The 143,845-nt window shown below is 38.6% G+C and overlaps 15 protein-coding genes, 1 long non-coding RNA gene and 1 pseudogene across 20 annotated transcripts; 6 read left to right on the forward strand and 11 right to left on the reverse strand.

Annotated features, from left to right (window-relative positions):
- The first annotated feature begins 9,358 nt into the window (after positions 1-9,358).
- On the forward strand, positions 9,359-13,294 carry LOC141619560 (auxin-responsive protein IAA16-like). The gene is made up of 5 exons (XM_074436575.1): positions 9,359-9,927; positions 12,092-12,333; positions 12,436-12,571; positions 12,725-12,786; positions 12,954-13,294. Exons 1-5 carry the CDS (start codon positions 9,608-9,610, stop codon positions 12,989-12,991), a joined length of 798 nt encoding a protein of 265 aa, XP_074292676.1. The 5' UTR covers positions 9,359-9,607; the 3' UTR covers positions 12,992-13,294.
- Positions 13,295-16,310: 3,016 nt separating this feature from the next.
- Positions 16,311-17,841, forward strand: LOC141622691 (pathogenesis-related protein PR-4). The gene is made up of 2 exons (XM_074438696.1): positions 16,311-16,647; positions 17,518-17,841. The coding sequence occupies exons 1-2, from the start codon at positions 16,384-16,386 to the stop codon at positions 17,680-17,682; spliced, it is 429 nt and encodes a 142-aa protein (XP_074294797.1). The 5' UTR covers positions 16,311-16,383; the 3' UTR covers positions 17,683-17,841.
- Positions 17,842-22,529: 4,688 nt separating this feature from the next.
- LOC141619562 (E3 ubiquitin protein ligase DRIP2-like) lies at positions 22,530-28,549 on the forward strand. The gene is made up of 8 exons (XM_074436576.1): positions 22,530-22,830; positions 24,022-24,121; positions 24,596-24,929; positions 25,298-25,728; positions 26,105-26,155; positions 27,081-27,153; positions 28,073-28,432; positions 28,489-28,549. Exons 1-7 carry the CDS (start codon positions 22,701-22,703, stop codon positions 28,250-28,252), a joined length of 1,299 nt encoding a protein of 432 aa, XP_074292677.1. The 5' UTR covers positions 22,530-22,700; the 3' UTR covers positions 28,253-28,432; positions 28,489-28,549.
- A 924-nt stretch (positions 28,550-29,473) lies between these two features.
- LOC141619565 (putative prefoldin subunit 4) lies at positions 29,474-31,247 on the forward strand. Its single transcript, XM_074436580.1, has 3 exons — positions 29,474-29,616; positions 29,760-29,870; positions 30,757-31,247. Exons 1-3 carry the CDS (start codon positions 29,608-29,610, stop codon positions 31,015-31,017), a joined length of 381 nt encoding a protein of 126 aa, XP_074292681.1. The 5' UTR covers positions 29,474-29,607; the 3' UTR covers positions 31,018-31,247.
- A 247-nt stretch (positions 31,248-31,494) lies between these two features.
- On the reverse strand, positions 31,495-33,268 carry LOC141619564 (zeatin O-xylosyltransferase-like). The gene has a single exon (XM_074436579.1). The coding sequence runs from the start codon at positions 33,165-33,167 to the stop codon at positions 31,767-31,769; it is 1,401 nt and encodes a 466-aa protein (XP_074292680.1). The 5' UTR covers positions 33,168-33,268; the 3' UTR covers positions 31,495-31,766.
- A 7,187-nt stretch (positions 33,269-40,455) lies between these two features.
- LOC141619570 (zeatin O-glucosyltransferase-like) lies at positions 40,456-41,966 on the reverse strand. Its single transcript, XM_074436586.1, has one exon. It carries the CDS (start codon positions 41,956-41,958, stop codon positions 40,558-40,560), a length of 1,401 nt encoding a protein of 466 aa, XP_074292687.1. The 5' UTR covers positions 41,959-41,966; the 3' UTR covers positions 40,456-40,557.
- Positions 41,967-44,202: 2,236 nt separating this feature from the next.
- On the reverse strand, positions 44,203-45,914 carry LOC141619568 (zeatin O-glucosyltransferase-like). The gene has a single exon (XM_074436584.1). It carries the CDS (start codon positions 45,788-45,790, stop codon positions 44,378-44,380), a length of 1,413 nt encoding a protein of 470 aa, XP_074292685.1. The 5' UTR covers positions 45,791-45,914; the 3' UTR covers positions 44,203-44,377.
- Positions 45,915-50,809: 4,895 nt separating this feature from the next.
- LOC141619567 (uncharacterized) lies at positions 50,810-55,702 on the forward strand. 3 transcript variants are annotated; one of them, XM_074436581.1, is made up of 2 exons: positions 50,810-54,478; positions 55,446-55,702. In XM_074436581.1, the coding sequence occupies exon 1, from the start codon at positions 50,848-50,850 to the stop codon at positions 52,588-52,590; it is 1,743 nt and encodes a 580-aa protein (XP_074292682.1). In that variant the 5' UTR covers positions 50,810-50,847; the 3' UTR covers positions 52,591-54,478; positions 55,446-55,702. The 3 variants fall into 3 exon arrangements, with proteins under 3 accessions (XP_074292682.1, XP_074292683.1, XP_074292684.1); XM_074436582.1 differs by having other exon boundaries at positions 50,810-53,939; XM_074436583.1 differs by having other exon boundaries at positions 50,810-53,826.
- Positions 55,703-55,774: 72 nt separating this feature from the next.
- Positions 55,775-57,471, reverse strand: LOC141619569 (zeatin O-glucosyltransferase-like). The gene has a single exon (XM_074436585.1). It carries the CDS (start codon positions 57,451-57,453, stop codon positions 56,053-56,055), a length of 1,401 nt encoding a protein of 466 aa, XP_074292686.1. The 5' UTR covers positions 57,454-57,471; the 3' UTR covers positions 55,775-56,052.
- A 2,033-nt stretch (positions 57,472-59,504) lies between these two features.
- On the reverse strand, positions 59,505-60,454 carry LOC141619576 (zeatin O-glucosyltransferase-like; annotated as a pseudogene).
- Positions 60,455-61,126: 672 nt separating this feature from the next.
- On the reverse strand, positions 61,127-62,753 carry LOC141622692 (zeatin O-glucosyltransferase-like). Its single transcript, XM_074438697.1, has one exon. The coding sequence runs from the start codon at positions 62,656-62,658 to the stop codon at positions 61,255-61,257; it is 1,404 nt and encodes a 467-aa protein (XP_074294798.1). The 5' UTR covers positions 62,659-62,753; the 3' UTR covers positions 61,127-61,254.
- A 3,033-nt stretch (positions 62,754-65,786) lies between these two features.
- On the forward strand, positions 65,787-84,434 carry LOC141619577 (uncharacterized). 3 transcript variants are annotated; one of them, XR_012531742.1, is made up of 5 exons: positions 65,787-65,955; positions 66,833-67,128; positions 72,851-73,121; positions 76,868-77,138; positions 84,198-84,434. It is a non-coding gene; the product is annotated as an uncharacterized LOC141619577 (long non-coding RNA). The 3 variants fall into 3 exon arrangements; XR_012531743.1 differs by lacking the exons at positions 76,868-77,138; positions 84,198-84,434 and adding an exon at positions 76,622-76,681; XR_012531744.1 differs by lacking the exons at positions 76,868-77,138; positions 84,198-84,434 and adding an exon at positions 76,587-76,669.
- LOC141619573 (zeatin O-glucosyltransferase-like) lies at positions 73,650-75,585 on the reverse strand. The gene has a single exon (XM_074436588.1). The coding sequence runs from the start codon at positions 75,316-75,318 to the stop codon at positions 73,918-73,920; it is 1,401 nt and encodes a 466-aa protein (XP_074292689.1). The 5' UTR covers positions 75,319-75,585; the 3' UTR covers positions 73,650-73,917.
- On the reverse strand, positions 77,145-79,218 carry LOC141619575 (zeatin O-glucosyltransferase-like). Its single transcript, XM_074436590.1, has one exon. The coding sequence runs from the start codon at positions 79,111-79,113 to the stop codon at positions 77,728-77,730; it is 1,386 nt and encodes a 461-aa protein (XP_074292691.1). The 5' UTR covers positions 79,114-79,218; the 3' UTR covers positions 77,145-77,727.
- On the reverse strand, positions 80,992-82,392 carry LOC141619574 (zeatin O-glucosyltransferase-like). The gene has a single exon (XM_074436589.1). The coding sequence runs from the start codon at positions 82,390-82,392 to the stop codon at positions 80,992-80,994; it is 1,401 nt and encodes a 466-aa protein (XP_074292690.1).
- A 718-nt stretch (positions 84,435-85,152) lies between the features above and the next one.
- LOC141619571 (zeatin O-glucosyltransferase-like) lies at positions 85,153-86,765 on the reverse strand. The gene has a single exon (XM_074436587.1). It carries the CDS (start codon positions 86,763-86,765, stop codon positions 85,359-85,361), a length of 1,407 nt encoding a protein of 468 aa, XP_074292688.1. The 3' UTR covers positions 85,153-85,358.
- Positions 86,766-88,637: 1,872 nt separating this feature from the next.
- On the reverse strand, positions 88,638-90,144 carry LOC141621070 (zeatin O-glucosyltransferase-like). The gene has a single exon (XM_074437785.1). It carries the CDS (start codon positions 90,142-90,144, stop codon positions 88,909-88,911), a length of 1,236 nt encoding a protein of 411 aa, XP_074293886.1. The 3' UTR covers positions 88,638-88,908.
- Between the last annotated feature and the right edge of the window lie 53,701 nt (positions 90,145-143,845).

Below are 143,845 nucleotides of genomic sequence, written 5' to 3' on the forward strand. Positions count from 1 at the left end.
TTTGCCAGTCATATTACGATGTCGACAATTCTCTATATTTTGTGTGGATATAACGTCTTTTGTTGAATCATTCATGTCTCTACTCTCTACTATACTTCTATTTTAACCTAATTTATATCTAATTTATGTTTGACCGCCTACTAATAATATTGTCCAACGTACAGTCGATTATTTGGACAATGAACCCTAATCTTTTGGTTTTGTAATTTACACGTATCGATTTCTATGTGGAGACGGTTTTTCGAAGCACTGTCGTAATTTTGAAAAAACGAAATAATCATATATAGTTTGAAAATGAAATGATAATATCGGATATTATTAGGATATTAAATGTTGATTGGACTTCAACCATCAGTTCAAGCTTTTGGTTGAAATGTTTCATCAACAGACATATCTTATAAAAATGTTAGATAATGTCTTGAATCTGATGGTTGGCACTTTGAATGACTATCACCGGGATTTCGAGGTATTTAATTGATTAGGGTTTTCTTCTGTTTGGGCTACGGTTCTGTTTAATTGCGAAATTTATAACTCCGTAAATCAATGAAATATCTCTTCTTTCTGCCCCATGTGAACCTGTTTATTTATTTGGGTTACGATTTTGTTTAAGGACTCACCTTAACATTTATAGTACCACTCGATGTTAAGTTTTACCCGCATGTGAATCTGTTTATTTATTTGGGTTACGATTTTGTTTAAGGACTCACCTTAACATTTATAGTACCACTCGATGTTAAGTTTTACCCGAGAACCGACGTGGCAATAACCACATAGACATTAGTAAAAATAATTAATATAATTAGTTAAATATGGATAAGACCTTAAAAAAACATAGAGCATGATTGAAGAAGATAAACTTCGTATTTTCCGGAGCATTAAATGCGCACTCGTGTGGCCATAAGATGTAGATAACTCACCTTATGGGCTTTACTATTGGGCTTTTCCCCAAAAGTTAATTAATGGATGTGGGTCCATAGGCCCACACGAGTGGATGGTAATGGTGGTAGGGCCCATCTTTGATATGTATGTTTCCGCAAATTATACTGTACGGCCGTTATACAGTGCAACCAGATAAAAATAACCATTTTATAATAAACAGTGATCATTTTATGTTAAAAATATATCACTAATTAATACTCTCTCATATTCCCGATAATTGTCAGATTGTTGAAATGGCACAAGAATTAAGAAAGTGAGTGAATAGACGAAAATGGACAATGAAAAATACAAATAGGATGGGTTGAGTTGTAAATAATGAAAAGTAACAACGGTAGTATAGTCATTAATGAAAGAAAAAACATTACAAAAAAAGGTGACGATGAGACAGTTATGTGAATAGACGAAAATTGACAATGAAACAGTTATCAGGAATAGGAGGGAGTATAAACTAATCTTACAGAATCACTAGTGATATCATTTTATGTTAAAAAGATCATTTTTTTCCGTCACACCATAAAACCGTCTTACAGAATAACTAGTGATATGGTTGTTGCGCCGTACACAGTGAAATGGTTAGGAGGTGTGTCATTATCATGCCTTTGCTTTGTGTGTTGTCAATTCTTTACACTCAAAATGTTGATGCCAAGTTTTGGAATCTTTGAGTACCTTTGTTTGCCATGCTAAAATTTTGATGTTCATCAACAACATTATGATAAATAATAATGCACCTTTGTTAATGTGTACTTTTTTTTTTTTTTTTTTTTTTTTTTTTTTTTTTTTTTTTTTTTTAAGGTAAAGAAACTAGGTTAACCGAAATTAACCTATAACATCCTCTCGGATGCGAAAAGGTATACGAAAGTAAAAACTTTCAAAATACCACAGAAAAAACATAAAAGACCAAGAACTTAATGTGTACTTTGTTGATAATGATAAGTTTTTCTTTTCTTTTTGTTTATGCTCGATCTCTTTGGTAACCATCTTATCGAACTAGAATCGTCTTTTCTATTAATCGAATCGGTGGTCTTAAATAACATTAAGGGGTCGTTTGGTTCAAAAGGTGGAATGCAATGGATTAGAATCTCATACCATAGAGGTATGGATTGAGATTCCCATACCACTTTAAACTTGTTTGATATGTTTATTTTTTACACTAGGGGGAATGGAGTTGGAAACTTGGGTGGAGACTTAGGTACGAGATTCTAGGGGGTTGGAATGGAGTTAGAATCCATCGGGCATCATTTGACCAAATCCATTCCTATCCATTCCAAACCCCTCAACCAAACACCCCCTAAATCCCGCTTATAATGACAGTATCTGCTTTAAGATGATGACAGTTTAAATGTGCTCACTGTTGCGTATATAAGAGTATAAGACCAATCAACTAATTCTTGACCCCTAAGTATTCTCCTTTTATCTCATCTATCACACTGATCTGTTTAACACGAATATTGTTATTTTAAACAAGAATTTGTGTGTTTAAATATACGGGTAAATAAAAGAGAAAATGAGAAGATAGTTGATTTGCCTACAACTACATCACAATTATTGATTAGGGTGATCGAGTAGTGTTTAATGTTTATGACAATGTGGTGGGGAGTCTAGCCGTCTAGGAGGCTCGAAATAAGGTTGTCTTTGAGAAGGGTGTGGGATTTGGTGATGGAAATGAAGAAGGGGGAGAAGAAGGTTTGATCCGGGGTAGAAGGAGTGCGAATTGAGCGTGTGGTCGGGTAAGAACTCCGAAAGGTGTAACTGTGTAAGTAATTGTTGAAAAATATGTCTTGAAGTTACCGAAGGTTCAAACTTCAAAGCGATGAAGCAAGGAAGGGTCCTAATGATTTTTACTTGACCATTGATGAGATTATGTCGCTATGTAATTCTTTTCTTTCTGTTGTTTGATCATACACTAATACAAAGTCATATTTAACAAGTCGGGTGACACATGAGTTAGTACATGTTGCATTGTCACTCTTGGCCCTGTTTTTTTCAACTTAATTTCAGTTAAGTTCAGTTCAGCTTAGCAAATTTCAATTCAGTTCAATTAAGTTCAATTCAACTCCATTCAACTCGAAAAAACAGAACCTTAAAATCTTACGTAGGTTTGATGGAGTCCATTGTATTGCCACAAAACGTTGTTAATGTTACTAACATTTGTCCATTGTAAAGACAATGGTGGTAATGTAAAGAGGCATCATATTACAAAATCACGATGGATGCAATAGGTCTTGGTATAGACGGGTGGGGCGAACAGACGGGTAAAGACCTATAATAATATGGGTAGGGGGGACAAGGTGGAGCACCCCCATGTGCTTTCAACTTTATGGCAAATGGATATTTTGTGAGAGTAAATGGTATCCGTCTATACGTATAGACGGATAGTGTCCGTCTATAATGAGAATTTGTGCGATGGATGCCCTAGAAAATAAGAAACTCCAAAAAAATATTGCTCCAAGTTGTCCATCCACGTCTCAAAAGTGCAATTAAACACAAAAGGGAAAGGCAAGCTGGCTTGCAAAATTTCGAACTGGCATTACTCAACAAAAGGCATACAAACTCAAACTGTCCACAAAAGTCACATTTTTTCATGCCTTCATTATGTTTTATTTATCAAATTAATAAATTTTTATGTTCCATTGTTTAAAAGAGGCTCATACAATCATACAACATCTATTGAAATGTTGTATGTTCTGTACAATTTTACGATTCAAAATGTGTATTATATAAGAATGGTCGTAAAAAATTTCGACCTTAATTATAGGCAGGGGCAGATGCAGGATTTTACGTAAGGGAGCCCATCGGAATTTTCTTTACTAAAAGAATGTTTGGTTTTGCATTTTTCCCCCAAAAAATAATGCAAAATTAATGATCTTGGTGGGGTTTGAACCCTGTAGTCTCTGTTAGGCTCTGTTTTTTGGGGACTGAATAAAGCTGAAACGAATTGAACTGAACTAAAATAAAGTGAGCAGAATAAAACTAAACTGAATTGAAGTTTGCTGAGATGAATAAAGCTTAAATAAGCTAAGGTGAAATGAGCTGAACTGAACTGAAGTGAGCGGAATGAGAGCTGAAGTGAAACTGAAAAGAACAGGGCAAACATGCCAATCAGAACGAGTCATTTTGGGCTTGCAAAAATTTAGGTCAGATCGAGCCGGCCGAACCATTTCGGTTACATGCAAATTTCAGGCCACTTATAGTTAAATTGCTTGCGCCGGTAATAATGAGTGTTAAACGGTAAACATTTGCGCGGGTCAAATTAGATCATGTTAATTCGGAATACCGGTCAAGTTTGGGTCCTTACTTCGGGAGTAAGATCAGGTTATTCAAGCTGGATTATTTGTGTCGAGTCCATTATGCCAGGTCTACTTGTGAAAGTCATAAGTTTATAACGTCTCACAGTTCATTTCCTCTTTCACATTGTTAAATCAATTACAAATATCGTTATAGTTTATGGCCGTCACAAGTAAAAATTTGTTCCGAAAATACCCTTGGAAGGGGGACCCACACACCAACAAGCATAATGGTTTGCGTCTCTGCAAATGAATCTTGGGCACATGGGTTGTCCCTAGTTGAGTTGACTTGTCCCCACCCTCCTTTACACTTCATTTCTCCCACTTGGCTGTGGGTCCCTCTTCTTTTTTCCCCATTTTGGGTATTTCCTTTCCCTTTCCGTCAACTTCTGCCTAATAGGACTCATTATAAATATACTCCCAATTTTTCTTTTACTTTATTTATTTATTTTTTATTTTAAATTTTAATATTAAAATACTTTTTGAAAGTATGAAATGTTTGACTTTGATTTGTACGAGTAATTTGTTTATAGAATGGACATTCCTATTTTCCAAATAATTTTCCCCAATAATAATATACTCTCATCATATCAATTTTTTTTAAATGTATTTTTAATCAAAGATAAAAAAAATTACTAAGACAAAAGACATAAACAACAGTCGGTATTGTTTGATTATCGCTTTTTTCTTTTTGTCATTTTAGAAATTCACAAAGATTAAGAATTGTTTTAAGGAAAACTCTACCAATACCATCAAACAAATACGGAGTAGCTAATAACATCTTTTTTCTTTGGAAAGTATAAAACATGTACTACATGGAAAACGTTACAACGATATAGAACCGGAATTAAATTGTAATGAAGTGAATTGAATTGAGTAACAAAATTAAATTTATAGGATCTTAATTGACGTATTCAAAACCGTAATAACCATTGTTAAAATCGCGATCTAATCTTACTCGATTACGATCCGAAGACCTAAAAAAAGGAAAGTGATGATTCAAATCGTCGTAGGATCTTTTTGGTAGTAGGATCGTTATAGGATCATTTAGAATCGAGCAGGATCGTACAAAAATCGTATGTGATCGAAGATAAGATTGTTCAGAATCGTAAAAGGCTTGTTTATGTTCTTATTTTGTGAGGTGGTTGTTCTTTATAATTACAACTTTAAATTAATGTCATATGTAAAATATTGGTATGATTATAGAGACTTTTACGTCGTTAAATAGACATTTTACATTACAACATCACAAAATATTCTAAATTTTTCACACAAGCTTGGTTATCCAAGTTACTACGTATTTGTAGTATCTTACATCCTCAATTCGATCTCGCGATCTAGTCCTATCACTCTATCTTCGATTCAAAGTAAGATATTGATCTTGGTAACATTGTCCGTAACTTACAAACCTGAATCGAACTGAATTTTTAGAATATAAACTTAACTTAGCTTGAAGTTAAATCCAAAAGAACGTCACCGAAGTTTTTAGCTCTTAAAACATGTTGATAATAATAATTAATACATTAGACAAGTTGTTAATAATTAGTTTGATGGAGGAATTTCAATGATTTTTCTAGCAAGTGTGTCTGCTGTTGTGATCAATGATTTCTGTGAATGATTTGCCCCCTTAATAGTAGGGAGGAAGGAAGAAAGAAAGAAGCAGTGATTAATAATACGAATAATAATAATTCACAATGTTATGTAACGATATTTGCGTACATGCATGAATTCTCTTAACATGTTGCATTGCATGGTAACGTAATTTTTCACAATATTATTTTTGTATTTTGATTTCATAATTTCGGAACCCTTAAATGTACAAGACCGTGACGAATCTTGGAGTAAATGATGAGTAAGGCCGAGGTTTAGACTTTAAACTATTGACTTCGTTGTGAATATTTAAGACTCAATTATTAAGTCAAGGGACCAGATAATAAGTATACACTGAAATATGAAAATTTAGCAGGAATCGGACCCATTTCCGACATAATTAAGATCATCAACTGATATAATAAGTATACCTTGACAAAATATGTTTCACCCATAGATTTACTGTGACAAAAATTGATTAAACAATAATGGAAGCTCGGATTTGGACTTATTGAATGCAACACATGACCACAAGAGTGAAATTAATTGCACAATAACTCTAGTATTAATACGAACTAGGAGGGCATAATTGTTGCCCTTATATTGATTTTTACGTATCAACGTATAAAGTCGGTTGAAATTAAATCTCCTTTATAATTAAAATTACCCAGCAAATAATATTAGCTAATTTAGCTGATAAAGTTATGATCGAGGATTAAACCTCGTTAGCATCATATTCGTCTCCTGCCTTGATGCATGTACTTAACTCGTATGAAATGTTCAATACAAGAGGATGGATGATACATCGTATTAGACCATCCTCAAGCAGTGGTCGCGCTAACTAGGTCGCGACCCGATTTACTCTTAATCCCAGCTTATTAACTTTGACCCATTTTCACCCTTCCAAGCAGAAGGTCGCGACCTAGGTCATCAACTCAATCATTATCCACTTTACAACATTCTCAATCATTTTCCACTTTCTCTACCCCACTTTTCTCTGTCTTACTTTTACAATTATTTTTCCTAACATTTTATAAATATAGTTATTTTTCTATTATTGTAAATTTCTTAATAAAAAAAAAAACTACCACAATATTTTGCGACTATATTAATCTTATGTTGTACTTTACGAAAAAAAATATTAAATAACAACGTTATAATTTTGAAAAGTAATTAGACGATTTCATTAACAATTAAAAAAAATTATTGAAAAACATGATTCGACGTATAAAATACCGCATATATTTTTTTTAAAAACAATAAATACTACGAAATGATAAAATGCATTAAAAGCAAATTCTAGTTACGAAAGTTTTCCCAAATTCTAGTTACGAAAGTAGAGTAGAGTAGTGTAGAGTAGTTTTTTTATTGTTTTATAATTGTTTGACCAATAAGAAATTGACACATAGAAGGTCAATAATACCATCATATTGACCTACCTTGGTCACAAATTGACCATTTCTTGTTTTTGGTCACAAATTGACCACCTTTGGTCACACATTAACAATACTAATGACATGATTAAGCATGACCAAACAAGGTCATGACCAAGCAATTGACCTTGCTTAGCTTGGGGATGGTCTTATGCATGTCAAAGTTTGGTTAATTAGTCAGCTAATTAATTATAAAATATATATGAATGCTAAGTCCAATAATAATAACATTGGGAAAAATTAAAGTTATCTACATTCATCAAGAAAGCTACGTGAAATTTATCCAACCAAGATGTGTCTCTTACTATAAATTTGCCACAAAATTAAGGAACATCTATGCTTAAATCAAGGTTTAAAGATGTAAATATTAATTTTATTTTATAAATCTGTCTTAATCTAGTCTTAATTTCGTCGTCGCGACTCGGAGAGCCTACTATTAATCTATTACTATTAGATTAATTTAATACTAGCCTTCCTTATCCCCCACTCTTGCATTATGCTCTCTTATTGGGCAACAATATTCAACCAAAACATAATAAAGAATTAAAAAATATTAATATATGGAGTATAATTAAGTAAATAATTATATACTTCGTATTATAGTTATACACAAATTCTCATTGAAGACATGACATATCCGTCACAAGCTGAAGACGGATACCATTTTACCTCACAATGTACCCACTTTTTCTCTCTCTGCAACACTATTCATGTGGTCCCCTTTCTCCACTAACCCATTTTGTTACCATTTTATCTCACAAAATATCCGTCACAAATGGTAACCCGTCACAAGGGAGACCAATTGATGGTTATATCACTATTTTTGATGGAGTTGCCTAAAAGCATCAAATAGTGTAGGTTAATGGCAAACAAAAAGCCAACTTGCACTACATAATGCATTGTCCACCAACCCAAACATCCCCCTAGCTCCTACACTACCCACTTATTATAATCAATTAGTCTCACAATCGACAGATATATCCGTCTAAAGTGAAATATGGGTCAAATATGCTTAAAGTGGTGTCTTATGCTTAAAGTTGGTGGATGTTTGACTAGTCTATAACTATAGACGGATATCTCTCGTCTATAATAAGAATTTGTGCATTATAATATAGCCAATTGATTGATTTTATAATTAGGTCTTGTACTATAGCCTATAGGATGCTAATAGTTTAGTTATTTTGATCTTTATCTAGTAATTATGGAGTTACTATTTAGTGGAGTTTAACATAAATTTAATTTTCAAATTTTCAAAAGTATTACTATAATAAAACCCAAAATAAAGTATTTTCCCGATCACTTGGTCATGGTACCTGCATAATTAAATAATACTGTTGTAAAATTCAACAAATGTTCAACAAATGTTGCGTAATTATGGAGTTACTCCCTCCGTACCACACCAAAGGTAACACTTACTATAAACGGACGTACCACACCAAAGGTAACATTCCTTATTTGGCCCACAACATTACCAAATTATCCTTATAACCATTTGATATTTACACAAAATGTCATTACATACCCCACCTACCAACCCACAATTAAAAACCCAATTGCATACCCCACCTATTTATTCCCTCTTTACCCTTACTTTTTCCACTTTTTCTTAAATATTCCATTTTTCCCTACGTTACCTTTGGTGTGGTACGGAGGGAGTACTATTTAGTGGAGTGGAGTATATTCAACAAATGTTGTAAATTCAGTAAATGCGAGAAAGTATATACATGCAATACAATAAAGTCGATTTAGGGTTGAGAATTGAGATGAACAAAAGAAAAGCTCACATAAACCCACTCACAATAATTCGCCTAATTCCACATTTTTCTATTATAAATATTATTTTCTCAATTCCAATAAATTCTTACCGTATTTAATAAGTATATACTATTAGTAATTCCACATTTTCTGTTATGCAAGTTTGTAATAAGCACTATAAAAAGTTTATAATAAGTTTATAATTCCATATTTTTCATTTTTTCTTTTTTAATTTCACAAAATAATAATTAAAGACGGTCCAAGATAATACTTACAATTTTTTTTTCATTTTAGTAAAAAAGATACGTTCACAGAATTACGCATTATAATATATTGATATGACATCATTGTAAACGTAAACATTCCCTGCAAAAATCTAACAAACTATCAACCGTCCATCTATCCCAATCCACCACGTGTCACAATCCTATTGCTTCAACCCTCTCCAACACATCCTTATATTACACCACTCTCCCTCCAACACACAATCCTTCTCTCCCTTTTCTCACCAACAAATCCACTCACAAAAAAACTCACACCCTCAAATATTCGTAATCAAACTAGTTTTATTATCCGTGAAATTATATCATACTCAGTCGTGCTATAATGTTAACAATCGACTTTGAAGAGACGGAGCTCCGTCTAGGGTTACCTGGTGGCATCAACAACACTAATGATCAAGATCAAATTGCTAAGAATAATAATGGGAAAAGAGGGTTTGTTGAAACTGAGGTTAATGAAAGTGCTAATGTTGATCTGAAGCTTAATCTTTCATCATCGTCGGCTAATAAATGTAATAATAATTCATCCATGGATTCTAAATTAGCTGATAATAAATCCCTTGTTTCGAAAGCAAATATTACAAAGGATAATCTTGCTGCTGTTGCTGCTGCTAAACCTAATGATCCTGCTAAACCACCTGCTAAGTATGTTTCTTAATCCCTTTCTTTTTTAAATATTTTTAAATTTTTGTAGTCATGCTTATTCACTTTATTTCCATACGTTTGATTAAAGTACGTCTTACATATATTGAAAAACCGTATGGAAATGAAATGAAGGGAGAGAGCATGATTTTGCCCATGAATTATTTTCAATAATATATTTGTAATTTTTTTTTTTGTGTATATATGTTTTTTTTTTCTAATTTAGGAGTATATATCATGGTTGGAAATAGAATAACAAAAAAAAAATGGAGTTTATTATTTAGTTTGATGGTTAATCTTGAGATTTAATAGGTTGTTTTAGATTACAAATTATACTATAAGACCGTTGATAATTATACTAAGGAGTATTAATTAATTTTGGATTTTTGTTCTTAGCGGTGATATTCATGCTTACTTGCTTAGTAATTAAGTATGAGCGGAACTAGAAATAAAATTTTGGGTAGCGAATTTTTTATATTGGTAATATAAAGTGTAGATTATTGTTTGAACTTTCGGCATAACTAAAGTACTTAGCAAGATTAAGCTTTAGACGACTTGCTATTATTATTATTATTAATTATTAATGAATTGATCTTTCATTCGAAGAAAGAAAAAGTGAGCTTATAGATGCATGAATGCACGATAGCACCTTAGATTAAGTTATCGTCTACATCTCATTTAATGATAAACTAGTTATTTATTTACCAATTATATGAATGATTACGTAGTTTAGGTTATTAAGACAATTAAGTTAGTATTAGACTATTAATACTAATCCAATTCGGATCAGATAGATATCTGATCCACGATCTAGCCTTAGTACTAGCTATTAGCTAATCCATAAGTAACTGGTCTCTTCTAAGACGGTTATATCCGATTTATAAGTATAACGAGTCTAGTACTATTTCATCCATTTATTTCAACCCGTTTTGTTATTTAAAACGGATATATCCGAGTTGATTTAGGAAGGAATAGTTAGGTAAAAATGGTGTGATTAGGTGATAAGCCACGTGTGGGTGACATAGTGACAGTTAAGCCACGAGAATCGTATTGCATAAAGTTACGGCCAAAATAAGGTCACTTTTGTTTGTTATGATAAGGGGTAATTTAGTCATTTTACATACAATTATTGTTCATATTTTGTTGGGAAATGACAATTGCGTTTCTAAGAGGTCTGTTAGCCTGTCTGCTAGACAAGAATTTGGTAATACGCCAAAAACATCTCGAATCTAATCTTCTTTTAGATTAAAATCTTAACCAACCATACGTCTTCTTACACGTTGTGCATGTGTCGATAGCTCCACGATGTCTTAGTTCAGTAGTTAAGTTGAAGATATAACGAGATCTAGGTTAACGGTTCAGATCACCCCCTTATCTGATGTAGTTTAGTCGATTTTTAGATCGGCTTTAATTGGGTTGGATTTAAGTCTTATGGAGTTGCGGCTTGACATGTCAGAATCACTAGTCATGCCAGGTCGAGTCGAATTCTAGAAATTCTAGAAAATTTCAGATTATTTTTGTTTTATTTGGTTTTGGTCGGGTCGATTTTAGTTTTACCCTAGTTGAATTGTTTTGATATGTCAGAATCACTGGTCATATCAGGTCGAGTTGATTTCTAGAAATTTTGGCTAATATTAGTCATTTTCCGCTCATTTCTAATGCGATTCAATGTTTTCACATTCGAGTTGTCACTCGGTAGGGCTCAAATAAACATTATCAAGTCATCTAATATAAGTTATAACCGATAATATATTGATCGACTGTATTTACTGAGTTGTTTAAGTCAAATTTTATTACCGGATAATTGTATTTTCTTTTTTCATGACGATGTATATATTTGTCGTATATATGATCAATGAAAGTTGATGAAACTTGAGATCGATGATTACGTCGGTCCGATTTAATTAATAAACATTTAATCAATTTAATCAATGTCCAAGTGGTACAAGGACCAAACCTAATTAATTGAACAAGATTATGTTTCCACACTGAAATTAGGCCGACCAACCAAAAACATCACGTAATCAATCAAATTAATTGAAGTGTACACACAACTAATTAATCTAATTATTAGTGTACTTAATTTTCAGTCAAAAAAACCGTCTTATGAGACCGTCTATTTCTAAAATTTGTGATTAATTATTTGTGGGTGTGATTAATATTGTAGGGCACAAGTTGTAGGTTGGCCACCCGTTAGATCGTTCCGAAAGAACATCGTGACAGTCCAAAAGAAGAGCACAGATGAACAAACTGATCAAAAGACGTCTAATAATATTACGACAAGTGGCGCGTTCGTCAAAGTTAGCATGGATGGTGCACCTTATTTACGTAAAGTTGATTTGAAGTTGTACAAAAGTTACAAAGATCTTTCTGAGGCTCTTGGCAAAATGTTTAGCTCATTTACCATAGGTAAAAATTCCCAATTTATTTCGATTTAATTTCAGTTCGGTTTAGTTTAAATAGTGTCGGTTCAATAGAACAGGGCCTAAGTTGTGATGTTATACGATGAAGGTAATTGTGGATCGCAAGGAATGAAAGATTTCATGAACGAGAGCAAATTAATCGATTTACTTAATGGTTCCGAGTATGCGGCAACTTATGAAGATAAAGATGGAGATTGGATGCTTGTTGGTGATGTTCCATGGGCGTAAGTTCAATTTACCTACTTTGTACTGTATGTATATGCACAAATTCTAATTTGTGACGTGTCACAAGCTTGTAAAGTTGTAATGTCTCAGAACCGATTAAAATGTTGTTATACAATGTAAATGACTAATATGTTGATGCATTATGTTAACAGGATGTTCGTCGAGTCATGCAAGCGTCTTCGTATCATGAAGGGTTCCGAAGCCATTGGACTAGGTTCGTCATTTTAGTAATCATCATGTTTTTGGCTTAAAATAAAGTGTTGTTGAATGTTATGTGGTAGACAAATGACTTGAGAAGTCGATGATAATTAATTAATGACTGAATTAAAATAATTCTATTTGTTCGTTATTTGCTTACTTTTTTTACTTGTTTGGTTGCAGCACCAAGGGCAGTTGAAAAATGCAAGAGTAGAAGCTGAAGACATTCTCCTCAAGAAAAAAAAGATTGATCAACTTGTGACGACCAATGTAAAACTTGTCATTTTTATTTTTTCTACCTATTAATCTCAATTAGTGTAAAAGAAGTTTTATATTGATTTTTTTTTAAAGTGACGGGTATGAAAGACCGGCTCGAGAGGGATCGAGCCAGACGTCTGGATGGTGTAATATTTTTGATTTAAAATCACTTAATGACGACTTTATGTGAAGATAAATGTCAAACAATTATATATATTATTATTATTATTATTATTTACTACTCGTATATATTTTCCGTCTTTATTGTACTCCGTATTATTTTATTTTATTTTATCATATCAAAATTATTGGAAATATGCTTGTTACATATAGGTTATGTCTCCCATGTGGGTTGTCTGCACTAAATAATAAATTGTTCCCAAATTATAATATGGAAGAATATTAAAATGAGATGCTCTGGTCCATGTATACTTGTATTAGTTGTATAGTATACAAAGTGGACAGCTTATAAAATTAAAAAAGTTGGTTGGAAATTGGATTGATCCGGGAAAGTGGAGGCAATAATGCATGGTAGAAGTATATCTTATTGTTAGGTCCCATTTCCAAAATCCAACTTGTCAATTTATAATTTGTTGAATAAATTATTGCACCCATTTTTATTTTTTTTATGTAAACGGATTTATAATAGCGATTTTAATGTTATGGTGTTAATTTTGGATTTTTGGGTTCTGAATACTACATTTCATAACTTTATCAGCTAAATTAGTTGACATCTAGAATATAAATCATGGAATATATACCTTAGACATTTAAATGTATGAGATATGAGATAATGTATTTTAAATTTTAATATGACATCTTATTAACATTATACATTTTAATTTCTATAAGATAGTCCACAATAGATCAGATTTCAAAAGAAGGAAAACTTAAATACAAATTATTAGAAGTTGTTTGATTACGATCTTCCTAAAACACAAAAATTACAATTTATGAGATTTGTAAAATTAATGGGTTGTTTGTTTGCTACAAATCATACGAATTGCAATTTCATAGGAACTCCAATTCTTCTACGAAGGAGGAAGTTGTTTTTCTAGATTTCCCTAAATAAATGAGAATTTATGTGAAAATTTACTTCTATCATTTCATATGGAATGCAAAATAATAGAAATTGCAATTTCACTAAATTTGAAGTTTCACTTGTGAAGCAAACGACCCTTTATACATACTTCCACTTTAATTTTAAATTTAATAAAAAAACTACTTAAACATATAATCACCATAAAACACCCCATAGTTAAAATAAAATAAAAGTTTAAATAAGGCAAATGTATACTATCAAACTTCTCGTTAGTTATTACTACGGCCCTGTTTGATACTCAACGGATTATAATTAGCAGAAGCAGATTGGTCAAGCAGATTGCAAATGACAGATTTGATTGACATGTTTCACTAGTATATTAAACGGTAGATTGAGAAATTTTCAGCATATTCAAGGCGTTTAGCATGTTTGACTCACCAATCTACTATTTTAAGTGTTTGGCAAATGGCATATTGAAAGAGTAGATTGGAGATCAATCTACTATTTTCCAATATGCTGCTTTATCCAGCATATTCATATTAGTAGATTGTGAAATATGAATCCGTCAACAATTTACACAAAGATACAACAATCTATTAACCAAAATCTGCTAATTACCAAAGACTTCTACTAAATCTGCTAATTGAAATATACTAGTCAAACCTGTTAATCCAATCTGTTATTTATAATCTGCTTGACCAATCTGCTTCTGCTAATATCAATCTGCTGATTACCAAACAGGGCCTTGTATTTGGTAATTAGCGGATTCATTTTTTTACAATCTACTAAAGTGAATATGCTGGTGGGAGCAGCATATTGAAAAACAGTAGATTGAAGCTCAATCTACTATTTCAATAAACCATTTATCAAACACGTAATTTAGTAGATTATTGAGTCAAACATATTAAAAGTCTTGAATATACGAAAATTTCACCAATTTACCGTTTACCAAACACCCCCTACACCTGATTTTACTCATGAGATCGTCTTGAACTATAATTTTTTCTTCTCCTACATTTTCACTATTATGAAATTTCCTGACAAGTTTGTAGTTTGGGCTTGTGACAGTAACGTATGGAATCGTTGAATAGTGTCTTGACTGCTTGGAACACCAAAATTGAAGACATAAGAATTGGGCTTTTACGTTGCTTTCCTTCACCATCCAGCCCAACTTAAAAAAAAACGTGATTTTCGTAGTTGACAACTAGACAGACATGCCCCAATTTTAGGTATTTTTGCTTCCTTAGTTTACATTTTGAAGAACGAAAAATAATTATTTTATAAGACCGTCTTTTAATACGAGATTGTTAATTATATTAAGTTGTTTAATACTATAAACGTTCAGATTATATAATTATTATTATTGTCTAAGACTGTCTTATATTAGGAAGTAATTTTGTTGTTTGAAATGAGCCAACAGAACATTACAATATATAGGGATGGACAAATACGAATCTGAGACCTAATATCCACTATACATCCATTTTAACCATTAGACCAAAATATTTTTGATAAACAAAACCATAGTCAATAAACTAGAGCTTTACTAATAAAATGATCGACTTTAGCTATGAAACAGTCTTATTCAATATTTGCGATAAGGAAAAAAATTGGAGACCAAGGATCTAAATAGAGATGTTCTCGGGCCGGGCTCTTATGGACAGGGCCTGGCCAAGCCCGTGAGTGAGATATAATCCGAGCCCAGGTTGTGGGAGATATAAACTGGCCAGGCTTGTGTTCTGTTTTAGGGGGGACTTACCAATTTTATTTTATTTTTTGCTAAAATGACGGGCCAAGGGCGGGCCGGCTGGAAATATAGAACCTCGATCTGGTCGAATTTGTTAAATCATGCAAAATGGGTCTGGGCCTTACCCGAATGGAGGAGAGACGGACCACTTAACAACACAAGGGAGGTTCCATCCTAAAACCAGTTGACAATAGGAGGAGTAGCCCCCTTGGTTATAAAGTGATACAATTTCTCTTTCTCCTTGAGATTCTTCACAGAATTGCCTAAAATAATGAAATAAGGGCGGGACGGGCCAGCCCGTGCTAATGGCCAACTCTGCGTCTAAATAACATTTATTGCATATATATTGACTAGAACCTAAACTTAGGACTTCATCTAGAACACGGCACATTTTTTTCTGGCTGCTTGGTATAATTTGTCAAACGTCGTACCCTTAATTGCATGCATGCAAATTTTTCCACACTCCTCTTACTATAAATAATCAAACAACAAAACCATAAAATCATCAAAATATATCCAAACTACAAGCATAGAAAAAAAATTACGTACAAAACAAAATACTAATTATGGCTAGAGTCGGTCTTAATCTTGTCGCGGCGGTCTTGGTCTGCTTAGCCATAGGCGCGGCAGGCCAAAGCGCGCAAAATGTGAGGGCGACTTTTAATAATTATAATCCGCAAAATATTGGGTGGAATTTGTTTACCGCAAGTGTATTTTGCGCTACATTTGACGGTAATATGCCCTTGTCATGGCGTCAACAGTATGGTTGGACCGCCTTTTGTGGACCGGCTGGTCCTCATGGCCAAGCCTCTTGTGGCCAGTGTCTTAGGGTATGCTCTTTTAAACTTCGACCTGTTCTGCTCAATTTTTTACGTTTCTGTTTTAAATATGTATAATTGACTTTTTAAACTATCCTCATGAACAAGTTATGTGTTTCTTTTCAATTTTTTCTTAAACATAACTCTTTTATTTCTTAGTCTGTATTGACAAATAAACGTAAAGGATTGATCGGGATAGAGAAAGTAAGTTGTCCTAAACATTCTTTTGTGTAAAGAAAGATACAAAGATGATTTATGCTGATGGGATTTAAAAACCCCATCATAATTCATAAGCATCACCTCTCACGACTTTACCAACTAAAATAAAAGTTCTAAACATTATTATAAAAATACATTTCATTTTGTTTCGATAATAATCCGTATGTGAATCATTCATCGCAAAGAAAGAAAAAAAAAATTTCACAAAATATTTTTGGACCGTAAAAATCACTAAAATTTGAGAGAAACATTGTTTCAATAAGTTATTGAGAAACCAGTCTTCCGTACCCTTTTAGTTGTATGTTGTGACCCTTTTGTTGTTGATGATTTAGTAATTTCGTACATATTTACATAATAAATGTACTCATTTTATGTTTAATCATGATTTGTAACTATTTTATTACTTTTAGTACCACTTTTTCTTAAAATTGTAAAATAATCTCTCAATAAACTTATTGAGACGTCGTCTCTCAGGAGACCTACTCGTAAAAAATAATATACAAATGTAAAAGTAATGTACAAATGGAGAAAAAGTAGAACTAGTGTTTTAAAGAGTGTATAAAACTCAAATAAGAAAATTGTTTTATAATGAAGGGAGTAATGTATTAATAAATTATAAATTTTTATATGAGACGGTCTCACAAATAACTGACATGAATGCAGGTGACAAACATAGCAACAGGAGCAGCAACAACAGTAAGAATTGTAGATCAATGCAGTAATGGAGGATTAGATCTTGATGTTAACGTTTTTAACCAGCTTGACACTAATGGCCAAGGCGTTCAACAAGGCCATCTTCAAGTTAACTACCAATTTGTCGGCTGTTAAAGTATTTAACTGTCGGTAGAGAATATTCCTGATTAACACCAGAAAAAATAAAGTCTAATAAATAAAGCAACTTATGTACGAGTACAAATGTTCAACTCCTTTTGGAAATAATATTATGCCATAATAAATTTTATTTCCGGTTGTCCGAAACAACCTTTACCTATATGTTGTATACTTGTATGTTACGGAATAAATGTGTGTGATTGTTATATCTTTTATAGTGATCTATTATACACAAGAGACGTTATTGATTTATTCTCGGATTTTTTTTACTGAATAACCATTTTAATTATTAAATAATGTTGCTTACAATTTGAGTTAAGGAAAGTTGACAAGTAAATTTGTGCACAGTAATTTTGTTTCGTGTATAGACACCATAGAGTGAAAATTTGAGTAAAAATTGGAAGACTTTCAAGTGAGGCGGCTTGCAAGTTTCAATCAAGCACTTGCTGACTTAGCTTGCACTTTTAACTGGATAACGCACTCGCCTAATTATTGTTGACTATTCGTTGCCAACTTTGTTTGACTACATTTCTTTTATTTTATCATTTACAAAAAATTGTCATCTTATCTAGCAATACCGAGTGTTGTTATCAGCCTCTTACATTTCATGTTACTATGTAAACTTTAGCAGCTAAAAGGTTCAACCTTAAATCATTTTAAACTCTGAAAATATAGCAATGTTAAACTACCCCATATAATGTAGTTTATGTTAAGTTCATTTTATAAAAAGCATATGTATTTCTAATAACGACTATTATTGTAGAGAAAATTTGGAGATCAGACGTGGGAGATCCACATCCAAACCTACACGCAATGGATCTATCATACCCTGCCCCAGATTTATTTATATTTTTTCTAAAAGAAGTTAATTATTATAATTTGAATTATCATTATTATTGATACATAAATTTGTTGAAAATTCGTTATCATTAGGATATATACTTTGAATTTGTCAAAATTGTTGTTTAAATGAAGTTGAGCTGAACTAAACTAAACTGAAGTGAGCTAAAATTAAGCCGGAAAAACAGGGCCTAAGTAGTTGATTAAATGGTTGTTAATTTGTTTTAATTTTTTTTTTGTATTTTATTTAAAAGAAACAATAATGAAAAAAATGTATTTTTAATGTAAAAATAAATCAGTTAATAGACTATACAACCAGTTGTAGTACAACTGACAGTGTAGAATCCGAGCTTTATATTAAAGTTTATGAGTTTTGTTTTAAAGAATCCGAGTTATATCATAAAGTTTATGAACTCACTCACTTGGGCATAAAAAAAATAAACCGTAAGAAAACTAAAAAAAATTACACATAAACTCGGTTAGATATATATTAATTGTACGATGCTGATATAATACTGGTTGTAAGATACTCCGTAGTATTTTTGAAAATAAATATCAAGAGAGAAATTGTATCAAATACGGTTAGTAAAAGTGTTGACGATGAATCAAATCCATGAATAATTCTAGCCCGTTATAGGCGGACTAGTGCACTATATTCGTTGCTCACATTTTGGTTACTTGACCCAAAACAAGAAATGTTGGGCTGCCTTGAAACCCAAACCTCCTTCCTAGCTTCAGAAATTAACTAGTCGACCCAACCAATTGCCCTAAAATGGTATGTCGATTCACAAATTGTTCAATAAGACCGCTTTTCTTTATAGAAATAACATACCTACGATTGAAAATGTACACATATTTTAATTGATTTTTTTACGTATTTGCTTGTTTGAATACTAAATTCCGACAAATAATTTTTCACACCTTTTTTTTTTTTTTTTTGCACAAATGCTCGGTTTTTGGTTCCTATTAATTTAATCAAAGTTCTACGGGTGGACATAACACGAAAAATAACTAGAAATAATATATTTCTACGTCCCAATCTAAAACATGTCACACATAGCGTATCCAACTACACATCATACCTACTTACGTTGAGTATTTGTGTTGATTTGAATTTTTCCAAGGACATCCATGTAATTATGTAATAAATAATGTTATCCTTTCATCTCCTCAATATTATAAATAATCAAGCAACAAAATGATATAATCATCTATTTCGACTAGGAAATTTAAAATAAAGAACGATTAGATATGAAGAGAGTTGGGTATCATGTTACGGTACTAGTTTTTGTGTGCCTATGTGTTGGCGTAAGAGGTCAGAGTGCTCAAAATGTGAGAGCAACATATCATATTTATAATCCGCAGAATATAGGGTGGAACTATTACACGGCAAGTGTATATTGCTCGACATTTGACGGGAACAAGCCTTTGTCTTGGCGTCAAAAGTATGGTTGGACCGCCTTTTGTGGGCCGGTTGGCCCTCATGGCCAAGCCTCTTGTGGCCGATGTCTTAAGGTATGCTCCTTGCAGGATCTCCAATTTTGTATTTTGATTATTAGTAATTTTATTTGGTTAATTAACCTTAATTTTAGTGAATATATAGGCTTTTAAGTCCTGTTCTTTTGAACTTAAAGTCACTTAATTTAAGTTCGCTTCAGATCCTATAAGTTTAGTTCAGTTCAGTTCAGATCCCATAAGTTCAGTTCAGATCCTATAAGTTCAGTTCAGTTCAGTTCAGATCGTATAAGTTCAGTTCAGTTAAGTTCAGATCCAATAAGTTAAGTTCAGATCCTATACGTCACTTAATTTAAGTTCATTTCAGATCCTATAAGTTCAGTTCAGTTAAGTTCAGATCCTATAAGTTTAGTTCAGATCCTATAAGTTCAGTTGTTCAGATCCTATAAGTTCAGTTCAGTTCAGATTAAATCCGTTTCAGTCCAAAAGAACAGGGCCTTAATGTTTCATTCGACGATTCCCATATTATTAAAAAAGTCAACTACGGCTAATTTTGTAATTCATGACTACAAAATGAATGAATATTTCACTAAGAGTTGACATTTTAATTTCTCGTGATCGGTTTATGTGAATCTTTCTTTAATTAGTTTCTTAATGTGAATCGAAATTAAAAAAGTATTATTAGAGCGTAAATTTAACTTTTTGATACGACAATGGTGTGGCGCAGGTGACAAACAGAGCAACAAGAGATCAAATAACGGTGAGAATTGTAGATCAATGCGCAAATGGAGGATTGGATCTCGATGTTAACGTTTTTAACAAAATTGACTCTAATGGCCAAGGCTACTTTAATGGCCATCTTCAAGTCAATTACGAATTTGTCAACTGTGGGGATAAGCTAATTGACAAGCTAATTAAGCCAATATCGTCGTTATTTTGATAAAAAAGTTCTGTAACCTGTGAAATTATGTTGATGTTTGTAAACTATTTGTAACCGTCGAAACGTTTATAAGTTCAGGGACGTCTTAAAGTAATTGGAGGCCCGGTGCACCATAAAAATATGAGGCCCCAAATATGAATACACATGTACTATATATCGAGATTTGTATTAAATGTTATCAATAAAGCTTGTAAATTTGGGGTTGTCAAAAGCGGAGGCCCGGTTCCGCCGCCCGTGGCTGCCCGTGGTCTTAAACACCCCTGTATAAGTTAGTATATATAGTCTGCTGTTTTTGCGTGATCATAGATATCTTTTTTCTCGTATGAAAATGTATAATTTTCCAGTGTCTGGAATTGGATTTGTAGTCCTTTTCCTTGGTGTTACACTTTTTCATCATGTTGTTGCAACCAATTTGTTAACCAACTTAAATGGCTGTGATTTGTGAACTCAAGTTTTATTGGTGTGTTTAAATTTGAAAATTGCACTTTTAAAGTAGAATAAAGTTATCGGGATGATCTTAGATCAAGTCGTTATTCTTTTGGAGTTAGAATATCTGTAATTCGCTCCATCGACATTGAGAGTTTTAAAGCTTACAACAAACCAAGTCATCTTATAAAAATCCCTTGGTCTGGTCATGAGTAGACAACTATAAAAGATTGCTTATAAGAAACTTATTTAAAAGACATTTGGTAAGCCAAAACCGGAAAATGATATTAGACGAAAATAATGGATTATTGAAATTGCATTTAAATGATCTGTAAACTTTAAGTTTTGTTTAAATAATGTTGTAATCGCTCATAAATTTTATCCTTTGATCATAAATCTAATCCCTAAATTACTATTCTTCACTTCAACAAATTCACAATGCTGTACTCAATACATAAACCACATTAAATAGCCTCATACAAACACCATAAACTCACAACATGCATGTTACACTACATACTAAAGACGGGCCAAGTAACATACCACATTATGCATAAGACAAACAACAACTTGCGTGATGGGGCCCAAAAATGTCACCACTTTAAGGGTATTTGACCCGTCTTTTGCTATAGACGGATATATCCGTCTATAGCAAGACTTGCTGGTTACACTAACAGCTGAGATAGAGTCAGGTTAGGTTAAAGACTTAAAGGTCAGCATTTGAGTCGGATTGTGGAAGTCGACTAACCTAATTCGAGTAGGGACAAGTCAGACAAATTGACAGGTAGATCACTAACTCAGACCAGATAAAACTATACTATTAACCACATCCACTCTTAACCGACTCACCCATACACATCAAACTATAGCTTATCATCTCTCCCTTTAGACCAGACCAGATTGACACGACCCGAATAACCTGACTTTGAAACCGACCTGAGAACCCGATCATGACCTGTAACCCGAATTGTCCTGCGTGAATATGACCCGACCTAAATGTTGATTGTTGTAAACTCACCATTATCCGTAAAGGATTTGATAATAACAAACCTAAAAATGACCCGAGCAAATTCATACAAAACCTAAAAACGACCAGCTAAACTAATCCGATCCGAACCCGACCCGGTTGACCTAATTACCAAAAAATGCTTATAATCGAAATCGATCCTATAACAACCAAAACATTGATTCGTCCCGTCCCATATTAATCCAATAATCCCCCCAGATCCATTGTGTTCTCCCCCAATTGCACACGTACATCACACCATTTAAACTTCAAACCAACCCAAAAAAACACTCATATACACATACATAAAATTTCAATTTTTATAGGCAAACATTTGAGAAAACAAACATGGGGATGGGATTGGGGAGTGGGCAAGTAGTTATGGTGAGCAGAGATAAAATAATGGCATGCATGAAATGTCCTCTTTGTAATAACCTTCTTAACCAAGCTACAACTATCTCTCTTTGTCTTCATACATGTATGTATGCTATTCTTTCAATTACTGTGTTTTTATTGATTTTCTTGTGATTCTGTTATATGGGTTTGTTTTGTTTTTGTGTTTCGTGAAATGGGTTCGTGTTATTTTGTGTGATTAGTGGCGTAACTAGGATTTTTTAAGTCGGTAGGTCTTGCTTAAGACGGTTTTAACTTACGGCTTCTTACAACCTCCTTTCATTCCCACCTCTATTTTAATCGGTTGTGTGAATATGTCTAGGTGCTAGCCCCCTTAGCTCCGCCACTGCGTGCGATTAGTACATTGTGGGTTTAGGTGGTTTATTGGGGAACTGCTGTTTTTCCGACGTAAGCGATTGATTGATTGATTGGTTGATTGATTGATTGATTCTTTACGTGAAGTTGAATCTACTTGTTTGTGTCATGCAAAAATGTGTGATTTTGGATTGTATTGTTCGTGTTATTAGTAAGGTATTATTGTTTGAATTCTGTCTTTATCACAATTGCTTGTTTTGAATGAAGTTATGAAGTTAATGTATAATCTCGTCCCAATCATTTGTTTGCCTTTTCTTATTCTTTGTGAGACGGAAAGATTACTTCTATAAAGTTGCATTCTTTGACTTGTTTTATAATTTGATTTGAGTTCATACCAGTATGTGTGAACCATCATGTGTCTAAAGCTTACATCTTTCTTTGAGCACACATTCTCATTTGTGATGGGCATTATCCGTCGCAAGATTGTAACGGGTCAAGTATTACCCATGTGGGTAGTTAAGACAAAAGAAGAGTGCCTAGGGAGTAGCAATCTGTTTTGTCTTATCTACCCACATGGGTAGTACTTGAGTACTTGACCCGTCGCAAGCTTGTGACGGATATGCCCGTCACAAGGGAGACTTGTTGTTCTTTGCGTGCTTACTGATTTAGCTATGTGAATGTGAAACTCGAGATTTTGTCATCTTTTTGTAGGCGACTTTGTAAATGACAGTAAGATAGTAAAAACATGTACATTTATGACTTACTATTGGTTGTTTACTTGTTTGCACCGTAGGCTTCAATGATAAAATTTTGATTCAGTATCAGTCCACCCTTAAAGAGAAAATTTTTCTTTGTTTTTGGTGTAAACGGGATGACTTGGTGCTGTGAGGATTACGAGTACTTAATGTATAGTACAAAAATCGAGTTGTTGAATTAATCAGTATTGTTTATTGAATGTCAGTCTGCAGGAGGTGCATATACAAAAGGCTCTCAGATGACGATGTTGATAGTTGTCCTGTCTGTGACATTAACCTCGGTTGCATCCCAGTGGATAAACTCAGGTCTATTCCGTTGTCTTTTCCTCTCCCCTGCCTTAGCTCTCTAGCACCTCTTCTGAAGGGAAATTGCATTCCACTTGTTTTTGTTTTTCCGATAAATAAATGACGAGTTACTGTGTGATTTATGCTATCGATTTGGATGGGTGTTTACAGAGAACTAGAGATGTACTTTATGCACTTTCCTAATTCGTTTTCGTACTCTCGTATATTTGATCACAATTAGTTATGCTGCGCCAGAAAGAGGAAAAAATCAATTTCAGATGTTTGTAAAACACGTCCAGTGATAACCGCATATATATGTGATAAGTTGGAGTCGTGATATAAACGAATCATATACGAGAATCTGTCTACCATCACTGTAGTAGATAACAAAGCCTAATGAAATCTTTGTGTTGTTCTAACTTGTGATGCTCTAATTAAAATTACTCTCCGTGTATCTCATGCTCTATCTACGGCATACCCGTTGGTGAAATACAGGCCAGACCACAGTCTCCAAGATATCAGGGCCAAGGTTTTTCCTTTCAAAAGAAGAAAGGTTGAGGCTCCTGAAATTTCCCCGGCAATATCGCTGCCTGCTAAGAGGAAGGAGAGATCGCTATCATCCTTGGTCGTGAGCACACCCAGACTGTCTGTACAGGGTGGTATAACTGGACGGAGAACCAGAGCTGGCGTAAGGAAAGGTTCTGGTCCAAGGGGTGCAAGCCCTGTCACTGAAGAAAGTCCTAAGAAAGCGGAGGATTCCGTGGAAGATGATATGGATGGCTCGAGTTCTCCTGAGACCCTGAACAAAATTATACAAAATAAGAAGCAGGTATACTTTCTATGTTACTTCGACTCTTCACTTCAAGAGTCATACTCGTATCCATACTCGTATCCGAGATGTGGGTATGTAATTCCTACCTTACCCTACACAAATTGACACTTCTAAGTTCTAACAATATAAAGCATTATAAAATCTTGGACTTGAATGCATGGCTCATGCGGGTTTTCTCAAGTTTGGATAGAGTCTGACATTCACATATTTACACTTATGCCACACCGTACAGTCGTACACACCAGCTCATTCATCATGCCTAGAAGCATCAAAGTAACAAACTACTTATGTGGTTAATTCAAACATGGTCTAGAATTTTTTTTTCCCCTTAAGGATGTAAATTTCTCGGTCCCTAATGTTTGCAGAGTTCGTCAGCCAGATCTTCCAATGATCAGATTTGCGGTGAACACATGGAAAATAACATGGAAGGACGGGAGGGTAAAGAGGATTTCTGGAAGCCATTAAACACTCTTCTTGAGGCGGCAAACAGAACCAAGTTTTCTAAGCCAGGTTCTCAAGGGGTATCTCACATCCAAACGGACCCAAATTGTTCTGGAGGTGCTGATGCATGTATGGTTAAGATTGAAATTGAAGAAAACGGACATAGAGCTGAAGGTGAGAAGAGCAAAATGCCTTCAACCGTAGAGCCAGTTAAGAGTAGGAGGGGGCGCCGAGCAAATAGAAAAAGACTTTCTGGATCTGCGGAATCATGTAGTTCAAAATTCATTCTAAATGTGGCACGCCGCAACTGGAGAGATGGTCCAATTTGGTTTTCACTGGTTGCTTCAGGGGATCAGTAAGTAAAAAACATAGTTGTGGATTATTGTCTGCATTATTTCAAGTTTAACAGGTCCGGTGGGCGGGGGCACGTGGTACGAATTTTCATTTCCAATTAAGCCAAAGACCCGCTATTCTTTGGCTTGGAAACATAATGGAATAAAGGAAAATAACTCACATAATCTGTGCGCCTTCGACATTGTAAAGTAATAGTTGGCCAATGCAATTCATGATGCAGTTCTTGTAATTGATCACCCAGAAATGGCCTTTGGCGTATGTCTGCGTACATCCGACCCCCTAGATTTTTATGGCACCGGGTAATGTTGGTGGTGATGGTGATACGTACTGCGCTATATTTCTTTTCGCTTGACTTATAGTATCTTGAATGGTTTCAGGAAAGGAGTTGAACCCCTGCCACAAGTATCTGCTTCATTTCTAAGAGTAAAGTGAGTTTAGAGTTCAGTTGGTTGCTGATTAACCCGATTACCTTTCTGTTTTCTGTTTTCATTTTTTGAAGTTCCTTTATTTATAATTTATTCTTCATTCGGAAACAATCTCTACATGCTGTTTACACAAGGGCAAGACTGCGTATATTTGACCCTCTCCCCTACCCCGCAATTTACGGAAACCCTTGAGGCACTGGAGTTGTTGTTGTTGTTGTTGTTGTTGTTGTTGTTGTTGTTGTTTTTAGAAAAACCCAATTATGAATTATGTACTTTGAAAACTCGGAGGCTTATAGGAATCAGTGACAGAAGCACCAGTGACAGTGACATGACACGATAGCAACATTGAATCTTTATATCATACGGAGTATATTTGTTGAGGTTTCGTTATATTAAACCATGATTCTCATATTTCGGCTATAATATGTGCAGACGGGTTAAAAAAAACTACAAAACAATAGTTACTTTGTTACAGAAAATGGGAAAATCCTTATTCTTGTTGCAAATCTATGCCTCCAATGTCAAAGATGAATATTATTGTGGTTTCTTGCGAGTAGATTTCTAAATCCATACCTTCCTATATATGTTCCGAATGATAGAAGTTACGAGAATAAATATTTCAGAGTTCTTGAGTATTCCAGTTTTTTATAGGATACTTGGAGAACGTGCAGAATATTTGACAAAGCAAAAGGAGCATTTTAGAAACTCTCTACATGTAATGATATTATCACTACAAAAATGAATTGCTGGTGCATGGTTACTTTCATTAATATTATATTTTCTTTCCCATTAAATTCAAAATGGCGCCTTTGTTTACGTGTGTTAACTGTGTTGAGCTTGTCTAACTGGTTTGCAGGTGGTGTTTGACTGTGAAACTTCACTTTTAGTACTGTCACTGATTGTATTTGGTTACTTGTCGTGTGTGCAGGGATATAACCATGTCTGTCTCATCTATTCAAAAATATCTTATGAAGAAACTTGACCTCGCTAATGAGGAAGAGGTTAGTACTAACTACTAACTGAACCTATTATTTCATTTAACTACACTGAAGCAAATACCTGTATGTGTTATTTAGTCTTATTACCCCTCCAATTTACTCCGGGGTAATTTTTTGACGAGCTTTGAGCCAAGTATGGTGTGGTCAGTGGTTCACAGTGGTTGTAGCCTAGGTGAAAGAGGGAGTGTGTGGTTAGCAGTGGCTGTGTAAATAGGCACTAAGTTGCTAAGTGCACTCAGAAATGAGTGGGGCATATTGGTTCCAGCGTCTTCTCTACAATCTAAACTCAGCAGGGCAAGGATCCTTAAACGTGTTTTGCTGATAAAAAGAGACTTTATGTTAAAGTTTTGCCCTGATACTTTCAAATCATGGCTTCACCGATGAATCGCGTGACCTTTTGAACAACCACTGTAGGACTCATATTCAGCATATCTCGAACCACATAAGTTGTTGATTCTTGTGCATTTTGATATAAAAATTACACTTATTGCTGAATGAGATTCCATTCTGTCCTATTGAATATGGACGGAGTGAATAGCGAGGCTGCTAAGCCATGAATAGTTTCAGAGTATCGTTTTTGGCTTTCCCTATTTATGCAAGGATCGCGTAGGAAGTATTGCTTTCACTACTTTCAGTGTGTGTTCTTAACTTCTCTATTTGTGCAAGGATTGCATAGGAAGTTCTTTTTTTAGGCTTATTTTTCCAAAGATAAATACGGAGGATATTTTTCCTTTGATACTCAAATTCTCGAAACAAACAGTCTCACACGGGCTCGTGTTTATATGAACCATCAATTTCTATGTTTTAACCAAGATCATGATTGCTTAGTTTTTTCTATTTCTTGAGAGGTCCGGCTGACTCATGCCCGGATCATTACTCATTACTTCCAAGCTGGTGCATATTCTGAATTTATCTAATGCAGGTCCAAGTAATGTGCCACGGGCAGCCCGTGATGCCTCAGCTGAAACTCAGCAGTTTGATGGACTTGTGGCTACGGACTTCAGTGACTCCAAAAAAGGTTCGAAGTTTTGTTGGTCAATCTGCTAAGGATTTCACGATGGTCCTGTCATATTCCCGAAAACCAGACTTTTCAGCTTCTTGATCCTTTAATTAGAAGATTTCTGTAATTTCCCCGTTTTGTAATATAGATCTGCAATCAGTCAATCAGCATGAATTTGTTCTCCAATTTTCCAATTTTTTCATTCATGATAGAACCACAGATAGTCTATTTGCATTCCTGTACCTGCCTACGGGCGGATGTATATACGTAAAACTGCAGAATGTTTTTTTTTTTTTTTTTTTTTTTTTAAAAAAAAAAAAAAAAAAAAAAAACTGCAGAATGTTAGTGTTGCTACAATGAATCTATCATGGTGTTATATTGCAATATCGGACTGGCAAATCACGGTAGCATATTCCAACATAGTGGCGCATTGGCGCAAACAATTCTGCAGTGTGGCTCTAGTATCGGTTGTGTTGGTTAAGTATCAACCTAGAAGCGTTTGTATCGGACAAATATCAGCACGGATCAGTTATTATCGGTCAAATATCAGAATATCGCCTTCATCGCCAGCTGAAAGACTACTTATCTGCAGTTCGGCACCCTTCTGGCCATATTATAATACTTCAACATACCAGAGTCCAAGGTATTGGCCTATGTTGTTTGATACATTTCCAAGGTATTGGCGACTTGGCGTCGTCCGTCGGAAAAATAAAGTGTTATTCCCGAAAGTCCGAAAGTTTTATATAAAAAAAAATCGAGCTAAACACTATATTGGCTTACTACATTCGATGGAGTGCAATTTTTTTTTTTAAGAAAAATGAAGTGCAATTTATTACGAGTAATTCAGATCAATGTAGTTTAATTCACGTTAATTAATTTTTTTTTTTTACTAATTCAAATTAATTTAGTTTAATTCAAATCATTTCCTAAGTACTCCATACAAAAGACTCCATTCTTTTCAACTTATTTTCCGTTCTTATATAAGACAAGTCCCCCTCTATTGAGTGGAATCCCCCTTATACTAAAAGAATGAGAGAGATCTCCAAAATTTTTCCGCCTAAATGAATTTGGCTATAATTGAGCTTTTATTATATCATATCTGTAATTAAGCTTTTATTATATCATATCTGTAATTAGGCTTTCATTATATTATATCTACAACTTGATTATACCGAACTTTTCCTTTTCCACCGATTAATACAAAACATTAATAACAAAAAAAATTACAATTAAATATCAAATTGGGTTAAATATCAGTTGTATAATTGTTATTTTCTTTAATATGCTTGTCTAAAAACCGCGAATTAACGCGGGATCTATTCCATTTTTTCAATCTCCGGAAAAGTTCAAACCGTTTCCGTCCAAAAGATCGGTCCTTTACACAATTACACCTCTGCTGCCACAGACTCACAGCAAACTCTCGAATCTGAAGAAATTTAGTGACTTTCAGCTCAAACATGCAACAGGTACTTCTATAATTCTTCATCATCATCTAAAAATCACCTTTTATTCCTTTATGTCAAATTACATTCACTTATTTAATTAATTGTTTATCTAGGGTTCATATTCTGTGATTTTTACTAATTATTGTTGAAATTTTAATGAAAAGGGTTCAGGATCAGAGACCCATGTGACTTGGGATGATCAGCAAAACATTAACAAGTTCAGTAATCTTAATAATCGATTTCAAGAGCTTCAAGATGAGATTAAATTCACCAAGGTCATTCATTATCCTTTTTCTTTTATTTCTTTTAATTCACATTCTTTTTATATTAATTGTTGTGAAGTAGCGGTCCTTCGATGCAGTTCTCGAAGCAATTTTCATCTTGGGTCTTTTCGGAAACAGCCTCGTTGTTGTTGATTTCTGATTTGGGTTTCTTAGTTTCGTATTAAATTGAATTGGGTAATTGCTAGTTATTATTATTATTATCATTATTAATCTGATGCAATAAGTTGGATTTTCGCTAAGGAAGCTTTTTTAAGGATTGTAGTTGGGTTGTCTTTGAACATAAATGTGGCAACCTAGTTTATTCATTTGTCGGAAATAGAGGGGTGAAACGGTCGCTATGTATTGGGTAAGGTTGCGTACATTAGACCACGCCTTAGGCAGGATGTGGTAGAATTTGAGGCACCCGGTTTTCAATGTATGCAAAACAAAGTGTTTAGCTGTTAGAGCCCCAGTTATATGACAGCTGATTTGATGAGGGTTGCGTGTGCAGTTCTCAAGGAAGGAAATGACTTTCGGGTTTTAGCTCCATTCGATTATATTTGCTTGGAAAGAAATGGTCTTGTGGTCATTGACGAAATTGGAAGTAGAGGGTTCATGCTTGCTCAACGAAGCACAATTCCAACTTTCATTTGGATGCCTATTTGAGCTGATTATTGCCGATTGGAATTAGTGTTAGCTTGCTAGGATTTTTTTATTGTAACTAGTAAGGTTTTCAAAAACATATCAGATACGGTCTTACAAGTGACGCCAATCCCTGAACCCTATAATTAAATGATGAATATATTAGGATTGTGGTTAATCTCACCGTGTGACTTTTTGAGTTCACAAATTATGCTCGTCAATTGACTCTAATTCGTATTTATCTTCTTTTCGACAGGAAAAATGTGAGAATCTGGAGGATGCAAGCAATGAGCTAATTTTGACTGATGAGGAGGTAGTACGCTTCCAGATAGGCGAGGTGTTTGCTCATGTTTCGATTGATGAAGTGGAAACCAGACTAGAAGAGATGAAGGAATCATCAAGCAAGAACTTGGAGAAACTAGAAGAAGAGAAGGATTCCGTGGTTTCACAGATGGCCGAGTTGAAGAAAATTTTGTATGCCAAGTTTGGAGATTCCATCAACCTTGAGAACGAGTAAGAGAAAGTTACTCGATGACTCTTTGCTCTTCTTTCCTGAGCTATTCTCTTTTCCTTTTATTAATTCCATGTAGTTACTAGTTTTAATATTGAATTACTCCGTATTTATCTGCCTAGCATGGCTTTTCCTTATACTCTTGATCTTGTTGCATTATTCCCTAGATTGTGTGGCGTTAGCTATTTAACGTAGGTGGTCGTTACATTGAAATGCTTTGAATGCCTTTTGCATAGTTATACTCTCTTTTATCAGATAGTATCGGATCGTAAGCTCATAGAATTGAATCGGGATTCTGATAACATGAGTTTCGATTGTACTTTGCTATTACTAGAACTACTTTGGTATAATCATCGTACATCTGTTGTTCTTTTCTCAACCCCATGAAAAATGACAATCTATCATTTTGGAAAGCATTTGAGCCTTTGAGGTTTACCAAAGTAGTTTTTGTAATCTACTAATAGTGTACTGGCTTTGTATCTGTTGAAAACGTGCATCGTATTTTGGTATGACCGGAGGTGCATGATAATATGATATGATATCACATACAAAGCCAACCTGAAAAATGCATCCATTTGTATTGCACCACGACACGACCTAAAACATTTGATCTGAAACTAACCAAATCAAAACCAAATAACCTAACTTCATATGACAGGAGATGAACTATTGTACCCAAACTATCTTGAACCATGATGACCCACTTAGCTGGTGTACTACTAATGCTGATGCGGAGTACACACCTAGAGTGTATCTCATCTTGTGATATGAGCTATGAAAGCATCCATTTCTGTGGATGTAGCTCCACCTTTCGCAACTGATTTTCGAACATCATCACCGAACTCCGAAGCTCTTTTTCTGATCTCTTCTCCTTCCTCTGTTGTCATTAATTTTTTGATTACGCTCTCAATAGTAGCTGAACTAACTAGCTTCCCACGGTCTTCCCAATCCCTCACCATGACACCAATTTTTAGCACTTCTGTTATCAAAACAGCATTCATCGGCTGGTCAGAATGCATAGGCCACGCTGCTATAGGGACCCCCATGCTAATACTCTCGTTGCACGAGCTCCACCCACAATGACTCATGAACCCACCTATTGACCGGTGCGCTAGAATGTCTAGCTGTGGGGCCCATTCTCGGACCACCATTCCCCTGTCCTTGACTCTTTCCTCATACCCTTCCTGAAGCTTGGGATTTCCATCTTTCGCGCTATCGGCAGCATCACCTTTATCGGCATTTCTGAGCACCCATATAAAATTCTGTCCACTTTTTTCTAACCCGGTAGCCAATTCTCCAATCTGTTCTCCTGTCAACGATGTCGTTGTTCCGAAAGAGACGTATATCACAGACCCTTTGTCATGTTCATCGAGCCATTCTAGGCATCTATGTCTTTTCAGATTGCCGGTCATTGCCACCGGATTAAAAGGTCCGAGGACAAAGTGTGTGGTTTCAGTATCTTTTCCTGAGAGTTTTTCCAACAGCTCAATATATGGACCTTCTATCACCCTTGATGTATTGTAGATTCGTCCTGACTCGATCCCCCAGAATTTCATCTGCTCAAAGACGAACCTTGTGACCTCTGGTGTAAGCGTCTCTTCTTCAGGGAAAATACGTCTGGGGATAGTAATACTTGGATCTATTCGAAAAGGTTTATCTGATTCCGGTATGTGTCGCCAGAAACCTAAGAACTGGGTGAAGGCAGGAATAGAAATAAAACGAAAGGATTCGGCCTCTGGAATGAACTTTACATCTTGGACTACAGAAGCCATCATGCTATCATGAACAACAGTGATTCTGCGACACTTTGCCGAAAGTTGTTCTAAGAGTTCAGACACAGGTTTTCGTAGATGTGTTAAAATATCGAAAAGTGGTTGAAGGTGAGACGGGAAAGGGACGGAAAGGTTGGGTTTTGGAGGAGGTGAAGTGTAGGGAGGGAGTTGGAAATCATGAAATTGGATTCTGGTTAGACTTTCAGTGCTCCAACCTTGGACCCGAACCTTGGCTTGGTGGTTGTGCATGGCGGACCCTGCATAATGCACTGGAATGCCATAAGAGATTACGAGATGGGAGAGATGGAGGAGTTGGTTTAGGTGGCCTTGAGCCGGCAACGGGACCATAACAACCGCGAATTGAGAGTCGTTCTGGCCTTCCATTTTTGGTATATGTGGTTACTGCTTTACCGGCTTTGATGCAGATTGAGTTTTTGTGGTCCAATATATAAGCATGAGGTTACAAAGAAAGCACATAATATATGATAATAATGTATAAATTGAATATGCAATTAAGTCACTAGCTACTCCATATTCACTGCTTAATGCTAATCTAGCTGGCTACCAAAATATTCACAGTTGTTGACAAAATTAGGACAATTATTATGCGCACACTTTTTGAAAAGATAACGAAAATTTATCTTTTATTTTCATACTTTATGAAATGATGACGAAAATGTATCTTCTATTTTTACACTATCTTTTATTTTCATACTTTTTTTTATTATGGCCAACCTCTTTAAATATATGTCTTGTCTAGGGATGGCAATGGGTAGGGTCTGGGTAGGGTCCACCTAGACCCGGACCCGACCCGAGATTTTCCCTTTTTAAGATTTCACCTCACACTCCATAAGTCTAAAATTTGAGGACCCATACCCGACCCTATGGGTAAGGGTAGAGGTCCAAAGTCTACCCATGGTCCCGAGTTTAAATGTACTTTAAGAATAAGATTAACGGTATGGGGTCTATAATATTAAAAAAAAAAAATTCATACTACTTTAACATTATGAGTTTATTAATCTGCCGTTAATGGTGGTTGTCGGTCGCAGGCTATTAGAGAGGTGGTTGCCAGTCGCGTATCAGTGCTGTGGTGGTGGTTTTCTTGTGTTAGTGGTGGAGTGGTGGTATTGTCAGAAAGTTTGGTTGGGTTTTATCACTTTATGGGATGAGGGAAGAGAAAGAGACTTTATTTGGGTTTCTACCGTCTGCCAGTATGAATTCAGAAAAGTTGTAATTTTAATTTTTTTTTTCTTTAATAAAGGGTCTAAGGGTCGGGTATGGGTCTCATAACTTAGACCCTGGGACCGACAAAAATTTTTCTTAAGACCCATACCCGACCCATACCCATTGGGTCTGAAAAAATGAGACCCATACCCGACCCATTAGGGTCCGACCCTCAGGATCTGGGTCGGGTCCCCGACCCACTGCCATCCCTAGTCTTGTCCCTTTTATAAATTTGTTTTTACGTTTGGGTCTATTGTTATTGGTTGATCTTAAAAGCGCTCTATTTGTTAAGACTGATATAATTCGTATGCAATTTCAAAAATTGTTATATAAGACCATTTTGTGAGTTAAAGTTTGCTGATTAATAAGGAAAGAAAAAAAATAAACGATTCCAATTGTTAATTTTCTTTTATTTCTGCCTGACAACCTTATTTTATAACGACATGCAATTACCATATTAGTCCTACGAATTTACGATATTATCTGTTAGACAATGCTAAAAGGAATTGACATTTGAGTCCCATATTCACACAAATAGAGATTGAAGCCCAGAAATATGTATTTCTCTTCTTGTTTTAAAAAAATAAAATTTACTGTTCGAGACATTCGATTTTGTGTAACATGGTTTAAAACTAAATCAGTGTAAAATAATCCACTAAAAATATATATACCCTTTTCACTAAAATAAAACATGAATACTTAAAAAAAAAAAAAAATGAAAGAGTGTTTAGCGTAGATGATTTCACTGTAACATAGCGTAAAACCGTGTTATATAAGAATTTGGTCACCCCTACTATTTTCAGTTGCAGAGTCCTACAGTCTTTGCAAGTTCCCCTTTCCTTTCATATTATTATTTCACCCTTTCAAGTCTCATCTGTTTTATGTAACAAAACTACTGCTTTCACATATTATCTAGGGGTTTCACCTTATGGAAAAAGCCTAAGATTACTTCAACTTCCCAATTCAGGGTAATTCACACTTCTGTACTTGAATTTTGCAATGTGGGTTGTCTAGTTTATGATCAGTTTCTGTAATTCGTCAGGTGCTAAATTAATGAATTTAATGAGTTAGATGCTAATGATTATGAAAATTATTTTTCTTTTTTGTCCCTGGAATTGTTTCTGCACAAACTCTCATTTGTAACGCGTCATAAGCTTGTGACTTCTCACAACCGGTTAAAATAACGTTAAAAAGGGGAGATGGTTTTGTGATATCACAAGTCATTTTTTGCCATAAGCAAGAATAGCGGTTGTTTCTGTCGGTTATTTTTTGAAATTGAGGAAGTGGGTTTTGCTGTACTTCACCTTTTTTTATCTTGTTTTCTAAGGTAAACTATAATAAGAAAAAGGTGTATGGAAAATATGTGAACAAGAAATGAAAAAGATAAAGGTGTCCAATTATTGAGAATCTCCACTAACCCATTTATTTAATGCCAAGTACAGCAGTGTAGTCTTCAAGTGGTTTCTGTTTACTACTTAATGACAAAATCTTATTTAAGAATGTGTTAAGCTTAAAACGGTCGTTGTTCGTGTTATGTGGTACATTTAATACCACCTATAATAACTACTCCATGTTTTATGCTTAAGATGGACTTAAGCAAGATGCATAATATATTAACTAAAAAGTTGATGTTTTTGGGCAATGGTTATTTCTAGTCAGTGTTTGTTAAGAAAATATAGAAAGATATAGGAAGTTGGGGAGATGAAAGCATTGCCTTATTTGAACCTCAGAGAGCAATTAATGAGGATGCCTAATCAGATATGACCTGTCATAATCAAAATGATGTTAAGATTGTTAATTTTGATGGTGATGAATTTCGTGATCATGAAAGTAATGTAGTCGCAGAGGAAGGGACCCTTGTTAAACAGTTTGAGAGTCTAGAGTTTCAAAACAATGGGAGTGATGATGGTTCTAATTGAGGAAGAAACTACTCCGTGGAAAAGAAGAAGAAGAAAAACAAGGAGAGCATGATGATGGCGAGGAGGGGAAAAACCAAGTTTACCCCTTGAGTCTTTATGCTCTGGATTGCTTCTTCTATATGAAGACTGGGACTTGCAAGTTCGGGCAAAACTGTTGGTACAATCACCCATCAAGAGGCTTTATCAGGTATTCCAGTGTAGGATCGACTTGGCCTGGTTGTATTGATTTTTATTTTGTAGTTTTTTTATTGTTTGTCTTGTGAGCTGGCTTAGAATGTTTTTATTCCGTTGTTTAGCCTGTCGTGGACACGGAGAAAGGTTTTGAACAGAGCAATGGATTAGCTGGTGATGCAGGGGAGATCGAATATTAGGTATATTAGTGCAGTTGATTTAAGAGTTGTTGTGATCTTTTATTTGTGTTCTGGTTTATGTCTGATTAAATAGATTTGCTTTCACCTTGACATTCTCTAGCTTCTTAAGTCCTTAAATGCTGTCTATGGAGTATATTAAACATGCATGAGTTTAAATAGCAGTACCGACCCACTTGTCTAGCTGCTGCCCATCTCGATTTATTTAAATTGCATTGCTGGATCAAGTTATCATGACGCCGTGAAGGTAATACGGTCATTAAATAACTAGGGACCTGTCTTACAGCAAGTCAGCAACACCCAAACATAGTAAATAAAAATTTTAGGCCTGGAGGTCACAATGCTGCTATATCTAACCTGAACTGGAAATTTTACTTCATTAACTACTCTTCTGTTATTAACATTAGGATTAAACTTCAGTCGGCGTTTATCTTATTCAGTATTTTCAAACACAAGGAAGGTGCAAGTATGAAGATGCTTGCAAATGTAATCATTTTGCACCTAAATTAATGGGAATTGTATAAACCTTGACTTTCTCGGTTTACGAATAAGACCAGTTAGTTTACGGTGTGCTTTCTTGGTTATATCTTTTTCCTTGCATAGTTGCATCCAGTATTTGCAAGCTGAAAATAAGAAATTATTGACTGTTTTCTTATTCACCTTAGTTGGCACAAGAGTGCACCTTCTACTCGCACATTGGCTCATGTGGCTATGTTGTTAATTGCAGGTTTTACCATCCTGATCCTAATGCGACTAAAGCTCCTGATCTGGAACATCCCTAGAAAATGGCAGTACGAGAGTTGTCAAATGGCAGGAAAGCGAGGGATGGAGAACCTGTCCTCCCAAAATGAGGTCTTATACTCTTATCATCAAACAATGGTCTTAACACCTGAATTTGACCAAAGCCAGCTAGTAACTGTACAAACAACAACTCAAGGCTTCCTGCAAATCTTGAGGTAGGGGGTCGGATTTACGTGGCCCTTTACCATAGTCCAACCAGCTTAGTGAGCCGTTTTGCTTTATTTCATCATCATCCAGAACCAAGGAACAACAACAGTCTCCAACTCTGGAATCTGGGAAAAAGTCAGGTAGTAACTCTGTGCCAGTTTATTTAATAAGGTAGTAGGTTTATACATTATATCCCTAGATATACAGTGTATTCCACAATTTGGCCTGAAGCTTATCTGATTCCGTTTGCATATAATTGTTGATATCTTACATGTTACTTGTTATAAGTATGGCCAGATTTAGAGGATTTGTGGTATTAAATTTCTGTTTGATACTTGATCTTGGAATCGTTTGTTGCAGTCTAACCATGGTGGTAGCTGTAAATGCGACTGAAGTTTGTAGAACACCTATGATATTAAATCACAGTCTGATAAGCTTAGAATTGAAAGCCACTTTATGATCTCGGTGGTAGTGCCATAAGTACGGCTATTGCCTACTCAAACGCAGTTGCATTGTTACCTTTAAAACCTTTATAACACAGGCAATATGATTATATTTTTTTGGTGGTGAGTGGGTGGGTGATCATACTTTGTGGAAAGTTACTTATAAGTGTGCATCTTCTCTTCTGCATCCTGTATTAATATTATGAACCATCTTCTACTTTATACAATCTTGTTATGATAAATTGATAAGCTCGTAGAGTTTTAAATTCCTTTCTTTCATCTGCTTAGGTCATATGTTCATTCCTGCCACACAAATTCCCTCTCAAATATAATAGATCCATAAGCTCATTATGAAACCCTGTTGCAAATCGAAGAGTTACCTGAACGACCCGGTCAAACTGATTGCGACTATTTTCATGAATACCAGTAAGCAAGTACAGATCGTTCTGCAGATATATTTGTGCAATGAATCTAGCTTGTATGGGACAAAGTCACTTTGAGATCAGCCCAAATCCTTGGATAGTTTTATCTGAGTTTTTATAAGATTTCTGTTGTGAATGCTGAAGTTTCTATTTTATTTTTATAGGCACCAATCCTACGTGCAAGATCTTCTCAGCAGCATAATCCAAATTCCAACAATATGAAGAAAAGTGTACTGTCTTATGATAAACATCAGATCCATCAAATGGAGAACGGAAAATAGAGAGTTTCCTGAGCGACCAGAACAGCATGAGTGAGAGTACTACATGAAAACTGGCCAGTGTAAAACTGAAGAGCCGAGCGCTGACTTCACCGCAGTGCGCTGTTAGTGAAAAGGGCATCCTTTTGAGACCTGTATGTTCCCTTGTTGCTTAACAATTTTTTTACTTCTTCAAGTCTTATGCTAACCCCTTTATTTGATTGAGGCTAAAGAGAAAGGGAGGGAAAGGTAAAGGAACAATTCTTCCTCACCACCCTCTCCATTCCCTTCCATATCCTGGGTCTTTCCCTCCCACAATTGTATCCGAACAAAACCTGGAACTTTTTTCTTAAATGGGGTTTAAATCCAAAATATTTACAAAAATGGGGTTCCTTTCAAACTATTTACAAGGAATGGGTCCACGTCATCACAAAGGACGGACTTTTAATTTTTTTTAATAAAACTCAACATCTCGCTGTCTCACACAGCGAGTAGTGATCAATGACTTCGCTTCCTAACATGCTTCCTTCATCCTCTTCATTCTCCTTGCTCCTTCCACCAATTCACGAACTACCACCACCATTATCTTCCTCTCACTCCCCTTATCAAATACACACCTTTTTTTGAGTTATTAGCTTCGTAGTTTGCAAATTAAATAACCCGCAACATTGCCGCTCGCAAAACTATTTCTGCGTTTTCGGTTTCGAGGCTGGGTATGTTACGTTAATAAACAAAGTAAAAGCTGTTCAACTTTGATTCGTTTAGTCATGTAAAACCATTATGATCGATCTATGATTTTGCGGATTTAATCTTATCCTAAAAAATCATAGAGCCTTGTACAAGCCATGCAACAAAGTTGTTAATCATATACTTAACAATTCAAAGAGCATTTACAAGCCACTGTAATTTACACAAATTCTAACCTAGAATACGAAATTAAAGTAAACACAACCGATCATCATTCATTTCAAGTGACCAATAACTCATTTCAAAAGCCTCAATAAACCTCTCCTCCATAACCCATATCACGTTGAGATTTCGGGTCTCGAATCACGTTGATTATATGGGCTGAGGCTGGTGATGCTCGGCATTGCGGCCACTGAAGCGGCGGATCAAATCAGCAAATTTATCAGTAACCCGAGAGCGGAATGTGTAAGTTGATGATGGGGTTTGGAGTTTGGAGTTGGTAAGGTGACCACTTAGAAGAAGCATTGCAGCTGTTGGGGCCACTGATGGTTAACATAATATACCTAGCCTCGAAACCGAAAACGCAGAAATACTTTTGCGAGTGGCAATGTTGCTAGTTATTTAATTTGCAAACTAAGAGGCTAATAACTCAAACAAATGGGTGTATTTGATAAGGGGACTTAGAGGAAGAGAATGGTGGTGGTAGTTCGTGAATTGGTGGACGGAGCAAGGAGAATGAGAAGCATGAAGCAAGCATGTTAGGGAGCGAAGTCCTTGATTACTACTCGCTGTCTCACACAGCGAGATGTTCAGTTTTATCAAAAAATGAAAAATCCGTCCATTGTGATGACGTGGACCCATTTCTTGTAAATAGTTTGAAAGGAGCCCCATTTTTGTAAATATTTTGGATTTAAACCCCATTTCTGTTTGATTTTGGGGATTAAGTTTCCTTATCTTGTTTTAATTTTATACGGAGACACGGAGTATTATAGAAAAAGCATGAATTGTGTATAATACGCAGGTGGTCTTTACAATGATATGTTTTTGAATGTTTCCGTCGAAAAAAAAAATAAAAAAAAAATGCTTTGAGCGTGTATTACATAGTTATACTCGGTGATGCTTAAGTATTGAAGGCTCTTGCTTTGCTGTGAATACTGTTTCTCACTTGGTGGTTCTAATCTTCTAGAGTAAAGATGTGTCGGGTTTTTTTTTTCTAAGATTTACTAGTTCTGAAATTCAGGGAGAACACATCATCTCTTTTGCAGTCTGGCTTAGTTGTAGTTTCTTTACATACCATTTCGCAGTACAATGATGGCACTTTTGAAAATACTAACCAAACCAAACCTTACCTTTTTGGCTACACACACAAAATATGTATGAAACTATGAACCCGAATAACCCAACCTGAAATGACGGGAGGTGCACAATGTACCAAAACTATCTTGAACAAGTTGTCCCGTTTAGCAGGTCTACTTCTAACACATTGAAAAGCCCCAAATGCATGTCTCATCTTGTTATATGAGCAATGAAAGCATCCATTTCTAAGGATGAAGCTCCACCTTTTGAAACTGACTTTCGGACACTGTCGCCTAGTTCCATAGCTCTTTTCCTGATCTGTGCTCCTTCCTTTGCTGTCATCAATCTTTTGACTGCACTCTCAATAGTAGCTGAACTAACTAGCATACCACGGTCTTCCCGCTCCCTCACCATAACACCAACCCCTAGCACTTCTGTTATCAAAACAGCGTTCCTCGGCTGGTCGGAATGCATAGGCCACGCTGCAATAGGAACCCCCATGCTAATACTCTCGATGCAAGAGTTCCACCCACAATGACTCATGAACCCACCTATTGACCGGTGCGCTAGTATGTCTAGCTGAGGGGCCCATTCTCGAACCACCATTCCCCTGTCCTTGACTCTCTCCTCATACCCTTCCGTAAATTCAAGATTTCCGTCTTTCCCGCTACAGAAATCATCACCTTTATCGGCATTTCTGAGCACCCATATAAACTTCTGTCCACTTCTTTCTAACCCAGTAGCCAACTCTCCAATCTGCTCTTCTGTTAGTGACGTGATTGATCCGAAAGAGACGTATATTACAGACCCTTTGTTATGTTGGTCGAGCCATTCTAGGCATGTATGTCTTTTCTGATTTCCGGACATTTCTACCGGATTAAAAGGTCCGAGGACAAAGTGTTTGGTTTCAGTATTGTTTCCCAATAGTTTTTCCAACAGCTCTACATATGGACCTTCTATCACCCTTGACGTATTGTAAATTCGTCCTGACTCGATCCCCCAGAATTTCTTCTGATCAACGAGGAACCTTGAGAACTCTGGTGTAATCGTCCCTTCTCTAGACGGAATACATTTCGGGATAATAACACTCGGATCTATTTTAAAAGGTTTATCAAATTCTGGTATGTCTTCCCAGGAACCTAAGAACCGGTAAAAGGCAGAGACAGGATTGAAATGAAAGGACTCAACCTCTGGAATGAACTTGACATCTTGGACCACAGAAGCCATTGCGCTATCATGAACAACAATGACTCTGCGACACTTTGCCGAGAGTTGCTCCAAGAGTTCTGACACGGGTTCTCGTAGATGTGTTGAAATATCGAAAAGTGGTTGAAGGTGAACCGGGAAGGGGGCGGAAAGGTCGGGTTTTGGAGGTGGTGAAGAGTAAGGAGGGAGTTGGAAGTCGTGGAATTGAATCTTGGTTAGACATTCGGTATCCCAACCTTGGATCCGGACCTTGGCTTGGTGGTTGTGCATGGCTGACCCTGCATAATGCACCGGAATGCCGTAGGAGATAACGAGATGGGAGAGATGGAGGAGTTGGTTTAGGTGGCCTTGAGCCGGAAAAGGGACCATAACAACCGCGACTTGAGAGTCATTCTGGCCCTCCATATTTTTATGTATGTGGTTACTGCCTTATGTTTTTGGATGCAGAATGAGTTTTTTGAGGTCTTATATATATCTACGGAAGTACAAAGAATGCACATAATAATCTAGCCCCTCCGTCTCAATCATTTGTCTACCCTCACAAAAAAAAATCAAATAATTGGGACGCAGGGAGTATAAAATTTTATATGCAATTACGTCACTAGTTACCTCGTTTGCTTCAAGTGGAGTTGTGGCTAGTGACGGAGTTCAGATTTGTTATTTGTAGGTTAGTGAGTGAAAGAATTTTAGGGAGAGGTGAACAAGTAATATAGTAAGGTAAATTCGAAAATCTTTCGAAAATTTGATCTAAATTTTGCAACGGTTAGGTGGTCAATCACCCTTAATTTAAGTCCGCTCACAACCTCCTTTCATTTTAATCGAGTGTGAGAGCCGGTCTTAAACAAGAATCGGTGTACTCCTTAATACGCCATTTGCCTTACACTAGTTGTCTTCTAATAAACTAATACGAAGTACTACGTTGCATTGTATTATTATTTTTCTTGTGTCAAGCTTCATGTTGTTTTAATTGAATATGCAGAGGCAATTGCAATTAATTCAAAACCAAATTATTAAATTATAATAATAATCATAATCATTACGTAGTGCCAGCTACCAAATGATGCCAATATTAAAAGAACGTTTTGTTCTTTTATGAAATAATGTACGCAATAAGACGCGTAAGATTTTTTTATTGAATATTCGACCTTGAAGATAAACACCCTAATTATTTATTTGAGTGTCTAGTTATTGGGTTGACCTTACTTTAATACCTGCCTATTTCGGAATACTGAAATACTTCTGTATGTAACCTCAAAAGTTGCTACTCCGTATTTAGGATGATTTTATGTGAAATAGTCGCTCTGTGTTGGGTAAGGTTGCTTACATCAGACTTATATCCTTCCCTACCACGCCCCTTAGGCGGGGCGCATGAGAATTTAAGGCATTCGGGTAATGCTAATGTAATAATGTTTAGCTAGATTTTCACTGTATGTTTTAGATATTCGACCCCCTGTTATTTGACACCTGAAAGATGGGTGTCGCACTGTTGCGTGTATAGTATGGAAATTCCTTTGGAGTTTTAGCTTCATTCTGTTATAAGTAGTTGCTTGGAAAGAGATGGTCATGTGATCATTGATGAAATTGACAATGCCAACTTCCATGTCCACTTATAATTAGAGTCTGATGACTTTTTCAACAACATATAGAAGACGGTCTAACATGTCAGAACAATCCCTCAACTCTATAATTAAATGACGAATATATTAGGATTTGGGTTAGTCTCACCATTTGGCTTTATGAGTTCACAAATTCCGTTACTTAGGTGACTAATGCTTATTCATCTTCTTTCTGTAGGAAAGTTTGGAGAATCTGGAGGATGCAATCAATGAGCTAGGAGGTAGTACGTTTCCAGATCGGCATGCTTGCTCATGTTTCGATTGATCAAATAGAAACCAGACTAGAAGAGATGAAGGAATCATCTAGCAAGAACCTGGAGAAACTAGAAAAAGAAAAGGATTACGCCTTTGCACAAATGGCCGAGTTGAAGAAAATTCTGCATGCCCAGTTTGGTGATTCCATCAACCTTGAGAACGAGTAAGAGAAAGCTTGCCTTTTGATATTTCCCTTTTTCTGTGTAGTTACTAGTCTTAATATAGAATCACTCCTTATTTACCTGTCTAGTAAGGCTTTACCTTATACTCTTGACCTTGCTGCATTTTCTTCGTGATTGTGTGGTGTTACTGTGTTACTTTGTTACCGTGTTAGCAATTTTACACAGGTGGTCTTAGAATTACTAGTTATGGATTTTCCATATTTTCAATGGAGTCAAAAACTCATTACTCTTAGGTTTAGGATTACGATGAAATAAATCAAAACGGCTCACTAAAGTGGTTGCGCTTCTTTCTCTTGTGAAATAGCGGTCATTAAATGCAGTTCTTGATGCAATTTTCATCTTAGGTCATTCGGAAACAGCCTATTTGTGTTGCTTACACAAGGGTAAGGTTGCGTACATCCGACACCCCCTTACCCCGCAATTTGCGGGAGCCATTGAGGCACCGGGGAAATGTTGTTGTATTTACTAGTTACGAAATTCTGAGAGCACACATCATATTCTGGCTTAGTTTTAGTTTCTTTCCATGCCACTTTTGCACACTAATGTGTATCATAACTTCATAAGGAACCAAAACGAAAAGTGTATCCGTTTTTTTATTGTGCCACAACACTACCTAAGACAATCGACCGAAACTAACCAAACCGAATCCAAATAACCCAAACTCATATGACAAGAAATGAACTATTACACCCAAACTATCATAAACCCCGCTGACCCGTTTTAACTGATGTACTACTAATGTTGATGCAGGTAACACTCTGAGAATGTACCTCATCTTGTGATATGAGCTATGAAAGCATCCATTTCTGAGGATGTAGCTCCACCTTTCGCAACTGATTTTCGAACATCACCACCGAGTTCCGAAGCTCTTTTCCTGATCTCCTCTCCTTCCTTTGTTGTCATTAATGTTTTGATTACACTCTCAATAGTAGCTGAACTAACTAGCTTCCCACTGTCTTCCCAATCCCTCACCATGACACCAATTCTTAGCACTTCTGTTATCAAAATAGCATTCAGCGGCTGGTCGGAATGCATAGGCCACGCTGCTATAGGGACCCCCATGCTAATACTCTCAATGCACGAGTTCCAACCACAATGACTCATGAACCCGCCTATTGACCGGTGCGCTAGAATATCTAGCTGTGGGGCCCATTCTCGGACTACCATTCCCCTGTCCTTGACTCTCTCCTCATACCCTTCTGTAAGTTCAAGATTTCCGTCTTTCCCGCTACAGAAATCATCACCTTTATCGGCATTTCTGAGCACCCATATAAATTTCTGTCCACTTTTTTCTAACCCGGTAGCCAATTCTCCAATCTGTTCTTCTGTTAGTGATGTCATTGTTCCGAAGGAGACGTATATCACAGACCCTTTGTCATGTTCATTGAGCCATTCTAGGCATCCATGTCTTTTCCGATTTCCGGGTGTCATTTCCACCGGATTAAACGGTCCGAGGACAAAGTGTTTGGTTTCAGTATCATTTCTTTCATTACTTGAGAGTTTTTCCAACAGCTCAACATATGGACCTTCTATCACCTTTGATGTATTGTAGATTCGTCCGGACTCGAACCCCCAGAATTTCACCTCAGCAAAGAATAACCTTACGATCTCTGGTGTAGTTATCCCTTTTCCGGAAGGATTACATCTGGGGATAATAATACGTGGATCTATTCGAAAAGGTTTATCTGACTCCGGCATGGCTCCCCAGAAACCAAAGAACTGGCTGAAGGCAGGAACAGTAACAAAACGGAAGGGTTCGGCTTTTGGAATGAACTTAACATCTTGGACTACAGAAGCCATCATGCTGTCATAAACAACAATGATTCTTCGACACTTTGCCGAGAGTTGGTCCAAGAGTTCAGACACGGGGTTTCGTAGATTTGTTGAAATATCGAAAAGTGGTTGAAGGTGAACCGGGAAAGGGACAGAAAGATCGGGTTTTGGAGGAGGTGAAGCGTAGGGAGGGAGTTGGAAGTCATGGAATTGGATCTTAGTTAGACTTTCGGTGTCCCAACCTTGGACCCGGACCTTGGCTTGGTAGTTGTGCGTTGCAGAACCTGCATAATGCACCGGAATGCCGTAGGAGATAACGAGACGGGAGAGATGAAGGAGTTGGTTAAGGTGGCCTTGAGCCGGAAAAGGGACCATAACCACCACGACTCGATAGTCATTTTGGCCTTCCATTTTTTATGTATGCGGATATTGCCTTCTGGCTTTGGGTACAAAATGATTTCAATCATTTTGGCCCCTCTTTTTTTATACCCCTCTTTGTAAAGGGGTATTTTAATCAAAGGCAAACAATTGATTGGAACAGAGGGAATAACATATAGTAAGGTATGCATTTCGATAATTTTACGGATTATCTAAATTTTCCTAATTTCATCTATAATTATTAACGTTTAGGTGGTCAAACACCCCCACTAGCTAGACGGGACAAACGGTCGCGGGTTGACCGGGTCGGGTCGGGCCGTCACAGGGTAGCTCGGGTTTACAAGAACCCGGTTCCATTCGGGTTATTTTCGTGTATGTAATTTTCAAGTTATTTTGTGATAATAGTCAATTTGGTACAGTAAACATTCGGGTGGATCATATAAGGTCGGGCCAGGTTAAGTTCGGTCCTCCGTACGGGTGTCGGTCAGGTACGGGTCCGGTTATTGGATCTTTCGGGCAAGGATAATTTTTGTCATGTCTACTACTCCCTCCGTTCCGGTCAATCGTTTACACTTTTCTTTTTTGGGTGTTTCAGTCAATTGTTTACACTTTCTTTTTTTGGTAAATAAATCAACCCATGTGGGTGGAGATCGTTACATTTCCTCCTCATTTCAAGTAATTGTAAACTATTAAATGAGACCGAGGGAGTAATTGGTACTCCCTCTGGCTTTTATTTTTCTTCCCGTTTCTCTAATATATGTGAGGAGTATTATAATGAAATGGGAAGAAAACAGCAAGCCGGAGGGAGTACTTGCTAGTTGCTATGAGCAAAGATCCAAAATGGGCGCAGAATCCGCTGTGATGCTTTGTTACTAGCTACGCCGTGTGGCCATTTGCCTTGAGATGTGCTAATTTAACATGCAGAGGAATCCAAATATGCAATCAATATTAAATGAACAATTTTCTTATAAAATGGAGCATCTTACAATGTAAGACCGTCATACTCTCATCATCTGTATAGTATATCTAGGTTGCTACCAAAAAAAATCGCAGTTGTGACTTGCGAATAAAAAGGCTAAACTTAGAAGGAGGTCAATTCATTAAATTGTCTTCAGTACCCCGAAGGAGATTGTCCCATCTGTCGGTAATTGATATTCCTGGTCAATACCAAAAAAAATATTCGCAGTTGTCAAAATTTGGAATATTAATTAAGGTACTTTTACGTTTCTTTTTTTCCTTGTTTATTTACAACGTGTCCGAGTTCATTTTAGGAGTTAACCTATTTGATTTCAGTCTCAAATAATGAGTATTAATCCATTTTTCACTATTATCAGAAGTTCGACAATGCTTGTTTATCGCATACGGGACTCCCAAATGTCCTCTGTTGCTTCTCAAATTTTGTGTCTGTGATTTCCGGAGAATTTTATTCCAAAATCTTGAAATCTCGAAAACCGTGTATTATACAACACTTCAATTTGGCCGTTCTAGAGGTTAGATCGGACCGCGTTTCTTTTTCTCCCGCTTTTTCCACCACATGTCAAAAGTTATTTCAGGAGTTAACTTATTATTCGATTTCAACCTCAATAACGAGTATTAATGGATTTTCACGATTATTCGAGGTTCGACGAATACTGGTTTATCACATAGCGGCTCCCCCAAATGTCCTATGTTGCTTCTCAAATTTTGTATGACCGCTTTACCTGATCCGAGTAACCTTCTCTGTGATTCTGAAGATCTTTATTCCGGGATCCTACAATTTCGAAAACCGTGTATTATACACTTCTTGAGCCGTTCGGGAGGTCGTACCGGATCACACTACTTTTCCTCCTGGTTTTCTACCACGTGTCCGAGGTCATTTCAGGAGTTAACCTATTCGATTTCAGCCCAAATAACGAGTATTAATCCATTTTTCATGATTATCCGACGTTCGGCGAATGGTAGTTTATCGCATAGCGACCCCCACAAATGTCCTTCGTTAGTCCTCAAATTTTGTGTCGACGCTTTACCTGATCCGAGGAACCTTCTCTGTGATTTCCGGAAAATTTTGCTCCAGGACCCTGTAATCTCAAAAGCCAACTATTATACGCTTCAATTTGACCCATTCGGGTGGTCGTACCAAATCACATTTCTTTTTCTCCCGGGTTTTCTACCACGTATCCAATGTCATTTCAGGAGTTAACCTACTCGATTTCGGCCACAAATCACGAGTATTAATCCATTTTTCACGATTAGCCGAGGTTCGACGAATGCTCGTTTATCGCATATTGGCACACCGAAATGTCCTTCATTGCTCCTCAAATTTTGTGTGGCTGCTTTACCTGATCCGAGGAACCTTCTCTGTGATTTCTGTATAATTTTGTTCCGGGACCCTGGAATCAAGAAAATTGTGTCTTAACACTTCAATTTGAACCGCTCAGGAGGTCATACCCGATCACATTTCTTTTCCTCCCGGTTTTTCTACCACGTGTCTGAGGTTATTCCATGAGTTAACTTATTCGATTTCAGCCCCAAATAACGAGTATTAATCCATTTTTCACGATTTTTGATAGGATTGCGACAGCCGTGTCAATAGAGGTATGGTGTTAGAACCTTATACTAGCCCACAAGTGTTTGGTTCGATATTGGAATGGTATAGTAATAAGGTGGAATGGATATAGAAACTCGGGTGCATACTTGGGTGGAATGGTATGAGATTCCAAGTGGTTGGAATGGAGTTAGAATTCATTGGATATCTAACTCCATTCAAAAACTCTGCAACCAAACACTAAAATGGATTGAATTCATTCCAATCAATTCTAAAAGCTCCAATCAAACATCCCCTAAGAGTTGTAAATTATCTCTTTGATTTGGATTTCCCTGATGAAATAGGAATATATGATGGGTATTGCTCTTTCACATACGCATTTTACTCTTTTACATACGCAAATTACCTCTTACCCCTCTCATTTTTTTCAATTTTCTCTCCTCATCCCTCATCTCTCATGCTACATTGGAGTAGTTATTTAAGAAATCATTCACCCTTTTCCACCGTTCCCGTACCTGAACACCAACCATCCGTATCACCAGCCATGCCATCCTACCCGCTAGCGACCAGTCCATCATAGACCGACCAGAGACACCATGCTCTTACCCCAACCGACGACCACAACCACGATTCCACCAACAAACGAACGATCCTTCAAGCAGCCCTAGTTAATCCCGATGTTATGCTTGCACACAACGATGAACCTGTCCACTCCCAACGCACATCATCCATCTTCCCTGTAATCTTATGTATGTATACTGTACTCTTATGTATACTGGAGTTCATTCATTGAAAAAAAATTGACAAGACAATTAAGTCTTGAATGACTATTTAATTAAAATCTCAAATCGACAAGCAATATGGATATTGTATTTGTCATTCTTTTCATATTGAATTAGTGGAGAAAGAAATTTATCGAAAGAAATGGTACCCTAAACAATTTGACAAGCAATGAAGTCTTAAATGACAAGTTGATTGAAATTTGCCAATTGTGTAGTCCGTTGTACCTTTACCGCCTACGGCCTACCCTAAACAAATACGCATATTAATGTAATTTTTTGATAAATCGAAGTAGTTGTTATGTGAAAATTAATAAATCATAATTGAAGAATTTGAGTGAAATTGAATTAGGTTTTAGGAGAAAGACAAAATAAAATCAAGGTTCTTTTTGTTGAGGGGAGGGTACTGTTTGGAAACATTGTGAAAAATTGTATGTGAAAGAGTAAAAGTCGTATGTGAAAGAGCAACACCGTATATGATATGTCTGTTGGCTTATTCTTTTTCCAAACTAATGGACTGTCCTGGCTAAAAATCGGGCCATACGGTAGGCCAATACTCGGTCCAAAATTACGCAGGCCTAAAATAGGCCGGGATGTGGGCTTTTTTTGGGCCAAACATGAAGCCCAAGCCCGAAAAAAAACGGGTCAGATTGGGCTGAGCCGTCGGGCCTGGACCATTTAATCAGGTCTAAACTAAACTAAATTAAATGAAGCTAAACGAAGCTTAGAGCTGATCAAGTGCGGGTCAGCCCGTTCGTCCCAGCCCGCTCGGCCCGTTAAAATAGCGGGCTTGAACAAGAAAAATGAAAAATTAAACGGGTAACGGACAAGAAAACTAGGCCCGCTAGTATAAATGGACGGGCTTGGACTAAACAAAATTGCCCATTGGCGGCCCGCTAGGCCCGCTATTAAAAGTAACCTCATAAAAGTTCTCAAAAACCCTCAATCCTCCGACGTTCTCTGCTCATTTCATTTACAATTTGTACACTCTAAACCAATTAGGTGGCGCAAATGAATATTTATGCTTTACGTATAAGTGGAAGATTGTCGGTATTACACTTGTCGTATAAAGATTCTTAAAGAATGGACATGCTAACGGGATTGTCGTATAAAGATAGTACCTTTTAAGTATTTATTTTACGGGAGTGTATGTAACCGCTAACAATGCCATACAAATACCAAGGCAAAAATAAACTTTTGATGTTTGTAGTAGAACATTGTCAAACTTATGAGAATCTAGTAAACTTATCATTTGAAAATTAGTATACTTTCGTAAGGGTAAGCTTTTAAAGACAATTGTTAAGTTTTAGTGGGATGTAGCGATAACAAACTCGTGTTTTAATAAAAACACTAATTTCTGTATTTGATTTTAGCGGGGCTGCACGGCCGCCCGCTCTTCTTTTGAAGTGGGCGGGTACGGACGATCAAATCCGAACTTAATGCGGGCTCGGGCTATAAAATAAGGCCTGCCGGACACTTTTTTAGGAGCTAGGCCCGGCCCATATCCGTCCCAAGTTCGCTTTTGATCAGCTCTGTCGAAGCTGAATTAAACCGAATAGAGCTGAAATAAACCGAACAAAGATGAAATAAAGTGCAAAAGAAAAGAGATGGGCTGAATCGAACAATGGTGAAAATGAACTGAAATTAAGTCCGAAAAAACAATAGTGATAGAATGAACTGAGAGTATCATCACTTCATTATCGCTCTGCAAATTGCTCGCCATTTCTGCAAATTCTGGTAATCTTCTCCCTTTCAATTCGTTCTTAAATTCATTTTTTCTCAACATCATGATTCAATTTCATCGCCATTATTTCTGCACTTCTGCTAATCTTAAGCGTATTGCTATTGATTATCCTCGTAAGTTTATGGATTATGTTAGCGAACAATGTCGATTAGGGTTTCATAATCTTCAATTTCCCCTTAATCTGTTCCACCAAATGACGTCTCTTCTTTGTCGTCCTTCGATCGTTGATTTTAATCGATTATTATCCGCTATGCTCAAATTCAAGCGACTAGAACCCCATTCTACTGTCATTTCTCTATCTAGGCAACTTGAGTTATCCGGTACCCGTCCCGATTTGTATTCTATGGCTATCCTCGTTAATTGTTATTGCCACTTAGGCCGTTTTGATTTCGGGTATTCTCTACTTGCTAAGTCCCTTAAGCTTGGGTATCCCGTTGAATCTGATTTAGTTTTGTTTACTGCGTTAATTAATGGCCTTGTGCACAATAACCAACTTTCACAAGTTGTTGAGTTGTTGGACGTAGCTTTCGTTAAGCTAGGCATTCAGCCAAATATAGTTACATATGGTACCATGGTGAAAGGTCTTTGCAGGATCGGGGACAATGCCCGTGCTCTCCATTTCCTCCGCCGAATGCATTCTAGCCCCTCGGGTTGTAAGCCTGACCTTATAATGTACAACACCATTATCCGTAGTCTCTGCAATGCTAAACACTTAACCGAGGCCCTAACCCTCTTTTCAGCCATGAAAACCGAGGGCATCAATCCAAATGTGATTACCTATAACGCATTGATCGGAGGAATGATTAATCTAGGCCGTAAGGTGGAGGCTAAGGAAATGTTGGTTGGGATGATTGAGAGCAACATTGCACCCGATGTTTCTACTTATAACATGTTGATTCACATGCAATGTAAGGACATGCTGATTGATGAAGCACACGCCCTTATACAGATAATGACTGAACAAGGCGTGACTCCTAATGTAAGTACTTATAATGCTTTATTGCTTGGGTATTGCTTGTGCGGCCAAATGGATAAGGCAAGAGAGGTTTTTGATTTTATGGTACAAACTCACTGCCAACCCGACGTTGTGAATTATAGTACTTTGATCAATGGATATGTTAAATTGAAAAGCATTGACAAAGCCCTTGACATATTTCAAGAAATGATTGAGCAAGGGATTGCCCCCGATGTTGTGGCCTATAGCACTCTGATAGATGGGTTGTGCAAGTCTAATTGCATCCCAATGGCACGTCAGCTCTTCAACGACATGCAAACGTATGGAGTAAAACCAAATGTTTGCACTTATGGTTCCTTATTAGACGGGCTATGTAATAATGCACAGCTTGATGAAGCGAAGGCATTGCTCAAGGATATGGAGTCTAATGGAGTTGCTCCTGATATTGTTATCTACACTATCCTAATTGACAATTTATGTGAGGCTGGTCGGGTTAAAGATGCTGAAATCCTTGTCTCTGATTTTCAATCAAAGGGTGTTCTACCCAATCATAAAACTTATACGACAATGATTAAGGGGTATTGCAAAAGAGGTCTTATGAATACAGCTATTGAGCTCCTTAACAAAATGAAGCAAGTTGGATGCCCTCCTGATGATGTCACCTATAATATCCTTATCCGAGGATTCATTATCAACAATGATTTGCGAAATGCATTATGTTTCCATGATATAATGGTTAACCAGGGCTTTGAGGCTGATGCTAAAACACTTTCTTTGTTCCGTAACCATTTATCGCTTGATAAACCAGAGAGTTTCTCCGGAAGATGCTAAATTGTCGACTTGAAGATTTCATGATCTGTTCACCTATGAGTTGGCTAGATGGGCTATGTAAGAATGCACAACTTGATGAGGCAATGGTATTCCTCAAGGAGATGAAGAAGTTGCTCCTATTGTCATCTACAATATCCTAAATTCCTAATTGATAGCTTGTGAGGCAGGCCAAGTTAAAGATGCCGTTAATCTAGTTTTTGATTTCCTGTCCAAGGGTTTGGTACCAGATCTTAAAACATACAGTATCATGATCAAAGGCCTCTGTAAAAAAGGTCTTATGATTGACGCTATAGAGCTCCTAAACAAATTGAGGCATAATGGATGCTCTCCCGATAGTGTCACTTACAATACCATTATCCGAGGATTGATTGTCAATGAGGATTTGCAAAATGCATTATGTTACCGTGATATAATGGTTAAGGAGGGCTTTGAAGCTAATAATTGCACTCTTTTGTTGTTTCTTTCCCTTATCGCATGATAACCCAATTTTTCTCCTGAAGTTTCTAAATTGATGACTTGATGATCATTTCTGCTTGGAATTCGGTTTTAGGATAGTTGAAAACTGTCCTCTATGTAACTCTTCAAAATACTGTCAATGTGTGCTTCAGTGCATCATGCATACTTTTTTAGGTCCTATGATAGAATTCCTTCTGCTCTCTTCATACGCATCACTGATGTTTTTCGCTGGTCTTCTTGTAAATATGGCTAGGCGTGAGTGTGTGACTGATACCTTGTTCCCCTGTGTTAGTTACTTTTATTTTATTTAAATTTAAATGAAGGTAGACGAGATTGTTATAACTTCTTTACTAGCTGACTGTGCTTGTCAGTGCCCTGTCGGTGACTGTATTCTATGCTTTGGCTTTTAAATATTTCGATCATTTTCTTTGATATTACGTACTGCACTACTACTTGTCCAACTGGTCTTCAAATCATTCTTGAATTCAGTTGGGAGTCAGAGTAGGGCTGTGTTTCTAACTTTTGCACAGGGCTGTGCCCGGGGTTATGGGAATTTGATCATTCAGGGCTTTTCACTGGAGAGGGGAGCCATTACTCTAACCTTACTTTTCGACCACCGGACAAAGTTCACTGGCGCTCTTATTTTCTTAAATTTCTGGGTGTTGTGAATCTTGGTGGAAGGTAATATGGATGAAATAAAAAGGTTTGTGCGCCTAGCTTTGACATATGTGGCGAAGAAAGAGGAGGAAGCGGTCTACTATGATCAGTGTTATTGCCGAGGTATGTCAAATAGAAGATCAAGAAAGTAAAAGAAGAGGGAGCAGGTCTAAATAAATTAGACCGTAAGATCAACCTCTCAGGCAGATTGTTCCGCAAAAGTCAACAGTTAATTAGTAATCTTCTTTCCCCTCCAGTAGATTATGTATTTCATTTTGGTTTGTCCAACCAGTAGTTTATCACTACTTTATCTTTCCTTTTGAGAGGTGTTTTGTGCGGTGGAGAATGAGTATGAGACTCCTTAATCCAGTTGCGTGTATTTACGTTAAAAACTGTCTCAAAAGCAAGCGTGAACTACTGGTGCGGTTAAAGGGAGTTATTGTTGCCCAAGAAATACTCCCTCCCTTTCACTGGAATCATATAATTTGTTGAATATATGTGAGTAGTATGTTACTCAAATGGTATGATTCCAGTGAATGAGAGGGAGTAACAAATTTATGTTAACCAGTCTCAAATTATATGGGCATGAAGTATGTGATTTGCTGATGAGATTGCTGCTAGGAACCCTTCTATAACTATGTTACCTTCTTTTGCAGCTTTTGCATAACTTTTCATGTTTGTATGCATTGGATAGTACCTCTTTTTACCATATCTTGTTTATTCACAGGGCATCAGATGCTATGTCTTTCATTTCATCTGAACTTTAATTGAGAAGGTATTTGTCCACCTTTTCTGATTACAAGTCGTTTGGGAGGATTGCATTAGAAAGACAAAATTTACAAGCATGACTGGTGATCAGTAAATGAACAAATACACGTAAAACCAGCCAAATTTTGTTCAGGGACTTAGTAGTCTCCAATTCTTTTGGAATCTGGAGAAAAAACCCTGGTAGTAACTCTGCGCCAGTTTATTTTATAAGGTAGTAGGTTTATATCTCTAGATATACAGTGTATTACATAATTTGACCTGTAGCTTCTCTGATTCCATTTGCATATAATGATGTCTTACATGTTACTCCCTCTATCCCGGTCATTTATTGTCCTTTTCCATATTGGGGTGTCTCAATGAGTCCTTTCTATTTTAAGAATGCACTTAATGAACAATTTGATCATTCATACTTAATTTGTTCCACTTGTCATTTAGTAATTGGCTCATTCCTCTTTTCTTGGTCTTTGTGCCAAAACCAAAGGACAACAACTGACCGGGACGGAGGGAGTACTTGTTATTAGTGTGGCCAGATTCAGAGGCTGGTAAATTTAATGCTAAGAAGGTTTTAGAGCACCTATGATATTAAATTTCTGTTTGGTACTTTATCTCAGAATCGTTTGTTGCAGTCTAACCGTGGTGTTAACTTTGTAAATGCAACTGAAGTTTGTAGAACACCTGTGATGTTAAATCACAGATTCACAGTCTGATACTTAATCCTAGAACTGAAAGCCGCTTCATAATTTCGGTGGTAGTGCTATAAATACGTCTGCCTCCTCTTTTTCCCACAGGCATTACTCTAGACCTGTTACCTGTATGTCCTTACTTCCGTCCCCCTTGAATCAGACTACCTTTCCATTATGTACATGGTTGAGCGTAGTACTCATGACCCCGATTTCGAAACTCTCAAGCATTAAAACTGCGTTTATGGCTCCTTTTACAACTTTTTTTTTAATAGGCACCAATGCTACCTGCAGGATCTTCTCAGCATCATAATTCAAATTCCAACAGTATGAAGAAAAGTGAACTATCTTATGATAATCGTCAGATCCGTCAAATGGAGAACAGAGAACAGAGAGTTTCCTGAACGACCAGAACAACAGGAGTGCGACTACTAGATGAAAAATGGCCAGTGTAAATTCTTGCCCGCATACCAATACCACCACCCTAAGAGCCGAGTGCTTACTTCACCGCAGTGTGCTGTTAGTGACAAGGGCCATCCTTTTGAGACCTGTATGTTCCCTTGTTGCTTAACAATTTTTTTTACTTCATCAAGTCTTATGCTAATCCCTTTATATTTATGAATGTTTTCGTCGAAGAATATAAAAAAAGAAATGCTTTGAATGTGTCATTTTTTTTCTTAGGTTTCCTAGATCTGAAATTCAGGTAGACTATCATTTCTTTTGCATTCTGGCTTAGTTTTAGTTTTATTACACCACGACAACTAACCGAACCAAACACGAATAACCCAACCTCAAATGACAGGAGAATAATGAACCACTGTACCGAAATTATCTTGAACCCTGATGGCCCATTTAGTTGCTGTACTTCTTGCTGATGCAGAGTACCCATCGAGAGTGTACCTCATCTTGTGATATGAGCAATGAAAGCATCCATTTCTATGGATGTAGCTCCACCTTTCGCAACTGATTTTCGAACATCATCACCTAGCTCTGAAGCTCTTTTCCTCATCTCCTCTCCTTCCTTTGTTTTCATTAATGTTTTGATTACATTCTCAATAGTAGCTGAACTAATGAGCTTCCCACTGTCTTCCCAATCCCTCACCATGACGCCAATTCTTAGCACTTCTGTAATGAAAACAGCATTCGTCGGCTGGTCGGAATGCATAGGCCACGCTGCTATTGGTACCCCCATGCTAATACTCTCAATGCACGAGTTCCACCCACAATGACTCATGAACCCGCCTATCGACCGGTGCGCTAGAATGCCTAGCTGTGGGGCCCATTCTTGGATTACTATTCCCCTCTCCTTGACTCTTTCCTCATACCCTTCCAGAAGCTTGGGATAGCCGTCTTTTGCGCTATCGAAAGCATCACCTTTATCGGCATTTCTGAGTACCCATATAAACTTCTGTCCACTTTTTTCTAACCCAGTAGCCAGTTCTCCAATCTGCTCTTCTGTTAGTGATGTGGTCGTTCCGAAAGAGACATATATCACAGACCCTTTTTCATGTTCATTGAGCCATTCTAGGCATCTATGCGTTTTCCGACTGCCGGTCATTTCCACTGGATTAAAAGGTCCAAGGACAAAGTGTTTGGTTTCAGAATCATTTCCGGAGAGTTTTTCCAATAGCTCAACATATGGACCGTCTATCACCCTTGATGTATTGTAGATTCGACCTGACTCAAACCCCCAGAATTTCATCTGATCAGCGGCTAACCTTGAGGCCTCTGGAGTAATCATCCCTTCTCCGAAGGGAATACATCTGGGGATAGTAATACTTGGATCTATTTGAAAAGGTTTATCTGATTCCGGTATGGCTTCCCAGAAACTAAAGAACTGGCTAAAGGCAGGAATAGAAACAAAACGAAAGGATTCAGCCATTGGAATGAACTTTACATCTTGGACTACAGAAGCCATAAGGCTATCATGAACAACAATGATTCTGCGACACTTTGCCGAGAGTTGTTCTAAGAGTTCAGACACGGGTTTTCGTAAATGTGTTGAAATGTCGAAAAGTGGTTGAAGGTGAGCTGGGAAGGGGACAGAAAGATCGGGTTTTGGTGGAGGCGAAGTGTAGGGAGGAAGTTGGAAGTCATGGAATTGGATCTTGGTTAAACTCTCGGTGTCCCAACCTTGGACCCTGACCTTGGCTTGGTGGTTGTGCATGGTGGACCCTGCATAGTGCACCGGAATTCCGTAGGAGATAACGAGATGGGAGAGATGGAGGAGTTGGTTTAGGTGGCCCTGAGCCGGAAAAGGGACCATAACAACCGCAACTTGAGAGTTGTTTTGGCCCTCCATTTTTTATTTATGTGGTTACTGCCTTACTGGCTTTGGGTGCAGAATGAGTTATTGAGATTCTATAAATACTAGACACAAATTCTTATTTAGGATGGGTGTATTCGTCTTAAGCTTAAAGTCTTAAACAAGTCAAGTAGTAGGGATAAGACAAAAGGATAATGCATAAAGAAAAACAACCTATTTGTCTTGTATGTTCAAGTGGGGTGATATTTGACCCGTTTAATGTTTTGACGGATACCTCTGTCTCTTACTTGCTTTATCACTAGTTAGTAGTTACGCCATTTGTCTTTCACAAATTCTTAGTATTAATTGAATATGAACATGCAAAGGCAATTGCAATTAATTTTTCTGTCAAAATATTGGCAGTTGTTGCCAAAATTTGGTAAATTAAAGGAACTTTTTGTCCTTTTATGAAATGATGTCAGCAATAAGACACGTAAGTTCTTTTTTTTTTAATGTTCGATCGTCAAAATAAAACCCTTAAATTTTATATTTAAAGTGTATAGTTATTGGGTTGATTTTAATCGTAAAGAGCGGCCTATTTGTGAATACTGAAATATTTCGGTATGTAACCTCAAAAAGTGCTAATCCGTATTTAGGATGGTTTTATGTGTAAAACGAGCTTATTAATATTAATAATAAGCTAAAAAAACTACTACATTCTTCTATAGTTCTATCATCATCATAAAACATCAGCTCAGTTTAGCATAGTTCAGCAAAGACCGTTCGGTCCAAACTTCAAACAAACATGCATAACAAAATGCCTTGTCTATTGAACTTATTTTGAGTTCCATAAGTTCAGTACAGACGATTCAGTTCATTTTTACTTTTTAGTTCTTCGGATCAGTTCAAATCACTTTAGTCTAAAAGATCGAGTGAGACCTGTAGTTAGTCCGTTACACCTCCATTGTTGCAGGCTTGCAGCATACTGTTTGAGCCCTGAAGAAATATAGTGACTATCACCTTTCAGCATCACCTTCTAAATTCAACAGTTCTTACTTGTGCCAATTACATTATTTATTGATTAATTTATCTAGGGTTCATATTTCTCATTCAGTAATTTATCCATGTCACTTGCGATGATCGACAAAACATTAACAAGTTTAGTAATCTTAATAATCGACCCCCAGTTATTTGACAGCTGAATGACGCGGGATAACTTAAGGCATTTGGGTAATGCTATTGTTTAACTAGATTTTCACCTTATGCAAAACATATGTTTAGCTATTCGACTCCCAGTTATTTGACAGCTGAATGATGGGTGTCGCACTGTCGCGTGTGTAGGAAGGGAATCCCTTTCGAGTTTTAGCTTCATTCTGTTATAGTTGCTTGGAAAGAAAAGGGTCATGTGATCATTGATGAAATTGAAAGCAGAAGCTTCGTTCTTGCTCGATTAAGCACAATTCCAACTTTCATAGTTTCATGTCCTGTGATGCTTATTTGATCTGAATATTATCTGAGGACTTTTCCATTAACATATAGGAGACGGTCTTACAAGAACAATCCCTCGGCCCTATAATTAATGCTTATTGCCTTATTCATCTTCTTTCCGCAGGAAAAAATGTGAGAATTTGGAGGATGCATGCAAAGAGCTAATTTTGACCGATGAGGTGTAGTACGCTTCCCGATAGACGAGGTGTTTGCACGTGTTTCGATTGATGAAGTGGAAACCAGCTGGAAGAGATGAAGAATCCGTAGTCGCACAAATGGCCGAGTTGAAGAAAATTCTGTACACAGTTTGGGGACTCCATCAACCTTGAGAACGAGTAAGCTGCATTTTGAAATTTTCCTTTTTCCGTGTAGTTACTAGTCTTAATATAGAATTACTCCGTGTTTACCTGCCTAGCAAGTAGCAAGGCTTTACCTTATACTCTTGATCTTGCTGCATTTTCCCCGAGATTGCGTGGTGTTACTGTGTTACCGTGTTACTGATTTTACAGTGGTCGTCTTTATGAAATGCTTTGAATGTCTCTTGAGGGATCTTGCTTTGCCTTGTGAAATTTTGCGAGTTTTTTTTACCCCTAGATTTACTAGGTATGAAATACAGGGAGAATATGTACCCAAATTATGTTGATGAGGACGTCCCGTTTAGCAGGGGAAAGCCCCAAAATGTATGCCTCATCTTGTTATATGAGCGATGAAAGCATCCATTTCTAAGGATGAAGCTCCACCTTTTGAAACCGACTTTCGAACACCATCACCGAGTTCCAATGCTCTTTTCCTCATCTCCTCTCCTTCCTTTGTTGTCATTAATCTTTTGACTGCACTCTCAATAGTAGCTGAACTAACTAGCTTCCCACGGTCTTCCCAAACTTTCACCGTAACACCAATTCCTAGCACTTCTGTTATCAAAACAGCGTTCCTCGGTTGGTCGGAGTGCATTGGCCACGCCGCTATAGGAACCCCCATGCTAATACTCTCGATGCACGAGTTCCATCCACAATGACTCATGAACCCTCCTACTGACCGGTGCGCTAGAATGTCTACTTTAACGGGTTTATCCGATTCAGGTATCTCTTCCAAGAAATTTAAGAATCTTGTGAAGGCAGAGATAGGCACAAAATGAAACGACTCGGCATTTGGAATAAACTTTACATCTTGTACTACAGAAGACATCAGGTAATCATGAACTACAATGATTCTCCCGACACTTTGCCGCGAGTTGGTGTAAGAGTTCAGACACGGGTTTTCTTAGATGTGATGAAATATCGAAAAGCGGTTGAAGGTGAGCCGGGAACGGGACAGAAATGTCCGGTTTTGGAGGAGGTGAAGTGTAAGGAGGGAGTTGGAAATCATGAAAATGAATATTGTTTAGACTCTCAGAGTCCCAGCCTTGGACTCGGACTTTGACTTGGTGGTTGTGTGTGGCGGACCCCGCATAGTGCACCGGAACTCCATAGGAGATTACCAAATGGGAGAGATGGAGGAGTTGATTTAGGTGGCCTTGAGCCGGGAAAGGGACCATAACAACCGCTACTTGTGAGTAGTTCTGGCCTTCCATTTTATGATTTTCAGGTCGAATTTTCGAGGTCCTATAAATACACAACCCGAACCAACCCGAAAATGTATAACTTGTATATGCAATTACGTCAGTAGCTTGACAATTTTGCTTTGTGCCTAAAATTCCAGAAGGGCTGCTAACTTGCTTGACAATTTAGCTTTGTATTATTTAATGAAATTATTTATTGTATGGTTGAAGGTGTATGATATACGCAAACCGAGCCAACCCGAAAATGTACCTAATTGTTAGAGTAAATTAAAAATAACTCCCTTTTAAAATTCAGTTTTTTAAAATTACTCCTTTATTTAATTATTTTTCTAAAATTACTCTCTTAAGATGTACTTTTATCAAAAACTGCTTCAAAATTCCAATTTAGATGACTTATTCCGTATGTTTATGAACTTATTCCTTTTGTAACTTAGTCAATTTATACTTTATAACAATGGAGAATAAGTTCAAAAACATATGAAACAAGTCACCTAAATTGAAGTTTTGAAGCAATTTTTAATAAAAGTGTATTTTAAAAAAAAAAATTATGAAAAAATTATATCAGGGATTAATTATGAAAGTGTATTTTAATAAAAGTGTATTTTAATGAAAGTGTATTTTAAGGCAGCAATTTTATGAAAAAATTATATCAGGGATTAATTTTTAAAAATAATAATTTAAAGAGAGTTATTTTCAATTTACTCTAATTGTTATTTGCGTAACAACACACATAGAACAATCGATCTGAAACTAACCAAATTAAACCCTGATAGTTCCAAGTACAAACTATGAATGAACCCGAATAACCCAACCTATCTTGTGATATGAGCAATGAAAGCATCCATTTCTAAAGATGAAGCTCCGCCTATTGAAACCGACTTTCTAACAGCATCACCTAGTTCCGAAGCTCTTTTCCTCATCTCCTTTCCTTCCTCTGATGTCATTAATTTTTGTACTGCACTCTCAATAGTAGCTGAACTAACTAGCTTCCCACGGTCTTCCCAATCCTTCACCGTAACACCAATTCCTAGCACTTCTGTTATAAAAACAGCATTCCTCGGCTGGTCAGAATGCATAGGCCAGGCTGCAATAGGAACCCCCATGCTAATACTCTCGATGCACGAGTTCCACCCACAATGACTCATGAACCCGCCTACTGACTGGTGTGCTAGTATGTCTAGCTGTGGGCCCCATTCTCGGACCACCATTCCCCTGCCCTTGACCCTTTCCTCGTACCCTTCCGGAAGCTCAGGGATTTCCCCATTATAGAAACCGTCACCTTTATCCGCGTTTCTGAGCACCCAGAGAAACTTATGCCCACTTCTTTCTAACCCAGTAGCCAGTTCTCTGTTCTGCTCTGCTGTCAGTGACGTCATTGATCCAAAGGAGACGTATATCACCGACCCGTTCTCGTGTTCATCGAGCCATTCTAGGCATCTATGTCTTCTTTCCCGGCTTGCAGTGATTTCCACAGGATGAAAAGGTCCGACGACAAAGTGTGTTGTTTCGGTTTCAGTTTCATTCCCTGATAATTTTTCTAACAGCTCAACGTAGCGGCCTTCTATCGCCCTTGACGTATTGTAAATTCGTCCTGACTCGAACCCCCAGAATTTCTTCTGATCAATAATGAAACTTGCTATCTCCGGAGTAAACGTCCCGTCTCTAGACGGAATGCATCTTGGTATCACAACACATGGATCTATCTGAAAAGGTTTATCTGTTTCGGGTATGCGTTGCCAGAAACCGATGAATTGGGTGAAGGCAGAGATAGGAACAAAACGAAAGGACTCGGCATTTGGAATGAATTTTATATCTTGGACTACAGAAGCCATTAAACTATCATGAACGACAATGATTCTCCGACACTTTGCAGAGAGTTGTTCCAAGAGTTCAGACACGGGTTTTTGTAGATGTGTTGAAATATCGAAAAGTGGTTGAAGGTGAACCGGGAAGGAGACGGAGAGGTTGGGGTTTGGAGGAGGGGAGCTGTAAGGAGGGAGTTGGAAGTCATGGAATGTGATCTTGGTTAGACTATTAGTGTCCCAACCTTGGACTCGGACCTTGGCTTGGTGGTTATGTGTGGCGGACCCCGCGTAGTGGACCGGAATGCCGTAGGAGGTTATGAGACGGGAGAGATGAAGGAGTTGGTTTAGGTGGCCTTGAGCCGGAAAAGGTACCATAACCACCGCGACATTAGAGTTGTTTTGGCCCTCCATTTTCTTATGTGTGTAGTACTTAGTTTGAATGCAAACTTTTAAGAGTTTTTGAAGTCCTATAAATACAAATAAAGTAGAAAGTTTGTAATAGCACGTAAATTCTTATTTAAGACGGTAATATCCATTTTAAGCTTAAAACTGGTTATGAGAGCATATTTGACTTGTCTTCAAGTTAAGACGGATATTGCCGTTTTAAGAGAAATTTACTGATTATAGTAATTGTATAATCCGTATATGCAATTACGTCATTAGCAACATCATGTGCATTTTGGGACCAAGATCCGTAAGGACAGTCAGTAGACAGCTAGCTTTTCATTTTCAAATCTTCATCTTGTCTTGTCTTTTAGAGGACTTTGATTTGGATCCTTGAAGAAAATGAATTTTCTATTTTTGAATGTGAGCGGCGTAAATGATACTTCCTAGTTCCTCCGTCTCGATCATTTTGCTCGTATGTGAGATGCTTGAAGAGATTAAATTTTCTATTTTGGCATGTGAGTTGTGTTTGTGTAAATGATATTTTGCGTTCACTTTTTTATGTTTCCATTTTTAGGAATTTCAGTCATTTATGTACGTTTCCGTTTTAAGTATTTTCACTAGTCCATGAAAGCTTGTGTTTCATGACCATGTACTAGCATTGTATCTATTCATTTGATATGAGCCAACCTCAAAATGAACTGATTTGTATTTGTGTTTGGGTTTCGGATCGATTGATTCCGAAACTATCCAAAATAAACCCTGATAAACTATCATGAAGAACAATGACCCTGCGACATTTTGTCGAGAGTTGTTGCAACAGTTCAGACACGGGTTTTCTTAGACGCGTTGAAATATCGAAAAGCGGCTGAAGATGAACTGGGAAGGTGACAGTGGGGTTTGGAGGAGCCGAGCTGTAAGGAGGGAGTTCAAAGTCATGAAAAATGAATATTGTTTAGACTGTCAGAATCCCAACCTTGCACCCGAACCTTGGCTTGCTGATTATGAATAGCGGACCCTGCATAGTGCACCGGAATGCCGTAAGAGATTACAATATGGGAAAGATGGAGGAGTTGGTTAAGGTGGCCTTGAGCCGGAAAAGGGACCATAACTACCGCGATTTTCGAGTCGTTCTGGCCGTCCATTTATGATAAACTGTATTTATGTGGTTACTGCCTTACTGGCTTTGGATGCAGATTGAGATATTTATGTACGACAATTTTATGGTAAATGTGGTCATTTTATATTAAAAGGTGACCACCTTTTATCGTCATAAAATACTCCTTTCATTTTTGAGCATAAAATGGTCACTTTTTATTCGTCGCACCGTATGACGGTTGCAGAGGATAACTACTAGTATAAATATTAAATGCAAGAGTACAAAGATAGCACATAATGTGTCAATTTGTTTGTGCAATTACATACGGAGTACATCACTTGCTACGCCATTTGCCTCTTGTGGGCAGAGATCCAAAAAGGCAGTTTACTTGCTTAGATCAAAAAGTTTAGTATATTCCACTTGTATTATTGTGTAAAATGAATCGACAATCACGAAATTTAGTTTAACAGGACAATAAAAGCGGTTATATAGAATCCGTTTTATAGAAACTTGTGTAAAACGGTTTTAGAGAAGAATTTGTGTTGACAAAAATTTGCCTGTGTGTTTTAATCTTTAGTTCTATGACAATTTGATTCGGATTTGGCTTTTATTTATTTAATCGCGTAACAATTTTTAACATGGCGTAGAAGTTTTTTTTTTAAAAAAAAAATTAAAATTTCCAATTACAGGTAGGCTAGTAGCTGAGTCTCATATTCACATAAGTTGTGATTAAGCCCAAACATGACATTGAGTCTAATATTCACACAACTTGAGATTGAAGTCCAAACATATGCATTTTTTTTTTAAATATAAACACACAAATGTATTATTTTTTTTCCAATTGATAAGTTTTAAGACGATATAGTAACATTATAATAGATCAAATCTTATCTTTATTAATTTAGAAGACATACTCAATCCAGGGCGTGCCACGTCATTAATTCAACTTTTTTTTTTTTGGAAATACATGTTATGGTGGGACCCGTTAGTATGCAATGTATTTATTTCTTCAGAATTACGGCTATACAAACATGCGGCAAATTGCGTCTTAGAACAAATACTATGAAATAATACTATGAAATAATTTTATACATTTCGAATAAATGAAATTAATGGCATATAAGCGAAATGAATTACAAATCGGAATAAATGAAACTAATTACAAATAAATGAATTACATAATTTTAAAAAAAAAATTAAATAATAATAAAATTACATAATTACGAGAAGGAATTACATTTAATAACGGGATTAAATTACATATAATGCGAATAAATTACATGCATAATTTTTAAAAACTAGATAATATTTAAAAAAAAATATCCTTTGTTATTTCCTCCTAAACCATTGCATGTGAACACGTATTTATAACAAGTTTAAACATTAATTATGTAGATCGCTGATTTAGACTAACTAGACAAGTACAATAGAAATGCAAAAAAAAAAAAAAAAAGACATCCAAAGGCATTAATATCGGCCCAAATACATACCCGTGTAATTTTACACGAGTTTAAAACTAGTATACTCTAATTGAATAGAAACAAGCTTTGGCATAATGGCTAAATATTATGCTTTCATATCTGTCTTAAGCAAGAAGTATGGGCTTTTTTGTTACAATGAAGCCCAAAGAAATGTTAAAAGGCCCTGCTTAAGATTTGGTTCCCGTCATTCCAGGCCAGCATACCTTTTCAGGTGGAGTTGGGTTTGGGCTGAATCGTATTAAATCGGGTTATTTCGAGTCAACTACCGGGTCTGATTTGAGACGGGTCATTATTGGTTCTAGTTACTTTATCAAATTACTTCAATCATTAATTCGTTATTAAGTCAAAGGTATCGAACTAAAAACTAACTCACTTTTATTTGTTCATTAAGTTTAATAATTGTCAGGTCATCAATCTAATCGAGTCGAGTTCATATCGGGTCATGACGGGTTCGGGTCACTAATCATCGGGTCATATCAACAAGGGCGTCGATTGCAAACGGGTCAGGTCGGTTTCGTGTTGTTAGTTTTTCGAATTCATGATTTTCAGTTATTATGGAGAAATGTTAACTCCTCTAATAATCTTTGCAATTCCCTTTTCCTTTCTTATGATTATTATTTCACCCTTCAAATTTCATCAATTTTTATGTTACAAATCCATTGCTTTCACATAGTATATAATCTAGGGTTTCTACATCAAAGATTACTTCAAACATGTACGAATACTTCAATCTGCCAATTCAGGGTAATTCCTAATTCCCAATTCCCAATTCTCTACTTGATTTTTGCAATGTGGGTTGTGTTGTTTGTGATCAAATTTTGAGATTCATCATGTATTTACTGTTGGGTAATTTTTTTTAAAATTTATTGTTATTAAATTTATGAATTTTGTTTATGTTGATGATTTGTGTAATTGAGGAAGTGGGTATATTCATTTGATTAACATCAAAATCTTATTTAAGACCGTCTTAATTTAAAATGGTCGTGTTTCATGTTATGTAGTTCATTTAACGCTAGCTGCAATAACTTAGCTAGAAAGTTGATGATTTTTTGGGGGTGATTGTTTGTAGTCAGTATGCAGTTGTGCATACTGAATACAAACAGTGGGAGTGAATGTAGAAGCCTACAATTCAGGGTAATTCCTAATTCCGAAAAGAATGTAGAAGCCTAGAAGGATATGGGGAGTTGGGGAGATGAAAGTTGTGCATTACTTGAACCTCAGAATGCAGTTGAAAGTGATGTCTCATCGGATGGGACTCGTCATATTCAAAATGGTGTCGAGGTTGGGGTTGTTAACGTTGGTGGTGATGAGTGTCGTGAATACTTGATTATGAAAGCAATGTAGTTGTAGAGGAAGGGACCATTGTGCCACTGTGTGAGAGGCTAAAGTTTCAAAACAGTGGGAGTGATGGTTCCAACATCGAGGAAGAAATAAAGAACTGGGAGGACATGAGGATGGCGAGGAGGGGGAAAACGAAGTTAACCCCTTTACACGCGTTGTACTGTGGAATGCTCCTTTTATATGAAGACTGGGACTTTCTAGGCGTAGGATAGTCTAATATACTAAGTTTTTGTAATAGTTCTGCTGCGTGAATGCTGAAGTTTCTATATTATTTCTGTAGGCACCTGTGCTACCTGCAGGATCTTCTCAGCATCATCCAAATTCCAACAATATGAAGTAAAGTGGTCTGTCTTCTGATAATCATCAGATCCATCAAATGGAGAACGAGAACGGAGAGTTTCCTGAACAACCAGAACAGCAGGCATACGGCTGTATGGGTATTACATGAAAACTGGCCAGCGTAAATTCTTGTCCTCATGTCAATACCACCACCCTAAGAGCCGAATGCTTAGTTCATTGCTGTGTGCTCTTAGAGAAAAGAGCCTTCCTTTGTGACCTATATCGGCTGTATCACCTGTATGTTCCCTACTTCCCTTGTTGCTTAACAAGTTTTTTACTTTATCAAGTCTTATACTCTTATGGTCTCTCTATTTGATTAAGTGTTTTAACGAGAAAGGGACAGAAAGGTAAAGGAACAATTCTCCTTCACCTCCCTCTCCATTCCTTTCCATCTACCGTGCCCTTCTCTCCCCTTATTGTATCCGAACAAAACCTAAGGCATCCCTGTTTGATTTAGCAAATGAAGTTTCCTTATCTTGTTTTATTTGAATATCATACAAAGTACAAACTGCTGAAACGTTAAAATGAAAAGTTCATTTCCTCTCAAGACTTGTGTATTTTACGCGGGTGGTCTTTACAATGAACTGCTTTGATTGTTTCCATTAAAAAAAATGCTTTGAAAGTTTGAATGTGTCTTGCATACTACAAGTACGTAGTTATACTCGATGTTGCTTAAGTATTGAGGGCTCTTTGCTTTGTGATTTTGGTTTTCTAATCTTTTAGAATAAAGATGCGTCATTTTTTCTCTCTTAGATTTCCTGGTTCTGAAATTCAGGGAGAATTCACATCTCTTTTGCATTCTAGCTGAGTGTTAGTTTCTTTTCATGCATTAATGTACTATATTGATGTTTGCAGCGATGGCACTTCTGAAATAGCTCAATAGACCCTAAATTGATGTTTCGCGCATTAATATACTATATTGGATTCAATAGGGAGCAACATTTAGAAAACCGAAAAATATAAAATGAATTATTTATTTGTGTTTTTAAGCGGTGTAAAAGAAATGATAATTGTGTTTCAGTAGCTAGAATTTTTTCGAACAGTTAGGAACGAATTAGAGACCTCAGGTGAACCTGATAAACCTTTTCAATTTTCTTCTGATAAAAACTATGTTACTCAGACACGGATACGAAGTATCGTATTCGATACGTATCGGAGTATCCGACACGTGATTTTGAATTTTAATAGATACGGGAATACGGTCAAAGGAGTATATTGACTTTTTTTAGACACGGATACGATACGTCTTCTATATATATTTTTTATTATATTTGAGAAACAAATAAAAAATATACTTTATACTGTATTTTTTTTGTTTTATACAAGTCTTGTTATAGTACTCAGTATACTACCCGTATCTCTCTCTGTTAGAAAACCAGAAACTATAAAATATACAATAGTAATTATTAAAATATTATCACCTTTAACAGTTGTGTATCTAACCCAACTACCCACCTTCTGCCCCACACTTCTCTTTTAAAAAATAAAACCCTAAATCTTTCTACCCATCACACCAGCCGCAATACAAGTTCTCCTTCTCTCTCTTTTTCCACACACACCGCTCTCCCTCACACAAAGATCAAGATCAGGCTCTTCCTCACACCAAAGATCAAGATCAAGATAAGATCCTTTCCACACATAAATATTAAAATATTACAGTTAAGTCTTGTTTTTCCATCAAAATTAAGATCAAGATCAAGATGTTTCCATTGTCGTTGCCGTGTCAGTATCGCGTCAGTAATTCAGTAATTGGCGTGTCCGGTACGTATCCCGTATCGTATCGTATCGATACGGAATACGCCACTCAACAGACATGTCCGAGAGTATCGTAGCTGATAAACAATGAACCTTGAGATCTCAGGTGTAACAGTCCCTTTTTTGGAGGGAATACATCTCGGGATACTAATACTCTGATCTATTTGAAAAGGTTTATCAGGTTCAGGTATGTTTCCGAGGACCTATGAATCGGTTGAAGGAAGATAGCGGATAAAATTGAAAGGACTCCGTCTTTGGAATGAGCTTGACATCTTGGACCACAGAAGCCATTAGGCAATCATGAACAACAATGACTCTGCGATACTTTGCCGAGAGTTGCTCCAAGAGTTCAGACACGGGTTTTATTAGATGTGTTGGAATATCGAAAAGTGGTTCAAGGTGAATCGGGAAGTGGAAAGAAAGATCGGGGTTTGGAGGAGGCGAAATGTAGGGGGGGATTTGGAAGTTGATCTTGGTTAGACTTTCCGAGTCCGAACCTTGGCTTGGTTATTATGCATGGCGGACCCTGCATAGTGAACCGGAATGCCATAGGAAATTACGAGATGGGAGAGATGGAGGAGTTGGTTTAGGTGGCCTTGAGCCGGAAAAGGGACCATAACAACCACGACTTCAGAATCAATCTGGTCCACCATTGTTCGATATTGTGTATGTAGTTTACTGCCTTACTGTCTTTGGAAAGATCCGAAAAATCCCGAACAATTCAATTTGAGCCGTTCTAGAGGTCGTACCACTTCAATCTGTGCCTGGAGATGTCGTACTTGATTACCTTTCTTTTTCTCCTGGATTTTCTACCATGTGTCCGAGGTTCTTGAGGAGTTACCCTATTCGATTTCAACCCGAAATAACAAGTATCAATCCATTTTTCACGATTTTTCGAGGTTCGGTCGATGCTGGTTTATCGCATACCAGCACCCTCACCCTCAAATGTCGCCGTTTGATCCTCAAAATTGTGTGGCCGCTTTATCTGATCCGAGGGACCTTCTATTACATTTTCGGTGAATTTTCTTCTAGGACCGTGTCTAAAAACCATGTATTATTCACTTCAATTTGAGTCGTACCGGACCACGTTTATTTTTCTACCGGATTTTCTACCACGTCTCTGAGGTCTCCTAAGAAGTTACCATATTCGATTTCAACCCAAATAACAAGTATCAATCCACTTTTCACGATTATCCAAGGTTCTGTCGAACCCTCAAATGTCGCCCGTTGGTCCTCAAAATTCGTGTGGCCGTTTTATCTGACCCGAGGGACCTTCCGTGGGATTTCCGGTGAATTTTGTTCCGGAACATTGAAATCCCGAAAACCGTGTATTATACTCTTTAATTTAAGCCGTCCGAGAAGTCGTACCAGATCACCTTTCTTTTTCTCTTGGATTTTCTACCACGTGTCCGAGGTGTCTTAAGGAGTTACCCTATTCGATTTCAACCCCAAATAACAAGTATCTATCCACTTTTCACAATTATACAAGATTCGATGCTAGTTTATCGCATACCAACACTCTCAAATGTCCCCCGTTGGTCCTCTAAATTAGTGTGGCCGTTTTATCTCACCCGAGGGACCTTCGGTGGGATTTTCGTGAATTTTGTTCTAGGACTCTAAATTCCCGAAAACCGTGTATTATACTCTTTAATTTAAACCGTTCGAGAAGTCGTACCGGATCACCTTTCTTTTTCTCCCGGATTTTCTACCACGTGTGCGAGCTGTCTTTAGGACTTAGCCTATTCGATTACAACCCCAACTAACAACTATCTATCCATTTTTCACGATCATGTGAGATTTGACAAATGGTGGTTTATTGCATACCAGCACCCTCAAATGTCCCCAGTTGATCCTTAAAATTCCTGTGGCCGCTTTATCTGACCAGAGAGACCTTCCGTGGTATTTTCGTGAATTTTGTTCCAGGACCCTGAAATCCTGAAAACCGTGTATTATACACTTCAATTTGAGCCGTTCGAGAGGTCGTACCAGACCATCTTTCTTTTTCTCCCGGATTTTTAACCCCAAATAATAAGTATCAATCCATTTTTCACGATATCCAAGGTTCGGTCAATGCTTGTTTATCGCATACCAGTACCCTTAAATGTCCCCCGTTGATCCTTAAAATTCGTGTGGCCTCTTTATCTGACCCAAGGGACCTTCCGTGGGATATCCGTGAATTTTGTTCCAGGACCCTGAAATTCCGAAAAACAGTGTATTATACACTTCATTTTGAGCCGTTCGAGAGGTCGTACCGGACCACCTTTCTTTTTCTCCCGGATTTTATACCACGTGTCCGAGGTCTCTTGAAGATTCGATTTCAACCCCAAATAACAACTATCTATCCATTTTTCACGATCATCCGAGGTTTGACAAATGTTGGTTTATTGCATACTAGCATTTTCAAATGTACCCCGTTGATGCTTAAAATTCGTGTGGCTGCTTTATCTGACCCGAGGAACCTTCGGTGAGATTTCCGTGAATTTTGTTCCAGGACCCGAAACCACGAAAACCGTGCATTATACACTTCAATTTGAGCCGTTAGAGAGGTCGTACCGGACCACCTTTTTTTCCCGGATTTTCTACCACGTGTCCGAGGTCTCTTGAAAAGTTACCTTCTTCGATTTCAACCATAATAACAAGTAACAACAACAACAACAACAACAACAACAACAACAACAACAGAGCCTTTAATCCCAAAATGATATGGGGTCGGTTGACATGAATCATCCTTAAGAACCGTCCATGGGGGAACGGACACCTCAAAATGCGAAAAAGAATAGAAAACGGAAAAATGAAAAACAAAAGGGAAAGCGAAACATAATACAAAGTCAAGGTAAACTTATAGGTTTTAAAATTGAAGTCCGGATTTCTTTTATAAAAACTTAAAATTTAAATCGAAAAAAAAGATTAAAACGATTTTGAAAACCGAAGTAGAATTTAAGGATCCGGGATACCTTAAAACTAAACCAAGTAAAATATATAAGAAAGTGGTTGGTAAAAAAGTGTAATAAAGGAGAGAAGAACAAATAATTTTTTTTAAAATTAAATAAAAACACTAAATATATCAAATAACATCAAATACTAAAAATCCAGATGTATCCTTTCCCTCCATTGTGCCCTCTCCGTCACCATACTCTCCTCAAGCCCCAGAAATCTCATATCGTGGTCTATCACTCTCAACCATGTTTGTCTCGGTCTCCCTCTACCCCTAGGAACCTTTTCCGTTCTCCAAGTTTCGAGCCTCCTAACTGATGCGTCCATAGGTCTCCTTCTCACATGGCCAAACCATCTTAGTCGATTTTCCATCATCTTGTCCTCTATTGGCGCCACTTTTACCTTTTCCCTGATCACTTCATTTCTTAATCGATCTTTCCTTGTATGGCCGCACATCCACCTAACATACGCATCTCCGCTACGCTCATCTTTTGAATGCGACCATGTTTCACGGCCCAACATTCGGAACCGTAAAGTAAGGCAAGCCTAATTGCCGTGTGATAAAATTTTCCTTTTAATCTTTGGGGCATATCTTTATCGCATAAAAACCCCAAATCAATCTTCCATTTCAACCATCCCGCTTTAATTCTGTGAGCCACATCTCCGTCTAACTCTCCATCTTTTTGAATAACAAGTATCAATCCATTTTTCAAGATTATCCAAGGTTCGGACGATACCGATTTATTGCATACCAGCATCCTCAAATGTCCCCGGTTCGTCCTCAAAATTAGTGTGGCCGCTTTATTTGATCCGAGGGACCTTCCGTGGGATTTCCGTGAATTTATCTGACCCGAGAGACCCTGAAATGTCCCCAGTTCGTCCTCAAAATGGATTGATACGAGTTTATCGCATACCAGCACCCACAAATGTCGCCCGTTGGTCCTCAAAATTTGTGTAGCTGATTTATCTATTCTGAGAGACCTTCCGAGAGATTTCCGGTAAATTTTTATCCGGGACCCTACAATCCCACTAAACCATTGTTGTATTAATTTAATACCAATTACAGCAGTGTAGTTTTGTTCAAGTGGGGTATATGTGTTTAATCTTAAAATCTTATTTGAGACCGTCTTCAGCTTAAAACGGTCTTCTTTTATGTTTGAGAAGCTAGAAGACTGGGACTTGCAAGGTGTAAGATAGTCTAATCTAAGTTTTTGTAATAGTTCTGCACTACTGCTGCTTGAATGCTGAAGTTCCTATATTATTTTTGTAGGCACCTGTGCTACCTGCAGGATCCTCTCAGCATCATAATCCAAATTCCTACAATATGGAGAAAAGCGGACTGTCTTCTGATAATCATAGATCATCAAATGGAGAGCGGAGACGGAGAAGTTCCTGAACGACCAGGACAGCCTGAGTGTGAGTACTAGATGAATACTGGCCAGTGTAAATTCTAGTCTGCATGTCGATACCACCACCTTAAGAGCGGAGTGCTTACTTCCTCACAGTTTGTTCTTACGGAAAAGGGCCTTCCTTTGAGACCTGTATGTTCCCTTGTTCCTTCACATTTTTTTTTTTACCATGCCCTTCCCTCCTATTGTATCAGAAGTTCCGAATGAAACCTAAGGCATCTAAGGCCCTGTTTGATTTGACGAGTTCAATTCCCTTATCTTGTTTTATTTGTATATCATAGAAACTGCTGAAATATGATTGAACAGTTCATGTCCTTCCAAGAATTATGTATTTTACGCAGTTCATGTCGTTTCTATGTATTTGTATATCATAGAAATTAGAAACTGCTGAAATATGAACAGTTCATGTCGTTACTATGAACTGCATTGATTGTTTCCGGAAAAAAAAAATGCTTTGATAGTTTGAATGTGTCGTACATAGTTATTCTCGGTGTTGCTCAAGTACTGAGGACTCTTGCTTTGCTTTCTGAAATGCAGTGATGGCACATCTGAAATGCAGTGATGGCACATCTGAAATAACCCAATAGACTATAGAATGAAGTTTTGCACATTAATGTACTATATTAGATTTGATAGGAAGCAAAATTTAGAAACCCGGAAAAAAATAAAAGGAAATATTTATTTAGGTGTTTAAGCGGTGTAAAAGAATACAAAAGGTAAACAAATGAATAGGACGGAGGGAGAAACAGCTAGAAAGGAATTAGAGAAAATTAACCGAACCAAGCCCTATTGGCTACACACACAAACTAGGTATGAGCCCAAATAACCCAACCTGAAATGACAGGAGGTGCATAGTTTACCCAAAGTATCTTGAACAGGTTGTCTCGTTTAGCAGGTCTACTTCAGGGAAAAACCCTAAGAGTATGCATCATCTTGTGATATGAGCAATGAAAGCATCCATTTCTAAGGATGAAGCTCCACCCTTTGAAACCGACTTTCGGACACTGTCACCTAGTTCCGAAGCTCTTTTCCTGATCTCCGCTCCTTCTTTTGTTGCCATTAACCTTTTGACTGCACTCTCAATAGTAACGGAACTAACTAGCTTCCCACGGTCTTCCCACTCCCTCACCATAACGCCAATCCCTAGCACTTCTGTTATCAAAACAGCGTTCCTCGGCTGGTCAGAGTGCATAGGCCACGCTACAATAGGGACCCCCATGCTAACACTCTCGATGCAGGAGTTCCAGCCACAATGACTCATGAACCCGCCTATTGACTGGTGTGCTAGAATGTCTAACTGTGGTCCCCATTCTCGGACTACCAGTCCCCTGCCCTTGACCCTTTCCTCATAGCCTTTCGGAAGCTCAGGATTTCCGTCTTTTTCGCTACAGAAACCATCAGCTTTATCGGCATTTCTGAGCACCCATATAAACTTTTGTCCACTTCTTTCTAACCCAGTAGCCAACTCTCCAATCTGCTCTTCTGTTAGTGATGTCGTCGATCCGAAAGAGACGTATATTACGGACCCTTTGTTCTGTTCATCGAGCCATTCTAGGCATGTATGTCTTTTCTGATTTCCGGACATTTCTATCGGATTAAAAGGTCCAAGGACAAAGTGTTTTGTTTCCGTATCGTTTCCTAATAGTTTTTCCAACAGCTCTACATATGGACCTTCTATCACCCTTGACGTGTTGTAAATTCGTCCTGACTCGATCCCCCAGAATTTTTGCTGATCGACGAAAAACCTTGAGACCTCTGGCGTCATGGTCCCTTCATCGGAGGGAATACATCTTGGGATATTAACACTCTGATCTATTTGAAAAGGTTTGTCAGATTCCTGTATTTCTTCCCAGGAACCTAAGAACCGGTAAAAGACAGAGATAGGATTGAACTGAAATGACTCAACCTTTGTCATGAACTCGACATCCTGTACCACAGAAGCCATTAGGCTATCATGAACAACAATGACTCTGCGATAATTTTCCGAGAGTTGCTCCAAGAGTTTAGACACGGGTTTTCTTAGATGTTTTGGAATATCAAAAAGCGGTCCAAGGTGAACCGGGAAATGGAAAGAAAGTTCGGGTTTTGGAGGAGGCGAAATGTAGGAAGGGATTTGGAAGTCATGGAATTTGATCTTGGTTAGACTTTCGGAATCCCAACCTTGGACTCTGACCTTGGCTTGGTGGTTGTGCATGGCCGACCCTGCATAGTGAACTGGAATGCCATAAGAGATTACGAGATGCGAGAGATGGAGGAGTTGGTTTAGGTGACCTTGAGCCGGAAAAGGGACCATAACAACCGCGACTCGAGAGTCGTTCTGATCCTCCATTTTTCGATATTGTATTATGTAATTTACTGCCTTACTGTCTTTGGATGCAGATTATTAAGTTTTTCATGTCCTATAAATACTAGTGTGCAGAAAAAAGCAGAAAATGTGTAAAATAATGCAAACATTATTTAACTGTATATGCAATAACGTCATTAGCTGCGCCATTTGTTTTATGGAGCAAAAATAAAAGAAGTCCGCTTACTGGTTTTGACAAAATTTTACTCCATGTTTTGGATATGCGACTATGAGAATTTGATTTTGATTTTGCCTCTTATTAAATTATTATAGTGACATGGATACATCATACATGGTAACTATTTTTTAAAAATTTGGTACTTATATCATATGATCACCCTATTTGAATATATCAATCATTTTGTTAGAATATTCGATCGTCAAAATAAAATCGGTAGTTTTTACAATTGATTTATTGTTATTGGGTTGATCTTTTTCAGGACACACTGAAATACTTGGTATCTTATCTTAATTTTTTTTTATTGTAGACGACTTTATGGGTTAAACCAAATTAATAGTAACTATGGATCCCGCTCATGCATGCACGGTATTTGTAAATCTTTTAGTTTATAATGTACTCCGTATTATTTATAGATTTAAAATTGATATATAATTAATTTTTCATATTTTGATATGAGGATAAAAAATCAAAATGGAAAGCTAATCAAAAGAATTGAGTAAATTCATGAAATGTGTGAGACGGTTTTACACAAACATAGTGTAAAACAGATCGAAAGTCGAAACATAACCATATTTGTGTTAACCATGAAAGTCTTGATCTTTTTTTTTGTTCCTGTGAATCTGCAGTGGGTCTCCCTTGCGACGGGTCGGATATTGCGACGGGTATTTTGTGAGTAGAAATGGGTAGAGGGGACAAGGTGGGCACCCACCCCATGTGCTCTTGTCTCACCCCCTATGGGTTTTGTGTGAGATAATATGGTACCCGTCACAAGTTTGTGACGGATACCGTCCGTCGCAAGGGAGAATTTGCGGTGAATCTGTGATTGTTTGTGTAATTGAGGAAGTGGGTTTTGCTGTACTTCACCTTTTTGTGTAAACTACTAGTTGTTTGGAGAATATTTATGAAGTGAAATAAAAAAGATATAAATAAAAATAAATAAAAAAAGATAAAGGTGTCTTAGAATCATTGTTGTACGGAGTATTAATTTAATACTACCAATTACAGCAGTGTAGTTATGTTCAAGTGGGGTATATGTGTTTAATCTTAAAATCTTATTTGTGACCGTCTTCAGCTTAAAACGGTTTTGTTTTATGTTTGAGAGGCTAGAAATTTCAAAACAGTTGGGGTGATGGTTCGAAGATCAAGGAAGAAAATAAAGAAGAAGAAATTTCAAAACATGATGATGACAAGGAGGGAGAAAACGAAGGTTTACCCTCGAGGCCTTGTGCTTCGGATTGCTCCTTTTATATAAAGACTGGGACTTGCAAGGTGTAAGATAGTCTAATCTAAGTTTTTGTGATAGTTCTGCACTTCTGCTGCGCGAATGCTGAAGTTCCTATATTATTTTTGTAGGCACCTGTGCTACCTGCAGGATCCTCTCGGCATCATAATCCAAATTCCAACAATGTGGATAAAAGTGGTCTGTCTTCTGATAATCATAGATCATCAAATGGAGAACGGAGACGGAGAGGTTCCTGAACGACCAGGCCAGCAAGAGTGTGAGTACTAGATGAAAACTGGCCAGTGTAAATTCTAGTCTGCATTTCGATACCACCACCTTAAGAGCGGAGTGCTTACTTCCTCACAGTTTGTTCTTACGGAAAAGGGCCTTCCTTTGAGACCTGTATGTTCCCTTGTCCCTTCACATTTTTTTACCATGCCCTTCCCTCCTCCTAAGGCATGTAAGGCCCTGTTTGATTTGACGAATTCAATTCCCTCGTCTTGTTTTATTTGTATATCATAGAAACTGCTGAATTATGATTAAACAGTTCATGTCATTCCAAGAATTATGTGTTTTATGCAGGTGGTCGTTACTATGAACTGCTTTGATTGTTCCGGAAAAAAAATGCTTTGATAGTTTGAATGTGTCGTACATAGTTATTCTCTGTGTTGTTCAAGTACTGAGGGCTCTTGCTTTGCTTTCTAATCTTTTAAAGATGTGTCAATTTTTTTCTCTTAGATTTTGAATGTACTATATTGGATTTGATAGGAAGCAAAATTTAGAAGCCCGGAAAAAATAAAATGAAATATTTATTTAGGTGTTTAAGCGGTGTAAAAGAATAAAAAAGGTAAACAAATAAATGGGATGGAGGGAGTAACAGCTTGAAAGGAACTAGAAAAAATTAACCGAACCAAACCCTATTGGCTACACACACAAACTAGGTATGAGCCTAAATAATCCAACCTGAAATGACGGGAGAGTATGCATCGCATCATCTTGTGATATGAGCAATGAAAGCATCCATTTCTAAGGATGAAGCTCCACCTTTTGAAACCGACTTTCGAACACTGTCACCTAGTTCCGAAGCTCTTTTCCTCATCTCCGCTCCTTCTTTTGTTGCCATTAACCTTTTGACTGTACTCTCAATAGTAACGGAACTTACTAGCTTCCCACGGTCTTCCCACTCCCTCACCAGAACACCAATCCCTAGCACTTCTGTTATCAAAACAGCGTTCCTCGGCTGTTCAGAGTGCATAGGCCACGCTGCAATAGGCACCCCCATGCTAATACTCTCAATGGACGAGTTCCACCCACAATGACTCATGAACCCGCCTATTGACTGGTGAGCTAGTATGTCTAGCTGTGGGGCCCATTCTCGGACTACCATTCCCCTGTCCTTGACCCTTTCCTCATACCCTTCCGGAAGCACAGGATTTTTGTCTTTTCCGCTACTGAAACCATCAGCTTTATCGGCATTTCTGAGCACCCATATAAACTTCTGCCCACTTCTTTCTAACCCAGTTGCCAACTCTTCTATCTGCTCTTCTGTTAGTGATGTCGATGATCCGAAAGAGATGAATATCACAGACCCTTTGTTTTGTTCATCCAGCCATTTTAGACATCTATGTCTTTTCTGATTTCCGGACATTTCTACCGGATTAAAAGGTCCGAGGACAAAGTGTTTGGTTTCAGCATTATTTCCTGATAGTTTTTCCGACAGCTCAACATATGCACCTTCTATCACCCTTGACGTATTGTAAATTCGTCCTGACTCGGTCCCCCAGAATTTACTCTGATTAATAACGAACCTTAAGATTTCAGGTGTAACGGTCCCTTCTGTAGAGGGAATACATCTCGGGATAGTAATGCTCTGATCTATTTGAAAAGGTTTATCAGATTCTGGTATGTTTTCCCAGAAATCTATGAATCGGTTGAAGCCAGATAGCGGATAAAATTGAAAGGACTCCGTCTTTGGAATGAGCTTGACATCTTGGACCACAGAAGCCATTAGGCAATCATGAACAACAATGACTCTGCGATACTTTGCCGAGAGTTGCTCCAAGAGTTCAGACACGGGTTTTCTTAGATGTGTTGGAATATGGAAAAGTGGTTCAAGTGGAAGTTGATCGGGGTTTGGAGGAGGCGAAATGTAGGGGGGGATTTGGAAGTCATGGAAGTTGATCTTGGTTAGTCTATCTGAGTCCAAACCTTGGACCCGGACCTTGACTTGGTTATTGTGCACGGCGGACCCTGCATAGTGAACTGGAATGCCATAGGAGACTATGAGATGGGAGAGATGGAGGAGTTGGTTTAGGTGGCTTTGAGCCGGATAAGGGACCATAACAACCGCGACTTGAGAGTTGTTCTGGTCCTCCATTTTTCGAGATGGGAGAGATGGACGAGTTGGTCTTTGGAGAGATCCGTTAAATATTAAATACCAGAGTCAGAGTGCAATAAAAGCACATAATAATGTACAGTATAATAATGCAAAAATTATTACTTCGTATTATTAAATTGTATATGTAATAACGTCATTAGCTGTGCCATTTGCTTCTTTTGAGCTAAGATCCACAAAGTCCGCTTACTTGCTTTGACAAAAATTTACTTCATGTTAGTCTTCTATAGTACTGTGTGATTATGAGAATTTGATTTGGATTTTGGTTCTTATTTTAAATAGCGAGGGACGATCTCCTATTAAATTATTAAAAGATTACTCTTTTTTATTTATTTTTTCTGGGTTATTGTTAAATTAATGAACTTTTTGAATTAATGAACTTTTTGAGTTTGGACTTTCGATCCGTTCTACACTATGTTGTTAGTCTTGTGTGAGACGGTTTTACACAAACATAGTGTAAAACGGATCGAAAGTCGAAACATAACCATATTTGTGTTAACCATGAAAGTCTTGATCTTTTTTTTTTTGTTCCTTTGAATCTGTGATTGTTTGTGTAATTGAGGAAGACCCTGTTCTTTTGGACTTCTATTTGCTGAACTGAACATATAAGCAGGGCCGGCCCAGGGCACGTGCAAGCGGTGCGGCCGCGCCCAATCTCGCGAAACATCCTTTAGTATGTTAATATGACTAAAGCGCCATATATTAGCAGGATGCTTAGCATGGTTCAGTGGTAAGAAGCATGCTAATCGGTTTTGATAGTCCCGGGTTCGATTCTTGCCGTCTGTTTTATTTTGATAAATTAAAATGCTAGTAGCGGGAATCGAACCTGCGCATTACTGCTAGTAGATTGAATAACAACCCACTATGCTACTTATTTTATGATGTAAACATTAAAATAAATTTGTAATTGTATTTTGATTTCTTCGAGGAATGCCTTTCATATAAAAATTCTCCATAATTGCACCAACAAAATAAAAATTCTCCACAAAAGTTAAGATACATTTTACTCATTTTTCTTTTAATAATAAGGTAAGGGGGCCTCTCTTAAAATTTTCGCAGAGGGCCCCCAAAACTTCAGGGACGGCCCTGCATATAAGAGCTGAACTGAACTTATAGAAGCTGAACTGAACTGAACTTATAAGAGTTGAACTAAACTTATATGAGCTGAACTTATTGAAGTCTAACTGAACTTATAAAAATTTACACTTTCTATATATTAATATTTTTTACAACTAATACAATACATTACAATAAAAAATAAATTATATATTACGTTTTTTTTTCTAACCATTTATTTCCATATTATCATCATACTCGTCACTTTCATCTTCATCTTCATTTTCACTCACATCATCGAATCCATCTATTTTTTTTCTAACCATCTATTTTTTTTAAGAATAATGTATATAGGATAATTTTAATATTGGATTTTTTTTTGCATTGATTTTAATGAAAAAGGTACTATTTTTTTTCAATTCGTCAATATTAAAAAACGGGTATGAATTTATAATTAATATAAGTTGTATGAACTTGTCTAAACTGAACTTATAGGAGCTGAACTGAACTTATAGGAGCCGAACTGAACTTATAAGAGCCGAACTGAACTGAACTTATAAGATCTGAACTGAACTGAACTGAACTGAACAAATGAGTAGGACGGAGGGAGTAACAGCTTGAAAGGAATTAGAGAAAATTAACCGAACCAAGCCCTATTGGCTACACACACAAACTAGGTATGAGCCCAAATAACCCAACCTGAAATGACAGGAACTAGGAGTTGCATAGTTTACCCAAACTATCTTAAACAGGTTGTCCCGTTTAGCAGGTCTACTTGAGGGAGAAACCCGAAGAGTATATGCATCATCTTGTGATATGAGCAATGAAAGCATCCATTTCTAAGGATGAAGCTCCACCTTTTGAAACCGACTTTCGGACACTGTCACCTAGTTCCGAAGCTCTTTTCCTGATCTCCGCTCCTTCTTTTGTTGCCATTAACCTTTTGACTGTACTCTCAATAGTAACGGAACTAACTAGCTTCCCACGATCTTCCCACTCCCTCACCATAACACCAATCCCTAACACTTCTGTTATCAAAACAGCGTTCCTCGGCTGTTCAGAGTGCATAGGCCACGCTGCAATAGCCACCCCCATGCTAATACTCTCAATGGACGAGTTCCACCCACAATGACTCATGAACCCGCCTATTGACTGGTGAGCTAGTATGTCTAGCTGTGGGGCCCATTCTCGGACTACCATTCCCCTATCCTTGACCCTTTCCTCATACCCTTCCGGAAGCACAGGATTTTTGTCTTTTCCCCTACTGAAACCATCAGCTTTATCGGCATTTCTGAGCACCCATATAAACTTCTGCCCACTTCTTTCTAACCCAGTCGCCAACTCTCCGATCTGCTCTTCTGTTAGTGATGTCGATGATCCGAAAGAGATGAATATCACAGACCCTTTGTTTTGTTCATCGAGCCATTTTAGACATCTATGTCTATTCTGATTTCCGGTCATTTCTACCGGATTAAAAGGTCCGAGGACAAAGTGTTTTGTTTCAGCATTATTTCCTGATAGTTTTTCCGACAGCTCAACATATGCACCTTCTATCACCCTTGACGTATTGTAAATACGTCCTGACTCGGTTCCCCAGAATTTCTTCTGATTAACGATGAACCTTGAGATCTCAGGTGTAACGGTCCCCTCTTTGGAGGGAATACATCTCGGGATACTAATACTCTGATCTATTTGAAAAGGTTTATCAGATTCTGGTATGTTTTCCCAGGAACCTATGAATCGGTTGAAGGCAGATAGCGGATAAAATTGAAAGGACTCAGTGTTTGGAATGAGCTTAACATCTTGGACCACAGAAGCCATTAGGCCATCATGAATAACAATGACTCTGCGATACTTTGCCGAGAGTTGTTCCAAGAGTTCAAACACGGGTTTTCTTAGATGTGTTGGAATAGCGAAAAGTGGTTCAAGGTGAACCGGGAAGTGGAAAGAAAGATCGGGGTTTGGAGGAGGCGAAATGTAGGGAGGGATTTGGAAATCATGGAATTTGATATTGTTAAGACTTTCGGAGTCCCAACCTTGGACCCGAACCTTGGCTTGGTGGTTGTGCATGGCAGACCCTGCAAAGTGAACCGGAATGCCATACGAGATTACGAGATGCGAGAGATGGAGGAGTTGGTTTTGGTGGCCTTGACCCGGAAAAGGAACCATAACAACCGCGACTTGAGAGTTGTTCTGGTCCTCCATTTTTCGAGATTCAGAGATGGAGGAGTTGGTCTTTGGAAAGATCCGTTAAATATTAAATACCAGAGTCAGAGTGCAAAAAATGCACATAATAATGTACAGTATAATAATGCAAAAATTATTATTATTAGCTAAGCCATTTGCTTCTTTTTGAGCCAAGATCCAAAAAGTCAGCTTACTTGCTTTGACAAAAATTTACTTCATGTTAGTCTTCTATAGTTCTGTGTAATTATGAGAATTTGATTTGGATTTTGGCTCTTATTTTACATAAATTGTGAGAAACGATCTCATTACTCTTTTTGATTTATTTTTTCCGAGTTATTGTTAAATTAATGAACTTTTTGAGTTATTGCTGCTATTAACTACATAAATTGCGGGAGTATGTATTAACCAACGTATTCCTCATGCAATTCTCAATTATCAAACCGATTCTCGCTAAAGGACCTTGGTCCCTTATCGTATTTCTTGGGCATCGAAGTCACACCCAATAACCTTGGTTTACACCTAAATCAATCCAAATACATTTATGACTTATTAACCAAATACAAAATGATTGAAGCCAAACCTAACAATACACCTATGGCTACCTCACCGGCGTTAACTCGTGAAGACCACAATTCCGTTCAAGATCACGCAACCTATCGTGCAATTGTTGGAAGCTTACAATACCTATCACTGACTAGGCCCGACGTTGCCTTTGCTATCAACCGCCTTGCTCAATTCCTTCACCATCCCACGACCACCCATTGGACTGCCTTGAAACGCCTACTACGTTATTTGCAAGGCACTCAAACCATTGGTATACAATTGTATCGAAACTCACCCTCTTGTCTTCATGCCTTTTGTGATGCAGATCATGCCGGTGACAAAGATAATTACATCTCAACGACAGGCTACATTGTGTATCTAGGTCGCAACCCTATCTCATGGTCATCCAAAAAGCAACATGGACTTGCTCTTTCAACCACCGAGGCTGAATTTCGTGCCATCGCGACGGTCACGACTGAGACCTTATGGCTTCGAAACCTTCTTCAAGAACTTCATATCGCTGTCACCAAACCTCCAGCTATCTTCTGCGACAACATTTCAGCCACACTATATGCTAAAAACCCCGTCTTTCACTCTAGAATGAAACATATGGCGCTATCCTTTCACTTCGTAAAAGAACAACTTCATCAAGGACACATCCGCATACAACACATCGCAAGCAAAGACCAACTCGCTGACATTCTCACGAAGCCTCTCCACAAGGATCATCATTTGAACTTACGTGCCAAGATTGGCCTTTCTCATCGGACGTCCATCTTGCGGGGGCGTATTAACCAACGTATTCCTCATGCAATTCTCAATTAATAAAACCGTTCTCATAATTCTCTAAACTCTATCAGTATGTTGTTAGTCTTGTGTGAGACGGTTTTACACAAACATAGTGTAAAACGGATCGAAAGTCGAAACATAACCATATTTGTGCTAACCATGAAAGTCTTCATCTTTTTTTTGTTTCTGTGAATCTGTGATTGTTTGTGTAATTGAGGAAGTGGGTTTTGCTGTACTTCACCTTTGTGTGTAAACTAGTTGTTTGGAGAATATATTTATGAAGTGAAATAAAAAAAGATAAAATAACAATAAATAAAAAAAGATAAAGGTGTCTTATTTTTGAGGATCTCCACTAAACCATTGTTGTATTAATTTAATACCAATTACAGCAGTGTAGTTTTGTTCAAGTGGGGTATATGGGTTTAATCTTAAAATCTTATTCGAGACCGTCTTCAGCTTAAAACTGTCTTCTTTTATGTTTGAGAGGCTAGAAATTTCAAAACAGTTGGGGTGATGGTTTGAAGATTGAGGAAGAAAACAAAGAAGAAGAACAGAGAGAACATGATGATGGCGAGGAGGGAGAAAACGAAGTTTGCCCCTTGAGGCCTTGTGCTGCGGATTGCTCCTTTTATATGAAGACTGGGACTTGCAAGGCGTAAGATAGTCTAATCTAAGTTTTTGTAATAGTTCTGCACTTCTGCTGCGTGAATGCTGAAGTTCCTATATTATTTTTGTAGGCACCTGTGCTACCTGCAGGATCCTCTCAGCATCATAGTCCAAATTCCAACGATATGGAGAAAAGTGGACTGTCTTCTGATAATCATCAGATCATCAAATGGAGAACGGAGACAGAGAGGTTCCTGAACGACCAGGACAGCCAGAGTGTGAGTACTAGATGAAAATTCTAGTCTGCATGTCGATACCACCACCTTAAAAGCGGAGTGCTTACTTCCTCACAGTGTGTTCTTACGGAAAAGGGCCTTCCTTTGAGACCTGTATGTTCCCTTGCCCCTTCACATTTTTTTTACCATGCCCTTACAACCATGCCCTTCCCTCCTCCTATTGTATCAGAAGTTCCGAATGAAACCTAAGGCATCTAAGGCCCTGTTTGATTTGACGAATTCGATTCCCTTATCTTGTTTTATTTGTTTATCATAGAAACTGCTGAAATATGAATGAACAGTTCATGTCCTTCCAAGAATTATGTATTTTACGCAGGTGGTCGTTACTATGAACTGCTTTGATTGTTTCCGGAAAAAAAATTGCTTTGATAGTTTGATTGTGTCGTACATATAGTTATTCTCGGTGTCAATTTTTTTCTCTTAGATTTCCTAGTTCTGAAATGCAGTGATGGCACATCTGAAATAACCCAATAGACCATAGAATGAAGTTTTGCACTTTAATGTAGTATATTGGATTTGATAGGAAGCAAAATTTAGAAACCCGGAAAAAATAAAATGAAATATTTATTTAGGTGTTTAAGCGGTGTAAAAAAATAAAAAAGGTAAACAAATGAATGGGACAGAGGGAGTAACAGCTTGAAAGGAATTAGAGAAAATTAAAACCAAGCCCTATTGGCTACACACAAACTATCTTTAACAGGTTGTCCCGTTTAGCAGGTCTACTTCAGAGAAAAACCCTAAGAGTATGCATCATCTTGTGATATGAGCAATGAAAGCATCCATTTCTAAGGATGAAGCTCCACCTTTTGAAACTGACTTTCGGACACTGTCACCTAGTTCCGAAGCTCTTTTCCTGATCTCCGCTCCTTCTTTTGTTGCCATTAACCTTTTGACTGCACTCTCAATAGTAACGGAACTAACTAGCTTTCCACGGTCTTCCCACTCCCTCACCATAACGCCAATCCCTAGCACTTCTGTTATCAAAATAGCGTTCCTCGGCTGGTCAGAGTGCATAGGCCACGCTACAATAGGGACCCCCATGCTAACACTCTCGATGCAGGAGTTCCAGCCACAATGACTCATGAACCCGCCTATTGACTGGTGTGCTAGAATGTCTAACTGTGGTCCCCACTCATGGACTACCAGTCCCCTGCCCTTGACCCTTTCCTCATAGCCTTTCGGAAGCTCAGGATTTCTGTCTTTTTTGCTACAGAAACCATCAGCTTTATCGGCATTTCTGAGCACCCATATAAACTTCTGCCCACTTCTTTCTAATCCAGTAGCCAACTCTCCAATCTGCTCTTCTGTTAGTGATGTCGTCGATCCGAAAGAGACGTATATTACGGACCCTTTATTCTGTTCATCGAGCCATTCTAGGCATGTATGTCTTTTCTGATTTCCGGACATTTCTACCGGATTAAAAGGTCCGAGGACAAAGTGTTTGTTTTCAGTATCGTTTCCTAATAGTTTTTCCAACAGCTCTACATATGGACCTTCTATCACCCTTGACGTATTGTAAATTCGTCCTGACTCGATCCCCCAGAATTTTTGCTGATCGACGAAAAACCTTGAGACCTCTGGTGTCATGGTCCCTTCATCGGAGGGAATACATCTCGGGACATTAACACTCGGATCTATTTGAAAAGGTTTATCAGATTCCGCTATTTCTTCCCAGGAACCTAAGAACCGGTAGAAGGCAGAGATAGGATTGAACTGAAAGGACTCAACCTTTGTCATGAACTCGACATCCTGTACCACAGAAGCCATTAGGCAATCATGAACAACAATGACTCTATGATACTTTTTCGAGAGTTGCTCCAAGAGTTCAGACACGGGTTTTCTTAGATGTTTTGGAATATCAAAAAGTGGTCCAAGGTGAACCGGGAAATGGAAAGAAAGTTCGGGTTTTGGAGGAGGCGAAATGTAGGAAGGGATTTGGAAGTCATGGAATTTGATCTTGGTTAGACTTTCGGAATCCCAACCTTGGACCCTGACCTTGGCTTGGTGGTTGTGCATGGCCGACCCTGCATAGTGAACCGGAATGTCATAAGAGATTACGAGATGCGAGAGATGGAGGAGTTGGTTTAGGTGACCTTGAGCCGGAAAAGGGACCATAACAACCGCGACATGAGAGTCGTTGTCGTTCTGATCCTCCATTTTTCGATATTGTATATTGTATATGTAATTTACTGCCTTACTGTCTTTGGATGCAGATTATTAAGTTTTTCATGTCCTATAAATACTAGTGTTCAAAAAAAGCAGAAAATGTTAAAATAATGCAAACATTATTTAACTGTATACTGTAATATGCAATAACGTCATGAGCTGCGCCATTTGCTTTTTTGGAGCAAAAAATCAAAAAAGTCCGCTTACTGGTTTTGACAAAATTTGACTTCATTTTTTCGATATGCGGTTATGAGAATTTGATTTGGATTTTGCCTCTTTTCTAACACAAATAACGAAAGACGGTCTCTTATTAAATTATTATAGAGACATGGATACATCAGACATGGTAACTATTTTTTAAAAATTTGGTACTTATTCGATCGTCAAAATAAAATCGGTAGTTTTTACAATTGATTTATTGTTATTGGGTTGATCTTTTCCCAGACACACTGAAATACTTGGTATCCTATCTTAATTTTTTTTTTATTGTAGACGACTTTATGGGTTAAACCAAATTAATAGTAACTATGGATCCCGCTTATGCATGCACGGTATTTATAAATCTTTTAGTTTATAATGTACTCCGTATTATTTATAGATCTCAAATTGCTATATAATTAATTTTTCATATTTTGATATGAGGATAAAAAATCAAAATGGAAAGCTAATCAAAAGAATTGAGTAAATTCATGAAATGTGTGAGACGGTTTTTACACAGAGATAGTGTAAAACGGATCGAAAGTCGAAACATAACCATATTTATGTAAAAGAATTGTTTGTGTAATTGAGGAAGTGGGTTTTGCTGTACTTCACCTTTTTTGTGTAAACTAGTTGTTTGGAGAATATATTTATGAAGTGAAATAAAATAAAAAAGAGAAAACAAAAATAAATATAAAAAGATGTCTTATTTTTGAGGATCTCCACTAAACCATTGTTATATTAATTAATACTCGTACCAATTACAGCAGTGTAGTTTTGTTCAAGTGGGGTAGATGTGTTTAATCTTAAAATCTTATTTGAGACCGTCTTCAGCTTAAAACGGTCTTCTTTTATGTTTGAGAAGCTAGAAATTTCAAAACAGTTTACCCCTCGAGGCCTTGTGCTGCGGATTGCTCCTTTTTTATGAAGACTGGGACTTGCAAGGTGTACGATAGTCTAAATCTAAGTTTTTGTAATAGTTCTGCACTTCTGCTGCGTGAATGCTGAAGTTCCTATATTATTTTTGTAGGCACCTGTGCTACCTGCAGGATCCTCTCAGCATCATAATCCAAATTCCAGCAATATGGAGAAAAGTGGACTGTTCTGATAATCATAAATCATCAAATGGAGAACGAGACGGAGAGGTTCCTGAACAACCAGGACAGCCAGAGTGTGAGCACTAGATGAAAACTGGCCAGTGTAAATTCTAGTCTCCATGTCGATACCACCATCTTAAGAGCGGAGTGCTTACTTCCTCACAGTGTGTTCTTACGGAAAAGGGCCTTCCTTTGAGACCTGTATGTTCCCTTGTCCCTTCACATTTTTTTTTTTACCATGCCCTTTCCTCCTCCTATTGTATCAGAAGTTCCGAATGAAACCTAAGGCATCTAAGGCCCTGTTTGATTTGACGAATTCAATTCCCTTGTCTTGTTTTATTTGTATATATAGAAACTGCTGAAATATGATTTAACAGTTCATGTCCTTCCAAGAATTATGTATTTTACGCAGGTGGTCGTTACTATGAACTGCTTTGATTGTTTCCGAAAAAAAAAATGCTTTGATAGTTTGAATGTGTCGTACATAGTTATTCTCGGTGTTGCTCAAGTACTGAGGGCTCTTGCTTTGCTTTCTAATCTTAGATTTCCTAGTTCTGAAATGCAGTGATGGCACATCTGAAATAACCCAATAGACCATAGAATGAAGTTTTGCATATTAATGTACACTATATTGGATTTGATAGGAAGCAAAATTCAGAAACCCGGAAAAAATGAAATGAAATATTTATATAGGTGTTTAAGCGGTGTAAAAAAATAAAAAAGGTAAACAAATGAATGGGACAGAGGGAGTAACAGCTAGAAAGGAATTAGAGAAAATTAAAACCAAGCCCTATTGGCTACACACAAACTATCTTGAACAGGTTGTCCCGAAGTATGCATCATCTTGTGATGTGAGCAATGAAAGCATCCATTTCTAAGGATGAAGCTCCACCCTTTGAAACCGACTTTCGGACACTGTCACCTAGTTCCGAAGCTCTTTTCCTCATCTCCGCTCCTTCTTTTGTTGCCATTAACCTTTTGACTGCACTCTCAATAGTAACGGAACTAACTAGCTTCCCACGGTCTTCCCACTCCCTCACCATAACACCAATCCCTAGCACTTCTGTTATCAAAACAGCGTTCCTCGGCTGTTCAGAATGCATAGGCCACGCTGCAATAGCCACCCCCATGCTAATACTCTCAATGGACGAGTTCCAGCCACAATGACTCATGAACCCGCCTATTGACTGGTGAGCTAGTATGTCTAGCTGTGGGGCCCATTCTTGGACTACCATTCCCCTGTCCCTGACCCTTTCCTCATACCCTTCCGGAAGCACAGGATTTTTGTCTTTTCCGCTACTGAAACCATCAGCTTTATCGGCATTTCTGAGCACCCATATAAACTTCTGCCCACTTCTTTCTAACCCAGTAGCCAACTCTCCGATCTGCTCTTCTGTTAGTGATGTCGATGATCCGAAAGAGATGAATATCACAGACCCTTTGTTTTGTTCATCGAGCCATTTTAGACATCTGTGTCTTTTCTGATTTCCAGACATTTCTACCGGATTAAAAGGTCCGACGACAAAGTGTTTGGTTTCAGCATTATTTCCTAATAGTTTTTCCGACAGCTCAACATACGCACCTTCTACCACCCTTGACGTATTGTAAATTCGTCCTGACTCGGTCCCCCAGAATTTACTCTGATTAACAAGGAATTTTGCGATCTCAGGTGTAAAGGTCCCTTCTTTGGAGGGAATACGTCTCGGGATACTTATACTCTGATCTATTTGAAAAGGTTTATCAGATTCTGGTATGTTTTCCCAGGAACCTATGAATCGGTTGAAGGCAGATAGCGGATAAAATTGAAAGGACTCCGTCTTTGGAATGAGCTTAACATCTTGGACCACAGAAGCCATTAAGCTATCATGAACAACGACGACTCTGCGATACTTTTCCGAGAGTTGCTCCAAGAGTTCAGACACGGGTTTTCTTAGATGTTTTGGAATATTGAAAAGCGGTTCAAGGTGAACCGGGACGTGGGTCGAAAGTTCAGGGTTTGGAAGAGGCGAAATGTAGGCAGGGATTTGGAAGTCATGAAATTTGATACTCCCTCCTATTCCAGATAATTGTCCCATTGTCCATTTCCGTCTAGTCGGGTAACTGTCCCATTGTCTATTTTTGGTAAGTGTTGTGTGGTCCAAATTCAATTCCATTTCCGTCTATTCACATAACTGTCCCATTGTCCGTTTTGTGTGGTCTAAACTCACTTTCTTAATTCTTGTGTCATTTTCAAAATGGGACGGTTATGTAGAATAGGAGGGAGTATTAGTTAGACTTTCCGCGTCCCAACCGTGGACCCGGACTTTAGCTTGGTGGTTGTGTACGGCAGACCCAGCATAGTGAACTGGAATACCGTACGAGATTACGAGATGGGAGAGATGGAGGAGTTGGTTAAGGTGACCTTGAGCCGGAAAAGGGACCATAACAACCGCGATTTTCGACTCGTTTGTGCTCTCCATTTTATGATATATATACTGTATGTGGTTACTGCCTTACTTTCTTTGGATGCAGATTGGATTTATTTTTTTAAAGATTGAATTTATTTATTTTGAGTTAAACATGTTGAATTTTTAAGGTCTTTAAATAAGAGTGCAAAAAAAAGCACATAATAATAATGTATAATAATACAAAAATTATTATTGAAAAGTATTTGTAAAAACGTCATTTGGTACGTCATTAATTAGCTTCTTTTGAGCTAAGATCCAAAATGTCTGCTTACTTGTTTTGACACAAAAATTCTTCCATGCTTTCCATATGTGATTATGCGATTAGGAGAATTTGGCACTTTTTTTAAAGCAAATACCGAGAGTGACGGTCACTTATTAAAAGTGTAATCTTTTTTTTAACTCATTTGTGTGTTTTTTTTCGTAAAGTGGCATCTTCACTTGTACGTTTTATAATGAGGGTATTCATTTTATCGTATTCGATAATCATTTTTATTAGTAAACCATTTTTAATCGTATGTTTTATTATTTATGGTTCAATTTTTAATTTAAATTGTAAAATGGTCTTATTGTGAGACCGTGTCGTACAAGACTTGTTCTTTATTTAATTAACCAAATTTTAGTACGGATGACCATTTTTTACTCTCTAAAAATCTAAAAAAAGTCTTGTTTAAGATTTCAAGTTGCTTAATACTCCCTCCATTCAACTCCACTTTGCACGTTTCTATTTTGCACACTATTCACAAACGGACATTCAATTTCAATTTTCTCTCTATACATAAGTTAAAATATATTCATGTGGGATCTTATTTGATTCGTCTCTAAGAGTACATTAAAAATATCTAACTTTTAAAATTTTTGCAAATACGTAGCTAAAGATATTTACCGCGTAAAAGTCGCGTTGGCAAACGTGCTAAAACAAACATGTAAAGTGGAGTTGAATGGAGGAAGTATAATCTGTATGTACGGATGACCATTTTTGGCTTTTGAGAAACTTTTTTTAGCTTTTAAACAATGATGTGTTGCTCAAAGTGTTTTTTAGGTTCAAAAACGCTTTTAATAACCAGGCCAAAGACACACTAAACTAAATAAGACTGTATTGATTATCGTTGCTCTTTTGGAGAATTTTGTTCCGGGACCCTGGAATCCCGAAAAATCGTGTATTACACTTCAATTTGAGCCGTTTGGGAGGTCGTACCGGACCCTGGTTCTTTTTATCCCGGTTTTTCTATCACGCGTCCAAGGTTATTTTAGGAGTTAACCTATTCGATTTCAGCCTCAAATAACGAGTATTAATACATTTTTCACGATTATCTAAGGTTCGACGAATGCTGGTTTATGGCATACCGGTACCCCCAAATGTCTTCCGTTGCTACTTAAATTTTGTGTGGCCACTTTATCAGAGCCGAGGAACTTTCTATGTGATTTCCGGAGAATTTTGTTCCGGGATCCTCGAATCCCGAAAAACCGTGTATTATACACTTCAATTTAAGCCGTTCTCGAGGTCGTAACGGACCCTTTTTCTTTTAATCCAATTTTTCTATCACGCGTCGTCCGAGATCATTTCAGTAGTTAACCTATTCGATTTCAGTCTCAAATAACGAGTATTAATACATTATTCACGATTATGTGAGGTTCGACGAATGCTGGTTTATGGCATGCCGGCACCCCCAAATGTCTTCCCTTGCTACTCAAATTTTGTGTGGCCACTTTATGTGAGCCGAGGAACTTTCTGTGTGATTTCCGGAGAATTTTGTTTCGGGACCCTGAAATACCGAAAAACTGTGGATTACACTTCAATTTGAGCAGTTCAAGAGGTCGTACCAGACCCTGTTTCTTTTTCATCCGGTTTCCTATCACGCGTTCGAGGTCATTTCAGGAGCTAAACCTATTCGATTTCAGCCTCAAATAACGAGTATTAATACATTATTCACGATTATCCGAGGTTCGACGAATGCTGGTTTATGGCATACCGACACCCCCAAATGTCTTTCGTTGCTACTCAAATTTTGTGTGGCCGCTTTATCTGACCTGAGGATCTTTCTGTGTGATTTCCAGATAATTTTTTTCCGGGACCCTCGAATCCCGAAAAATCGTGTTGTATACACTTCAATTTGAGTCGTTCGCCCGTTCGTAAGGTCGTACTGGACCCAATTTATTTTTCTCCCGGTTTTTCTATCACGCGTCCGAGGTCATTTTAGGAGTTAACCTATTAGATTTCAGCCTCAAATAACGAGTACTAATACATTTTTCACGAATATCCGAGGTTCGACGAATGCTGGTTTATCGCATGCCGGCACCCCCAAATGTTTTCCCTTGCTACTCAAATTTTGTGTGGCCACTTTATCTGAGCCGAGGAACTTTCTGTGTGCTTTACGGAGAATTCTGTTTCGAGACCCTGGAATACCGAAAAACCGTGTATTACACTTCAATTTGAGCAGTTCCAGAGGTCGTAACGGACCCTGTTTCTTTTTCATCCGGTTTTTCTATCACGCGTCCGAGGTCATTTCAGGAGCTAAACCTATTCGATTTCAGCCTCAAATAACGAGTATAAATACATTTTTCACGATTATCCGAGTTTCGACGAATGCTAGTTTATGGCATGCTGACACCTGCATATGTCTTCCGTTGCTGCTCAAATTTTGTGTGGCCACTTTATCTGACCCGAGGATCTTTCTGTGTGATTTCCGGAGAATTTTGTTCCGGGACCTTGGAATCCCGAAAAAAAAACGTGTACTAAACTTCAATTTCAGTAGTTCGGGAGGTCGTACCAGACCCTGTTTAATTTTCACCCGGTTTTTCTATCACCCGTCCGAGGTCATTTCAGGAGCTAACCTATTTGATTTCAGCCTCAAATAACGAGTATTAATTCATTTTTCACGATTATCCGAGTTCGACGAATGCTGGTTTATGGCATACCGGTACCCCAAATGTCTTCCATTTTGTGTAGCCGCTTTATCTGACCCGAGAATCTTTCTGGGTGATTTCTGGAGAATTTTGTTCCAGGACTCTGTAATCCCGAAAATCGTGTATTACAATTCAATTTGAGTCGTTCGGCCGTTCGGGAGGTTGTACTGGACCAGTTTCGTTTTGTCCCCGTTTTTGTATCATGCGTACGAGGTCATTTCAGGAGTTAACCTATTCGATTTAAGACTCAAATAACGAGTATTAATACATTTTTCACGATTATCCGAGGTTCGACGAATGCTGGTTTATGTCATACCGGCAACTCTAAATGTCTTCCCTTGCTACTCAAATTTTGTGTGGCCACTTTATTTGAGCTGAGGAACTTTCTGTGTGATTTTCGGAGAATTTTGTTTCGGGACCCTGGAATACCGAAATACCGTGTATTACACTTCAATTTGAGGAGTTCAAGAGGTCGTACCGAACCCTGTTTCTTTTTCATCCGGCTTTTCTATCACGCATCCGAGGTCATTTCATGAGCTCAACCTATTCGATTTCACCCTCAAATAACGAGTATTAATACATTTTTCACGATTATCCGAGGTTCGACGAGTGTTGGTTTATGGCATACTGACACCCGCATATGTCTTCCGTTGCTACTCAAATTTTGTGTGGCCACTTTATCTGACCCGAGGATCTTTCTGTGTGATTTCCGGAGAATTTTGTTCCGGGACCCTCAAATTCCGAAAAAGCGTGTATTAAACTACAATTTGAGTAGTTCGGGAGGTCGTACCAGACCCGGTTTAATTTTCACCCAGTTTTTCTATCACGCGTCCGAGGTAATTTCAGGAATTAACCTATTTGATTTCAGCCTCAAATAACGACTATTAATACATTTTTCTCGATTATCCGAGGTTCGACGAATGCTGGTTTATGGCATACCGGTACCCCAAATGTCTTCCATTGCTACTCAAATTTTGTGTGGCCGCTTTATCTGACCCAAGAATATTTCTGTATGATTTCCGGAGAACTTTGTTACGGGACCCTGGAATACCGAAAAATCGTGTATTACACATTAACACTTCAATTTGAGCCGTTCGGGAGGTCGTACCGGACCCAGTTTCTTTTTCTCCCCGTTTTCATATCACGCGTACAAGGTCATTTCAGGTTTTAACCTATTCGAATTAAGCCTCAAATAACGAGTATTAATACATTTTTTACGATTATCCGAGGTTCGACGAATGCTGGTTTATGTCATACCGGCACCCCCAAATGTCATTCGTTGCTACTCAAATTTTGTGTGGCCGCTTTATCTGACCTGAGGATATTTCTTTTTTATTTTCGAAGAATTTTTTCCGGGACCCTGGAATTACGAAAAACCGTGTATTATACACTTCAATTTGAGCCATTCGGGAGGTCGTAACGGACCTTGTTTCTTTTTCTCCAGGTTTTTCTACAACGCGTCCGAGGTCATTTCAGAAGTTAACCTATTCGATTTCAGCCTCAAATAACGAGTATTAATACATTTTTCATGATTATCCGAGGTTCGACGAATGCTGCTTTATGGCATACCGGCATCCTCAAATGTCTTCCGTTGGTACACAAATTTGTGTGGCCGCTTTATCTCACTCGAGGATCTTTCTATGTGATTTCCAAAGAATTTTGTTCCGGGACCCTGGAATCCCGAAAAAAGCGTGTATTTAACTTAAATTTGAGTAGTTCGGGAGGTCGTACAATACCCTGTTTAATTTTCACCCGGTTTTTCTATCACTTGTCCGAGGTCATTTCAGGAGTTAACCTATTTGATTTTAGCCTCAAATAACTAGTATTAATACATTTTTCACGATTATCCGAGGTTCGACGAATGCTAGTTTATGTCATACCGGCACCCCCAAATGTTTTTCGTTGCTACTAAAATTTTGTCTGGCCACTTTATCTGAGCCGAGGATCTTTTTAAGTGATTTCCGGAGAATTTTGTTCCAGGACCCTGGAATCCCGAAAAATCATGTATTACACTTCAATTTGAGCCGTTCGGGAGGTCGTACCCGACCCAGTTTCTGTTTCTCCCAGTTTTTCTATCACGCGTACAAGGTCATTTAAGGAGTTAACCTATTTGATTTAAGCCTCAAATAACGAGTATTAATACATTTTACACGATTATCCAAGGTTCGACGAATGTTGGTTTATGTCATACCGGCACCCCCAAATTCTTCCGTTGCTACTCAAATTTTGTGTCGCCACTTTATCTGAGCCGAGAATCTTTCTAAGTGATTTCCGGAGAAATTAGTTCCGGGACCCTGGAATCCTGAAAAACCGACAATTTGAGCCGTTCAGGAGATCGTACCAGACTCTGTTTCTTTTTTAACCGGTTTTTCTATCACGTGTCTGAGGTCATTTCAGGAGTTAACCTATTCGAGTTCATCCCCAACTAACTAGCATTAATCCATTTTTCACGATTATCCGAGCTTTGACGATTGCGGTTTATGGCGTACCGGCACCCCTAAATGACTTAAGTTGCTACTCAAGTTTTGTGTGACCGCTTTATCTGATCCGATGAACTTTCTGTGTGATTTCCGGAGAATTTTGTTCTGTTACCCTGGAATCCCGAAAAACCGTATATTATATAGTTCAATTTAAGCCGTTCGGGAGGTCGTACCAGACTCTGTTTCTTTTTAATCGGTTTTTCTATTACGCATCTGAGGTCATTTCAGGAGTTAACCTATTCGATTTCAGTCTCAAATAAAGAGTATTAATACATTTTTCACGATTATCCGAGGTTCGACTAATGCAGGTTTATTGCATATTGACACCCCCAAATGTCTTTCGTTGCTACTCAAATCTTGTGTTGCCGCTTTTTCTGACCCGAGGATATTTCTTTTTGATTTCCGGAGAATTTTGTTCCGGGGACCTGAAATCCCGAAAAATCGTGTATTATACTTCAATTTGAGCCGTTCGGGAGGTCGTACCGGACCCAGTTTCCTTTTCTCCCCATTTTTCTATGACGCGTACGAGCTCATTTCAGGAGTTAACCTATTCGATTTAAGCCTCAAATAACGAGTATTAATACATCTTTCATGATTATCCGAGGTTCGACGAATGCTTGTTTATGTCATACTGGCACTCCCAAATGCCTTTCATTGCTACTCAAATTTTGTGTGGCCGCTTTATCCGACCCGAAGATATTTCTTTTTGATTTCTGAAGAATTTTGTTCCGGGACCCTGAAATCCCGAAAAATCGTGTATTATACAATTTAATTTGAGCCGTTCGGGAGGTTGTAACAGACCCTTTTTCTTTTTCTCCCTGTTTTTCTATCACGCGTCCGATGTCATTTTAGGAGTTAACCTATTCGATTTCAGCCTCAAATAACGAGTATTAATACATTTTTTCCCGAATATCCGAGGTTCGACGAATGTTGGTTTTATGGCATACCGGTATCCCCAAATGTCTTCCGTTGCTACACAAATTTTTGTGTGACCGCTTTATCTGACCCGAGGATCTTTCTATGTGATTTCCGGAGAAATTTGTTCCGGGACCCTGGAATCTCGAGAATCTTCAATTTGAGCCGTTCAGGAGGTCGTACCGGACCCTGTTTCTTTTTCTTCCGGTTTTTCTATCACGCATCCAAGGTCCATTTAGGAGTTAATCTATTCGATTTCAACCTCAAATAACGAGTATTAATACATTTTTAAGAATATCCGAGGTTCGACGAATCCTGATTTATGGCATGCCGGCACCCCCAAATGTCTTCGCTTGCTACTCAAATATTGTGTGGTCACTTTATCTGAGCCGAGGAACATTCTGTGTGATTTCCGAAGAATTTTGTTTCGGGACCCTGGAATACCGAAAAACCGTGTATTACACTTCAATTTGAGGAGTTCAAGAGGTTTGACGATTGCGGTTTATGGCGTACCGGCACCCCCATATAACTTCCGTTGCTACTGAAGTTTTGTCTGGCCGCTTTGTCTGACCCGATGAACTTTCTGTGTGATTTCCGGAGAATTTTGTTCTGTTACCATGGAATTCCGAAAAACCGTGTATTATTATATACTTCAATTTGAGCCGTTCGGGAGGTCGTACAGGACCCTGTTTCTTTTTCATCCAGTTTTTCAATTACGCGTCCGAGGTCATTTCAGGAGTTAACCTATTCGATTTCAGTCTCAAATAACGAGTATTAATACATTTTTCACGATTAGCCGAGGTTCGACGAATGCTGGTTCATGCATGCAGCCACCCCCAAATGTCTTCCGTTGCTACACAAATTTTGTGTGGCCACTTTATCTGAGCCGAGGAACTTTCTGTGTGATTTCCGGAGAATTTTGTTCTGGGACCCTGGAAACCCGAAAAACCGTGTATTATACACTTCAATTTGAGCCGTTCGGGAGGTCGTAACGGACCCTGTTTTTCTTTTCTACCAATTTTTCTATCTTGCGTCCGAGATCATTTCAGGAGTTAACCTATTCGATTTTAGCCTCAAATAACGAGTATTAATACATTATTCACGATTATCCGAGGTTCGACGAATGCTGGTTTATGGCATACCGGCACCCCCAAATGTCTTCCGTTTCTACTTAAATTTTGTATGGCCCCTTTATCTGACCCGAGGAACTTTCTGTGCGATTTACGTAGAATTTTGTTCCGGGAACCAGGAATCCCGAAAAACCGTGTATTATACACTTCAATTTGAGCCGTTCGGGAGGTCGTAACGGACCCTGTTTCTTTTTCTACCAATTTTTCTATCTTGCGTCCGAGATCATTTCAGGAGTTAACCTATTCGATTTCAGCCTCAAATAACGAGTATTAATACATTATTCACGATTATCCGAGGTTCGACGAATGTTGGTTTATGGCATACCGGCACCCCCAAATGTCTTCCGTTTTTACTTAAATTTTGTATGGCCCCTTTATCTGACCCGAGGAACTTTCTGTGCGATTTACGTAGAATTTTGTTCCGGGAACCTAGAATCCCGAAAAACCGTGTATTATACACTTCAATTTGAGCCGTTCGGGAGGTCGTAACGGACCCTGTTTCTTTTTCTACCAATTTTTCTATCTTGCGTCCGAGATCATTTCAGAAGTTAACCTATTCGATTTTAGCCTCAAATAACGAGTATTAATATATTATTCACGATTATCCGAGGTTCGACGAATGCTGGTTTATGGCATACCGGCACCCCCAAATGTGTTCCGTTGCTACGTAAATTTTGTATGGCCCCTTTATCTGACCCGAGGATCTTTCTGTGTGATTTCCGTAGAATTTTGTTCCGGGACCCTGGAATCCCGAAAAACCGTGTATTATACACTTCAATTTGAGCCGTTCGGAAGGTCGTACCGGACCCTGTTTCTTTTTCTCCCGGTTTTTCTATCACGTGTCCGAGATCATTTCAGGATGTTAACCTATTCGATTTCAGCCTCAAATAACAAGTATTAATACATTATTCACGATTATGCGAGGTTCGACGAATGCTGGTTTATGGCATACGACACTCCCAAATGTCTTCCGTTGCTACTCAAATTTTGTGTGACCGCTTTATCTGACCAAAAGATCTTTTTATGTAATTTCGGGAAAATTTTGTTCCGAACCCTGGAATCTCGAAAAATCGTGTATTATACACTTCAATTTGAGCCGTTCTGGAGGTCGTACCGGACCCTGTTTCTTTTTCTCCCGGTTTTTCTATCACGCGTCCTAGATCATTTCAGGAGTTAACCTATTCGATTTCAGCCTCAAATAACGAGTATTAATACATTTTTAACGATTATCCGAGGTTCGACTAATGCTGGTTTATGGCATAGTGGCACACAAATGTTTTCCTTGCTACTAAAATTTTGTGTGGCTGCTTTATCTAACCCGAGAATCTTTTTGTGTGATTTTTGGAGAATTTTGTTCCGGGACCCTGAAATCCCGAAAAATCGTGTATTATACACTTTAATTTGACACTTTAATTTGAGCCGTTCGGGAGGTTATACCGGACCCTGTTTCCTTTTCTTCCGGTTTTTCTATCACGCGTCCGAGGTAATTTCAGGAGTTAACCTATTCGATCTCAGCCTCAAATAACGAGTAATAATTTATTTTTCACGATTATCCGAGGTTCGACGAATGCTGGTTTATGGCATACCGTGACCCCCAAATGTCTTCCGTTGCTACTTAAATTTTGTGTGGCCCCTTTATCTGACCCGAGGATCTTTTTATGTAATTTCGGGAGAATTTTTTCCGGGACCCTGGAATCGCAAAAAATCGTGTATTATACATTTCAATTTGAGCCGTTCGGGTGGTCGTAACGGACCCTGTTTCTTTTTCTCCCAATTTTTCTATCACGCATCCGAGATCATTTCAGGAGTTAACCTATTCGATTTCAGCCTCAAATAACGAATATTAATACATTATTCCCGATTATCTAAGGTTCGATGAATGCTGATTTATGGCATACCGGTACCCCCAAATGTCTTCCGTTGCTACTCAAATTTTGTGTGGGCACTTTATCAGAGCTGAGGATCTTTCAATGTGATTTCCGGAGAATTTTGTTACGGGACCCTGGAATCCCGAAAAACCGTGTATTATACACTTTAATTTGAGCCGTTCAGGAGGTCGTACCGGACCCCGTTTCTTTTTCTCCCTGTTTTTTTATCACGCGTCCTAGTTCATTTCAGGAGTTAACCTATACGATTTCAGCCTCAAATAACGAGTATTAATACGTTTTTCACGATTATCCGAGGTTCGACGAATGCTGGTTTATGGCATACCGGTACCCCCAAATGTCTTCCGTTGCTACTCAAATTTTGTGTGGCCACTTTATCAGAGCCGAGGAACTTTCTATGTAATTTCCGGAGAATTTTGTTCCGGGACCCTGGAATCCCGTAAAGTCGTGTATTATACACTTTAATTTGAGCCATTCAAGAGGTCGTAACGGACCCTGTTTCTTTTTCTCCCAATATTACTATCACGCGTCCGAGATCATTTCAGGAGTTAACCTATTCGATTTCAGCCTCAAATAACGAATATTAATACATTATTTCTGATATCTAAGATTCGATGAATGCTGATTTATGGCATACCGGTACCCCCAAATGTCTTCCGTTGCTACTCAAATTTTGTGTGGCCACTTTATCAGAGATGAATAGCTTTCTATGTGATTTCCGGAGAATTTTGTTCCGGGACCCTGAAATCCCGAAAAATCATGTATTATACACTTCAATTTGAGCCGTTCTCAGAGGTCGACGGACCCTGTTTCTTTTTCTCCCAGTTTTTTTATCACGCGTCCTAGTTCATTTCAGGAGTTAAGCTATTCGATTTCAGCCTCAAATAACGAGTATTAATACATTTTTCACGATTATCCGAGGTTCGACGAATGCTGGTTTATGGCATAGCGGCACACAAATGTCTTCTGTTGTTACTCAAATTTTGTGTGGCTGCTTTATCCGACCCGAGGATCTTTTTGTGTGATTTTTGGAAAATTTTGTTCCGGGACCCTAAATGCCCGAAAAATCGTGTATTATACACTTTAATTTGAGTCGTTCGGGAGGTCATACCGGACCCTGTTCGATTTCATGAGTTAACCTATTCGATTTCAGCCTCAAATAACGATTATTAATTCATTTTTCACCATTATCTGAGGTTCGACGAATGCTGGTTTATGGCATACCGTCACCCCCAAATGTCTTCCGTTGCTACTTAAATTTTGTGTGGCCCCTTTATCTGACCCGAGGATCTTTCTGTGTGATTTCCGGAGAATTTTGTTCCTGGACTCTGGAGTCCCGAAAAATCGTGTATTATACACTTCAATTTGAGCCGTTCGAGAGGTCGTACCGGACCCTGTTTGTTCTTCTCGCTGTTTTTCTATCACGCGTCCTAGATCATTTCAGGAGTTAACCTATTCGATTTCAGCCTCAAATAACGAGTATTAATACATTTTTCACGATTATGCGAGGTTCGACGAATGCTGGTTTATGGCATACCGGCACCCCCAAATGTCTTCCGTTGCTAATCAAATTTTGTGTGGTCGCTTTATCTGACCCGAGAATCTTTTTGTGTGATTTCTGGAAAATTTTGCTTCGGGACCCTGGAATCCCGAAAAAGCGTGTACTATACACTTCAATTTGAGCCGTTCGGGAGGTCGTACCGGATCCTCTTTTTTTTTCTGCCGGTTTTTCTATCACGCGTCCTAGTTCATTTCAGGAGTTAACCTATACGATTTCAGCCTCAAATAACGAGTATTAATACGTTTTTCACGATTATCCGAGGTTCGACGAATGCTGGTTTATGGCATACCGGTACCCCCAAATGTCTTCCGTTGCTACTCAAATTTTGTGTGGCCACTTTATCAGAGCCGAGGAACTTTCTATGTAATTTCCGGAGAATTTTGTTCCGGGACCCTGGAATCCCGTAAAGTCGTGTATTATACACTTTAATTTGAGCCATTCAAGAGGTCGTAACGGACCCTGTTTCTTTTTCTCCCAATATTACTATCACGCGTCCGAGATCATTTCAGGAGTTAACCTATTCGATTTCAAATCAAATAACGAATATTAATACATTATTTCTGATATCTAAGATTCGATGAATGCTGATTTATGGCATACCGGTACCCCCAAATGTCTTCCGTTGCTACTCAAATTTTGTGTGGCCACTTTATCAGAGATGAATAGCTTTCTATGTGATTTCCGGAGAATTTTGTTCCGGGACCCATAAATCCCGAAAAATCATGTATTATACACTTCAATTTGAGCCGTTCAGGAGGTCGAACCGGACCCTGTTTCTTTTTCTCCCAGTTTTTTTATCACGCGTCCTAGTTCATTTCAGGAGTTAAGCTATTCGATTTCAGCCTCAAATAACGAGTATTAATACGTTTTTCACGATTATCCGAGGTTCGACGAATGCTGGTTTATGGCATAGCGGCACACAAATGTCTTCTGTTGTTACTCAAATTTTGTGTGGCTGCTTTATCTGACCCGAGGATCTTTTTGTTTGATTTTTGGAAAATTTTGTTCCGGGACCCTAAATGCCCGAAAAATCGTGTATTATACACTTTAATTTGAGTCGTTCGGGAGGTCATACCGGACCTGTTCGATTTCATGAGTTAACCTATTCGATTTCAAATTCAAATAACGAGTATTAATACATTATTCACGATTATCCGAGGTTCGGCGAATCTTTGGTTTATGGCATACCGGCACCCCCAAATGTCTTCCGTTGCTACTCAAATTTTGTGTGGCCGCTTTATCGGATCCGGGGATATTTTTGTGTGATTTCTGGAAAATTTTGTTACAGGACCCTGGAATCCCGAAAAATCGTGTTTTACAATTCAATTTGAGCCGTTCGAGAGGTTGTACCGGACCCTATTTCTTTTTCACCCGGTTTTTCTATCACGCGTCCGAGGTTATTTGAGGAATTAACCTATTCGATTTCAAATTTGAATAACGTGTATTAATACATTTTTCACGATTATCTATGGTTCGACGAATGTTGGTTTATAGCATACCGGTATCCCCAATTGTCTTCCGTTGCTACTCAAATTTTGTTTGGCCACTTTATCAGAGGCGATATACTTTCTATGTGATTTCCGGAGAATTTTGTTCCGGGAACCTTGAATCCCGAAAAACCGTGTATTATACACTTTAATTTGAGCCGTTCGAGAGGTTGTACCGGACCCTGTTTCTTTTTCTCCCAATTTTTCTATCACGCGTCCGAGATCATTTCAGAGTTAACCTATTCGATTTCACCTTTCAAATAACGAGTATTAATACATTATTCACGATTATGCGAGGTTCGACGAATGCTGGTTTATGGCATACCGGCACCCCCAAATGTCTTCCGTTGCTACTCAAATTTTGTGTGGCCACTTTATCAAAGACGAGTAACTTTCTATGTGATTTTCGAAGAATTTTGTTCCGGGACCCTGGAATCCCGAAAAACCGTGTATTATACACTTTAATTTGAGCCGTTCAGGAGGTCGTAACGGACCCTGTTTCTTTTTCTCCCAATTTTTCTATCACGCGCCCGAGATCATTTCAGGAGTTAACCTATTCGATTTCAGCCTCTAATAACGAGTATTAATACATTATTCACGATTATGCGAGGTTCGACAAATGCTGGTTTATGGCGTACCGGCACCCCCAAATGTCTTCCGTTGCTACTAAAATTTTGCGTGGTCGCTTTATCTGACCCGAGGATCTTTTTGTGTGATTTCTGGAGAATTTTGTTACGGGACCCTGTAATCCCGAAAAATCGTGTATTATACACTTCAATTTGAGCCGTTCGAGAGGTCGTACCGGATCCTCTTTTTTTTTCTGCCGGTTTTTCTATCACGCGTCCTAGTTCATTTCAGGAGTTAACCTATACGATTTCAGCCTCAAATAACGAGTATTAATACGTTTTTCACGATTATCCGAGGTTCGACGAATGCTGGTTTATGGCATACCGGTACCCCCAAATGTCTTCCGTTGCTACTCAAATTTTGTGTGGCCACTTTATCAGAGCCGAGGAACTTTCTATGTAATTTCCGGAGAATTTTGTTCCGGGACCCTGGAATCCCGTAAAGTCGTGTATTATACACTTTAATTTGAGCCATTCAAGAGGTCGTAACGGACCCTGTTTCTTTTTCTCCCAATATTACTATCACGCGTCCGAGATCATTTCAGGAGTTAACCTATTCGATTTCAGCCTCAAATAACGAATATTAATACATTATTTCTGATATCTAAGATTCGATGAATGCTGATTTATGGCATACCGGTACCCCCAAATGTCTTCCGTTGCTACTCAAATTTTGTGTGGCCACTTTATCAGAGATGAATAGCTTTCTATGTGATTTCCGGAGAATTTTGTTCCGGGACCCATAAATCCCGAAAAATCATGTATTATACACTTCAATTTGAGCCGTTCAGGAGGTCGTACCGGACCCTGTTTCTTTTTCTCCCAGTTTTTTTATCACGCGTCCTAGTTCATTTCAGGAGTTAAGCTATTCGATTTCAGCCTCAAATAACGAGTATTAATACGTTTTTCACGATTATCCGAGGTTCGACGAATGCTGGTTTATGGCATAGCGGCACACAAATGTCTTCTGTTGTTACTCAAATTTTGTGTGGCTGCTTTATCTGACCCGAGGATCTTTTTGTTTGATTTTTGGAAAATTTTGTTCCGGGACCCTAAATGCCCGAAAAATCGTGTATTATACACTTTAATTTGAGTCGTTCGGGAGGTCATACCGGACCCTGTTCGATTTCATGAGTTAACCTATTCGATTTCAGCCTCAAATAACGAGTATTAATACATTATTCACGATTATCCGAGGTTCGACGAATGCTGGTTTATGGCATACCGGCACCCCCAAATGTCTTCCGTTGCTACTCAAATTTTGTGTGGCCGCTTTATCGGATCCGGGGATATTTTTGTGTGATTTCTGGAGAATTTTGTTACAGGACCCTGGAATCCCGAAAAATCGTGTTTTACAATTCAATTTGAGCCGTTCGAGAGGTTGTACCGGACCCTATTTCTTTTTCACCCGGTTTTTCTATCACGCGTCCGAGGTTATTTGAGGAATTAACCTATTCGATTTCAGCCTTGAATAACGTGTATTAATACATTTTTCACGATTATCTATGGTTCGACGAATGTTGGTTTATAGCATACCGGTATCCCCAATTGTCTTCCGTTGCTACTCAAATTTTGTTTGGCCACTTTATCAGAGGCGATATACTTTCTATGTGATTTCCGGAGAATTTTGTTCCGGGAACCTTGAATCCCGAAAAACCGTGTATTATACACTTTAATTTGAGCCGTTCGAGAGGTTGTACCGGACCCTGTTTCTTTTTCTCCCAATTTTTCTATCACGCGTCCGAGATCATTTCAGGAGTTAACCTATTCGATTTCAGCCTCAAATAACGAGTATTAATACATTATTCACGATTATGCGAGGTTCGACGAATGCTGGTTTATGGCATACCGGCACCCCCAAATGTCTTCCGTTGCTACTCAAATTTTGTGTGGCCACTTTATCAAAGACGAGTAACTTTCTATGTGATTTTCGAAGAATTTTGTTCCGGGACCCTGGAATCCCGAAAAACCGTGTATTATACACTTTAATTTGAGCCGTTCAGAGGTCGTAACGGACCTGTTTCTTTTTTTTTCTCCCAATTTTTCTATCACGCGCCCGAGATCATTTCAGGAGTTAACCTATTCGATTTCAGCCTCTAATAACGAGTATTAATACATTATTCACGATTATGCGAGGTTCGACAAATGCTGGTTTATGGCGTACCGGCACCCCCAAATGTCTTCCGTTGCTACTAAAATTTTGCGTGGTCGCTTTATCTGACCCGAGGATCTTTTTGTGTGATTTCTGGAGAATTTTGTTACGGGACCCTGTAATCCCGAAAAATCGTGTATTATACACTTCAATTTGAGCCGTTCGAGAGGTCGTACCAGACCCTGTTTCTTTTTCTCCCAATTTTTCTATCACGCGTCCGAGATCATTTCAGGAGTTAACCTATTCGATTTCAGCCTCAAATAACGAGTATTAATACATTATTCACGATTATGCGAGGTTCGACAAATGCTGGTTTATGGCATACCGGTACCCCAAAATGTCTTCCGTTGCTACTCAAATTTTGTGTGGCCACTTTATCAGAGCCGAGGAACTTCTTATGTGATTTACGGAGAATTTTGTTCCGAGACCCGGGAATCTCGAAAAATCGTGTATTATACACTTCAATTTAAGCCGTTCGGGAGGTCGTAACGGACCCTGTTTCTTTTTCTCCAATTTTTCTATCACGCGTCGTCCGAGATCATTTCATTAGTTAACCTATTCGATTTCAGTTTCAAATAACGAGTATTAATACATTATTCACGATTATCCGAGGTTCGACGAATGTTGGTTTATGGCATACCTGCACCCACAAATGTCTTCCATTGCTACTCAAATTTTGTGTGGCCACTTTATTAGAGCCAAGGAACTTTCTATGTGATTTCCGGAGAATTTTGTTCCGGGACCCTCGAATCCCGAAAAACCGTGTATTATACACTTTAATTTGGCCCTTCGGGAGGTCGTAACAGACCCTGTTTCTGTTTCTCCCAATTTTTCTATCACGCGTCCGAGATCATTTCAGGAGTTAACCTATTCGATTTCAGCCTCAAATAACGAGTATTAATACATTATTTACGATTATCCGAGGTTCGACGAATGCTGGTTTATGGCATATCGGCACCCTCAAATGTCTTTCGTTGCTACTCAAATTTTGTGTGGCCGCTTTATCTGACCCAAAGATCTTTTTATGTAATTTCGGGAAAAAAAATTGCGGGACCCTGGAATCCCGAAAAATCGTGTATTATACACTTCAATTTGAGCCGTTCGGGAGGTCGTACAGGACCCTGTTTCTTTTTCTCCCGGTTTTTCTATCACACGTCCGAGGTCATTTCAGGAGTTAACCTATTCGATTTCAGACTCAAATAACGAGTATTAATACATTTTTCACGATTATCTAAGGTTCGACGAATGCTGGTTTATGGCATACCGGCACCCCCAAATGTCTTCCGTTGCTACTCAAATTTTGTGTGGTCGCTTTGTCTGAACCGAGGATCTTTTTGTGTGATTTCTGGAGAATTTTGTTACGGGACCCTGGAATCCCGAAAAATCGTGTATTATACACTTCAATTTGAGCCGTTCGGGAGGTCGACGACCACTGTTTCTTTTTCTCCCGGTTTTTCTATTACACGTCCGAGATCATTTCAGGAGTTAACCTATTCGATTTCAGCCTCAAATAACGAGTATTAATACATTTTCCACGATTATCTAAGGTTCGATGAATGCTGGTTTATGGCATACTGGTACCCTCAAATGTCTTCCGTTGCTACTCAAATTTTCGTGGCCACTTTATCAGAGCAAAGAAACTTTTTATGTGATTTCCGAGAATTTTGTTCCGGATCCTGAATCCGGAAAAACCGTGTAATATACACTTCAATTTAAGCCGTTCTGGAGGTCGTAACGGACCCCGTTTCTTTTTTTCCAATTTTTCTATCACGCGTCGTCCGAGATCATTTCAGTAGTTAACCTATTCGATTTTAGTCTCAAATAACGAGTATTAATACATTATTCACGATTATCCGAGGTCAACGATTGCTGGTTTATGGCATAACGGCACCCCCAAATGTCTTCCGTTGCTACTCAAATTTTGTGTGGTCGCTTTATCTGACCCGATGATCTTTTTATGTGATTTCTGGAGAATTTTGTTACGGGACCCTGGAATCCCGAAAAAGCGTGTATTATACACTTCAAATTGAGTTGTTCGGGAGGTCGTACCGGATCATGTTTCTTTTTCTCCCGGTTTTTCTATCACATGTCCGAGGTCATTTCAGGAGTTAACCTATTCGATTTCAGCCTCAAATAACGAGTATTAATACATTTTTCACGATTATCTAAGGTTCGACGAATGCTGGTTTATGGCATACCGGCACCCCAAATGTCTTCCGTTGCTACTCAAATTTTGTGTGGTCGCTTTGTCTGAACCGAGGATCTTTTTGTGTGATTTCTGGAGAATTTTGTTACGGGACCCTGGAATCCCGAAAAATCGTGTATTATACACTTCAATTTGAGCCGTTCGAGAGGTCGTCTGGACCTGTTTTTTTTCTCCCGGTTTTTCTCTCACGCATCCGAGGTCATTTCAGGAGTTAATCTATTCGATTTCAGTCTCAAATAACGAGTATTAATACATTTTTCACGATTATCTAAGGTTCGACGAATGCTGGTTTATGGCATACCGGTACCCCCAAATGTCTTCCGTTGCTACTCAAATTTTTTGTGGCCAGTTTATCGGAGCCGAGGAACTTTCTATGAGATTTCCGGAGAATTTTGTTCCGGGACCCTGGAATCCCGAAAAACCGTGTATTATACACTTCAATTTAAGCCGTTACGAGGTTGTAACGGACCCGTTTCTTTTTTCCAATTTTTCTATCACGCGTCGTCCGAGATCATTTCAGTAGTTAACCTATTCGATTTCAGTCTCAAATAACGAGTATTAATACATTATTCACGATTATCCGAGGTTCGACGAATGCTGGTTTATGGCATACCGGCACCCCCAAATGTCTTCCGTTGCTACTCAAACTTTGTGTGGTCGCTTTATCTCGACCCGATGATCTTTTTATGTGATTTCGGAGAATTTTGTTACGGGACCCGGAATCCCGAAAAGCGTGTATTATACACTTCAAATTGAGTTGTTCGGGAGGTCGTGCGGATCATGTTTCTTTTTCTCCCGGTTTTTCTATCACATGTCCGAGGTCATTTTAGGAGTTAACCTATTCGATTTCAGCCTCAAATAACGAGTATTAATACATTTTTCACGATTATCTAAGGTTCGACGAATGCTGGTTTATGGCATACCGGCACCCCAAATGTCTTCCGTTGCTACTCAAATTTTGTGTGGTCGCTTTGTCTGAACCGAGGATCTTTTTGTGTGATTTCTGGAGAATTTTGTTACGGGACCCTGGAATCCCGAAAAATCGTGTATTATACACTTCAATTTGAGCCGTTCGGGAGGTCGTACAGGACCCTGTTTCTTTTTCTCCCGGTTTTTCTATCACACGTCCGAGGTCATTTCAGGAGTTAACCTATTCGATTTCAGCCTCAAATAACGAGTATTAATACAATTTTCACGATTATCTAAGGTTCGACGAATGCTGGTTTATGGCATACCGGCACCCCCAAATGTCTTCCGTTGCTACTCAAATTTTGTGTGGTCGCTTTGTCTGAACCGAGGATCTTTTTGTGTGATTTCTGGAGAATTTTGTTACGGGACCCTGGAATCCCGAAAAATCGTGTATTATACACTTCAATTTGAGCCGTTCGGGAGGTCGTACGGACCACTGTTTTTTTTCTCCCGGTTTTTTTATTACACGTCCGAGATCATTTCAGGAGTTAACCTATTCGATTTCAGCCTCAAATAACGAGTATTAATACATTTTCCACGATTATCTAAGGTTCGATGAATGCTGGTTTATGGCATACTGGTACCCTCAAATGTCTTCCGTTGCTACTCAAATTTTCGTGGCCACTTTATCAGAGCAAAGAAACTTTTTATGTGATTTCCGGAGAATTTTGTTCCGGGATCCTGGAATCCAGAAAAACCGTGTAATATACACTTCAATTTAAGCCGTTCTGGAGGTCGTAACGGACCCCGTTTGTTTTTTTCCAATTTTTCTATCACGCGTCGTCCGAGATCATTTCAGTAGTTAACCTATTCGATTTTAGTCTCAAATAACGAGTATTAATACATTATTCACGATTATCCGAGGTCAACGATTGCTGGTTTATGGCATACCGGCACCCCAAATGTCTTCCGTTGCTACTCAAATTTTGTGTGGTCGCTTTATCTGACCCGATGATCTTTTTATGTGATTTCTGGAGAATTTTGTTACGGGACACTGGAATCCCGAAAAAGCGTGTATTATACACTTCAAATTGAGTTGTTCGGGAGGTCGTACCGGATCATGTTTCTTTTTCTCCCGGTTTTTCTATCACATGTCCGAGGTCATTTCAGGAGTTAACCTATTCGATTTCAGCCTCAAATAACGAGTATTAATACATTTTTCACGATTATCTAAGGTTCGACGAATGCTGGTTTATGGCATACCGGCACTCCAAATGTCTTCCGTTGCTACTCAAATTTTGTGTGGTCGCTTTGTCCAACCGAGGATCTTTTTGTGTGATTTACGGAGAATTTTGTTACGGGACCCTGGAATCCCGAAAAATCGTGTATTATACACTTCAATTTGAGCCGTTCGAGAGGTCGACGGACCTGTTTCTTTTTCTCCCGGTTTTTCTCTCACGCATCCGAGGTCATTTCAGGAGTTAATCTATTCGATTTCAGTCTCAAATAACGAGTATTAATACATTTTTCACGATTATCTAAGGTTCGACGAATGCTGGTTTATGGCATACCGGTACCCCCAAATGTCTTCCGTTGCTACTCAAATTTTTTGTGGCCAGTTTATCGGAGCCGAGGAACTTTCTATGAGATTTCCGGAGAATTTTGTTCCGGGACCCTGGAATCCCGAAAAACCGTGTATTATACACTTCAATTTAAGCCGTTCTGGAGGTTGTAACGGACCCCGTTTCCTTTTTTCCAATTTTTCTATCACGCGTCGTCCGAGATCATTTCAGTAGTTAACCTATTCGATTTCAGTCTCAAATAACGAGTATTAATACATTATTCACGATTATCCGAGGTTCGACGAATGCTGGTTTATGGCATACCGGCACCCCCAAATGTCTTCCGTTGCTACTCAAACTTTGTGTGGTCGCTTTATCTGACCCGATGATCTTTTTATGTGATTTCTGGAGAATTTTGTTACGGGACCCTGGAATCCCGAAAAAGCGTGTATTATACACTTCAAATTGAGTTGTTCGGGAGGTCGTACCGGATCATGTTTCTTTTTCTCCCGGTTTTTCTATCACATGTCCGAGGTCATTTTAGGAGTTAACCTATTCGATTTCAGCCTCAAATAACGAGTATTAATACATTTTTCACGATTATCTAAGGTTCGACGAATGCTGGTTTATGGCATACCGGCACCCCAAATGTCTTCCGTTGCTACTCAAATTTTGTGTGGTCGCTTTGTCTGAACCGAGGATCTTTTTGTGTGATTTCTGGAGAATTTTGTTCCGGGACCCCGGAATCCCGAAAACCGTGTATTATACACTTCAATTTGAGCCGTTCGGGAGGTCGTACAGACCCTGTTTCTTTTTCTCCCGGTTTTTCTATCACACGTCCGAGGGTCATTTCAGAGTTAACCTATTCGATTTCAGCCTCAAATAACGAGTATTAATACATTTTTCACGATTATCTGAGGTTCGACGAATGCTGGTTTATGGCATACCGGCACCCCCAAATGTCTTCCGTTGCTACTCAAATTTTGTGTGGTCGCTTTGTCTGAACCGAGGATCTTTTTGTGTGATTTCTGGAGAATTTTGTTACGGGACCCTGGAATCCCGAAAAATCGTGTATTATACACTTCAATTTGAGCCGTTCGGGAGGTCGTACCGGACCCTGTTTCTTTTTCTCCCGGTTTTTCTATTACACGTCCGAGATCATTTCAGGAGTTAACCTATTCGATTTCAGCCTCAAATAACGAGTATTAATACATTTTCCACGATTATCTAAGGTTCGATGAATGCTGGTTTATGGCATACTGGTACCCTCAAATGTCTTCCGTTGCTACTCAAATTTTCTGTGGCCACTTTATCAGAGCAAAGAAAATTTTTATGTGATTTCCGGAGAATTTTGTTCCGGGATCCTGGAATCCAGAAAAACCGTGTAATATACACTTCAATTTAAGCCGTTCTGGAGGTCGTAACGGACCCCGTTTCTTTTTTTCCAATTTTTCTATCACGCGTCGTCCGAGATCATTTCAGTAGTTAACCTATTCGATTTTAGTCTCAAATAACGAGTATTAATACATTATTCACGATTATCCGAGGTCAACGATTGCTGGTTTATGGCATAACGGCACCCCCAAATGTCTTCCGTTGCTACTCAAATTTTGTGTGGTCGCTTTATCTGACCCGAGGATCTTTTTGTGTCATTTCTGGAGAATTTTGTTACGGGACCCTGGAGTCCCGAAAAATCGTGTTTTATACACTTCAATTTGAGCCGTTCGGGAGGTCGTACCGGACCCTGTTTCTTTTTCTCCCTGTTTTTCTATCACGCGTCCGAGGTCATTTCAGGAGTTAACCTATTCGATTTCAGCCTCAAATAACGAGTATTAATACATTTTTCACGATTATCTAAGTTCGACGAATGCTGGTTTACGACATACCGGTACCCCCAAATGTCTTTTGTTGCTACTCAAATTTTGTGTGGCCACTTTATCAGAGCCGAGGAACTTTCTATGTGATTTCTGGAGAATTTTGTTCTGGGACCCTAGAATCCCGAAAAACCGTGTATTAAACACTTTAATTTGAGTCGTTCAGGAGGTCGTAATGGACCCTGTTTCTTTTTCTCCCAATTTTTCTATCACGCGTCCGAGATCATTTCAGGAGTTAACCTATTCGATTTTAGCCTCAAATAACGAGTATTAATACATTTTTCACGATTATCTGAGGTTTGACGAATGCTGGTTTATGGCATACCGGCACCCCCAAATGTCTTCCGTTGCTACTCAAATTTTGTGTGGTCGCTTTGTTCAACCGAGGATCTTTTTGTGTGATTTCGGAGAATTTTGTTCCGGGACCCCGGAATCCCGAAAAATCGTGTATTATACACTTCAATTTGAGCCGTTCGGGAGGTCGTACAGGACCCTGTTTCTTTTTCTCCCGGTTTTTCTATCACACGTCCGAGGTCATTTCAGGAGTTAACCTATTCGATTTCAGCCTCAAATAACGAGTATTAATACATTTTTCACGATTATCTAAGGTTCGACGAATGCTGGTTTATGGCATACCGGCACCCCCAAATGTCTTCCGTTGCTACTCAAATTTTGTGTGGTCGCTTTGTCTGAACCGAGGATCTTTTTGTGTGATTTCTGGAGAATTTTGTTACGGGACCCTGGAATCCCGAAAAATCGTGTATTATACACTTCAATTTGAGCCGTTCGGAAGGTCGTACCGGACCCTGTTTCTTTTTCTCCCGGTTTTTCTATTACACGTCCGAGATCATTTCAGGAGTTAACCTATTCGATTTCAAATTCAAATAACGAGTATTAATACATTTTCCACGATTATCTAAGGTTCGATGAATCTTTGGTTTATGGCATACTGGTACCCTCAAATGTCTTCCGTTGCTACTCAAATTTTCGTGGCCACTTTATCAGAGCAAAGAAACTTTTTATGTGATTTCCGGAGAATTTTGTTCCGGGATCCTGGAATCCAGAAAAACCGTGTAATATACACTTCAATTTAAGCCGTTCGAGGTCGTAACGGACCCGTTTCTTTTTTCCAATTTTTCTATCACGCGTCGTCCGAGATCATTTCAGTAGTTAACCTATTCGATTTTAGTCTCAAATAACGAGTATTAATACATTATTCACGATTATCCGAGGTCAACGATTCTTTTTTATGGCATAACGGCACCCCCAAATGTCTTCCGTTGCTACTCAAATTTTGTGTGGTCGCTTTATCTCGACCCGAGGATCTTTTTGTGTCATTTACGAGAATTTTGTTACGGGACCCCGAGTCCCGAAAAATCGTGTTTTATACACTTCAATTTGAGCCGTTCGGGAGGTCGTACCGGACCCTGTTTTTTTCCTCCTGTTTTTCTATCACGCGTCCGAGGTCATTTCAGGAGTTAACCTATTCGATTTCAGCCTCAAATAACGAGTATTAATACATTTTTCACGATTATCTAAGTTCGACGAATGCTGGTTTACGACATACCGGTACCCCCAAATGTCTTTTGTTGCTACTCAAATTTTGTGTGGCCACTTTATCAGAGCCGAGGAACTTTCTATGTGATTTCTGGAGAATTTTGTTCTGGGACCCTAGAATCCCGAAAAACCGTGTATTAAACACTTTAATTTGAGTCGTTCAGGAGGTCGTAATGGACCCTGTTTCTTTTTCTCCCAATTTTTCTATCACGCGTCCGAGATCATTTCAGGAGTTAACCTATTCGATTTTAGCCTCAAATAACGAGTATTAATACATTTTTCACGATTATCTGAGGTTTGACGAATGCTGGTTTATGGCATACCGGCACCCCCAAATGTCTTCCGTTGCTACTCAAATTTTGTGTGGTCGCTTTGTCTGAACCGAGGATCTTTTTGTGTGATTTCTGGAGAATTTTGTTACGGGACCCTGGAATCCCGAAAAATCGTGTATTATACACTTCAATTTGAGCCGTTCGGGAGGTCGTACAGGACCCTGTTTCTTTTTCTCCCGGTTTTTCTATCACACGTCCGAGGTCATTTCAGAAGTTAACCTATTCGATTTCATCCTCAAATAACGAGTATTAATAGATTTTTCACGATTATCTAAGGTTCGACGAATGCTGGTTTATGGCATACCGGCACCCCCAAATGTCTTCCGTTGCTACTCAAATTTTGTGTGGTCGCTTTGTCTGAACCGAGGATCTTTTTGTGTGATTTCTGGAGAATTTGTTAAGGGACCCTGGAATCCCGAAAAATCGTGTATTATACACTTCAATTTGAGCCGTTCGGGAGGTCGTACCGGACCCTGTTTCTTTTTCTCCCGGTTTTTCTATTACAGGTCCGAGGTCATTTCAGAAGTTAACCTATTCGATTTCAGCCTCAAATAACGAGTATTAATACATTTTTCACGATTATCTAAGGTTCGACGAATGCTGGTTTATGGCATACCGGTACCCCCAAAAGTCTTCCGATGGTACTCAAATTTTGTGTGGCCACTTTATCAGAGCCGAGGAACTTTCTATGTGATTTCCGGAGAATTTTGTTACGGGACCCTGAAATCTCGAAAAACCGTGAATTATACACATTAATTTGAGCCGTTCAGGAGGTCGTACCGGACCCTGTTTCTTTTTCTCCCAGTTTTTCTATCCACGTCCGAGGTCATTTCTGGAGTTAATCTATTCGATTTCAGCCTCAAATAACGAGTATTAATACATTTTCCACGATTATCTAAGGTTCGATGAATGCTGGTTTATGGCATACCGGTACCCTCAAATGTCTTCCGTTGCTACTCAAATTTTATGTGGCCACTTTATCAGAGCAGAGGAACTTTCTATGTGATATCCGGAGAATTTTGTTCCGGGACCCTGGAATCCAGAAAAACCGTGTATTATACACTTCAATTTTAGCCGTTCTGGAGGTTGTAACGGACCCCGTTTCTTTTTTTCCAATTTTTCAATCACGCGTCGTCCGAGATCATTTCAGTAGGTAACTATTTGATTTTAGTCTCAAATAACGAGTATTAATACATTATTCACGATTATCCGAGGTCAACGATTGCTGGTTTATGGCATAACGGCACCCCCAAATGTCTTCCGTTGCTACTCAAATTTTGTGTGGTCGCTTTATCTGACCCGAGGATCTTTTTGTGTGATTTCTGGAGAATTTTGTTACGGGACCCTGGAATCCCGAAAAATCGTGTATTATACACTTCAATTTGAGCCGTTCGAGAGGTCGTACCGGACCCTGTTTCTTTTTCTCCCGGTTTTTCTATCACGCATCCGAGGTCATTTCAGCAGTTAATCTATTCGATTTCAGCCTCAAATAACGAGTATTAATACATTTTTCACGATTATCTAAGGTTCGATGAATGCTGGTTTATGGCATACCGGTACCCCCAAATGTCTTCCGTTGCTACTCAAATTTTTTGTGGCCTGTTTATCAGGGTCGAGGAACTTTCTATGTGATTTCCGGAGAATTTTGTTCCGGGACCCTGGAATCCCGAAAAACCGTGTATTATACACTTCAATTTAAGCCGTTCTGAAGGTCGTAACGGACCCTGTTTCTTTTTCTCCAATTTTTCTATCACGCGTCGTCCGAGATCATTTCAAAATTTAACCTATTCGATTTCGTTCTCAAATAACGAGTATTAATACATTATTCACGATTATGCGAGGTTCGGCGAATATTGGTTAATGGCATACCGGCACGCCCAAATGTCTTCCGTTGCTACTCAAATTTTGTGTGGTCGCTTTATCTGACCCAAAGATCTTTTTGTCTGATTTCTGGAGAATTTTGTTACGGGACCCTAGAATCCCGAAAAATCGTGTATTATACACTTCAATTTGAGCCGTTCGAGAGGTCGTACCGGACCCTGTTTCTTTTTCTCCCGGTTTTTCTATCACGCGTCCGAGATCATTTCAGGAGTTAACCTATTCGATTTCTGTCTAAAATAACGAGTATTAATACATTATTCACTATTATGTGAGGTTCGATGAATGCTGGTTTATGGCATACCGGTACCCCCAAATGTCTTCCGTTGCTACTCAAATTTTGTGTGGCCACTTTGTCAGAGCCGAGGAACTTTCTATGTGATTTCCGGAGAATTTTGTTCCGGGACCCTGGAATCCCGAAAAACCGTGTATTATACACTTCAATTTAAGCCGTTACGAGGTCGTAACGGACCACGCTTCTTTTTCTCCAATTTTTCTATCACGCGTCGTCCGAGATCATTTCAATAGTTAACCTATTCGATTTCGATCTCTCAAATAACGAGTATTAATACATTATTCACGATTATGCGAGGTTCGACGAATATTGGTTTATGGCATACCGGCACCCCCAAATGTCTTCCGTTGCTACTCAAATTTTATGTGGCAACTTTATCGAGCCGAGGAACTTTCTATGTGATTTCGGGAGAATTTTGTTCCGGGACCCCGGAATCCCGAAAAACCGTGTATTATACACTTTAATTTGAGCCGTTCAGGAGGTCGTAACGGACCCTGTTTCTTCTTCTCCAAATTTTTCTATCACGCGTTCGAGATCATTTCAGGAGTTAACCTATTTGATTTGAACCTCAAATAACGAGTATTAATACATTATTCACGATTAAGCGAGATTCGACGAATCTTTGGTTTATGGCATACCGGCACCCTCAAATGTCTTTCGTTGCTACTCAAATTTTGTGCGGCCGCTTTATCTGACCCGAGGATCTTTTTGTGTGATTTCTGGAGAATTTTGTTACGGGACCCTGGAATCCCGAAAAATCGTGTATAATACACTTCAATTTGAGTCGTTCGAGAGGTCGTGCATCGGACCCTTTTCTTTTTCTCCCGGTTTTTCTCTCACGCATCCGAGGTCATTTAAGGAGTTAATCTATTCGATTTCAGCCTCAAATAACGAGTATTAATACATTTTTCACGATTATCTAAGGTTCAATGAATGTTGGTTTATGGCATACCGGCACCCTCAAATGTCTTCCGTTGCTACTCAAATTTTGTGTGGCCGCTTTATCTGACTCAAGGATCTTTTTGTTTGATTTCTGAAGAATTTTGTTACGGGACCATGGAATCCCGAAAAATCGTGTATTATACACTTCAATTTGAGCCGTTCGAGAGGTCGTACCGGACCCTGTTTCTTTTTCTCCCGGTTTTTCTCTCACGCATCCGAGGTCATTTCAGGAGTTAATCTATTCGATTTCAGTCTCAAATAACGAGTATTAATACATTTTTCACGATTATCTAAGGTTCGACGAATGCTGGTTTATGGCATACCGGTACCCCAAATGTCTTCCGTTGCTACTCAAATTTTGTGTGGCCACTTTATCAGAGCCGAGGAACATTCTATGTGATTTCCGGAGAATTTTGTTCCGGGACCCTGGAATCCCGAAAAACCGTGTATTATACACTTCAATTTAAGCCGTTCTCGAGGTCGTAACGGACCCTGTTTCTTTTAATCCAATTTTTCTATCACGCGTCGTCTGAGATCATTTCGGTAGTTAACCTATTCGATTTCAGTCACAAATAACGAGTATTAATACATTATTCACGATTATGCGAGGTTCGACGAATGTTGGTTTATGGCATACCGACACCCCAAATGTCTTCCGTTGCTACTCAAATTTTGTGTGGTCGCTTTATCTGACCCGAGAATCTTTTTGTGTAATTTCTGGAGAATTTTGTTACGGGACCCTAGAATCCCGAAAAATCGTGTATTATACACTTCAATTTGAGCCGTTCGAGGGGTCGATCTTGACCCTGTTTTTTTTCTCCGGTTTTTCTACCACGCGTCCGAGGTCATTTCAGGAGTTAATCTATTCGATTTCAGCCTCAAATAACGAGTATTAATACATTTTTCACGATTATCTAAGGTTCAATGAATGTTGGTTTATGGCATACCGGCACCCTCAAATTTCTTCCGTTGCTACTCAAATTTTGTGTGGCCGCTTTATCCGACTCGAGGATCTTTTTGTTTGATTTACGGAGAATTTTGTTACGGGACCCTGGAATCCCGAAAAATCGTGTATTATACACTTCAATTTGAGCCGTTCGAGAGGTCGTCTGGACCTGTTTCTTTTTCTCCCGGTTTTTCTCTCACGCATCCGAGGTCATTTCAGGAGTTAATCTATTCGATTTCAGTCTCAAATAACGAGTATTAATACATTTTTCACGATTATCTAAGGTTCGACGAATGCTGGTTTATGGCATACCGGTACCCCAAATGTCTTCCGTTGCTACTCAAATTTTGTGTGGCCACTTTATCAGAGCCGAGGAACATTCTATGTGATTTCCGGAGAATTTTGTTCCGGGACCCTGGAATCCCGAAAAACCGTGTATTATACACTTCAATTTAAGCCGTTCACGAGGTCGTAACGGACCCTGTTTCTTTTAATCCAATTTTTCTATCACGCGTCGTCGAGATCATTTCGAGTTAACCTATTCGATTTCAGTCACAAATAACGAGTATTAATACATTATTCACGATTATGCGAGGTTCGACGAATGTTGGTTTATGGCATACCAGCACCCCCAAATGTCTTCCGTTGCTACTCAAATTTTGTGTGGTCGCTTTATCTGACCCGAGAATCTTTTTGTGTAATTTCTGGAGAATTTTGTTACGGGACCCTAGAATCCCGAAAAATCGTGTATTATACACTTCAATTTGAGCCGTTCGAGGGGTCGTACTGGACCCTGTTTCTTTTTCTCCCGGTTTTTCTACCATGCGTCCGAGGTCATTTTAGGAGTTAATCTATTCGATTTCAGCCTCAAATAACGAGTATTAATACATTTTTCACGATTATCTAAGATTCAATGAATGTTGGTTTATGGCATACCGGTACCCCCAAATGTCTTCCGTTGCTACTCAAATTTTGTGTGGCCACTTTGTCAGAGCCAAGGAACTTTCTATGTGATTTCCGGAGAATTTTGTTCCGGGACCCTGGAATCCCGAAAAACCATGTTTTATACACTTCAATTTAAGCCGTTCTGGAGGTCGTAACGGACCCTGTTTCTTTTTCTCCAATTTTTCTATCACGCGTCGTCCGAGATCATTTCAGTAGTTAACCTATTTTATTTCTGTCTGAAATAACGAGTATTAATACATTATTCACGATTATGTGAGGTTCGACGAATGAAGGTTTATGGCATACCGGCACCCCCAAATGTCTTCAGTTGCTACTCAAATTTTGTGTGGTCGCTTTATCTGACCCGAGGATCTTTTTGTGTGATTTCTGGAGAATTTTGTTACGGGACCCTGGAATCCCGAAAAATCGTGTATTATACACTTCAATTTGAGCCATTCGGGAGGTCCTGCCGGACCCTGTTTCTTTTTCTCCCGGTTTTCTATCAAGCGTCCGAGGTCATTTCAGGAGTTAACCTATTCGATTTCAGCCTCAAATAACGAGTATTAATACATTTTTCACGATTATCTAAGGTTCGATGAATGCTGGTTTATGGCATACCGGTACCCCCAAATGTCTTCCGTTGCTACTCAAATTTTTTGTGGCCAGTTTATCAGGGTCGAGGAACTTTCTATGTGATTTCCGGAGAATTTTGTTCCGGGACCCTGGAATCCCGAAAAACCGTGTATTATACACTTCAATTTAAGCCGTTCTGAAGGTCGTAACGGACCCTGTTTCTTTTTCTCCAATTTTTCTATCACGCGTCGTCCGAGATCATTTCAAAATTTAACCTATTCGATTTCGTTCTCAAATAACGAGTATTAATACATTATTCACGATTATGCGAGGTTCGGCGAATATTGGTTAATGGCATACCGGCACGCCCAAATGTCTTCCGTTGCTACTCAAATTTTGTGTGGTCGATTTATCTGACCCAAAGATCTTTTTGTCTGATTTCTGGAGAATTTTGTTACGGGACCCTAGAATCCCGAAAAATCGTGTATTATACACTTCAATTTGAGCCGTTCGAGAGGTCGTACCGGACCCTGTTTCTTTTTCTCCCGGTTTTTCTATCACGCGTCCGAGATCATTTCAGGAGTTAACCTATTCGATTTCTGTCTCAAATAACGAGTATTAATACATTATTCACTATTATGTGAGGTTCGATGAATGCTGGTTTATGGCATACCGGTACCCCCAAATGTCTTCCGTTGCTACTCAAATTTTGTGTGGCCACTTTGTCAGAGCCGAGGAACTTTCTATGTGATTTCCGGAGAATTTTGTTCCGGGACCCTGGAATCCCGAAAAACCGTGTATTATACACTTCAATTTAAGCCGTTCTGGAGGTCGTAACGGACCCTGTTTCTTTTTCTCCAATTTTTCTATCACGCGTCGTCCAAGATCATTTCAATAGTTAACCTATTCGATTTCAGTCTCAAATAACGAGTATTAATACATTATTCACGATTATGCGAGGTTCGACGAATATTGGTTTATGGCATACCGGCACCCCCAAATGTCTTCCGTTGCTACTCAAATTTTATGTGGCAACTTTATCAGAGCCGAGGAACTTTCTATGTGATTTCAGGAGAATTTTGTTCCGGGACCCTGGAATCCCGAAAAACCGTGTATTATACACTTTAATTTGAGCCGTTCAGGAGGTCGTAACGGACCCTGTTTCTTCTTCTCCAAATTTTTCTATCACGCGTTCGAGATCATTTCAGGAGTTAACCTATTTGATTTGAACCTCAAATAACGAGTATTAATACATTATTCACGATTAAGCGAGATTCGACGAATGCTGGTTTATGGCATACCGGCACCCTCAAATGTCTTTCGTTGCTACTCAAATTTTGTGCGGCCGCTTTATCTGACCCGAGGATCTTTTTGTGTGATTTCTGGAGAATTTTGTTACGGGACCCTGGAATCCCGAAAAATCGTGTATAATACACTTCAATTTGAGTCGTTCGAGAGGTCGTACCGGACCCTGTTTCTTTTTCTCCCGGTTTTTCTCTCACGCATCCGAGGTCATTTAAGGAGTTAATCTATTCGATTTCAGCCTCAAATAACGAGTATTAATACATTTTTCACGATTATCTAAGGTTCAATGAATGTTGGTTTATGGCATACCGGCACCCTCAAATGTCTTCCGTTGCTACTCAAATTTTGTGTGGCCGCTTTATCTGACTCAAGGATCTTTTTGTTTGATTTCTGAAGAATTTTGTTACGGGACCCTGGAATCCCGAAAAATCGTGTATTATACACTTCAATTTGAGCCGTTCGAGAGGTCGTACCGGACCCTGTTTCTTTTTCTCCCGGTTTTTCTCTCACGCATCCGAGGTCATTTCAGGAGTTAATCTATTCGGTTTCAGTCTCAAATAACGAGTATTAATACATTTTTCACGATTATCTAAGGTTCGACGAATGCTGGTTTATGGCATACCGGTACCCCCAAATGTCTTCCGTTGCTACTCAAATTTTGTGTGGCCACTTTATCAGAGCCGAGGAACATTCTATGTGATTTCCGGAGAATTTTGTTCCGGGATCCTGGAATCCCGAAAAACCGTGTATTATACACTTCAATTTAAGCCGTTCTCGAGGTCGTAACGGACCCTGTTTCTTTTAATCCAATTTTTCTATCACGCGTCGTCTGAGATCATTTCGGTAGTTAACCTATTCGATTTCAGTCACAAATAACGAGTATTAATACATTATTCACGATTATGCGAGGTTCGACGAATGTTGGTTTATGGCATACCAGCACCCCCAAATGTCTTCCGTTGCTACTCAAATTTTGTGTGGTCGCTTTATCTGACCCGAGAATCTTTTTGTGTAATTTCTGGAGAATTTTGTTACGGGACCCTAGAATCCCGAAAAATCGTGTATTATACACTTCAATTTGAGCCGTTCGAGGGGTCGTACTGGACCCTGTTTCTTTTTCTCCCGGTTTTTCTACCACGCGTCCGAGGTCATTTCAGGAGTTAATCTATTCGATTTCAGCCTCAAATAACGAGTATTAATACATTTTTCACGATTATCTAAGGTTCAATGAATGTTGGTTTATGGCATACCGGCACCCTCAAATTTCTTCCGTTGCTACTCAAATTTTGTGTGGCCGCTTTATCTGACTCGAGGATCTTTTTGTTTGATTTCTGGAGAATTTTGTTACGGGACCCTGGAATCCCGAAAAATCGTGTATTATACACTTCAATTTGAGCCGTTCGAGAGGTCGTACCGGACCCTGTTTCTTTTTCTACCGGTTTTTCTCTCACGCATCCGAGGTCATTTCAGGAGTTAATCTATTCGATTTCAGTCTCAAATAACGAGTATTAATACATTTTTCACGATTATCTAAGGTTCGACGAATGCTGGTTTATGGCATACCGGTACCCCCAAATGTCTTCCGTTGCTACTCAAATTTTGTGTGGCCACTTTATCAGAGCCGAGGAACATTCTATGTGATTTCCGGAGAATTTTGTTCCGGGACCCTGGAATCCCGAAAAACCGTGTATTATACACTTCAATTTAAGCCGTTCACGAGGTCGTAACGGACCCTGTTTCTTTTAATCCAATTTTTCTATCACGCGTCGTCTGAGATCATTTCAGTAGTTAACCTATTCGATTTCAGTCACAAATAACGAGTATTAATACATTATTCACGATTATGCGAGGTTCGACGAATGTTGGTTTATGGCATACCAGCACCCCCAAATGTCTTCCGTTGCTACTCAAATTTTGTGTGGTCGCTTTATCTGACCCGAGAATCTTTTTGTGTAATTTCTGGAGAATTTTGTTACGGGACCCTAGAATCCCGAAAAATCGTGTATTATACACTTCAATTTGAGCCGTTCGAGGGGTCGTACTGGACCCTGTTTCTTTTTCTCCAATTTTTCTATCACGCGTCGTCCGAGATCATTTCAGTAGTTAACCTATTCGATTTCAGTCCCAAATAACGAGTGTTAATACATTATTCACGATTATGTGAGTTTCGACGAATGCTGGTTTATGGCATACCGGTACCCCCCAAATGTCTTCCGTTGCTACTCAAATTTTGTGTGGCCATTTTATCAGAGCCGAGGAACTTTCTATGTGATTTCCAGAGAATTTTGTTCCGGGACCCCCCGAAAAGCCGTGTATTACACACTTCAATTTAAGCCGTTCTACAGGTCGTAACGGACCCTGTTTCTTTTTCTCCAATTTTTCTATCACGCGTCGTCCGAGATCATTTCAGTAGTTAACCTATTCGATTTCAGTCCCAAATAACGAGTGTTAATACATTATTCACGATTATGTGAGGTTCGACGAATGCTGATTTATGGCATACCGGCACTCCCAAATGTCTTCCGTTGCTACTCAAATATTGTGTGGTCGCTTTATCTGACCCGAGGATCTTTTTGTGTGATTTCTGGAGAATTTTGTTACGCGGCCCTGGAATCCCGAAAAACCGTGTATTATACATTTCAATTTGAGCCGTTCGGGAGGTCGTACCGGACCCTGTTTCTTTTTCTCCCGGTTTTTCTATCACGCGTCCGAGGTCATTTCAGCAGTTAATCTGTAACGCTCCGTAAATTTCGGACCGTTAATATATTTCGAAAATAATTAATTAATCAAGTAAAATTTGACATTAATGTATTTAAAGTAAAAATAATTCAAAGAAATATAATTTTATTATATTTTGAAGAAAAGTATTTATTTTGATAGTTTTGAAATGTTTAAAAATAGTTTAAACCGTGTAAAATCTTTTATTTCGAATTAAGGGCGTATCGGGGGGAAAATGACAATTCTTTTGAACATTGGGTAAACGGATTTGGAAATGGGTCGTATGAATACTCAATTTTCTTGTAATCTCGTGTTTAAGAACTTTGGTCTTGACGGAATTTGCGTTTGACCTACGGTTTTAATTATTATCGAAACGAGTCAAAACCGACTCGAAAAATCCCGACTCAAACCCGCTCTCCTCCTTTCCTTTCTCCCTTACCCGGCTCCCCCTTCCCCTTTACTTTTCTTTTCTGATTTTTCCTGTCAACCTTCACCTCCTTTTCGTTCTTCATTTTCCAAACACCAAAAAAACATCATTTTCTACAAAATTCAAGCTGTTTTGGCCATAATTTCTTCGTTTCTTATCGGATTTTCACGAAATTTACCTTTCCGGAATCCTCTCGCCGAGATCTACAACTTGGTATAATTTAATTTCAGTTTTCTTGAAGTTGTTTTAAGATGAATTTTCGGTAAATTCGGTTTTAAGTACTTATTATTGTGTTTTAATTGTTTATTTAGGTGAAGAATTGGAAGACGAGTTCGGGGACTCGTATATTGTAGAGGATAGCGGCTAGTTGTTGTTAGGGTTTCGGTTTTGAGGTGCTAATTGCTCATTTTCTAGCTTAAGGTAACATATTTCGAGTTACTCGACGAATTATCGTCACAATCTTTGTTGTTTTTGTATGTTTGGTGATTTTTGTTTGAGTAGTAGTTAATGTGTGCCCGTTGTTTGTTAAGTGTTTAGGTGATTGATAATGTGTTACTTTCGTTTTTCACAAGATAGAAATTAGAAATAGCATGAGAATAATATTGCGATAAAATTTGTAATTTGGGCCAAAGCGGAGCCAAGACTACGAGTTGGGCCGAGTTGACCGAACGAGTTTGGTTAAACTAGGTTTAAACCAGTCAGCCTCGATTTGACCGATGACCCGTCGCGGGACTCGGGTCGAGGGTTTGTCTTTGAGGTGAGATTAGTTGTTATTGGAGGTTTTATGTTATGCCTTAATATTTGTAATTATCATTTCACATGTTGGTTGTTGGATGCTTTGGATGCCTTATGCTTAGTCTTGTTGCCTCTTTGCCATTTTAGCTTGTTCTCATGAATTATGAGATTAACGGTTAGCTGGAATTTGGATTATTATTGATATTGAGGATATTGTTGGATTGTCTGCTGAATAGACATTTATATAGCCTTTCACATGATAGAATGTTAGCATTTATGTTGGTAAGTTGAACTCTTTGCCCCTCTTATGGTTAAGTGGGTGTCCTATTTGTCTTGTGTGGTGTGGGCTAAAGTATTCAAGCTGGGACTAGCTGGGACTAGGTCCTAGGTGAGTATTTCGGCCTTCATCATAGATAGGTCTTTATAGTCTCTGACGAGTATATGTTCACTGCTTAATAGCCTTTGTGTTCCTGACTAGTGGATTTATATCCAAGTTGGGGCATGACCTCGTTACTTATTTTGATAGTAAGTAGTCAGCTTAAGTACTAGCCAACCCTTTGGTGGACTCCTTAGGGTACTCACTTTGTTTTAGAAAAATTGTGGGTCTTGGGTGCGGTGGTGTGTATCCGCATGTCTAGGTCTGCGCAGATTTTAGGCTAGGGTTGTGTTATGTCTTGGCCATGTTTTATTAATATTAACCGCTGAGCCAAGATACCGGTTCGATTACCTTCCCTACCTCGTGGTATAGACTCGAGTTACAAAGTGACTATTGACCGTGCTAAGAACTTATGCCTGTCTTTGATATATTGCCCTTTCTTGTTTGATGATTCTATGAATCATAGAAGGTGAGATGCAAGCCGGCTATGGTTGATAGAGTTTGGATTCCTGGATGTTATGTGACTCACATGATAGTGTAGTATGAGTCGGTCTAGTATTCACATGCTAGGACTATGTGTTGTTATATTGTTGTTCACATGATAAGCACGATTGTCTAGCATCTATATGCTAAGGCTATGTGTTATTCATATTCATATTCATATTCTTATGTTTACATGTTATATTAAATATGACGATTCGTGGTTGGGAGGACTCGAAGTTACTCCCCACTGAATTGTGGCTTTCGTGTTTGTATAAAATGCGATTGACAGGTTGATGGTGCTTAGTTGGGGTACACGGACGAGCTAGTGAGCAAGAGAACCTTGGACCTAGTTTGGCTATTCTTATAGTAAACCTTTTATCTTTTGGTTTGTATATTATTTGAAGGGACATATGTCTCCCTTTCCTATTTTGGGTTTGTATCATTCTACTTCCTTATTTAACTTTGGCATGTAAAGTAGTTCATGACACTCTTCTTGAGTTGGATTGGTTGTGAATGGTTTAGGAAGAAATTTTTTTGAAATTGCAGGTTTTATCTAGTTGAACCATTTACAAACATATCCTACCAGTTTTTCCGTAGAATTTACGTGTTTATTTATCGCTAATTTTTAAGGGTGTCACATAATCTATTCGATTTCAGCCTCAAATAACGAGTATTAATACATTTTTCACGATTATCTAAGGTTCGATGGATGCTGGTTTATGGCATACCGGTACCCCCAAATGTCTTCCGTTGCTACTCAAATTTTTTGTGTCCAGTTTATCAGAGCCGAGGAACTTTCTATGTGATTTTTGGAGAATTTTGTTCCGGGACCCTGGAATCCCGAAAAACCGTGTATTATACACTTCAATTTAAGCCGTTCTGGAGTTCGTAACGGACCCCGTTTCTTTTTTTCCAATTTTTCTATCTCGCGTCGTCCGAGATCATTTCAGTAGTTAACCTATTCGATTTCAGTCTCAAATAACGAGTATTAATACATTATTCACGATTATCCGAGGTTCGACGAATGCTGGTTTATGGCATACCGGCACCCCCAAATGTCTTCTGTTGCTACTCAAACTTTGTGTGGTCGCTTTATCTGACTCGAGGATCTTTTTCTCTGATTTCTGGAGAATTTTGTTACGGGACCCTGGAATCCCGAAAAAGCGTGTATTATACACTTTAAATTGAGTTGTTCGGGAGGTCGTACCGGATCCTGTTTCTTTTTCTGCCTGTTTTTAAATCACGCGTCGGAGGTCATTTCATGAGTTAACCTATTCGATTTCAGCCTCAAATAACGAGTATTAATACATTATTCACGATTATCCGAGGTTCGACGAATGCTGGTTTATGGCATACCGGTACCCCCAAATGTCTTCCGTTGCTACTCAAATTTCGTGGCCACTTTATTAGAGCCGAGTAACTTTCTATGTGATTTCTGGAGAATTTTGTTCCGGGACCCTGGAATCCCGAAAACCGTGTATTATACACTTTAATTTGAGCCGTTCAGGAGGTCGAAACGGACCCTGTTTATTTTTCTCCCAATTTTTCTATCACGCGTCTGAGATTATTTCAGGAGTTAACCTATTCGATTTCAACCTCAAATAACGAGTATCAATACATTATTCACAATTATGCGAGGTTCGACGAATGCTGGTTTATGGCGTACCGGCACCCCCGAATGTCTTCCGTTGTTACTCAAATTTTGTGTGTTCGCTTTATATGACCCGAGGATCTTTTTGTGTGATTTCTGGAGAATTTTGTTACGGGACCCTGGAATCCTGAAAAATCGTGAATTATACACATCAATTTAAGCCGTTCGAGAGGTCGTACCGGACCCTTTTTCTTTTTCTCCCAATTTTTCTATCACGCGTCCGAGATCATTTCAGGAGTTAACCTATTCGATTTCAGCCTCAAATAACGAGTATTAATACATTATTCACGATTATGGGAGGTTCGACGAATGCTGGTTTTTGGCATACCGGCACCCCCAAAAGTTTTCCGTTGCTACTCAAATTTTGTGTGGTCGCTTTATCTGACCCGAGGATCTTTTTGTGTGATTTCTGGAGAATTTTGTTACGGGACCCTGGAATCCCGAAAATCCACGTATTATACACTTCAATTTGAGCCGTTGGAGAGGTCGTACCGAACCCTGTTTCTTTTTCTCCCGGTTTTTCTATCACACGTCCGAGGTCATTTTAGTAGTTAATCTATTCGATTTCAGCCTCAAATAAAGAGTATTAATACATTTTTCACGATTATCTAAGGTTCGATGAATGCTGGTTTATGGCATACCGGTACCCCCAAATGTCTTCCGTTGTTACTCAAATTTTGTGTGGCCACTTTATCAGAGTCGAGGAACTTTCTATGTGATTTCCGGATAATTTTGTTCCGGGACCTTGGAATCCCGAAAAACCGTGTATTATACATTTCAATTTAAGCCGTTCTCGAGGTCGTAACGGACCCTGTTTCTTTTAATCCAATTTTTCTATCACGCGTCGTCCGAGATCATTTCAGTAGTTAACCTATTCGATTTCAGTCTCAAATAACGAGTATTAATACATTATTCACGATTATCCGAGGTTCGACGAATGCTGGTTTATGGCATACCGGTACCCCTAAATGTCTTCCGTTGCTACTCAAATTTTGTGTGGTCGCTTTATCTGACCTAAGGATCTTTTTGTGTGATTTCTGGATAATTTTGTTACGGGACCCTGGAATCCTGGAAAATCGTGTATTACACTTCCATTTGAGCCGTTCGAGAGGTTGTACCGGACCCTGTTTCTTTTTCACCCGGTTTTTCTATCACGCGTCCGAGGGCATTTCAGGAGTTAACCTATTCGATTTCAGCCTCAAATAACGAGTATTAATACATTTTTCACGATTATCTAAGGTTCGACGAATGCTGGTTTATGGCATACCGGTACCCCTAAATGTCTTTCGTTGCTACTCAAATTTTGTTTGGCCACTTTATCTGAGCCGAGGAACTATCTATGTGATTTCCGGAGAATTTTGTTCCGGGACCCTGGAATCCCGAAAAACCGTGTATTATACATTTCATTTAAGCCGTTCAGGAGGTCGTAACGGACCCTGTTTCTTTTTCTCCAATTTTTCTATCACGCGTCGACCGAGATCATTTCAGTAGTTAACCTATCCGATTTCAGTCTCAAATAACGATTATTAATACATTATTCACGATTATGCGAGGTTCGATGAATGCTGGTTTATGGCATACCGACACCCCCAAATGTCTTTCGTTGCTACTCAAATTTTGTGTGGTCGCTTTATCTGACCCGAGGATCTTTTTGTGTGATTTCTGGAGAATTTTGTTACGGGACCCTGGAATCCCGAAAAATCGTGTATTATACACTTCAATTTGAGCCGTTTGAGAGATCGTACCGGACCCTGTTTCTTTTTCTCCCGGGGTTTCTATCACGCATCCCAGGTCATTTCAGTAGTTAACCTATTCGATTTCTAACTCAAATAACGAGTATTAATACATTATTCACGATTATGTGAGGTTCGACGAAAGCAGGTTTATGGCATACCGGCACCCACAAATGTCTTCCGTTGCTACTCAAATTTTGTGTGGTCGCTTTATCTGACCCGAGGATCTTTTTGTGTGATTTCTGGAGAATTTTGTTACGGGACCCTGGAATCCCGAAAAATCGTGTATTATTACACTTCAATTTGAGCCGTTCGGGAGGTCGTACCGGACCCTGTTTCTTTTTCTCCCGGTTTTTCTATCACGCGACCGAGTACATTTCAGGAGTTAACCTATTCGATTTCTGTCTCAAATAACGAGTGTTAATACATTATTCACGATTATGTGAGGTTCGACGAATGCAGGTTTATGGCATACCGACACCCCCAAATGTCTTCCGTTGCTACTCAAATTTTGTGTGGTCGCTTTATCTGACCCGAGGATCTTTTTGTGTGATTTATGGAGAATTTTGTGACGGAACCCTGGAATCCCGAAAAATCGTGTATTATACACTTCAATTTGAGCCGTTCGGGAGGTCGTACCGGACCCTGTTTCTTTTTCTCCCGGTTTTTCTATCACGCGTCCGAGAACATTTCAGGAGTTAACCTATTCGATTTCAGCCTCAAATAATGAGTATTAATACATTTTTCACGATTATCTAAGGTTCGACGAATGCTGGTATATGGCATACCGGTACCCCCAAATGTCTTCCGTTGCTACTCAAATTTTGTGTGGTCGCTTTATCTGACCCAAAGATCTTTTTGTCTGATTTCTGGAGAATTTTGTTACGGGACCCTAGAATCCCGAAAAATCGTGTATTATACACTTCAATTTGAGCCGTTCGAGAGGTCGTACCGGAGACTGTTTTTGTTTCTTCCGGTTTTTCTATCACGCGTCCGAGGTCATTTCAAGAGTTAACCTATTCGATTTCTGTCTCAAATAACGAGTGTTAATACATTATTCACGATTATGTGAGGTTCGATGAATGCTGGTTTATGGCATACCGGTACCCCCAAATGTATTCCGTTGCTACTCAAATTTTGTGTGGCCACTTTGTCATAGCCGAGGAACTTTTTATGTGATTTCCGGAGAATTTTGTTCCGGGACCCTGGAATCCCGAAAAACCGTGTATTATCCACTTCAATTTAAGCCGTTCTGGAGGTCGTAACAGACCCTGTTTCTTTTTCTCCAATTTTTCTATCACTCGTCGTCCGAGATCATTTCAGTAGTTAACCTATTCGATTTCTATCTCAAATAACGAGTATTAATACATTATTCACGATTATGCGAGGTTCGACGAATGCAGGTTTATGGCATACCGGCACCCCCAAATGTCTTCCGTTGCTACTCAAATTTTGTGTGGCCGCTTTATCTGACCCGAGGATCTTTTTGTGTGATTTCTGGAGAATTTTGTTACGGGACCCTGGAATCCCGAAAAATCGTGTATTATAAACTTCAATTTGAGCCGTTCGAGAGGTCGTACCGGACCCTGTTTCTTTTTCTCCAATTTTTCTATCACGCGTCCCAGGTCATTTCAGTAGTTAACCTATTCGATTTCGTTCTCAAATAACGAGTATTAATACATTATTCACGATTATGCGAGGTTCGACGAATATTGGTTAATGGCATACCGGCACGCCCAAATGTCTTCCGTTGCTACTCAAATTTTGTGTGGTCGCTTTATCTGACCCAAAGTTCTTTTTGTCTGATTTCTGGAGAATTTTGTTACGGGACCCTAGAGTCCCAAAAAATCGTGTATTATACACTTCAATTTAAGCCGATCGAGTGGTCGTACCGGACCCTGTTTCTTTTTCTCCCGGTTTCTCTATCACGCGTCCGAGGTCATTTCAGGAGTTAACCTATTCGATTTCTGTCTCAAATAACGAGTATTAATACATTATTCACGAATATGTGAGGTTCGATGAATGCTGGTTTATGGCATACCGGTACCCCCAAATGTCTTCCGTTGCTACTCAAATTTTGTGTGGCAACTTTGTCAGAGCCGAGGAACTTTCTATGTGATTTCCGGAGAATTTTGTTCCGGGTCCCTGGAATCCCGAAAAACCGTGTATTATACACTTCAATTTAAGCCGTTCTGGAGGTCGTAACGGACCCTGATTCTTTTTCTCCAATTTTTCTATCACGCGTCGTCCGAGATCATTTCAGTAGTTAACCTATTCGATTTCAGTCTCAAATAACGAGTATTAATACATTATTCACGATTATGCGAGGTTCGACGAATGTTGGTTTATGGCATACCGGCACCCCCAAATGTCTTCCGTTGCTACTCAAATTTTGTGTGGCCACTTTATCAGAGTCGAGGAACATTCTATGTGATTTCCGGAGAATTTTGTTCCGGGACCCTGGAATCCCGAAAAACCGTGTATTATACACTTTAATTTGAGCCGTTCAGGAGGTCGTAACGGACCCTATTTCTTCTTCTCCAAATTTTTCTATCACGCGTCCGAGATCATTTCAGAGTTAACCTATTTGATTTCAAATCAAATAACGAGTATTAAGACATTATTCACGATTAAGCGAGATTCGACGAATGCTGGTTTATGGCATACCGGCACCCTCAAATGTCTTTCGTTGCTACTCAAATTTTGTGTGGCCGCTTTATCTGACCCGAGGATCTTTTTGTGTGATTTCTTGAGAATTTTGTTACGGGACCCTGGAATCCCGAAAAATCGTGTATAATACACTTCAATTTGAGCCGTTCGAGAGGTCGTACCGGACCCTGTTTCTTTTTCTCCCGGTTTTTCTCTCACGCATCCGAGGTCATTTAAGGAGTTAATCTATTCGATTTCAGCCTCAAATAACGAGTATTAATACGTTTTTCACGATTATCTAAGATTCGACGAATGCTGGTTTATGGCATACCGGTACACCCAAATGTCTTCCGTTGCTACTCAAATTTTATGTGGCCACTTTATCAGAGCCGATGAACTTTCTATGTGATTTCCGGAGAATTTTGTTCCGGACACTGAATCTCGAAAACCGTGTATATACACTTCAATTTAAGCCGTTCTCGAGGTCGTAACGGACCCATTTTCTTTTAATCCAATTTTTCTATCACGCGTCGTCCGAGATCATTTCAGTAGTTAACCTATTCGATTTCAGTCTCAAAGAACGAGTATTAATACATTATTCACGATTATGCGAGGTTCGACGAATGTTGGTTTATGGCATACCGGCACCCCCAAATGTCTTCCGTTGCTACTCAAATTTTGTGTGGTCGCTTTATCTGACCCGAGGATCTTTTTGTCTGATTTCTGGAGAATTTTGTTACGGGACCCTAGAATCCCGAAAAATCGTGTATTATACACTTCAATTTGAGGCGTTCGAGAGATCGTACCGGACCCTGTTTCTTTTTCTCCCAGGGTTTCTATCACGCGTCCCAGGTCATTTCAGTAGTTAACCTATTCGATTTCTAACTCAAATAACGAGTATTAATACATTATTCACGATTATGTGAGGTTCGACGAATGCAGGTTTATGGCATACCGGCACCCCCAAATGTCTTCCGTTGCTACTCAAATTTTGTGTGGTCGCTTTATCTGACCTGAGGATCTTTTTGTGTGATTTCTGGAGAATTTTGTTACGGGACCCTGGAATCCCCAAAAATCGTGTATTATACACTTCAATTTGAGCCGTTCGGGAGGTCGTACCGGACCCTGTTTGTTTTTCTCCCGGTTTTTCTATCACGCGACCGAGGTCATTTCAGGAGTTAACCTATTCGATTTCTGTCTCAAATAACGAGTGTTAATACATTATTCACGATTATGTGAGGTTCGACGAATGCAGGTTTATGGCATACCGGCACCCCCAAATGTCTTCCGTTGCTACTCAAATTTTGTGTGGTCGCTTTATCTGACCCGAGGATCTTTTTGTGTGATTTATGGAGAATTTTGTTACGGGACCCTGGAATCCCCAAAAATCGTGTATTATACACTTCAATTTGAGCCGTTCGGGAGGTCGTACCGGACCCTGTTTCTTTTTCTCCCGGTTTTTCTATCACGCGACCGAGGTCATTTCAGGAGTTAACCTATTCGATTTCAGTCTCAAATAACGAGTATTAATACATTATTCACGAATATGTGAGGTTCGATGAATGCTGGTTTATGGCATACCGGTACCCCCAAATGTCTTCCGTTGCTACTCAAATTTTGTGTGGCAACTTTGTCAGAGCCGAGGAACTTTCTATGTGATTTCCGGAGAATTTTGTTCCGGGTCCCTGGAATCCCGAAAAACCGTGTATTATACACTTCAATTTAAGCCGTTCTGGAGGTCGTAACGGACCCTGATTCTTTTTCTCCAATTTTTCTATCACGCGTCGTCCGAGATCATTTCAGTAGTTAACCTATTCGATTTCAGTCTCAAATAACGAGTATTAATACATTATTCACGATTATGCGAGGTTCGACGAATGTTGGTTTATGGCATACCGGCACCCCCAAATGTCTTCCGTTGCTACTCAAATTTTGTGTGGCCACTTTATCAGAGTCGAGGAACATTCTATGTGATTTCCGGAGAATTTTGTTCCGGGACCCTGGAATCCCGAAAAACCGTGTATTATACACTTTAATTTGAGCCGTTCAGGAGGTCGTAACGGACCCTATTTCTTCTTCTCCAAATTTTTCTATCACGCGTCCGAGATCATTTCAGGAGTTAACCTATTTGATTTCAGCCTCAAATAACGAGTATTAAGACATTATTCACGATTAAGCGAGATTCGACGAATGCTGGTTTATGGCATATCGGCACCCTCAAATGTCTTTCGTTGCTACTCAAATTTTGTGTGGCCGCTTTATCTGACCCGAGGATCTTTTTGTGTGATTTCTTGAGAATTTTGTTACGGGACCCTGGAATCCCGAAAAATCGTGTATAATACACTTCAATTTGAGCCGTTCGAGAGGTCGTACCGGACCCTGTTTCTTTTTCTCCCGGTTTTTCTCTCACGCATCCGAGGTCATTTAAGGAGTTAATCTATTCGATTTCAGCCTCAAATAACGAGTATTAATACGTTTTTCACGATTATCTAAGATTCGACGAATGCTGGTTTATGGCATACCGGTACACCCAAATGTCTTCCGTTGCTACTCAAATTTTATGTGGCCACTTTATCAGAGCCGATGAACTTTCTATGTGATTTCCGGAGAATTTTGTTCCGGGACACTGGAATCTCGAAAAACCGTGTATATACACTTCAATTTAAGCCGTTCTCGAGGTCGTAACGGACCCATTTTCTTTTAATCCAATTTTTCTATCACGCGTCGTCCGAGATCATTTCAGTAGTTAACCTATTCGATTTCAGTCTCAAAGAACGAGTATTAATACATTATTCACGATTATGCGAGGTTCGACGAATGTTGGTTTATGGCATACCGGCACCCCCAAATGTCTTCCGTTGCTACTCAAATTTTGTGTGGTCGCTTTATCTGACCCGAGGATCTTTTTGTCTGATTTCTGGAGAATTTTGTTACGGGACCCTAGAATCCCGAAAAATCGTGTATTATACACTTCAATTTGAGGCGTTCGAGAGATCGTACCGGACCCTGTTTCTTTTTCTCCCAGGGTTTCTATCACGCGTCCCAGGTCATTTCAGTAGTTAACCTATTCGATTTCTAACTCAAATAACGAGTATTAATACATTATTCACGATTATGTGAGGTTCGACGAATGCAGGTTTATGGCATACCGGCACCCCCAAATGTCTTCCGTTGCTACTCAAATTTTGTGTGGTCGCTTTATCGACTGAGGATCTTTTTGTGTGATTTCTGGAGAATTTTGTTACGGGACCCTGGAATCCCCAAAAATCGTGTATTATACACTTCAATTTGAGCCGTTCGGGAGGTCGTCTGCCGGACCACTGTTTGTTTTTCTCCGGTTTTTCTATCACGCGACCGAGGTCATTTCAGGAGTTAACCTATTCGATTTCTGTCTCAAATAACGAGTGTTAATACATTATTCACGATTATGTGAGGTTCGACGAATGCAGGTTTATGGCATACCGGCACCCCCAAATGTCTTCCGTTGCTACTCAAATTTTGTGTGGTCGCTTTATCTGACCCGAGGATCTTTTTGTGTGATTTATGGAGAATTTTGTTACGGGACCCTGGAATCCCCAAAAATCGTGTATTATACACTTCAATTTGAGCCGTTCGGGAGGTCGTACCGGACCCTGTTTCTTTTTCTCCCGGTTTTTCTATCACGCGACCGAGGTCATTTCAGGAGTTAACCTATTCGATTTCAGTCTCAAATAACGAGTATTAATACATTTTTCACGATTATCTAAGGTTCGACGAATGCTGGTTTATGGCATACCGGTACCCCCAAATGTCTTCTGTTGCTACTCAAATTTTGTGTGGCCACTTTATCAGAGCCGAGGAACATTCTATGTGATTTCCAGAGAATTTTGTTCCGGGACCCTGGAATCCCGAAAAACCGTGTATTATACACTTCAATTTAAGCCGTTCTGGAGGTCGTAACGGACCCTGTTTCTTTTTCTCCAATTTTTCTATCACGCGTCGTCTGAGATCATTTCAGTAGTTAACCTATTCGATTTCAGTCTCAAATAACGAGTATTAATACATTATTCACGATTATGCGAGGTTCGACGAATGTTGGTTTATGGCATACCGGCACCCCCAAAATGTCTTCCGTTGCTACTCAAATTTTGTGTGGTCGCTTTATCTGACCCGAGAATCTTTTTGTGTAATTTCTGGAGAATTTTGTTACGGGACCCTAGAATCCCGAAAAATCGTGTATTATATACTTCAATTTGAGGCGTTCGAGGGGTCGTACTGGACCCTGTTTCTTTTTATCCCGGTTTTTCTACCACGCGTCCGAGGTCATTTCAGGAGTTAATCTATTCGATTTCAGCCTCAAATAACGAGTATTAATACATTTTTCACGATTATCTAAGGTTCAATGAATGTTGGTTTATGGCACACCGGTACCCCCAAATGTCTTCCGTTGCTACTCAAGTTTTGTGTGGCCACTTTGTCAGAGCCGAGGAACTTTCTATGTGATTTCCGGAGAATTTTGTTCCGGGACCCTGGAATCCCGAAAAACCAAGTTTTATACACTTCAATTTAAGCCGTTCTGGAGGTCGTAACGGACCCTGTTTCTTTTTCTCCAATTTTTCTATCACGCGTCGTCCGAGATCATTTCAGTAGTTAACCTATTCGATTTCTGTCTGAAATAACGAGTATTAATACATTATTCACGATTATGTGAGGTTCGACGAATGAAGGTTTATGGCATACCGGCACCCCCAAATGTGTTCCGTTCCTACTCAAATTTTTTGTGGTCGCTTTATCTGACCCGATGATCTTTTTGTGTGATTTCTGGAGAATTTTGTTACGGGACCCTGGAATCCCGAAAAATCGTGTATTATACACTTAAATTTGGGCGTTCGAGAGGTCGTACCGGACCCTGTTTCTTTTTCTCCCGGTTTTTCTATCACGCGTCCGAGGTCATTTCAGGAGTTAACCTATTCGATTTCAGCCTCAAATAACGAGTATTAATACATTATTCACGATTATGTGAGGTTCGATGAAGGCTGGTTTATGGCATACTAGTACCCCCAAATGTCTTCTGTTGCTACTCAAATTTTATATGGCCACTTTCTCAGAGCCGAGGAACTTTCTATGTGATATCCGGAGAATGTTTTTCCGGGACCCTGGAATCCCGAAAAACCGTGTATTATACACTTCAATTTAAGCCGTTCTGGAGGTCGTAACGGACCCTGTTTCTTTTTCTCCAATTTTTCTATCACGCGTCGTCCGAGATCATTTCAGTAGTTAACCTATTCGATTTCTGTCTCAAATAACGAGTATTAATACATTATTCACGATTATGCGAGGTTCGACGAATGTAGGTTTATGGCATACCGACACCCCCAAATGTCTTCCGTTGCTACTCAAATTTTGTGTGGCCATTTTATCAGAGCCGAGGAACTTTCTATGTGATTTCCGGAGAATTTTGTAACGGGACCCTGGAATCCCGAAAAACCGTGTATTATACACTTTAATTTGAGCCGTTCAGGAGGTCGTAACGGACCCTGTTTTTTTTTCTCCAAATTTTTCTATCACGCGTCCGAGATCATTTCAGGAGTTAACCTATTCGATTTCAGCCTCAAATAACGAGTATTAATACATTATTCACAATTATGCGAGATTCGACGAATGCTGGTTTATGGGATACCGGCACCCTCAAATGTCTTCCGTTGCTACTCAAATTTTGTGTGACCGCTTTATCTGACCCGAGGATCTTTTTGTGTGATTTCTGGAGAATTTTGTTACGGGACCCTGGAATCCCGAAAAATCGTGTATTATACACTTCAATTTGAGCCGTTCGAGAGGTCGTACCGGACCCGGTTTCTTTTTCTCCCGGTTTTTCTCTCACGCATCCGAGGTCATTTCAGGAGTTAATTTATTCGATTTCAGTCACAAATAACGAGTATTAATACATTTTTCACGATTATCTAAGGTTCGACGAATGCTGGTTTATGGCATCCCGGTACCCCCAAATGTCTTCCGTTGCTACTCAAATTTTGTGTGGCCACTTTATCAGAGCCGAGGAACATTCTATGTGATTTGCGGAGAATTTTGGTCCGGGACCCTGGAATCCCGAAAAACCGTGTATTATTCACTTCAATTTAAGCCGTTCTCGAGGTCGTAACGGACCCTGTTTCTTTTAATCCAATTTTTCTATCACGCGTCGTCTGAGATCATTTCAGTAGTTAACCTATTCGATTTCAGTCTCAAATAACGAGTATTAATACATTATTCACGATTATGCGAGGTTCGACGAATGTTGGTTTATGGCATACCGGCACCCCCAAATGTCTTCCGTTGCTACTCAAATTTTGTGTGGTCGCTTTATCTGACCCGAGAATCTTTTTGTGTAATTTCTGGAGAATTTTGTTACGGGACCCTAGAATCCCGAAAAATCGTGTATTATACACTTCAATTTGAGCCGTTCGAGGGGTCGTACTGGACCCTGTTTCTTTTTCTCCCGGTTTTTCTACCACGCGTCCGAGGTCATTTCAGGAGTTAATCTATTCGATTTCAGCCTCAAATAACGAGTATTAATACATTTTTCACGATTATCTAAGGTTCAATGAATATTGGTTTATGGCATACCGGTACCCCCAAATGTCTTCCGTTGCTACTCAAATTTTGTGTGGCCACTTTGTCAGAGCCGAGGAACTTTCTACGTGATTTCCGGAGAATTTTGTTCCGGGACCTTGGAATCCCGAAAAACCATGTTTTATACACTTCAATTTAAGCCGTTCTGGAGGTCGTAACGGACCCTGTTTCTTTTTCTCCAATTTTTCTATCACGCGTTGTCCGAGATCATTTCAGTAGTTAACCTATTCGATTTCTGTCTGAAATAACGAGTATTAATACATTATTCACGATTATGTGAGGTTCGACGAATGAAGGTTTATGGCATACCGGCACCCCCAAATGTCTTCCGTTCCTACTCAAATTTTGTGTGGTCGCTTTATCTGACCCGATGATCTTTTTGTGTGATTTCTGGAGAATTTTGTTACGGGACCCTGGAATCCCGAAAAATCGTGTATTATACACTTCAATTTGAGCCGTTCGGGAGGTCGTGCCGGACCCTGTTTCTTTTTCTCCCGGTTTTTCTATCACGCGTCAGAGGTCATTTCAGGAGTTAACCTATTCGATTTCAGCCTCAAATAACGAGTATTAATACATTTTTCACGATTATATAAGGTTCGACGAATGCTGGTTTATGGCATACCGGTACCCCCCAAATGTCTTCCGTTGCTACTCAAATTTTGTGTGGCCACTTTATCAGAGCCGAGGAACTTGCTATGTGATTTCCAGAGAATTTTGTTCCGGGACCCTGGAATCCCGAAAAACCGTGTATTACACACTTCAATTTAAGCCGTTCTAGAGGTCGTAACGGACCCTGTTTCTTTTTCTCCAATTTTTCTATCACGCGTCGTCCGAGATCATTTCAGTAGTTAACCTATTCGATTTCAGTCCCAAATAACGAGTGTTAATACATTATTCACGATTATGTGAGTTTCGACGAATGCTGATTTATGGCATACCGGCACCCCCAAATGTCTTCCGTTGCTACTCAAATATTGTGTGGTCGCTTTATCTGACCCGAGGATCTTTTTGTGTGATTTATGGAGAATTTTGTTACGCGGCCCTGGAATCTCGAAAAATCGTGTATTATACACTTCAATTTGAGCCGTTCGGGAGGTCGTACCGGACCCTGTTTCTTTTTCTCCCGGTTTTTCTATCTGTAGATACCTCATTTCTGCACCTCCCGCAAACCACCCGGTGATGATTGGGCCGCATGTTTGGTACGCGGAACGATTTGTGATAGTTCGTAAGTTTATCGTCAAGTGATTGCTCAAACATTAATGTCTACCTCTTAGTTGTCATCTACGTGCCGATACGGTCGTTTTGACAGTAATTAGAGTACATTTGGAGTCCGAGCCTAAAACCGTCTTCATTTTCTGATAACCGTTAAATCCCGAGTCAGAATGTTCGGGAATGTTCCGGATATTTCTATTCCATATTTTATAAATATTTCACAATCTTTATTCTTTGGTAAACAATCTCCCGTAATATTCATACAAAATATTAAGGAAAACCGAATTATCCCTTTATTCCATAATCTTAAACACGGAAATCTTTCTTCCGCAGGAGGAAACCACTTGGGAACAGACGCAGCAGGTGCTGCGCCTCTTCCAAGAGACGCAGTGCTTGCTGCGCCTCTTTCCAGGTCCTTTCCTGCGTATTTCTCGTATCTTTTTCATATCTTTCCGAGACTCACTTCCAAAGTCTCTCCGAAAACCCTACTCCTTCACGTGATTGTTATAAATAGGAGCCTTCGCTCCTCATATTTCTCACGCGAGTGTCCGCCCTTCTCTTCTCCCTTTGCATTCTAGACCTTTGTTCTTACATTTTGGCGTCTACGTGCTTGAACATTCGACCACGTAAGCTCGGATCCTTCTGAGTACCAGCCTCGTTTGCATGACCGACCAATTTGACCAACTCCACATCAATCAACTTAATTAATCTAATCGTTTTCCTCTTACGAGGGCACTTTCATATTTGCGTTATAGTTCGAGTCGAGCATCACTAATCGATATTTTAGTTCATCTCGTTTCGTCAAACATGTAAGTCTGAGGGAGTAAATCCTTATTTATTTATTGTTATTTACTTTTTGTAATCATTAATGTAAGGTTTATGTCGAGAATACCTCTTAAAACCGATTTCTAAAACCATGCTTTAAAACCCCCTTTTACGGTTTTCCAGAAGACAAACCGTCAAGAAAGAACGCAGCAACTGCTGCGCCTCTTCGAAGGAGCGCAGTTCCTGCTGCGCCTCTTCGTGAGGCTGCCGCAGTTCCTGCTTCCTTTCTTCTTCCTTCGTCCTCTGTAATTCGTCAACTTTTATTTGTTTTCGTTTGTTTGCGTTAATTCTTCGATGCAATATCACATTAATTTCACATGTATATTAATCATCATCATTAACATATCTATTTCGTCATTTAGTCCGACTTAAATCCCAAGTAATTCAATATTTGCGGGTTTTCGTCATTAAACTCAAATCCGGGTTTTAGAAATTCAATTCATTCATATTGAGTTTCTGGAATTCGACCTTTGATATATTTTCATCTGTTTATTGTTATATCCATTGTTAATCCATCATATTTAACTTAATTTGTTTGTTTAATCAATCGTTCATCCATATAAATAATTCGTTCATATTCGTTTCATCCATGTTTTATTGTTTTTATGACTCGTTCATATGTAATTAATGAATTAAATCACTTCCATCCGAGTTAAATATCATAATCGATCCTTAAACTCACCAATTAATATTAACGATTTGCAGTTCCGGCTTCACAGCCAGAACTCACCCTTGGAACAGACGCAGCGTCTGCTACGCCTCTTCCAAAGGGCGCAGTCCTGTTGCGCCTGTTCCAGGATGATTTCTGCCTCTGAACTCCGTTGTTGCTTGACCTAGCTTAATTAGCTTACGTATAATTAACTATTATTCGTATTATTGCTTACTGATCTATTCGTCATTTATTCTTTTATTCCTTTATTCTTTTTCTCAAATTATCCGTTTTAAAGGTATTTTCGACATAAATCGCCAAATCCTTTGTAATCATTGTAATTTTATTTATTGTAATTTTCCTTCGTTGTATTATCATTGTATTTTGTATCATTTGTATGTCTCCACATGTAATTGAACATTAAATCCTACTTTGACATTAATTGTATGTTAAACTACTTGTCTCACCGACTTAGTCTAATCTTCACATGCTAGGATTAAAACTTGGATGTTGAATTGCATGCATATAATCGACGATATATCGAGTATATATGATGTCCCTAATCATTAGTAGAGGCCGCTAACGAGGCGGGCGGGATTAGGTGTTCGATTAAAAGAGCTTCCTAATACGTACCCTCACCCGTTACTCCAGATCTCTGTGAACATCCGTGTTCATTGGCATCCACGAGAGTCATTCTAGACATAGAATGCTAAGGGTAATGATTTCTTAGTGTTCATGTCACTACTTTGTGTCTTGACATGACACGAGGTATTCGAACGGTTCCAATTTCCCATAAAAATTGGTGGCGACTCCACACAAAAACCGTGTATTATACACTTCATTTAAGCCGTTCAGGAGGTCGTAACGGACCCTGTTTCTTTTTCTCCAATTTTTCTATCACGCCTCATCCGAGATCATTTCAGTAGTTAACCTATTCGATTTCAGTCCCAAATAACGAGTGTTAATACATTATTCACGATTATGTGAGGTTCGACGAATGCTGATTTATGGCATACCGGCACCCCCAAATGTCTTCCGTTGCTACTCAAATATTGTGTGGTCGCTTTATCTGACCCGAGGATCTTTTTGTGTGATTTCTGGAGAATTTTGTTACGCGGCCCTGGAATCCCGAAAAATCGTGTATTATACACTTCAATTTGAGCCGTTCTAGAGGTCGTAACGGACCCTGTTTCTTTTTCTCCAATTTTTCTATCACGCGTCGTCCGAGATCATTTCAGTAGTTAACCTATTCGATTTCAGTCCCAAATAACGAGTGTTAATACATTATTCACGATTATGTGAGGTTCGACGAATGCTGATTTATGGCATACCGGCACCCCCAAATGTCTTCCGTTCCTACTCAAATATTGTGTGGTCGCTTTATCTGACCCGAGGATCTTTTTGTGTGATTTCTGGAGAATTTTGTTACGCGGCCCTGGAATCCCGAAAAATCGTGTATTATACACTTCAATTTGAGCCGTTCAGGAGGTCGTACCGGACCCTGTTTCTTTTTCTCCCGGTTTTTCTATCTGTAGATACCTCATTTCCGCACCTCCCGCAAACCAACCGGTGATGATTGGGCCGCATGTTTGGTACGCGGAACGATTTGTGACAGTTCGTAAGTTTATCGTCAAGTGATTGCTCAAACATTAATGTCTACCTCTTAGTTGTCATCTACGCGCCGATACGGTCGTTTTGACAGTAATTAGAGTACATTTGGAGTCCGAGACTAAAACCGTCTTCATTTTCTGATAACCGTTAAATCCCGAGTCAGAATGTTCTGGAATGTTCCGGATATTTTTATTCCATATTTTATAAATATTTCACAATCTTTATTCTTTGGTAAACAATCTCCCGTAATATTCATACAAAATATTAAGGAAAACCGAATTATCCCTTTATTCCATAATCTTAAACACGGAAATCTTTCTTCCGCAGGAGGAAACCACTTGGGAACAGACGCAGCAGGTGCTGCGCCTCTTCCAAGAGACGCAGTGCTTGCTGCGCCTCTTCCCAGGTCCTTTCTTTCGTATTTCTCGTATCTTTTTCATATCTTTCCGAGATTCACTTCCAAAGTCTCTCCGAAAACCCTACTCCTTCACGTGATTTGTATAAATAAAAGCCTTCGCTCCTCATATTTCTCACGCGAGTGTCCGCCCTTCTCTTCTCCCTTTGCATTCTAGACCTTTGTTCTTACTTTTTGGCGTCTACGTGCTTGAACATTCGACCACGTAAGCTCGGATCCTTCTGAGTACCAGCCTCGTTTGCATGACCGACCAATTTGACCAACTCCACATCAATCAACTTAATTAATCTAATCGTTTTCCTCTTACGAGGGCACTTTCATATTTGCGTTATAGTTCGAGTCGAGCATCACTAATTGATAACTTAGTTCATCTCATTTCGTCAAACATGTAAGTCTGAGGGTGTAAATCCTTATTTATTTATTGTTATTTAATTTTTGTAATCATTAATGTAAGGTTTTTGTCGAGAATACCTCTTAAAACCGATTTCTAAAACCATGCTTTAAAACCCCTTTTTACGGTTTTCCAGAAGATAAACCGTCAAGAAAGAACGCAGCAACTGCTGCGCCTCTTCGAAGGAGCGCAGTTCCTCCTGCGCCTCTTCGTGAGGCTGCCGCAGTTCCTGCTTCCTTTCTTCTTTCTTCGTCAACTTTTATTTGTTTTCGTTTGTTTGCGTTAATTCTTCGATGCAATATCACATTAATTTCACATGAATATTAATCATCATCATTAACATATCTATTTCGTCATTTAGTCCGACTTAAATCCCAAGTAAT

Source organism: Silene latifolia, chromosome X (assembly GCF_048544455.1).
Source record: "Silene latifolia isolate original U9 population chromosome X, ASM4854445v1, whole genome shotgun sequence".
Classification (NCBI taxonomy): Eukaryota; Viridiplantae; Streptophyta; class Magnoliopsida; order Caryophyllales; family Caryophyllaceae; genus Silene; species Silene latifolia.

Bases quoted from the DNA above. Each gene is read 5' to 3' on its own strand.
- LOC141619560 (XM_074436575.1), top strand. From the start codon at position 9,608: ATGTTAACAATCGACTTTGAAGAGACGGAGCTCCGTCTAGGGTTACCT. The intron at 12,334-12,435 runs GTAAAAATTCCC...TATACGATGAAG, and splicing joins GTTTAGCTCATTTACCATAG to GTAATTGTGGATCGCAAGGA. The intron at 12,572-12,724 runs GTAAGTTCAATT...TTATGTTAACAG, and splicing joins GTTGGTGATGTTCCATGGGC to GATGTTCGTCGAGTCATGCA.
- LOC141622691 (XM_074438696.1), top strand. From the start codon at position 16,384: ATGGCTAGAGTCGGTCTTAATCTTGTCGCGGCGGTCTTGGTCTGCTTA. The intron at 16,648-17,517 runs GTATGCTCTTTT...ACATGAATGCAG, and splicing joins CTTGTGGCCAGTGTCTTAGG to GTGACAAACATAGCAACAGG.
- LOC141619562 (XM_074436576.1), top strand. From the start codon at position 22,701: ATGGGGATGGGATTGGGGAGTGGGCAAGTAGTTATGGTGAGCAGAGAT. The intron at 24,930-25,297 runs GTATACTTTCTA...TAATGTTTGCAG, and splicing joins TTATACAAAATAAGAAGCAG to AGTTCGTCAGCCAGATCTTC. The intron at 25,729-26,104 runs GTAAGTAAAAAA...GAATGGTTTCAG, and splicing joins CTGGTTGCTTCAGGGGATCA to GAAAGGAGTTGAACCCCTGC.
- LOC141619565 (XM_074436580.1), top strand. The intron at 29,871-30,756 runs GTCATTCATTAT...TCTTTTCGACAG, and splicing joins ATGAGATTAAATTCACCAAG to GAAAAATGTGAGAATCTGGA.
- LOC141619564 (XM_074436579.1), bottom strand. From the start codon at position 33,167: ATGGAAGGCCAGAACGACTCTCAATTCGCGGTTGTTATGGTCCCGTTG.
- LOC141619570 (XM_074436586.1), bottom strand. From the start codon at position 41,958: ATGGAGGGCCAGAATGACTCTCAAGTCGCGGTTGTTATGGTCCCTTTT.
- LOC141619568 (XM_074436584.1), bottom strand. From the start codon at position 45,790: ATGGAAGGCCAAAATGACTATCGAGTCGTGGTGGTTATGGTCCCTTTT.
- LOC141619567 (XM_074436581.1), top strand. From the start codon at position 50,848: ATGATTCAATTTCATCGCCATTATTTCTGCACTTCTGCTAATCTTAAG.
- LOC141619569 (XM_074436585.1), bottom strand. From the start codon at position 57,453: ATGGAGGGCCAAAACAACTCTCAAGTTGCGGTTGTTATGGTCCCTTTT.
- LOC141622692 (XM_074438697.1), bottom strand. From the start codon at position 62,658: ATGGAGGGCCAAAACAACTCTAATGTCGCGGTGGTTATGGTACCTTTT.
- LOC141619573 (XM_074436588.1), bottom strand. From the start codon at position 75,318: ATGGAGGATCAGAACGACTCTCGAGTCGCGGTTGTTATGGTCCCTTTT.
- LOC141619575 (XM_074436590.1), bottom strand. From the start codon at position 79,113: ATGGAGGACCAGAACAACTCTCAAGTCGCGGTTGTTATGGTCCCTTAT.
- LOC141619574 (XM_074436589.1), bottom strand. From the start codon at position 82,392: ATGGAGGACCAGAACAACTCTCAAGTCGCGGTTGTTATGGTTCCTTTT.
- LOC141619571 (XM_074436587.1), bottom strand. From the start codon at position 86,765: ATGGAGGATCAGAACGACAACGACTCTCATGTCGCGGTTGTTATGGTC.
- LOC141621070 (XM_074437785.1), bottom strand. From the start codon at position 90,144: ATGGGACAATTATCTGGAATAGGAGGGAGTATCAAATTTCATGACTTC.